General features: G+C 41.3%; 1 protein-coding gene and 1 pseudogene across 3 annotated transcripts; both read left to right on the top strand.

Moving 5' to 3' along the window:
- Positions 1-46,969: 46,969 nt before the first annotated feature.
- STK38L (serine/threonine kinase 38 like) lies at positions 46,970-120,961 on the top strand. 3 transcript variants are annotated; one of them, XM_054719195.1, is made up of 14 exons: positions 46,970-46,988; positions 100,771-100,915; positions 104,589-104,640; positions 107,607-107,729; positions 107,927-108,010; positions 110,660-110,783; positions 112,562-112,716; positions 113,015-113,117; positions 113,303-113,364; positions 114,424-114,541; positions 114,957-115,080; positions 116,063-116,158; positions 117,001-117,092; positions 117,194-120,961. In XM_054719195.1, the coding sequence occupies exons 2-14, from the start codon at positions 100,782-100,784 to the stop codon at positions 117,319-117,321; spliced, it is 1,395 nt and encodes a 464-aa protein (XP_054575170.1). In that variant the 5' UTR covers positions 46,970-46,988; positions 100,771-100,781; the 3' UTR covers positions 117,322-120,961. The 3 variants fall into 3 exon arrangements, with proteins under 3 accessions (XP_054575170.1, XP_054575169.1, XP_027999881.1); XM_054719194.1 differs by lacking the exon at positions 46,970-46,988 and adding an exon at positions 47,142-47,214; XM_028144080.2 differs by lacking the exon at positions 46,970-46,988 and adding an exon at positions 103,469-103,515 and having other exon boundaries at positions 100,885-100,915.
- Positions 82,216-82,726, top strand: LOC103285164 (60S ribosomal protein L21-like; annotated as a pseudogene).
- Positions 120,962-144,179: the final 23,218 nt, after the last annotated feature.

The following is a 144,179-nucleotide window of genomic DNA, read 5'->3' as shown; positions in this document are numbered from 1 at the left end:
GATATAATAAAAATCCAGGCTGTACTTTTTTCAGTGTGATCTGAATTTTGTAAAAAAGGAAACACACACACATTAATATGCTATACATTTAAAATTTTCTGGAAATAAAATACATTTAATAATGCAGTAAGATGCTAGTAGTTTTATATCTAGGTGGTTCTATTATGGGTGATTTGTATTTTCTTGTGCAGTTTTCTATATTCCTAAATTTTCTTACAATGACATACATGGTTTTTGATAATCAGAAAAATGTTAATAATAAAAATGACACTGTATCTGGTGTCTCATTTGTAAATTCTGATGACTATAGGCCCAAACCTATTGAAATATGGTTTATTTTCACTCAAACAATAGTCTTTGAAGTCTTTTAAAGATACCCAAAGATCTGAAATGCTATAGTGTCATTCTGTGATCAATGCTTTCCTTGAGAGCAATTCAAGCCATACTCCAAGCGTTTGGCAAACAGCCTTTATAGAGGCCAACTTTAGGAAATTTAGATTGTCCTGACTAAAAATGGTAGAGCATTGGTATTTCAATTAGTTATGTATACCATGGTCAATTAAAAAGAAATCATTATGACATATGTTTGCAGTTACCTCAAAACCAGAGACAAATCAGGTGTGGTGGTAGCTTATTATTGTAAACTAAAGGCCCGGTGCACGAAATTCATGCATAGGTAGGGTCCCTTGGCCTGGCCAGTGATCAGGGCCAAGTGGGGCCTTCCGGCTGCTGGCCAGGGCCTTCCTTTGTTCCGTGCCGCCCCCAAGTGGTCTGTGCACATCATAGCAAGCGGTCGAACTTCTGGTTGGTCGAACTCCTGAGAGGACAATTTGCATATGAGCCTTTTACTAGTATTATATAGGATGTTGACATTTTTTACTTGTATGGATGGAGTGCTCATGAGTCTGGATATCTGTCAAAAATGGCGTGAATTTCCTTAGAATCACAGCCACTCCCTGTGTCTGATTTTTTCCTTAATCCTTTAAATTTGGGTAGACATTTTTTCCCTAGAATTTTATTTCATTTAGAAATCTAAAGTGAGAAAGCATGTGTCTCAATTCTGAGATCTATATCCTATCTAATAAAAGGGTAATATGCAAATTGACTATCACTCGAACACACAAGATGGCTGCCCCCATGTGGTCAAAGATCCTGCCCCCATGTGGACACAAGATGGCCACCACAAGATGGCCAGCAGGGGAGGGAAGTTGGGAGGAACCAGGCCTGCAAGGGAAGGCAGTTGGGGGCAATCAGGCCAGCAGGGGAGGGCAGTTGGGAGGGACCAGGCCTGCAAGGGAGGGCAGTTGGGTGGGACCCAGGCCTGCAGGGGAGGGCAGTTAGGGGTGACCAGGCTGGCAGAGGAGGGAAGTTGGGGATGACCGGGCCTGCAGGGAAGGGCAGTTGGGTGGGACCCAGGCCTGCAGGGGAGAGCAATTAGGGGTGACCAGGCCTGCAGGGGAGGGCAGTTAGGGGTGACCAGGCCTGCAGGGGAGGGCAGTTAGGGGTGACCAGGCCTGAAGGGGAGGGCAGTTAGGGGCAAACAGGCTGGCAGGGGAGCAGTTAGGCATCAATCAGGCTGGCAGCAGAGTGGTTATGGGGTAATCAGGCTGGCAGGCAGAAGCGGTTAGGGGCAATCAGGAAGGCAGGCAGGCGAGCAGTTGAGAGCCAGCAGTCCTGGATTGTGAGAGGGATGTCCGACTGCCCGTTTAGGCCCGATCCCAGTGGGATCGGGCCTAAACGGGCAGTCGGACATCCCTCGAGGGGTCCCAGATTGGAGAGGGTGCAGGCTGGGCTGAGGGACACCTCCCCCCCATGCACGAATTTCGTGCACCGGGCCTCTAGTATATATATATATAAGGGTGGATAAGCATGTGTTTCTTGTTTCTGAGCCACATTATCCAAGACAAAGCAAGGGAACAACTTTACTGGAGCCTCGTATGTACAAGGAACTGTGCCAGGTGCTGAGCCAAGGTGCCATTCATTGGCCACCAAGGCCTGGGATCCCATCTCATCTGGTGGAAGTGTCAGCCTACAACCTGGAAAGAAGCCTGGTCGGACCAACAGAAGTTGCTTTGATTCAACACACCTTTTAATAGTCCTGATCTTCTGTAAGCCCGCCTCTCCATGGATTGTGTTGGAAATTACAGTCATCCCCAGCTTGAGGCCACTTTGTAGCATTTTCTCACAGACTATCCTACCCTTGAAGATGCCCAGGAATGTTCAGCACCTCCCCAATTCTAGATCTCTCTCAGGTCTTTGTCTATTAGCTGCTATGCCTGCCACTCTACCCTGTTCGTATTGGTTTCCTATTGCGATGGTAACAAACTGCCATAAACTTGACAGTTTCAAAACAACCCAGATTTATTCTCTTATCATTCTGGAGGCCAGACGTGCAAAATTTCATTGGGCTAAAGCAAGGTGTCAGCAGGGATGCTTTTTTTCTGGAAACGGTAGGGAAGAATCTTGCCTGGAGCTTCTGGAGATATATTTCTTAAGCTCACAAACCTTTCTTCAAACTTCAATCTCTACTTCCATCTTTACATTATCTTCTCTGTTATAAGAATCCTTGTCATTGTATCGGGCCCAGAGGGCTAATCCAGGACCATCTTCCAATCTTAAGATCCCCAATGGAGTCACATCTCCAAAATCCCTTTTGCCATCGAATGTAACAGTCACATGTTCCAGAGATGAGGATACAGACATCCTAATATAATTAGTCTGTGGGAGTGGGGCAGAGGGGGACCATGTAGCCTACCATACCACTTTATGTTCGCCAGCTGCTACTGCCATAAAGCTCCCTAAGTCAACATGCCGGTGCTTCTCAAGCCTGCTTTGTAATGGAATCCATATTTGAGGTGGAATTTTTATCCTACAGTAATAGAGCATGAGAGCTGGAAGCAGACCACTTAGCAGGCTCTAGAGTCAGACTGTCTTGATTTCAATCCTGGTCTCTGTCCTTTAACCACTAACAAATCATATGACCCCGGGGAAGTTACTTGATCTTTCTAAATCTAGATTCCTCTACAAAATGACATCTGTCACCCAGAGTTCTTGTGACAGCTAAATGAGACAATGCTTGTGAAGTGATGAGTACAGGACATGGCATATAGAAAAAGAATAAGTATTAGCTGATATTAGTATTATTAGTCTACTTCCTTACTGTACAGATAAAAACAAGAGGCTTAGAAATGTTAAATAAATTATGTTTGCCTCACACCCTTGACCCCAGAATCTATAGATGGGGCAACAACAAGTGAGACACTGGAGCTATTGAAGTCTTGTTAAGAAACCCCCTTCCCCTCCCTGCCCAAATGCTGCCACTGTCACTTCACTAGTACAGTCCTCCACACCAGTCCAGAAGGGCCTCTGAGCCTTCAGTCCTCTTCTTTGGCAAAGTGGCTCCTATCTTCTATCCTGCTACTCAACTGTCTCGGGAAATGCTTGCTGCAATCATAATTCTCATTTTTTCTGCCCAGTGGATTTGGATGTCTAATTTGTTGTGTGTTTTTGTGTGTGTGTTTTTTAATTTCTTTATTGATTAAGGTATCACATATTTGTCCTCATCCCCCCATTCCTATCCCAAACCCCTCCCCACGCATGTCCCCATTGGATGTCTAATTTGTATTTCAAAATCAACATGTCCAAGACCAAACTTTTGCATATACCCACCCCCACCCCAACAGCTCCTCGCTGAGTGATGCTTATCTCAGTGAATGGTGACACCATTCTCCCAAGTTGTTCAAACACTTTAGTGATCCCTCTTTCTCTAACACCTTGTGTTTAACCTGACAACAAGATTTACAACTTCTTCCTTCAAATCCAACTTCTTCTCACTGTCTCTACTGACACTGTCTAAGGCTCCAGCATCTCACATCTGGAGTATTGCCTCCAAAAACTCTCCTAGCTTTCTTTCTTACCCTCACGATCCTTCTACAGATGATTCAGATAATGCCACTTTCCTCCTCAATGACTTATAACTAATCTAAACAAAACCATCACCTGCAAGACTCTGTGATCTGGCCCCTGCCTACTTCTGTGATTTCATTTCCTACCATATTCCCTTACACCTCTCGAGCCACACTCGCCTTCTTGCTTTCTTGGGAACACCCAAGCATGATTCTGCCTCTATACCTTTGTATATGCTATTTCCTTTGCCTAGAATACTCTTCCCACTAGATAACCTTATGAGTTGTGTCCTCACCCCTTGCAGATCTTTGTCAAGTATCAGTTCCTCATAGAGGCCTTTCCTTCCCGCCCCACATAAAAAAGCATTCTCATCACTTTATTTTCTTTGGAGTGCTTATTATTGCATGCCATTGTATTATATGCTGTGTTGTTTATTGGCTTATTATCTCTTATTCCTCTGGGATAGAAGTTCCATGTTCACCATTGTACTTTAAACACCTAAAACAGCATTTGGTTCATAGTTGGCACTTGATACATGTTTTTTAATTTAAAAATAAAAAGCTTCTTATGTTTTTCCCATTAGTTTAAAAATGCACACATACACAGAGAGTCTTCCTTTCTCCCTACCATCCTCCCTATTTCGGTTGTGTATTGGCTTTGGCTCCAGAGACATTGTAGAGTGTAAGACCTCTCAGCTTGGCTAGGATCTCTGGCAACAAAGAAAGAAGCCCTAAAAGGTCAGCAACCACAACGGAACTTTAATGTACAGGGCACAGCAGTCAGGAGGTCAGAACAAGGTGGCTGCTGTGCTGCCATTGGTGGGCATGTGGTAGGCAGGCTGCCTGTCTTTAAGATGGCTCTCCTGGGGTTCTGGTTAGGTAGTGTTCTACATGGTTTATAAGTATTAATTATCTTAATCTTCCTAATGGTCTTATGAGATAGGTACTATTATTATCTTTTCTTAGAAATGAGGGACAGCTACCCTTCCTAACAGCATGATCTGGAAGCTTCCATCGTTACACAATCACCTTCTCTGTAAGTATGCAGAACAATGTACAGCAGGTCCTTGAGAATAGATCTGTCTGGTCTCAACATAAGTATGCTTTCCTAGGGGGAGACATTTGGGGGATTGTGAACTCTGCTACTTCTATGCTTGTAAGGTTCCCCCAATAAACTGTATTTGGCATTTGTGCAGTGTAGCCCTATGGGGCATATGTTCATACCTCCTTTGTACAACAATTAGATATTTCTGTATTGAGTTAGCTTTGTCATTCAAAGAGAAAGCATGACCCCAAACCAACAGAGTGTCATGAGGGTAATTACTGTATTGAAGAAGTTCTCAAAATGTATTTCAACCCACTGGTACTTTGTCTCTCTTCTCTATGCCAGAGCCTCTAACCAGCATTATTTTTCCTGGAAGAGTAACTGGTAACAGAGCCTGGGGCTTGACTCTAAAAAAAAAGTCAAAACCCTGTCCTTTCTAAGAGACCAATACATCTGAATGAGATACTGATATTCTTTGTCCATTCCATATATGCTAGAGTTTCCCTTTCTGGAAATTTCTTCTGCTAGTTCCATGCCATTTTGTTGTTGTTTTTTCCTCCCACGGTCTTAGAATTTTGCTTGAAATCCTTTATTTTTATTTGATGTAAAAATATGGGGCAAAGAATTCCACATTCCAGATATGCTCCCGTCAAGTCTTTTTAGAGGTGATGATGTCATTCCTTGGTTTTTCTGTAGACAGTTTACGTTTTTTGGTATTTATTAGAACCATTTACCATTTCCTGTTGGGTGGGACTTTGTCCTGTTGGAATTCTATTTATAGTCTTTTTCCCATTAGTTTAAAAATACACATATACACAGAGAGTCTTTCTTTCTCTCTACCATCCACCCTCTTGTGGTTGTATATTAGCTTTGGTTCCAGAGACACTCTAGAGTGTAAGACCTCTCAGCTTGGTTAGGATGCTCAGGCAATAGAGAAAAAAACCCTGAAAGGTCAGCAACCACAACGGAACTTTAATGTAGGGGGCACGGAAGCCAGGACGTCAGAACAAGGTGGCTGCTGTGCTGGCCTGTGGTGGGCATGTGGTGGGCAGGCTCCCTGTCTCTAGGACGGCTCTCCCGGGGTTCTGGTTTGTCACAGCTGCCACAGGTGGGATAGTGGAAGTCAGAAGGGGAGGTGGGGGCAGTGACTTGGAAGTGGGGCAATTAGCAACCCAAATCCAGTCCTGACACAAATGGTAATTGGATGTTTTACTTCTCTTCTTTTCCTTTCTCTATTCCTCACTTTTCCTCTACTTGAAACTTACACTGCTTCAGTAGCTTTCTTCTTTACCATAGAGGACAATGCTAGCACGAAAATACACTATTCAAAGAGTAGAATTAATAATTGCAGCAGAATATCTGGTGTTGGTCAAGGGTAAAAGTGGCAGCATGACAGAGCTGTCCCCTTGAGCTCTGCTCTTCAAGGAAGGTCATGACCCTGCTCTGCCTCTCTTCTCCTTATGGGAGTTCTGACCATTGTAAGGAAATAAGAAGTAGAGGGTGAGAAATACTGTTGGAATACAAGCAAGGTTAGTCACAGGACCCATCTGTGCTTTCTCAAGCCTCTTCCATGGGGAGGCCCTGCTTCTTTCTCCATACTATGTGTCTACTATGTGCCAAGTATGAGCCCTGAGGATATAGTGGTAGTCAATATAAAAACAGTCCTTTGTACCAGCAAGTAAAAAATGTCATTGAAGTAATTGCAAGTATGATAAGTGTTAACCCCAAAGCATATTAAGGACACCATGGGAACACACAATGAGGTAGCCAAGCTGATTCCCTTTACCTACAGGCTTAGCCCTGCCTAGGATATAATCCCTTTCCCATCAGTTATGAATCCTTAGAATTAGACTTGCTAAGAATGCGTAGAAAGCTGGATGCCTGGAGTACTCGTGCAGATCCACTAGATTACAGCCTTCCCCAGTCATCTACCATGTTAGTCTAGTAAGTTTGGGCTTTACTCTTAGTTGCAGTGTCCTGCATTCTAGTTCTTTGCTGGTATTTGGACCTTTTCACCCTGTTTAGTTTTTTCCCTCGCCTATAAGACCAAATCCTTTCTCTTGTTAGCTTCAGTCACTGACTGAGTTCTGCTAGGACTGGACTGCTCTCCATCCACCTGACTTTGATTCTAGCCTGTCCCTGGGACTCCCACTGTCATGTCCCACCCTTCAGATTAGACCAACCCACGCTGGGCCTGGACCATGGATAGTTTCCAGAGCTAAGTAAGTTGTCCCATCTCTCCTTATTCTCCTGAATCCTGGTTTCTCCCCCGCTCTCTTTCATTTTGCTGTGACCAAGTAGACTGTGTGACTAAGTCCGAGTTGTGACATTGTTACCCATAGTGCCCTGGAATTATTGACAATTGAATACCTATTGATTTCTTCTTTCTCCTTTGCACACAGTTTAAGTACTGACAATTTAGTCAACAAAAATTTTCTGAGAGCTCGCCATGTGCCAGCCACTATTCTGAGCACCGAGGAAACACCAGGGAACAAAGCAAGATCCCTGTCATAAACATATCCATTCTGTGTGTGCTCCCTGCAAATATGAATCTTTAAAATCAAACTCACTCTGATGTGAGATCAATTGGGTCCTCCACTCAAGACACAATGAACTTCCAAACACCCAGATCTCCCCAGATGAAGGAGCCCAGGTATTGCTTGAATTCTATGCCTCTCACTTTCTCCACTGAAAATGAATCCCCATATGGCTGGATCGTTTCCAAACCACCCTGCTGGAAGCATGACATCAGTTTCACAAATTGCGTCACCAACTTTATAAACTACAACTGATAAATGAGCTTGAGGCTTGGAAATCAAATAATTGCTCTTTGAGGCTTGCAGGCTAGACAACACAAGTTGCTCATTGTTGACACAAAGATTCCAAGCTAATGTTTCTCACTTCAGAGACTTTAACCATACTATTTAAGGCAACACAAATTTGACTTTTGCTCTGATTAAAACCTATTGTAATAATAACATGAATCACTGTTGGATGAATAGTCCCTTATGTCTCCTTCTAATAAGAATAAAAGCTTGGTGGTAAACACACACACACACATACACACACACCACCACCACCACCACCACCACACATTTTATGTGGGGTGGCTATAGCCATGAACTATATATAATTGTTATGCAGTTTCATTGTTTTCTTCTGTGTTTTGCCTTTCTTTCCAGTTTCAGAGTTCTCCTATTGACTATCACAATTATGGAGCAAAGAGAACTATTACCTATCTATCAAGAGCAATTACAATTAAGCAGAATTTTGAAATCATGCCCTAGGACTGATTACTTTCTTGAGACAAATATCACCACACACTCTAACTGAGTAGCAGACAAGCTAAAGTCAGAATCGTCTCCCTGGCTCTTCCGGCAAGCACAGGATGTGCCAATGATATGAGGCAGAGTCCAGCAGACATCAGCTGGGTGGAGTGGGTAACTGGCCATGTGGAGTGATGTGAGAGATTCCCAAAAAAGGTACTGGATTGAGAAAGCCCTTCCTCTTTGCTACAGACAGGGGTTGTTTTTATTGGAATTACTGTGAGATAAGTCTCACCACTCTGACTCTCCCTCCATCTGCCAACATCTCATCTCAACAAAGGTTAAGGGAAGTTTAATGACTTGGCCAAACTGACAGAATTGAGTGTCTGCATTAAGCAAACAAATATTTAGGTCTGAAGTCCAGCAGAGAAATCTGGGCTTTTTCTGTAGATCTAAGAGTCCTCCACCTTGGTATGGTAATTAGAAGTGTGGAAGTGGATGAGACAACTGATGGAGAATACTGGAGAGCTGTGAACAGCAGCGTTTAAGAGACAAATTCAGACACTGAGGGGATGTAGCCAGAGAGAAAGAGAAAACCTAAAAGAACTAGATATCATGGAAGCTCAAGGGTGAAACTAATCTGCAGAGTCAAATGTTGCTGAGAAGGCAAGATCCAATTGCCCGGCATGGACTTCAAAGAATCAATAGTTGAAGCCATCCTTCTGCATCTATATAGATTCACATTATTCTTTTTAAGGGCTGTATAGTATTTCATGGATGCTGTCCCACATGTACGTAACCACTCCCTACCTGGGGACACTGTCTCCTATTTTTCCAAAATTATAAACAAGTGTGAATACATCCTTTCAAATTTGTGTAGTATCTCCTTGAAGTCAAGTTCTACAAATAGAATTGTTGCCACAAAGAGTATGTACATCTTATGTCTTATATAGTTCTTGTCAGATCACCCTCTGGAAAAGTTGTACTATTTTACAGTGCCCTCAGGAAGAACACAAAGTAGATAGTTCTCCCAAACTTGTCAATGTGTGAGTTTGAGCAATTTAAAAAAATCTTTGCCAGTCTGATAGGTGAAAATCATCTGATTGTTTTAATTTGCCTCTTTCAATATTAGTATAGTTGAACATTTTTTTTCATGTATTTATTGACCATTTACATTTTAATTACCTGTTTGTCACTTTTGCCCATTATTTTCTATTGGAGTTTTAATTTTTCTTTATTTGTACCAACTCTATTAATATTATATTACTGTTGTTAATATTTTCTTCAGTTTGTCTTTGTCTTTCAACCTTATATGTGATTATTTTTTTTGCCACACAGAAGTCTTCAATTGTTTTCACTCATCATTATTTATTTATTATTTTTTCCCCCTGTTTTCTTTTACTTTTATGTACTAAAGTATTTTCACTTAAATCTTTGGCCTGCCTACATTTACTTAGATGAAGTGAGTCAAGGATCTAATATTTTCCCTCTAGTTGCCAGTCAATTTTAACAACATTTTTTGATCAATCTGTTCTTTTCTCCAGTGATTTGAATGTCAGTTTTTGACACATACATAACCAGTGCCGGGTTCTTTCCCATTTTCCCGCCATCTGCAAACCTGGAGCTCCATTGTGGTGTCAAGAGTGTGAGACCCCACCCAAATGCTAATTCAAACCCAGCCAGGGGAATTGGTGAGCAGTGTCCCAGATGGAGTCCAGGAAGCAGGGGGAGCGCGTTTCAGCAGCTCTTGGGGAACAAGAATCTGACTCATGCAGTGACTGGAACATCATGGGCGGCTCCTTGGAAGCACAAAAATAAACGGGGATCTGACAGCACCGTGGCAGGCTGCCTGGGCATTTATTCCCTGGACTGCAGCCCTGGGATGATGGTTTCCTATTCTGGCCACGGCTTTAGGTGCTGGCATGATGCCCACTCACAGGAGAACTGTACCTAATCACAGGGTTCGGGGTGATCAGCACCTCCAGGATAAATGCTGATCTCCAATGGGTATGAGAAGGCACACCCAGATTCTGTTGTCCCCTCCCCAGATGCTGACCCCCACCAGTTTCCCTCTCTCTAGTCCTGCTTCAGGATGCCATTGCTTTTGTTGGGGGCACACATCCCAAATGTACCGATTCCTCCCTCTTTTTGAGCCAATGCGGATATGGCTTCTTTTCTGAGAGTGGCTACCCTATGAATTTGAATACAGTCTTATAAAAATGGCATTCCTATGTCCTCATGTTATTTTTTTCTTCTTCTTCTTCTTTTAATCCTCACCCAAGGATATTTTTTCCATTGATTTTTAGAGAAAGTAGAAGAGAGAGGGAAAGAGAGAGAGATATATTGATTTCTGCACATGCCCAGACCAGGTATGTGCCATAGACCGGAATAGAACCCAGGACCCTTCTGTCTGCAGGCCGATGCTTTATCCACTGAGCCACACCAGCTAGGGTGGAACAACCCTGCTTTTAACTGGGGGAGACAAGCATGGATCCTCATCACTCTGGCTCCTTGAATCGTTCCAGGAGCCTCAGAAGCTGGGGCTGCTTCTGCTCTTGCTCAGCCCTGGGGTTTGCCTTTAGTCTTTCTACTCCCAGAGATGCCCCCATGGTTTCAATCCCTGCAGGATGGGTTGAGTCTTCTGAATTCAGCCATTGTTGTTTCCATTCCTGCTATTGTCTTCTATCACTAAGCCCATTCTATTATCCAAGTCTCATTTCACTGATGCTGGAAGTCCTTGCTTTTGGAGAAGGGATAGCCTGCCTACTCATAGATACCTGTGCAGTTGGGACCCTGTCTGGCTGAGAGGTAAATTCAGGCTGAAATTCAAAGTTCACCACAGGAGTCCTGGCATGGTGCTGGAGTGCCTTGAGGAAGGCTTGCCTTTCTAAGTTGCACAAAGGCTCTGTAGGGGCTGGCAGAAGTCTTGGCTGTGACAGGACTTGGGGAAACCATGAGTTAGTCCAGAGATATGGCCTTTTGCATTAGGAAAATAGGGAGACTCCTCACAGTATTTACCGGAATAGTCCATTACAGGTGCTTCTTGTCAGTTACCCTCAACGTCCTCCAATGGGAAGCCTATTGTCACGGACTATACTTCAAATGAATGTGAACATTTCACCTCTTCTTCCTTTTAGCTGAAGGGTACCTTGGCTACTTTGATGAAAGTCTGTTCTCTGAGGTGAAGTATCCAGGGTGTGGCTCTTCACTAGCCTTCTCTCTTTCCTTCTTTTTTTTTTTTAAATCCTCACCCAAGGATATTTTTCCATTGATTTTTAGAGAAAGTGGAAGCTCCCCACCCCCTTTATAGAAGCTTAGACATTTTTTGGTAAGTAGGACAGCCTATGGTCCCCAAAAGAGCAAAGAACATCTGTGGAATTGTCAACCCAATACCCTTCCAACTCCCTTATCCTAGGAACTGTCTCTCCTCCATCTTCCCTCTCTCTTTCCCTCCCTCTTTATCACCATGGCTATATCAGGAGTGCCATTTTCTTGTATAACACATCTCCTGTTAGGCTTGATCCAACCTGGGCCCAAAGGGTATCCCTAGAATTTTTAAATTAAAAGTGAGAGGGGCTGCTTCTCTCTAGGAATAAAGCTGTAAGATTTTAAAAAGTAAAATGAAGGACTTGTATATGGTTAGGTACCCTCCTGGTAGAGAAGGTTGAGCCACACCCAACAAGGGTGGCACGTAGAGAAACAGAGATTCCAAATGCAGAAGGAGAAAGTTCTGGCAGCTTTCCGGTCACTGGTTCCCATTGTTACAGAGGCTCAGCTGCATTCCAACTTTCCCTTCATATGGTTTTACACATCCTTCTTGGATTTTGTGACCCGGAAATCCCTGCTCCATCCCCTTCTTTGGGCTAATTCAAGCTGTTTCTATTACCTTGCAACCAAGAGCTTTATGTATACAAAGGCAAATAAAGTATCTTAGGAATGCTTTGCTTTTCCAGTTAAACTTCACTGGGCCTGTACTATAAATATTATTTCACATAGATGAAAACCAGAGGTCTATTGAATCATCTGTTTCTTGGATTGCTAAATAGGATTCATTTCCCACTAAAGGGTAACAGTGAAGTGCATAGTTAAGGAAACAAAGTCTAGAAGGGGTTCCCGTTCACAATAATGCTAATTTCCTGAGAAAATTGCTTGACCCCACATGAGGCATTTATGAGAATTGCTTTGTTTTAAATGACAGAGCTCTATTGTATAGTAGACATTCCTGAGATGACTTACTTTCTGTAACATATATGAGCAAATTAAACAGGGATATAAACAGAATAAACAGGATTTAAAATGTGTTTGCGTGAAACACAGTTTGAAGAATCTCTGCCAGGGTTTCATAAGATCAATGTTATTGTAAACTTATTTCTCACGTTTGCATTAATGACATTCATTCATTCATACCTGCTTTGGGAAAATTCTGTGGAGGCTACAAGGTTGGACAAAAGAGTTTCTTACTACAGGGTGTTCATAACCTTAATCTGGAAGTATACTCATGAAAGGGAATTAATGCAAGGCCAATTGACATGGATGCATTAACAGAGACAATGAAGTATTCTGGAAGCATTGAGGAAGGAGAGATGAACTCCAGCTGTGGTGAACACAAATGGCAGATTTATATTCTCCAAGCTCACCGAAAATTATCTCTAAGTCTAAAATGTCAGCTTACTATTTTTCAATGATAACGATTGATCTCAAGTTTGCAGACATTTCTTGGGTTGTACATGAGCTTACTACAGGATCCTTAACTGACACCTGATACTTCCCAAACTGAGATTCTATCTTATGATGACTATTTCTCAAAATACTTCACAATTCTAATATTTGCAAATTTTATAAGGTGAGAGGCAAAGCAATGAGTGGTTTAATGGATTAAGTCCAAGGAGCAAATCTCGTTTCCTACTAAAAATGAGCAAGGGTTGGCAAGCCTTTTTTGTAAAGGGCCAGATAATAAACATTTTCTGCTTTGCAGGCTGTAAGAACTCTGTTGCAGCCACTCAACACTGCCGTTTTAGAGAGAGAGAGAGAGATAGAGCAGCTATAGGCAATACATAACTGATGAACATGACTGCGTCCCAATAAAACTTTATTTCCAAAAACATTTGAACTTTTCAGGAAAGGCCACCATGATGGATTAGCAGTGTCCACCATGGCTGAAAGGAATGATGAAGAGAATAGTAGCATGTATACCACATATTTGCCATCCCTGCTGTAGACCAAGAGGCCCTATCCTGAGTTGTGTGTGTAGAATGGGGAAGGGGCAAGATGCTGCAGTAGGGCCTCAGGGAGCAACAGTAGCATCCCCCGTGGGTCTCAGGACCTTCATGTGAATCATGGGTACCTCACCCAGTACCATAAGAGCATTTCCCGCTTGAGAGCCTGTAGAAGGTCACTGGGGTTGTCAGTTGAGATCATTTTGAAATATAGTTTAGCAAGACCGATTCAAATAACAAAGATTGATCTTCCCCTCTTAGCAGTTTTATTCCAAGTGGGCCTAAATGCATTTTGTAGCTTAGCATAACCAGAATGAAAAGATTCTGTATTGATATTCTCTCAATATCACCTACTTCTCATAAGTATTCTTGCCCCAAATAACCTGAAATCTCAAATATTAAAGCAAAGGAGTGCAATGTGAGAAAAGCTTCATCACTGGGTGAGGCCATAGTCCATAGGAGGCATGAGAGCTCTGAATTCTCTAGGCAGGATTCCCTGCTGTGCTGAGTGTTTACTCCAGTACTCTTCTCAGAGGACAGTATTAACAAAAAAGGTTGGCTTTATCTTATCATCTACTAGAGGCCCAGTGCACGAAATCTGTGCCCGGGAAGGGGTCCCCTCAGCCCAGCCTTCACCCTCTCACAATCTGGGACAGCTGGCTCCTAACTGCTCACCTGCCTGCTGGCCTGATCACCCCTAACTGCCCCCCCGCCGCCAGCCTGGTCGCCCCTAACTGCCCCCCCCCCCCACTGGCTTAGTCACCCCTTGCTGCCCCCCCTGCCAGCCTGGTTGCCCCCAACCGCCCCCCTCTGCTGGCCTGGTCACCCCCAACTGCCCCCACTGCTGGCCTGGTCACCCCACGCAGCCTGCTGTTCAGTCATTTGGTCGTCCTTCACTAACCCCCCTCCTGGCCTGGTCGCCATACCAGCCTGCTGTTCAGTCATTTGGTCATCCTTCACTAACCCTCCTGCTGGCCTGGTCACCACACCAGCCTGCTGTTCAGTCATTTGGTCATCCCTCACTAACCCCCCTGCCAGCCTGGTCATAGGCAACCATCTTGTGAGGGCGTGATGGTCAATTTGCATATTACCTCTTTATTATATAGGATAATAATCTACACTAATAAAAGAGAAACATGCAAATTACACATCATAATTAAAATGCCAAGAGCAAAAGGCAGAGAGAATATTAAAAGCAGCAAGAGAAAAACAGTAGTTACCTACAAGGGAGCACCCATATGACTGTCAGCTGATTTCTCAATAGAAACTATGCAGGCCAGACAGGAGTGGCAAGAAATAGTCAAAGTGATGAATAGAAAGAACCTACAACCAAGAGTACTCTACCCAGCCAAGCTGACATTCAGAATTGAAGGGCAGCTAAAGAGCTTCACAGATAAGAAAAAGCTAAAGGAGTTCATCACCACCAAACCAGTATTATATGAAATGCTGAAAGGTATTCTCTAAGAAGAGGAAGAAGAAGAAAAAGGTAAAGATAAAAATTATGAACAATAAATACATATCTATCAACAAGTGAATCTAAAAACCAAGTGAATTAAAAATATGATGTACAGAATAAACTGGTGAATATAATAGAATCAGGGGAATAGAAAGGGAGTGGACTGACAACTCTCAGGGGTAAAGGGGTGTGGGGGGTGCGGGAAGAGACTGGACAAAAATCGTACACCTATAAATGAGGACAGTGGGGGGGGGGAGGTAAGGAAAGAGGGTGGGATGGGAACCAGGTGGAGGGGAGCTATGGGGGGAAAAAGAGGAACAACTGTAATAATCTGAACAAAAAAGATTTATTAAATTTAAAATAAATAAATAAAGAGAAACATGCAAATTAACCATCACTCTGCTACACCTGCCAGTCAATCAGGAACGAGTATGCAAATTAACCCAACAAAGATGGTGACAGCCATGGAGCTGGAGCAAGCAGGAGGCTTAGTTTGCCCCCGGCAATGGAGGAAGCCAAGTTTCCCACCTGCCCTGGCTGGCCCTGGCCTCCGCTCAAGGCTACAAAGTTTCAATTATAGAAGATAAATAAATCCCAGATACCTGCTTCCAGCTGGCCCTGGCCTCTGCTCAAGGAGGCGCTGGAAAAAAAAAAAAAAAAGGAGGGCCTGGGAGTCTGGATCGCCGGGAGGCATGGCCAGTCTGAAAACAGCCCTCAGCTCCTCACCCAGGCTGGCCACACTCCCATGGGGTGAGGGTTCCCACTGGGGGGCTTGGCCAGCCTGCAAACAGCCATCAGCCCCTCACCCAGGCTGGCCAGGCACCCCAGTGGGACCCCCCCCACCCTGAAGGGGCTGTGGCCAGCCTGAAAACAGCCCTCAGCCCCTCACCCAGGCTGGCCACACCCCCATGGGGTGAGGGTCCCTGCTGGAGGGCTTGGCCAGCCTGCAAACAACCATCAGCCCCTCACCCAGGCTGGCCATGCCCCAAGGGAACCCCCACCCTGATCCAGGACACCCTTCAGGGCAAACCAGCTGGCCCCTACCCGTGCACCAGACCTCTATCTATACTAATAAAAGGGTAATGTGCTAATTAGACTGGGAGACCTTCCAGGAGACCTTTCGGACATTCTTCTGGACAAAGCTATGGTGGCGGGGCCAAGGTAGAGGCAGTTAGAGGCCAAGAGGGAGGGCAGTTGTGGGTGATCAGGCTGGTGGGGTACGGGGCTGTAGAGGGTAAGCAGACCAGCAGGGGGGCCAGTTGGGGGCGAGCAGGCCATCAGTGGGGGTCAGTTGGAGGTGATCAAAACGGGGGGGCAGTTTGGGGTGAGCAGGCCAGCAGGAGGGCAGTTGGTGGTGAGCAGGCCAGTGGGGAGGGAAGGCGGGGGCGAGCAGGCCAGCAGGGGGGCAGTTGGGGGTGAGCAGGCCAGCAGGGGAGGCAGTTGGGGGCGAGCACACTGGCACGGGGGGCAGTTGGGAGTGATCAGGCTGGTGGGGAGGAGCAGTTGGGGGCAAGCAGGCCGGCAGGCAGAGTGGTTAGGGGCAATCAGGCAGGCAGGCAGGCAGGCAGGCAGGCAGGTGAATGGTTAGGAGCCAGCAGTCCTGGATTGCGAGAGGGATGTCCAACTGCCAGTTTAGGCCTGATCTCTCTAAACCAGCAGTAGGACATCCTTCGAGGGGTCCCAGATTGGAGAGGGTGCAGGCCATGCTGAGGGACACCACCCCCCCGGGCACTAATTTCGTGCACCGGGTCTCTAGTAAAAACATAATATGCTAATTAGACCAGACATCTGAACAACCTTCAGGACATCATTCCAACAGGTGTCCTTCCGGATGAAGCCTCCACGACGGGGGCTGAGGCAGAGGTGGTTAGGGGTGATCAGGCAGGCAGGCGAGCAGTTAGGGGCATCAGGCAAGCAGAGTGGTTAGAGGCGATCAGGCAGACAGGCAGAGGTGGTTAGGGGTGATCAGGCAGGCAGGCAGAGGTGGTTAGGGGCAATCAGGAAGGCAGGCGAGCTGTTAGGGGCATCAGGCAGGCAGGCAGGTGAGTGGTTAGGAGCCAGCAGTCCCAGATTTCAAGAGAAATGTCTGACTGCCTAAACTGGCAGTCAGACATCCCCCGAGGGGTCCTGGATTGCGAGAGGGTGCAGGCCGGGCTGAGGGACCCTCCCCGCCCTGTCCACGAATTTCGTGCACCAGGCCTCTAGTGAAAAATAATCAAAGAAATGCATATTAAAACAAATGTGAAATAATTTCAACCACTGAGATGAATAAAGATTTAAAATTTTTATATTAAAGGTATAGGAAAATGTATATTCTCATTTCCTGTTGTTGGGAGCATTAATTGGAATAACTTTTTCAGGTGTATTTTGCAGTTTGTATAAAATGTTTAATGTTCATGCCTTTTGGTTCAGTATTTTTTTTAAATTTATCATTATTATTGAAAGTATTTTAGATGTCCCCCCAGCCCCCAATAACCCCTTCACCCTATGCCCGTCCCCTCCCCAGGCCTTCGCCATACTATTGTCTGTGTCCATGGGTTATGCATATATGCATATAAGTTCTTTGGTTAATCTCTTCCCGCCTCCCCCCCCCCCCCAACCCACACACACACACCTCACCCTCAACCCTTCCCTCTGAAATACGTCAGTCTGTTGCATGGATCTATTTTGTTCATTAGATTCCATATAAGTGAGATCACGTGATACTTGTCTTTCTCTGACTGGCTTATTTCATTTAGCATAATACTCTCTAGGTCCCTCCATGCTGTCTCAAGGGATAAGAGGTCATTTTTTACAGCTGCATAGTATTACATTGTGTAAATGTACCACAACTTTTTTATCCACTCATCTACAGATGGGCACTTGGGCTGTTTTCAGATCTTAGCTATTGAAAATTGTGCTGCTATGAACATAGGGATGGATATATTCTTTCTGATTGGTATTTCAGGCTTCTTAGGATACATTCCTAGATGTGGGATCCCTGGGTCAAAGGGCAGTTCCAGTTTAAATTTTTTGAGGAAACTACACTGTTTTTCATAGCGGTTGTACCAGTCTGCATTCCCACCAGCAGGGCTCCCTTTTCTCCACGTCCTCACCAGCATTTGTAGTTTGTTGATTTATTAGTGATAGCCATTCTGGCAAGTGTGAGGTGGTACTTCATTGTGGTTTTAACTTGCATCTCTCTGATGATTAGTGATGGTGGACATTTTTTCATGTCTCTTGGCCATTTGTATGTCCTCTTTGGAGAAGTGTCTATTCAGGTTCTCTGCCCAGCATTTTTTTTTCTAAAATCACATCCGATACTCTGAGTCTGTAGGTTGCTTCTTTAATGTCCCTGATTTTTAAAAAAATTTTAATTGATTTTTTTAGAGAGATAGGAAGGGAGAGAGAGAGATAGAAGCATCTATTAGAGAGAAACATCGATTAGCTGCCTCCTGTTTCACACAGTTGCCTAAAGTGGCCTCCAGAGAGTGATTGCTTTACTTTCTCTTGCACCATCCACATCTCACTCCAAAGCCTTTTATTGACAGACACTACCCTGGAACTATCTGGGGAAGAGCATTCTGGGAAATGTAAATCTTGGTTTCTCATCTCCATTATAGAAGAGCAAAACAATGATATTGACACTAGACAACCCTAAGTTGGTCACTAAGCTTTTTTGTTTTATTTTTTGAATTATATATTTTTAATTATATGTTGTATGTTTTAAAGCCTAAGTATCAAAACTGGGTCATGCATACATTGTTGTTGGCAACAATGGTATAGCCACTCTGGAAAACTGTCAGTTCCTTGAAAAATGAAATATGCAACTACCATATCACCCAGCACTTCTGAGCATTTACCCCAGAGAAATAAAAATGTATATTAATAGAAAACCCATGCACAAATATTCATAATAGCTTTATGTATTTTTAATAAGCTATGGTATATCTATACCACGAAATACTGCTAAGCTATAAAAAAGAAGGAAATATTGCTCTGGTCAGTGTGGTCCAGTTGTTAGTGTGTTAGCCTGCTCACTGAAGGGTTGCAAGTTCGATTCCCAGTCAATGGCATATACCTGAGTTGCAGGTTCAATCCCTGGTCCCAATCTGGCACATGCAAAAGGCAACCAATAGATCTCTCTCTCTCTCTCTCTCTCGCTCTCTCTCTCCTCTTCTCCCTCCCTTCCACTCTCTTAAAAAAAATCAATGGAAAAATATCCTTGGGTGAGGACTAACAACAACAACAAAAAAGATACATGCAATAATTTGGATGGATTTTCAAGAATTATGTTGAGTAGAAAAGGCCAACCTTGAAAGGTTACATACTGTACAATTCCATTTATATACCATTATTAAAAGGTAAAAAATATGGAGAGAACAGATTAGTGGTTACTAGGGATTAGGGCAGAGTTAGAAAGGTTAGGTAGGGTTAGACATGAAGGTGTCTGAGGCCGTAATAGAGAGGCATGGGGGATCCTTGTGATGGAACTGCTCTGTATTTTAACAGTAGTGGTGGTTACATGTCTATACATGTAATAAAATTGCAAATAACATACACACACAAGTAAATGTAAAACTGGTGATATCTGAATAAGGTCAATGGATTGTATCAATATCAGTTTTCTGGCTGTGACATTGTGCTGTAATTATGCAAGATGCTACTGTTGGGAGAAACTAAATGAAGACTATATGGAATCACTCTATATTATTTCTTACAAATGTAGGTGAATCTACAATGACCTAAAAAAAAATTTAGGTAACTCTAGGACATAGAACCCTGAGTACTGGATTTGAAATAAAGATCTAACACTGAGCAGAATGTGGGGCTAAATAAATGCCAAGGTTTCTTCCAACTCTTAAGATACTTGTTTTTCTTTTAGTCTCTTCTCTTTTTTTCTTTCTTCCTCCCTCATATTTCCTCCTATTTTTACATATCAAGATAAGCCTTAGACTTCCCATTGGAATCTATTGCCATTACTTTATTGATGAAAACCAAAAGCTCCTCAATTTGGCCCCAAGACACTCTAAAAATCTAATCTCTGCTCACTTCTCTGGTCTGGAAGTCCTACAATTCTCCTTCTCAGTCCAGAAAAGCAAACTCTGGCTACTGTGCTGTCTTCTACTCCCAAACCCCATCCCCAGTGCTCTCTTTGACTTGCCTTTCTCCAGAAGACTCCATACTGGTCCTTGATTTTACTTGTTCCACTTTCAACTATCCACTCTCAGTGTTGAATTAGCCAGCCAGCTACACAGGCATGAGTGTGAGTAGCATACAGCATATCTGAAAAAAAGTTAGGAATTTGGTGCTGGTGAACCTAGATTTTTAAAGGCATCTTCTCATAGAAGTAAAAAAATTGAAATTAGTCCAACTCTTACTTGAGTGCATGTAATAAATCTATTAGTTTGAATTAGAACATGGAAGAGGAAATTTTATTTATTATTAATGCTCTTTCACTGACTTCTAAGGCAAATGGATCCCAGTTAACTAGTAGATGAGTCTAACTGGAAGACAGGAAGAAGTAGTAACAAAGGGTTGTTGTGCAAGTTTGGAACAAGAGGCTGGGGCAGAGCTAAAGTGTTTGGCCTAAGAGAGCTTGGGAGGCAGGCGGGGAGAGATCCAAGAAGGCAAGGGTAATTGTTAGGAAGGCTTAACGGTGGAGGGAGAAAGAGCGGTTTTAAGGCCAAATACAGAGATTTGAAAAAAGAGATATAATGAACTTGTCGTTTCTTCTTCCCTCCCTCCCTTCCTCCCTCCCTCCCTCCCTTCCTTCCTTCCTTCCTTCCTTCCTCCCTTCCTTCCCTCCCTCCCTCCCTCCCTCCCTTCCTCCCTCCCTCCCTCCCTCCCTTCCTTTTTTTCCTTCCTCCCTCCTTCCTTCCTTTTTATTTATTTATTTATTTTTTGCTTTTTGTGAAAGCTGTGTACTATTACCCAGTGGGATTTTCAGAAAAAAATGCATGTGAATCACTAACATTATTGTTAAATGGAGTTTTGTTTTCGGGAAACTTAAGAGCATGAGTATACTCCTGGCAAAAGGTTTAGGACATGAAGAAAAAAAGCATGTGATTTCAATGGGCAAGAAAATCAGTTTTTCCCTTCAACTGCAAAAAGAGAAAGTTAAGGAACCATCTTTAAGGTATTGGTTGGAAGAGGCACCAAATGAGTCGCTTACCTGGAGCTCGCAGATCCCTTAATACACCTGGACAGTACTTTTTGCACATTACTCTGTAACGCTCTCCCTTTCATACATTAAATACACCCGAGGATTTCATAGTGGTATTGCCTGCTGGTTTGAAGACACTGTTATTTCTGTTAAACAATAGTTTGTGTAACTATCAGAATATTTTATTTGTGCCTTATCTATAATAATAAAAGTGTAATATGCTAATTAGACAGGACATCCTTCCAGATGTCATTCCAGACAACCTTTCAGACGAAGCTGGGGCTGTGAGGGAAGCCTGGGTCCAGGGTGCCAGAGGGATGCCTGTGCCGGCAGCCAGGGGAAGGAAGGCCTACTCTTGCATGAATTTCATGCATCAGGCCTCTAGTCATTTTATAAAAGGGAATAGAAGACAGAAAAACAGAAGCGCTGATACTTGTAAAAAGTTGTAAAGCTATCAACTTAATACAGTTTAGAAGTAAGAGCTAAGAAATAGAGGATCCAACATAAGAAAATGGCTAAATAAAGTCCCTGAATGTCAGCCTGTGTCTGAAGACCAGTCATGATTGGAGCAGGGGGATGGGAGTCCAGAGTGAAGGACTAAGGGAAAAATGGATTTGATTAAATGACTGATGTGTCTGGCATTTGGAAAACAACTATTGCTATAAGTGCAGCAGAGTGATAGAAAAAATTAAGGATTATGAACATTGGAAATTAAGCAAATGAAAAAAATGAAGTGGTGGTTAACCCCAGGAAAATAAAAAGATGTAAAAGCAAAAATGATAATAATAAAAAATGATAATAATACTTATCTGAATAGTAAGCAACAATTACATAGTTATAATAATAGTTTTGTTATTATAACAAAATAATAATAATAGTTTCCCCATATTGATAATAGGGAAAGTAGCATTAGAGTTTTATCCCCTGTAAAAAGAAGTCAACAGGTTTCTAAATTTAGCTAACTCAAGAAACAGCCATATAGATATATTATTTAGAAATATGCCAAGATAAATGGATAAAAATGGCCCTGGCCTGGTAGCTCAGTTGGTTGGAGTGTCGTCCCATGCACCAAAAAAGGTTGCAGGTTCAATTCCTAGTCAGGGCACATACCTGGGTTGCAGGTTCAATTCCCAGTTGGGACCCGTTCAAGAGGTAACCGATCTCTCTTTCTCTCTCTCTCTCTTCCTCCCCCCTCTTTCTAAAAAGCTATAAAAACATATCCTCAGGTGAGGATTTTTAAAAATCTTAAAAAAAAGGAAATAGATTAAAAAATGAAGAGTTGTCTATTATAACATGTATTGGGGATTGGTAAATGGTGAAACAGTAACTGCTGTTTTGTTATTTTAAACCTTTTTTCACTATTTGATTGATTTAACCATATGTGTATTATTTTGATAAAGATTTACATTAATGTATTAAACAATAATTTTTTAAAAGTCAGGTATTGCCCATACCACCTCTTTTACACCTTTCATCTATTTTAAATAAGTGCTAACTATCATATGCTGGTTTTTTCCCTTGACATAGACAATACATGATATTGACAGGTATCTTGACCAACTAAGATACCATGCACCCCAGGGCCAGGATCAGGGATTGAGCCTGCAACCTAGGTATATTCCCTTGACCAGAATTGAACCCGGGATCCTTTAGTCTGCTGAGCCAAACCAGCTGGGGCCACAAGCCTCTTTTTAAAACGTGGACTTCAGCCCTAGCTGATTTGGCTCAGAGGATAGAACACTAGCTTGTGGACTGAAGGGCCCCGGGTTTGATTCTGGTCAAGGGCACATACCAAGGTTGCAGGCTCCTCCCTGGCTTGGGCCTTGGTCAGGGTGTGTGCAGGAGGCAACCAATTTCTTTCACATTGATATTTCTCTCTGTATTTCTCTCTCTCTTCTACTCTCTCTAAAGAATCAAGAAAAAAATATCCTCGGGTGAGGATTTAAAAACACACAGAAAGAACGTGGACCACAGGCACTGTCCACATGTGCTTGTCACTCTAACAGGAAGTGATAGATAGTCTGTTGGACCTGGGCTCAGAAGTGAATGAGAGAACAAGACAGTCATGAGCACTGGCTTTAGCCTCAACAGAGATCTAGCCCACCAATGAAACTGGTCCAACTAACGTCCCCAACTCTGCCCAATCATCTCAGTCATCCCACTGAGGAGGAACAAAGAAAGGAGTGAAGCTACAGAGGACAGAAGTGCAGCTCTTCTACGGCAAACAAATGAGAAAAAACTATCCCTCTCCCTTCCTCTTCAACAGCATTCCTTACCCATGTGTCTTCTTTTCTTTTTTTTTTTTTTAATATATATTTTATTGATTTTTTACAGAGAGGAAGGGAGAGGGATAGAGAGTTTGAAACATCGATGAGAGAGAAACATCAATCAGCTGCCTCTTGCACACCCCCTCTTGGGGATGTGCCCGCAACCAAGGTACATGCCTCTTGACCGGAATCGAACCCAGGACCCTTGAGTCCGCAGGCCGACACTCTATCCACTGAGCCAAACCGGTTTTGGCATGTGTCTTGTTTTCTTAAAAATAATTAGAAGCACAAAGATACAGGAGTAGCTCAATGTTCAACTAGATCATACTTCAACACATTTCCTGTTATTCATTAACATGCAAAAATACTAATGAAGTGTATTTGTTACCTATAAATATGACCACCTATAAAATGTAAACATCAGGAAGAATTGACCTCAGGAGATTTGGGGGCACATTGTTCTGGGTCCCATAGTCACATCACATAAAATCATTGCGTTGTTTCGAGGACTGAATGAGTTAAAATGTGGAAAGTATATGGAACAGTGCAGGCATGCAGACAGCCTTGGTGCTGGTGGTTGTTATTATTATTATTATTATATTTATGTATCACATTACAATAATTATCTCATTTGATTTTCACAACATCTTGTGAAGGAAGTAAGGCAAGTCATGTTTTAAAAACTACCTTTGCAGATGAAGTTATCTACATAAATAAAAGCCTAAACAACCATTAAGACAGCACGACCAGAATGACCGGAATGACCGGTCGCTATGATGCACACTGACCACCAGGGGGCAGACGCTCAATGCAGGAGCTGCCCCCTGGTGGTCAGTGCGCTCCCACAGCAGGAGCGCTGCTCAGCCAGAAGCCAGGCTCATGGCTGGCGAGTGTAGCAGTGGTGGTGGGAGCCTCTCCCACCTCCATGGCAGCACTAAGAAATGAGTGGTTAGGAGTGCCGAGCGCCGAGCATGGCTTGGGCTCCTCCCTGGCCATCTGCCGCTTCGCACACTGCTACATCCCTTGGGGGATGTTGGACTGCTGGTCTAGGCCCAAACCCCGAAACTGACAGTCCGACATCCCCCGAGGGGTCCAGATTGCAAGAGGGTGCAGTCCAGGCTGAGGGACCCCAACTGGTGCACTGGGCCTCTAGTTTAGTATATTAAGTCTGCAATTCAGATTTTCTGATTGTTAGTTGTTATCCTGTATCCCATAGTGGAAGGGTCTCAAGGAACAGAAATGTCACCTTAAGTAGAGAGCACCCTGTAGTACATCTTCCCATGGCATCAAGCTGCCTCTTCTGTTGGGTAATTCTAAAAGAAATTGGGAAATCTACACCAAGTATGACTTAGTGGTTGAGAGTGGACCCAGGAACCAGAGGTCATCGTTCGATTCTCAGGGCCATGCCCAGATTTCAGACTCAGTCCCCAATAGGAGTAGTGCAGGAGGCAGCTGATCGATAATTCCCTCATCATTGATGTTTCTATCTCTTTCTCCCTCTCTCTTCCTCTCTGAAATCAACAAAAATATATTTAAAATAAAGAAGGTAAAATGATGGACCCAGGTAATGGTAGAAATAAGTGAACATTGAGTGTTGCATTTGTCCTCCATTCTAATTTTGTACTTCTCTAAAAGTCCCTGACATAATTATGGTTTTCCCATTGGGCTTATAAAGATTTGGCTTATTGATATTTTTGGTTGGTAAACTGGGGAGATACCAATGATTCAGTCTCTTTCCTGAGGTCAGGTAATGCAGAGGCTCTTGGATGATGCAAAGTCTCATTAAAAAATAAAGTTCTCCAGGGAAATCTAAAACAAGTGGAGTAAGCAATTTAAGAGGCATAGGTTTGCTCATTTAGGATGTTTATTGCTCTCTGTTTTGCTGAAGTAGTTTCCTCTAATCTGAATATTTCTAATGCTATCAAGAAAAATGCCCTGTCTTTAGCAGTAGGAAATATTTTTTGCTTTCTCCAGATATGTTCAAGGATAATTATGAAGATTAGAAAAGGTACCCTGAGTTTCTCCCTGTGCAGATATCTGGGCCTGTGCTTTGAGCATTGATCTGGCTGGTTGATTAATTCTAAAACAACAACAACAACAAAAACCCACACAACTTACTGGTGTGCATACAAATAAGGCCTCAAAATATGGAAATGTGACATAATGGAGAATACTTTTGGGTCTTAGCTAATCTTAGGGAACTGGTGAATAATTTATTCTCTTAATTAGTTTTCTTAAAGTCTAACCAAAGACTGCTATTTACCAGTAATTAGGATCTCTATTTCAGCTCCTTCTTTCAGAGAGAGAAATAGCATGATGAGTTTAAGTTGGTAGTGTGGAATGAAAAGCTTTTCAATAATGTTTTTAAATTTAACAATATACTGTATATTTACTGTAGAAAATAGGGAAAAGTACCAGAATGATTAAAATTACTTCTAATTTTGCCTACAAAAGTAATCAACATTATATATTTTTTCAATCTTTCATAACACTGACACATTATTTTGTATAGATGAAGTGTGTCTACGCATAAAAATATGTATAAATTGGAACCATGCTTTGCACACTGTTGTTGTGCTCAACAACATACCATGAACATTTTTCAAATAATTAAGTTTTCTTCTACAACACACTCAAAGACTGCATAGTATCCCATTAATGCATGTACCATAATTTATTTAATTAATCCTTCTTATTCAACATTTCAATTTCTTATGGTTTTGCATTATCTTTCTCTATATATAAAAGCCAAGCGACCGGAATGGCAGAACAACTGGAACAACCAGAACAACTGGTCACTATGACACACACTGTGGTGACCAACTGGCCTGATTGGGCCCTAATCGCTTCTCCCCCCCAGTTAGCCCCACCCCCAATTGGTCCCCCTAACCCCAATCAGGGGCAGGGCCCTGCCAGCCAACCTCCTACATCCCCTTCCCCCTGCTGGCCCAGCCCCGATCGGCCCCCATTGGGTTGGGCTAGCCGGACCCCACCTGTGCACGAATTCATGCACCAGGCCTATAGTCATAAATCCTGTGGTGAAGAACCTTGTAACTCTTGATACCCCTGATAATTTCCTAAGGGTAAATACATAGAAAAGGGTAAACATTGAATATAGATATCCCTTATTTCTGCCTGCCCAAAATTCCTTTCCTTTTTCAGATGACAGAACTGACCTCTGATGCCACATATCCATTTCCTTTCAGGAATTACTTCTCCCCCACCTCGTGGAACTTTTTGTCACATGGCTGGGACTAACCAGGATTAACACAGTGACTGGTCCAGGAGGGGGCATGTGATCCACTCAGGGTCAACAAGAGGGAATTTTTCTAAGTCTGAAAACATCTCTTTACCTCTGAAATGCTGGTTGCCAAGGACCATTTAAAATTGAAACTGACAGGGCCATCTTTGCCACAGTGGTGCCAACACAGAAGAAAGCAGAGCTGAGAGATAGAGAGAGGAGGGGGATTTCTGATGACACCATTTGAGTTCCTGGTTTCAGCTATGTCAGAAGCAAGATGTTCCCCTAGACTTTTCCAATTACTCGACCTAATAAATTCCCCTTTTTGCTTAAAATAATTTGAGCTAGTTTTCTGTCTTTAGGCAACTGAAACTCTTAACTAAAATTGATATATATATTTTTTAAAAAATACTTTTATTGATTTCAGAAAGGAAGGGAGAGAGAGAGTCAGAAACATCAATGATGAGAGAGAATCATTGACTGGCTGCCTCCTGCACACCCCCTACTGGGGACTGAGCCCACAACCCAGGCATGTGCCCTTGACCAGAATGGAACTTGGGACTCTTCAGTCTGCAGGCCAACGCTCTATCCACTGAGCCAAACCAGCTAGGGCAACATTTATATTTTTAAGGTTTTGATGCATATTTCCAGATTACCTCCCAGGACAATATATTGCCAAATTTATTTGTGAAATTTTAAATTTAATTATAGTTGACATTGTTGTACTTGGTCAGTGTAGAATTACAGTATGAATCAATCTTACCTCTTCTTTCCATACCCCCCTTCCCCTCCTGACTAAAGGAGAGAATCCCAGTCAAATCATCGCACTCCAAGTGTGTGTAAGGGTGAAGGTTGTGATGAATATAGATCAAGCTAAGGTTATAGTACGCCTATATGTCAGGGTGAGTAAAAGCCCTTGCTATCAAGGAAGGGAAAATAGGTCAATGTACTCCTTAGCCAATTATATTGTGAGTCTCTAAGACAGTGGTCGGCAAACTGCGGCTCACGAGCCACATGCGGCTCTTTGGCCCCTTGAGTTTTTAGCAAAGGCCAGCTTAGGAGTACCCTAATTAAGTTAATAACAATGTACCTACCTATATAGTTTAAGTTTAAAAAATTTGGCTCTCTAAAGAAATTTCAATCGTTGTACTGTTGATATTTGGCTCTGTTGACTTAATGAGTTTGCCGACCACTGCTCTAAGACTTTTACTTCCTTCCCACTCTCAAAAGTGAAAGTTAAGAGCAGTCTTAAGAGAAGACAGTTCCAAGAAAGGACTTAAATTATTCAGGAAGTAATTTGTCAACTTCAAGTCAGTGAACCAAGAAAGAGTATTTTGGAAAGAAACTATGTGACTGGACTAGGAGGAACAAAGTTTTGGAGTCAGAAGAAAGAGGCAGGCCAGTGGGCAGCTGTGGGAGGAGGTGGATGGGGTGGGGTGACTTTAAAAGGATGCTAAAAGAACACTGGCAGAAACAAGTCCACGCTAACATTTCACTGGGATGAAGTGGAACGCAGTGTCCTTTAACTGTGGTTTTTCTGTAGACTCCTTATGTAGCTAAGGAAATGAAAATGGGTCCAGTCTCACTGAGGTAGACACCGCCCTCAAAAGGAAAGACAAGCAATACTCATTATTAGCAGCAGCCCACCTACTTTGTGCACTGGTGATCAGCTGAAACTCCTGAATCAATTAATGTGTGGCCTTGGCTGGTTTCTTGAGAGTTAGTGGTTTGTTTTACTCATCCTTTCATACACCTCCCAAAATGTTTTCTGGTTCATAAAATTACAAACAAACAAAGCTGAATAGAGAAGAGAGTTTTAAGAAATGGGAACCAGTCGTTAAATTTTTTTAAAAGAAGATTTCCTGTCCTTTGCTAGTGGAAGCGAATTAGTAAGTAAATCTGTTTCTTAATACACATTTTATTGATTTAAAAATAACTTTATCCATCTCTCTCTGAAAAATAATGTTATCCATATAACAGAAATCCTTATTCATTGCTGATGGAAATGCAAAATGTTACAGCCCATTTGAAAGACATTTTGGCTGTTTCTTATAACACTAAAAGTATTCTAACCATGTGATCCAGCAATCATGCTCCTTGATATTTCCTCAAAGGAGTCAAAAACTTATGTCCAGACAAAAACCTGCACGTGGCTATTTATAGCAGCTTTATTCATAATTACCAGAATTTGGAAGGAACCAAGGTATCGTTTAGTAGGTGAATAGATAAATAAACTGTGATATATCCAGACAATGGAATATTATTTGTCGCTAAGAAGAAATGATCTACCAAGCCAAAAAAAAGATATAGAGAAGCTGTAATGTGTATTACTAAGTAAAGAAGTCTGCATGAAAAGTCTACATACTGTATGATTCCTACTACATGACATTTTGGAAATGTAAAGAGATCAGTGGTTGCCAGGAGTTAGAGGGGAGGCATGGATGAATAGGTAGAGCAGAGAGGATTTTGAGGGCAGTGAAACTAAGTTGTGTAATACTATAATGATAGATTGCATTCATCATACATTTTTCAAAACCTATAGAATATACAACACCAAGAGTGAACCCTAATATAAACTATAGACATGCATAGTGATACGAGTAATAATGATGTGTCCATGTAAGTTCATGGATTGTAAAAAATGTACCATTCTGGTTTTGGATGTTGGTAGTAGGGGAAGCTGTGCTTGTGCAGATAGTATATGGGAACTCTGTATTTTCCACTCAATTTTGCTGTAAACCTAAAAATGCTCTAAAAAAAATTAAGTTTGTTATAAAAAAAAAAAAGAGGACTAGTGATGAATGAGTGAGAGAGGGGTAAAAGTGTTGAGATACTAGTTTTCACCAATACTACCTGAGGGAAAGTTTGCTTTCTTCTCTGCCATCCTGCATTCCCCACTCCATCCCAACCTCCACTCTTTTAAGCATTCAATCTCTCTGTTTTTCTCCATGTGTTCATTCTATTAGTCTTATCTTATATTCGTATTTCCATATTTCAGGATGGGTACACTTTATACCCCAGGCCATGGATGACCATGCTGAGATAGTTCTAGAGTGATGGGCTCATCCCTAAATGAACACAGTTCTATGTGTCTGATTCCTACCTGTTTGCTCCCAAACTTTCCTGTCCCCTCCCATTCTTCCTTTCTGTCTCCAGTTCCTGGGTGGTCTGGATCCAGAGCCCCTAGGTTCACAGTACAGTTGACATGCTGGGCTAGACTGGCCTGGTCATTGCCAGCCCCACAATTCTGAGTTTCTTTTGCCCTCACAAACACCCAGATGTCTAAGTCTGGCTATTTGAGTGGTAGTGAACCTGTAAGTGAGATACCTAATGCATCTTCCGCCCCCCGCACCCCTCCCCATTAATTACATTACATTTCAGAAGGCTTTACCAACTCTTAAGGTGAGTTGATTTGTAGAATTTCTCAGTGTGCATATCACAGGGGGTCTATGAGATATAGATGGCTTTAAGTCTTCACTGTTGTTTTTTAATTAAACCATTTAAGAACTACTAGAGATTTTACAGCATTTAAATTACTTTTGCATTTGATAGGTAATTTTATCAGACAAAGAAAATACAGTGTTTTCACCAAGACTCCAGGTTGCAAATGGTATCTGATGAATTGAATTACTATCCTGAAGTCAATACACCTGAATTTAATCTCAGTCACTCTCAAATACTTAACTTCTTCATATCTTTGCTTTCTCATATATACAAATAATGGAGGGAGACTAGATGATGTCAAGTCTCTTCCAGGTTTAAAATGTTACGATTTTTATACTTTAAATACAAATGAAGTCCTACCTGGTTTGGCTCAGTGGATAGAATGTTAGCCTGCAGACTGAAGGGTCCCGGGTTTGATTCTGATCAAGAGCACATGCCCGAGTTGCGAGCTCAATCCCCAATAGGAGGCAGCTAATCAATGATTCTCATCATTGATGTTTCTATCTTTCCCTCCCTCCCCCTTCCTCTCTGAAATCAATAATTCTTTAAAAAAGCAGATGATGACTAAGCCAATACAGTTTCCTCCTGTATCATGTTTCTCTCAAAGTAAAACCTAAAAGCCTAAATAAACTTACTTTAAATGGCCACATTTCAGAGTTTATCAACTCCCCAAAGAGATTGTCTATGGGTCAGAAAATTCTCATCTTGAAAAGGGGCAAGTCCTAACTCATACAGATGTTCTTTCCACTCAAATGCAGACACTGTTTTTGTGGAAACAGTAGAAGAGTTGAGCCAGCCAGAGGCCCCTGACTGAGGAGACTGAAAGGTCTCCCAGTGCAACCACTCCCAAAGGCGGGTCCAATTTCTATGAGCTGTTTCCTGCCTGAACAAACAGTCCCTCCCAAGCCTTTGATGCTGAACTGGTTCAGAGACCACCCTTTGGGATCAGGTCCACTAAAGCGGCCAGGGAGCCTTGGACAAAAATAAGTGTGAAGAAAGTGGTCCCTGGGATTTGACACTATGGCAGCCCCAGAAACAACATGGGTTCTCAGTCTGGTCATGAATAAGGAATCCTGTGCCAAACTTGGAACTCATTCCTTGGTCTATCCTGGCTTCTGTCAATGTGACAGACAGGACTGGCCCTGGGGAAACAGGAGCCAAGACTCTATGGGTGGAAGTTTGGTTCTTGACCAAATTGGGAGGCTGTTTGTCTTGGAGTTCTCCTAGTTAGTTCCCTTTTTAATATCCTCTCACCTCCTTTTTTGAAGCTTTTCACTCTCCTAGCAAATTGGCACCTCTCCTCATCTCAGCTGCCCACTGTGATGCCTTTGCACTTAGACAAGGATCAAGGTCAAAAGGATCTGATTAAGTCAAACAAATGTGGAGCAAATGCGAATTTAAGATGTCATTCCTCTCAAATGAATTTTTACTTCCTAGGGGACTCTGAAAGATTGTAGTCTTCTATAAAATCTCTAATAATGGAATTTTATATCTACAGAGGACAGAGATTTGGATGAAGCACTTTTCAATGCCCTCATATCATACCATGTTTGATAATACAAGGAAGCACTCATTTAATGCTTCCTTGCCAGGGGCAAACACTGTTTTATCTACATTACCAGTGCCAACTCAGTCACTCCTTACAGCCATATGAGGTAGGTGCTTTTATTATCCCCACTTTATAGGTAAGAAAACTGAAGAACAGAGAGGTTAAATAACTCTCCCAAAGGTTGTGTAATTAATAAAGGACAAATTTGGGATTCAAATTCATTCAGTCTGCTTCTAGAAGCCATGCTCATAATTACTGTGCTATTCTGCTTACTCTGTTTAACACTTCTTCCAATCCCATTCTAAAAGTTGAGAGTCAATAAAATTACTTATATTTTTATGTTGAGTTAAAATTTTTCAACAAATTTTTCATGATGTGCTAGGATTACATTTATTTTCTTGTGCCACCTATTTTCCCTGTGGTTACAGATTGCCTTTCAATTTTTTCTTTCATTCTTTGCCTCAATTCTTAATATTTTCCATTCTTTCAACCCCATCTTCTAGCACACAAAATCTTCCCATTACTCCATTGCCCTACTCACTTCATTCTCTCTGTCAAAACCCTCCAATGACTTATCTTTTCAGTTAACACTAAAGCCCTCATGATCTGGCTCCTGCATGTTTCTCTGACATCATCTCCTACCACTCTTGTTTCACTCCCACTCTTCAAACCCACAAAGCTCATGTCTACCTCTGGGCCCTTGTACTGCTCCTTCTTCTTCCTGAAATACTCTTCCCCCAGAGTTTCATAAGACCCAGTTCCTCTTTTCATTCGAGCTTCACCTCGAGCTCACCCCTTGGAGAGTCTTCCTGTCAACCCTGCCTGAACTAACACACCTCTCCTTTCCTTTCCCTGCTATATTTTCCTTCATAGCATTTATCAGTTCCTACAATTAGTTTGTGTACATATTTATTACTTCTTTTCTATATCCCTCATTGGAATGTAACCATTATTATGACTTTCTTATTTATGGCTGAATCCCTAGCACCTAGAAGAGTACCTAGCACACACACAAAAAGTATAAATCTTGGAAGATAAAGCAAGGAAATTTGGCAAAACAGAGGATAAAAAGACATTAAGGTAAAAACAAACAAACAAAAAACTAGGAGGGCCCTGCTGGTGTGCCCCAGTTGAATGAGCATCATCCTATGTACTAGGAGATTGTTGGTTTGATTTCCAGTCAGAGCACAGGCCCTGGTTGTGGGCTTGATCCCTAGTAAGGGGTGTGCAGAAGGCAGCCAATTGATGTTTCTATCTTATTGATATTTCTACCTCTCTCTTCCTCTCCCTTCCTCTCTCTGAAAGCAATAAAAACATTTTTTTTAAAAAAACTAGGAGGGACACTTAAGAAATAAAGAATTATTCCATAAAGTCTAAACTGGCTAAAAAGCATTTGAGAAAGAAAGAACAGCAACATGATTGAAAAAAACTAAATGAAGAAACATACTATCTCCATAGTGCAAAAACCACTGATTGCAAAACAGGATGAGTGTGTGTGTGTGTGTGTGTGTGTGTGTGTGTGTGTGTGTGTGGTAGGGGTGGGAATCCAGGTATATCACTGGGAATGTATAAAGATAAAATCCTAAAATCTTCTAGAAAGAAAATTCACATACACAACATATACACAATAGGTGCACAATAAATATTTGCAGAATAAATGAAGGAGTTTCTCTCTTAAACCTGCTAAGTAGATGCCATCTCATACTGCCTTCCTCACTCTCCTTCAATGGGCTTATTGATTTCTATATCTATTTTGCTGGAAACTATATTCAAGTAACCTCCTAACAAAGAACGCACTGGGAGTAAAATTTCCAAACTCTTACATATCTGAAAATGTCTGTATTTTGCTTTCAACCTAATTGATAGTTAGACTGGACATAGAATTCTAGGTTGAAACTCATTTTCTCTCAGGATTTTTACAGCACTACCACTGTGAGAAGTCTGAAGCATGACTGCCTTTCATTCCTTTGTTCATGACCTGTGTGTGTATATATAATCATAGCTATTCATAATAGTTGTTTCATTCATTTTGGTGACCTTTAACCTCATCTTTACATATAAAATATGAATATTTTAAAAATCTCTACAGTACTAATTTATGGTGGGATGATGATTGATATAACTGTAGGAAGCCATTCGTTTACTTCTTGCTTCTATTTTTGCCAAAGTCTGTTTTTCCTCACATCTCTGAGAGGTCTATGGATGTGTTTCTTGACATTTTACATTTTTCCTAGTGAACCTTCCTATTATGAAGCTTCAAGCCCCTAAAATTTAATGACTTCTGCTTCGCAGTGTTATACATTTTAAGATTGGTCTCACAAAAGGTTAGGAACCACATGTAGTTCTGTTTTGTTTTGTTTTGTTTTCCACTATTTACATATTCACGACTTCAAAAACAAAGTCAAGTTAAAATATTTGGTCGGGAATGCAAAAGTCCATGTTTGACCCAGTGTCACTCCTATTACAGAGCAAAGTGAGAACTTAAGTGCACAGACCAGTCTACAATTAATTGCTTAACTAGTGGGATCTCTGACTTTAATATTCAGTTTTCATTCATTTACCTTGAAAGAAAAGTTGGAAGGTATACTTAGAATGACCAATTGTTCTGTTTTGCCTACTATTGAGGGAGTTTCCAGGACACAGGATTTTCAGTGCCCAAACTAAGAAAGTCCTGGTCAAACTGGGATGAGTTTTATGCCGTGTGTGTGTGTGTGTGTGTGTGTGTGTGTGTGAAGGGGCATAGGTCTATGTGGTAGATATTATTTTCTATTAAATTTTATATCCCATATAATAACTTAAATAGATGTAGTATATATGCACATATCTATCCATCTATTTATTTTTTTCCTTTTAATTTTAACTTAAGTATACACTGAGTGGCCAGATTATTATGATCTCTGAATGCATAATAATCTGGCCACTCAGTGTATATCCTCTATAATAAAAGGCTAATATGCAAATTGTCCCCTCGACCAGGAGTTCAACCAGCAGGCAGGCCGCCCAACCGTCCATGTCCCCTCCCCTTGGCCAGGCTGGCCGGACCCCATACATGCACGAATTCATGCACCAGGCCTAATATATATATATATATATATATATATATATATATATGTACACACACACACACTGAATGGCCAGATTATTATGCGTTCAGAGATCATAATAATCTGGCCACTCAGTGTATGTAGTATATATATGTGTGTTTATATGCATATATCTACCCCTCATTTATCTATCTCCTTTTACTTTTTCTTTAGTTGAGTCATCTTTAAAATGAGAAGGATAGTATGCAGTGTGCTGACAGTAGTGTTCAATTGCTTAATTAATGCCTGTAAATTGTTTTGGGATCCTTTGATGAAAGCACTAAGTAACTGTAAATGTTTATAATAATATTATTCTTATTTTATTCAGAGGAACTCAGCAGGATTCAAATACTGCTTGAACATAAAGGGATTACTTTACCATTATTTAGATACTATAATTCCCATGGAGGCTCACTAACTGTATTTACATAATATGGAACTAGTTCCCAACAAATTGTTCTTTATAAACTATCAAAGAAAAGGTAAACAATACAGGGCCTTTGGACCTAAAGAACAAAATACACAGTCAGGAAGGAGGTGGTTACACAAGTCTGAAATAAATGAAGCCATTTTGTAGTGGCTTTTGTAAAAAATTATATGAAGGGGCTCCTATAAAGAAAAAAAAAGGCTCTGTTCTCCTTGTATGCATTCTAGGTAAACATATTTCTGTGAAATGTAATTAGTCCTAGTTACTGAAAATGTCATGTTCTCCATTGACAGATATGGTAGTTTTCCTGGAGCTAATTTGGGAATATTTGAGATAAAAATAAGTGGTACTATTCAAATGGAACATTTTATCATTTTATGCTTACATATTCCTGTGGGTATTTCTTAGGAGCAAGGATATTCTATTACATAACCACAGGATAATGATCAACATTGGAAAATTTACATTAATATTTTCTAATTTACAGATCTTACTCATATTTTTGCCAATTATCTTAGTAATGCTTTTTATGCCAAATTGTAATTTAAAAATTGTGGTTTATACTCTGGTTTCTCTTCAAATGGCATAAATCTTTCACCTTTTAAAAATTGTGGTTAAAGATCTAATTGGGGACTAAATGTTGCATTTAGCTGCTTATCTCTTTAATCTTGTGAAATCTGAAATAATTTCTCAGTCTGTTTTTCATGACATTTACATTTTAAAGAGTATAGACCAGTTATTTTTTTTCTTTATTTTTGTTGTTGCCACTATTACAGATGTTCCCATTCCCCCACCCCTGCCTCCCCCCCCTCCACCCAGTCCTGTCCCCCCTCCCCTCTGGCCATCTCCACACTGTTGTTTGTGTCCATGGGTTATGCATATATGTTCTTTAAAAATGTATTTTTATTGATTTCAGAGAGGAAGTGAGAGGGAGAGAGATATAGAAATATCCTATATAATAAAAGTGTAATATGCAAATCAACCGAAGGGTGGAAGGACAGGTTGCTATGACGCACACTGACCACCAGGGGGCAGACACTCAACACAGGAGCTGCCCCCTGGTGGTCAGTGCGCTCCCACAGGGGGAGCTCTGCTCAGCCAGAAGCCCGGCTGATGGCTGGCAAGCACAGTGGCGGTGGCAGGAGCCTCTCCCGCCTCCGTGGCAGCCGGACATCCCCTGAGGGCTCCTGGACTGTGAAAGGGCTAGGCTGGGCTGAGGGATCCTCAACCCCCATCCCCCACCCCCGCCCTGAGTGCACGAATGTCGTGCACTGGGCCTCTAGTCAATAAGAGAGAATCATTGATCGGGTGCCTCCTGCATGCCCCACACTGGGGACCAAACCCACAACCCGGGCATGTGCCCCGACTGGGAATGGAACCGCAGCCTCCTGATTCATAGGTCAACACTCAACCACTAAGCCATGCTGACCAGGCGCATATATGTTCTTTGGGTAATCCCTTCACCTCTTTTCATTCAATCCCTGCCTCCCCCTTCCCTTATAGGCCATTTATTTTGTATAATATCCCTCACTTTTTGTTTGATGTTTCTTCATGATTAGATTGAGGGCAAGCGGGGTAATATAGAAGCAATGTGATCTAAGTATATCATATCAAGAGGCAGTACAGAACATTTTTAAAAATATATATTTTATTGATTTTTTTACAGAGAGGAAGAGAGAGGGATAGAGAGTTAGAAACATAGATGAGAGAGAAACATCGATCAGCTGCCTCCTGCACACCCCACACTGGGGATGTGCCCGCAACCAAGGTACATGCCCTTGACCGGAATCGAACCTGGGACCCTTGAGTCCGCAGGCCGACGCCCTATCCACTGAGCCAAACCAGTTTCGGGATAGTACAGAACATTTTTAAAGAGCAGTGTTTAGTGGTACGTGAACATAACAAGCCTAGGCTGAGGACAAAGCCTTCAGAGGGCTGGTAGCAGATGCTATGGGGCACCACCCAAGTCCACAGCTGCTGGGAGCACTGGATTCTGACAACCCACAGCTGAGTCCCTCTCCAGTTATTCCCTCAGCCTAATCAGCTGTCTCTCCCCCATTCAACAGTTTGTTGAAGTTGGGGTGCAAAGGCCTGGTTTCTTGCCTCAGTTGGGACAACTCTGAAGGGTCATCCCAACTCCAGAGCTCCCTGCGGGATAGGCTGAGGCCTCTGTTACACCTGCATCTGAGCTCAACATCTCCCTCTGCCCAATCCTGCTGCCTTTTCTCCCTCACCTGAGTTGTTCCAGAGATCACGCCACAATAAATCTCCTGCTCATTAATCTGAGAGCTTCGAAATCTTTTCCCCAGGAAATCTGAACTACAACTGGGCCATTTTACATATGTGAGTGAGTCTTTTAATAATTATTTCAAGTATTAAAATAGGTCAATTTAAAACATATTGACATTATTAAAGTAGTATGCAAATTAATCCTCTTACACAAATTTTACTGTAGCACAATTCTATCATAAGAACTGTGTAGACAGAGATCAACAATACAAAGATGTCAGTAAGAGACTGTCTAGATTGCTTAGGATAGTCAGAGCTTGATCTTAGCTTTGCATGTCCAGAAATTTAACTTTGTCAGGGGTGATCAAACTCAGAGAAACTAATACAGAGTAAGGGTAATCTAACTCAGAAAAGAAGATATAGCCATTTATAGTGAGGAATGTAATTGTCAAACCAAAAATGTTTATTGGCTTATTGGCAAACTCTTATTCCATAAGAAAATCTACATGGGAAGCCAAATCAGAAATTTACTTGATTCATAAGATGATTTATACAATTTTAATTTCTCTGATTTATCATGATCTGATCATATTTGCAATATTTAGCCTTACTGAGACATACTTACAAGTAGATCTGATATTCATTTCTGCTTACCAAGGTACTCTAGCCCTGGACAGTTTACAATACACAAGTTAATACTTAAAAATATAACACAGCCTCCTAAAGGTCCACTGATATCCATTCTGATTCCCCACACACCAGTTCTCCACATTACTAGTAGAGGTAGATTATTTTTTTAAATGCAAATTTGATGTCACCCCTCTGCCTAAAACCCTTCAATAGCTTCTTATTGCTATTAAGTGAACATAAATCTCCTTAACCTTGTGCACAAGGCCACATGTGGCCTAATCAGAAAAAAAAAAAAAAATCAATTCTTTGAAAGCCCTGTGTGGGTTACTTCCTCCAGGAAAGCGAGTCAGCATAAAATGCATTAGGCCAACCCTGTAAAAACAACCTGACTCACAGCGAGGTTGGAAAGGATAGCAGATGAGAGGCAGATCCAGTCATTTCATCCCCACAGTCCCTATCTCTAGATTTATGAAACCATCCAGCAAAAAGAAAATTGCCTTGCTTGTCCCGGAGGCTACTTAAATTCTCTATGGTCAAATAAGCCACAGGTTTTGTGACTTACTTCCCTACAGAGTCTTGCCCTGAACCTTAGCCCCAAAGCTGAAAGGCAGAAGAGGAACTTAAGATTGTGTGCCTATGAAGCAGCTGTCACTTTACAGACCTTCTCGAACTTAGTTTTTACAGCTCTATCAGATGCAGGAAGAGGGTCCTCCTTATCTGGTATTCATTCCCTGAGTCCCCATTGTTATACGATTATTCAAGGATGCAAAAGTCATCAAAACATGAATGTAATTACTAACCAATTGATCTATTACAAAATGAGTCCCTAGACAAACTTCCCTTTCTGCTTAACACTAGGGCTTATCTGTAATATCATGCCAAGGTCTCAGTCTCTCTTTACTTGGCAAGATTAAATACATAAGGCCTAGTGTAAACGAGCATGTAGGGAAGTGGGAATTTTCTTGTATGGCTTCCTTGTAACTGCGGAGGTGAGTGGACCTCTGGATGGTAGTTTGGCAATAGGTTTGGAAATGTAAAACATGCATTCCCTTTGACCCACTTCTAGGAATTTGCCCTAAAGTTGACATTGTCTAGTAGGAAGCAGTAACTGAGAAGGAAGTTCAATTGTTTTAACTATGTTAACATCGTGGAAACTGTTGCAAACAATGGTCTAACATAGAAAAATATAAACATTAAAGCATTTTAGAAAACAGTTTTTCAAGAGCAACACTCTATATGATTGTGACGTGATGTCATACGTAAACTGAGGGATGCCAATCCATATCACCTAAATGTGTCAGAAAAATTAGGCTAAAAAAAAAAATCTCTAATGTGATTTAGCCTTTGCCCAGACTAAGTACTGCATGGCAGCAATTGTAACCTAAATATTTTTTCAGTTTTTAAAAATTATGGTAAATTACAGGTATCTTTTTTTTTTTCTACACTTGATATAAAATACTGACCCTCCTTCAGATATTTCTTTTTTTTTTTTTTTTTGTAACAATTATCCTCTGATAATGAGGACTTGCTAAAATTTCCCCATGTGGATGAGTAAATTGAGGTTTAGAGAATTTAAGAAATGTGGCCCAAGACCACAAGACAAAGGATTCAGTCCTTAGTCCAAATGCAGATCTGCTAGTTTCCCCTACGTCTTACTTTCCCTTTAAGGAGCACAGTAAGAACATCTAGTAGTACTTGGGGCTGCTATGCAGGTATGAGTTAGAGACATTCCTCCCCTGGCCTATTCCTCCAGTCCCAGGAATTTCAACACTGAAAAATAAAATAAAAATAAATAAAGTAGATAATTGAAGGAGTAGAACCTGCACATAGAATCACTGAATAGGGTGGCTATAAGAAAAGGAAAGAAATTCCCACCCACCAAGTTGGAAGGGGTAAAAATAAATCCCATCTAAACTTTTTTAGTTTATAGAGTTTCTGAAACCTTCAACCATCTGTAAAGAGCTAATTCTAACAATTCAAATAGACTCTGAAGTAAAGTCATAATATAAAGAAATCAACTTTTTTTACATATTCTATATTAAATTAACTAATAAATTGTAGAGGGAGAACCAAATAAAGTACAGGAACTCTCGCCTCATTCAGATCCAAAAGCAAAACTACACACACACACATGCCTTACAGTTAAAAATAGGAGTGTATCATTAAAATTCCTTTTAAAACTGGAAAGTAATTGTTTTTTAAAGGTATAATAATTTTAAGTGTTAGAATCACAAAATGAATAGATACTCTACCACAAAACAACTATAATAATATCCTAGAATGTATCCAAATTATTTTAGCTTTCCTTGGGCTGCCTACACTAAATATCAGAGATATTTTTGTAGTTGAATTCCACTATTGTGATGAAAATAGTATTTTGGGGTCTGCTTTCGCTTATTTGAGAAAATGAGAGATAGGCAGTGAGACTTAAGGAAAAAGCACTTTTTAGCTTCAAAGAGGAAAAGTCTTTTTAAAAACTTGACTGTAATGTTAGTGAATTTTTAATGTCAAGGAACATCATTTTGGGGAGACTGAAGATACCAAAAAGACATTTTTTAAAATTTGATATTTAAAAATTTACATCAATATCATATATCAGCACAAAATATTTCATTGTTTTGCATTTTTCTTTTGTAAAGAGTTTAACTACCAGAAACCAAGATGGCGGCATAGGTAAACACCTGAACATGCTGCCTCGCAGAACCACTTCAAAACTACAACTAAAAGACAAAACGGACATCATCCAGAACCACAGGAAGGTTGGCTAAGTGGAAATTCTACAACTAGAAGGGAAGAGAAAAGCACACTGAGACTCAGAGGAGCTGCGGAAGTAAAGGGCAGAGGTACGGAGGCGCACGCGCAGAGAGGGCAGGCAACTGAGTACGCGGCTGGCTTTTTCAAGCCAGAGGGAGACACTAGCTCCCGACTGCTCTGAACTCCAGTTCTGGGCGAGACTCTGGGGACCCAGACTCATATGGGGAGAAACTGGACTGTCTGGCATCGGGCGGAACTTGAGGGTGGCTTTCTCTCAGAGGTGCTTCCAGCGATTAGCAAAGGACAATGAGACCCGGGAGCTTCTTAGGGCAGGGCTGACAGGAAGCCATTGCTGTTTGCTCCGCCCTGAGACTCCACCCCATCCAAGTTGTGCACAGAGGCTTTTGCATATGAATGGCCTGGTCCTTTGAAATCTAAACTTACCTATCAAACTGCAGCTGAGTCAGAGAGACCCAGAACATCCAAAAGAAGGCACAAGGCCCCACAGCAGCTTGCATTGCTTCACAGCTGGGCCTCATCTGGGCACCTCCAAAACCCAAACAAAGAAGAGGAATCTGCAGATCTCTCCATAGCTCCTGCTGGGTGGCCTCAGGCAGAAGCTAAATTAGCACCTCCTTGGAGATCCAAGAGCCAGTGTACCCAGGGGTCAGAGTAGGACCATCCAGATTACAACTCCTCAGAACCATAAGGGACACACTCAGGGGGCAGATTCAGTGAGCACCAAAGCCCCACTGAAGCAAGTCTTGTCTCATAAGGGTGTCTCCAGCACAGAAGGTCTCCCAGCGTACACACAGCTGATCCTCACAGCCAATTGGCCTGGAGGTCAATTTCTCTCAGTAACACCAACAACAATCAAGGCTTAACTACAACAAGACTGTGCACACAGCCCACAAAGGGGTGCACCAAGAGTGTCCACCTCAGGTACCTGGGGAGGCTGAGCCACTGGGCCCTATAGGACACCTAGCACACAAAGCCACTCTATTAACTCAGGGAAGCAGCCAAAATGCGGAGACAAAGGAACAGGTCACAAATGAAAGAAATGGAGGAAAGCAAACTACTGGATATAGAGTTCAAAACCATGGTTATAAGGTTTTTCAAGAATTTTCTAGAAAAGGCCGATAAAGTTAGTGAGACCCTCAAGGATATGAAAAAGGACCAACTAGAAATTAAGCATACACTGACTGAAATAAAAAATAATATACAGAGATCCAACAGCAGACTAGAGGATTGCAAGAATCAAGTCAAAGATTTGAAATACAAAGAAGCAAAAAACACCCAACTGGAAAAGAAAAAAGAAAAAAGAATCCAAAAATATGAAGATAGTGTAAGGAGCCTCTGGGACAACTTCAAGCGTACCAACATCCGAATTATTGGGGTGCCAGAAGAAGAGAGAGAGCAAGATACTGAAAACCTATTTGAAGAAATAATGACAGAAAACTTTCCTCAGCTGGTGAAAGAAATAGACTTTTGAGTCCAGGAAGCACACAGAACCCCAAACAAAAGGAATCCAAAGAGGACCACATCAAGACACATCATAATTAAAATGCCAAAAGCAAAAGACAAAGAGAGAATATTAAAAGCAGCAAGAAAAAAAACAGTTAGTTACCTATAAGGGAGCACCCATACAACTGTCAGCTGATTTCTCAACAGAAATTTTGCAGGCCAGAATGGAGTGGCAAGAAATATTCAAAGTGATGAATAGCAAGGACCTACAACCAAGATTACTCTACCCAGCAAAGTTATCATTCAGAATGGAAGGTCAGATAAAGAGCTTCACAGATAAGAAAAAGCTAAAGGAGTTCATCACCGCCAAACCAGTATTATATGAAATGCTGAAAGGTATCCTTTAAGAAGAGGAAGAAGAAAAAAGTAAAGATAAAAATTATGAACAACAAATACATATCTATCAACAAGTGAATCTAAAAATCAAGTGAATAAAAAATCTGAAGAACAGAATAAACAGGTGAATATAATAGAATCAGGGGCATAGAAAGGGAGTGTACTGACAATCCTTGGGGGGAAAGGGGTGTGGGGGGTGCGGGAAGAGACTGGACAAAAATCATACACTTATGGATGAGGACAGTGGGGGGGGGTAAGGCATGGGGTGGGGTGGGAACCGGGTGGAGGGGAGCTATGGGGGGGAAAAAAGAGGAACAACTGTAATAATCTGAACAATAAAGATTTTTAAAAAAGAACTAAGATATATATATATATATATATATATATATATATATACACACATACATATATATATGTATATATACACACACACACACTAAATAAGGGTCTCTGGAAAATGTACCCCACTGGGGAGACTGAGTGTCAGGAATGCTAGGCGATGCTCTTTTAGCCACAGTACCTAAGAAGCTAAAGCAGAATTCTTTGAAATCTTAGTGGACACTTAAACTGGCTCAACTCTACAGAATAATAAAGCAAGATTTAAAATTTTTTTTAAAAAAAGTTTAACTACCAATTTTTCTTTAACAGGTGGAGAAAGGGAATCGTAATATCTAGCATTTGGACAGTGTTTTTCACATGTACAATATGTAGTCATCATTAGTACTATTGCCAAATAGTTCTGGTTTTCTCTCCTTCCTGGGATGTCAGAAAATGGTATCCCCTGGTTCCCTTTCATTTGTATGAGGCCATGAAAACACTTCTGGCCAACGGGTTGTGAGCAAAAGTTTCTACTTCAGACCCTCGAATCTTGTCTTTTCCTCCTGGCATGAAGATTGGCAATGTTCAAGATGAGGGCTGCCTGGAACTCTGAGTGATTCTAAGAGCAAAGCCTTTGCTGACCTGCAAAGGACATAAAGCACAAGTAAATAAATCCTCACTAATTTAAGCCACTAAAATTCAGTGATTATCTGTTACTGCAGCATCACTTAGTCTTATCTTACTTATGCACTATATTTCCTATTTCACAGATGGAAATTACACTCTGTCTACTAGTATATCTGTTAGTATCAGAAATTTGTAAAAATGAATAGAGAGTAGATAAGAATCAAAGCAAGAAAAGTCTGACAGGGACTTTTTCTCTCTTCATGAATGTGAATTTCACACAAAAAAAATGTTCCTTAAATGCAGAGAAGGCATTCAATTTGTAGTTGACAAAAAAAAAGGGTTGCATTCAGAAACATATTTTTGTTATATCACTAATTACTAGTATTAGTGGTAATAATAATAGCTACCTTGAATTCAGTGTGAATATATTCTGAGTCCTGTATTAGGTGCTTAATTTATATTACCTCATTTTATTTCACTTAACCCTCGCAGTGATCCTAAGAGGTAGCTATTATTTAAACAGCTCTATCTTCAAACCAGCATTCTTCCCATTACTGCAATGGTGTTTTATGGTTTGCAAAGTACAAAATCATATTCATCTTTGCAGCAACTATTGGGTTGATATTCTTCTATTTTACAGAAGAGAAAAGAGGTCTTCAGAGAAGTTTTTAAAATCTGTGTAAGGTTACACAGGTGGTAACCGAACCAGGTCCTTGGAAAACAAATCTCTTGTGGTTCTGTGTTACACTTGGCAGAGTAATAAACATAATGCAAAGAGATAGACATATTTTTCACCTTTCCTTAATGCTTTTCTCCAGGCTTCTGATTTACATAGGCGATTTTTCACTTTTGAAGAGAAATAGCCTAAATCTTGGAATGCTTTAACTCTAAGTGATAAATAGTTAGCAGTTTGGTCAAGCCAGTTAAAAATTAAAGCAGGGATCAATTAGAAGTCATTGTTTCCAGGTTTATAAATTGCTTTGCAAAGGCAGTCTGGTGAGAGTTCTGAATGGATTGTCATGTGTTCGATTAAGTGGTCTAATGAAAGGCCCCTGAAGCTTGCAGAACAGAGCTTTATTTTCAAACAAACAAACTCAATTGCATTTAGCCTGGTTGGACTAGATCCCATTTGAAAATCATGGCTTTGAAGAGAGGAGCCAGGAGTCAAGCACCCTTAGTGTCAATCAGAAAAGGCCCATTCAATTGTTTTTTTATTCCATCAACATTCTATTTTTTTCCATAGTGAAAAAAATGGGTGGAATTCTATTAGGAGAGTCTCCAAGGAAAACTGAAAAGCACAGTCTCTCTCTCTCTTCTTCTTCTTCAAAATCTATTGGCATAACAATGTACATCATAATCTTTTTGTTTTCATAATCACATTAGAGAAAACTTTTATTTTAGTGTTTTACTTTTCATTCTCAAATATACATACAAATATGTATGCCATATTATGAATATATATGTATATTCATAATACTATTTTCAAGTAATTTTTATACAAAGGATCTTACACTATTGGTAAACTGCTTTAAAAGAACTCCTAAAACTAACAGTGTATTCTGAACATCTGCCCATGTCATTAACCATTTATTTACATATGACTTTCAACACATTACATTGTATGGATTCATGATTTATTATATTAATTCCTATGTTTATACCTCTAGATTAGTTCCAACTTTTAAAAAATATATTTTTATTGATTTCAGAGAGCAAGGGAGAGAAAGATAGGAACATCAATGATGAGGAAGAACCATTTATCAGCTGCCTCCATCATGCCCCCTACTGGGGACTGAACCCACAACCCAGGCATGAGCCCTGACCAGGAATTGAACTGTGACCTTCTGGTCACTCAATCACTGAGCCATGCCGGCTAGGCAAGTCTCTCTAATTTTAATCATAATTTTTTAAGCTTTAAAAATCTCCAAAAGGACACATGGCTCTAAATTTGTTTCAATTCAGGCACCTTCAACAATCTCCTGTGGGAATGTTTAGAATGGCCTCAATTTAGAAACTGGAGGTCAAAGTCTTAGCCTATCTCATGTTATCCTAATCTGATACCCTAGAGTAGTCCATATTACTCTAGCTAAGTATGATACATTTGAAAACAATTTTTTTTGTAGAACATTCCATAAACTGTTCTCAATCCTACCCACTGTATTAGTATATGCACACACACACGGAGGGAGGTGTACAAGTCTCTGTCAAGCATGTTTGATCACTATTAAGCCTCCTTATGGTTGTATAAGGCAATTGCCATTTGAGCCTCCAAATGATCAGATGATATAGGTGGAACTGATTTCCCCAAGAATACAATACAAAAAACATAATGTATAGCTACCTAGCTATGTATGAGTGTAAAAAAAAAAAAAAAGAGAGAGAGAGAGAGAGAAGTGATATCATGATTCTTCACTAAGTCTTTTTTTAAAAACATATATTTTATTGATTTTTTACAGAGAGGATGAGAGAGGGATAGAAACATCAATGAGAGAGAAACATTGATCAGCTGCCTCCTGCACACCTCCTACTGGGGATGTGCCCGAAACAAAGGTACATGCCCTTGACCGGAATCGAACTTGAGACCCTTCAGTCTGCAGGCCAACGCTCTATCCACTGAGCCAAACCAGTTAGGGATTCACTAAGTCTTTTGCAGGGTCACCTGCTCTTGGTGAAACTAAAGATAATCTCTTATTTATATTTTTTGCAAGTACAGTATCAGCTTTTTATATTATCTTAGTAGTCTAAAAGCTAAGGTCTTTTATAAAATCTCCAGTATTCAGATTAAGATAAATGTGTCAACGATAATTGGGAACTATTCTCTTGTTTTTTCCAATAAGTTTTCTCCTAAAATTCCAATGCCTCATCTTCCCAAAGCCATCACTTCTACACCATACTACAGGGAGGTGATTTTCCTCTAGTTCTCTGATCCTAATGAAAAAATAGGTCAGCATTGTCAGTTATTTTAGATTTTCCAAGATAACGCAGGCAAAATTTTCATGTTTGCCACCAAATATTTTGTGGCTTTTCCAAATCTGACCCCCTCTCAGGTCTCTGGAATTGAGCCATGATGAAATAGAAGAATCAGGGAACCTCGGTGGATCCCATAGCTACTGACTGAAAACGACTTGGCCAGCCAATCCATCTTGGTTGATCCTATTTTCCTAATCTGAAAAATGTGTGGCTTTGTGGAGATGTATCCCTCAGCCCCTCTTTCTTTCCTTCTTTCTTTTTTTCCAGCCCCTATTTCTAACACTCTTTGCATTGCATTGTGCAAATGCATTGTGAAGTCTTGGAAAAAACTCTGACCACATCCAGGACAGGTGACTGATGTGACCACACACTGGGCCACTCTCCAGAGAGACCTGAACCAGCTCTGGGTAGAGAAGAGAGAAATGAAGCGAGGTGGACGAGGGAGGCAAGTGCTGACTCTCCAGTCAACCCCTCCGCGGCCAATCAGAAATTCACCCGGAGCAGACGGGTGGGGCTGGAGGCCATCGCTGACGACAGAAGGCTACTTCCGGCTGTGGTGCGTGTGACGTCAGGGCCGAGTGGCAACAGCCTCGCCACCTAGACGCCGAGGAGGGGAGGGCTCGCGAGAGTTCAGGGGGGCCGCTTCGAGATTTCGGCGCGGCCGCCAGGCCCACCTCCCGGGGGCGGGGCGAGGGCGGAGCCGGCAGGAGGGAGCGGACGGGCGCGGGGCCGGCTGAGGTCCGTGCGGAGGCTGAGCCGGCCGCTGGCGCCACCGGAGACAGGTGAGTGCGCGGATGCCGGGGCTGCGAGGGGGGCCGGGCCGCCGCACCTGCCCTCACTCGGCGCGCTGGAGGGAGCGGTCTTGTGTGTCTTAGGGTGTCCAGGGAAAGCCGGGCTCATTTCGGGGCTGGTCATGTCTCCGGGGAAGCTCTAGCGACGGCCTTGGCCCTCTTGATCCCCGGGGTGATACCGGCCCCGTGTGTCCGGAGAGGCAGCCTCGAGCCTGGGAAGGCATCTTTGTCCTCCCCGGCTCCTCTCACCCTTCCACTCCTCGGCCCTCGAGCGCCCGGCTCCCGGTCCTGCCTGGGCTTCGTAAACAATAACAATCGTGGTGGCCCCTCTCCGGCTGCCCCTCCGCTCGCCCGGCCGGTGCCCTCCGGCCGGTGTCCCCGAGAGGAAGGGTTCTAGGCGCGGCGCCTACCTCGTGGGGGGCTCTTTGGGTACCATTCCTAAAAACTGATGCGTCAGATTGCTAACCATGCCTCAGACCCGGCAAAGTCGCCCCGCTCCCAGGAGCGCGGAGCGCGCGCGGCCGGGCTCAGAAGCCGTCCCCACCGCTGGCCCCGCAGACCCTCCTTCCCGCATCGTTTTCTCCTTTTTTTTTTTTTTTGCACCTTTCCCGTCCCGGACAGACGAGGGGTTGTTGTTTGGTATGCGAGTCAAAAAGGTGGTCCCCGATCGAGTAGGAGACGTTTTCACCTCTAGAAAGTTGTCAGGTTGACAGCCAAAGAGCAAACTTTTATTTTCCCCCAAACCAGGAGCCTCCCGTGTACTGCGGCTACTTTTGTGGATCGCTTTTCGGGGTGTCGTTTAGGGGGGAGATATAAAAAGAAACGGGGCGGGGGGGGGGGTTGTGTGGAGCTGGGGGTGCCGCTGGAAGTCGTGGTGGCTTGTCCAAAAGTGTGATTCTGTTCTTCACGAGATGAAATGCAGAACCAGCGCTCTTGTCTATGTCACGTAACTTTTGATCAGTTTTGGGAGAAGGCAATTGCTCAGGAAGAGTCCTGAGTATTAGCTTTACGACGGCTAAAATCCGAGGGAACAACGTGGTTTTAGTGTATGACTCCTGGTTGTGAGATGGGGACTGGCCAGGGAGACACCTTGTCCTTGGGCGGTTGGGGTGGAGTGGAGGCTTCAACTTGCCAGGTCTCCCTACCTTAAAGGCAGGGTCTGTGACTTAAAGCCATTTTATGTATCCAGTGAAGGTCTTGGAAAGTTCATTGTCTCCGTCATATATGTATGTGCATGTAAGACACTGGAAACCTCTTGGTGTTTGATTTGCTTTTCTTTATATACCTCAGGATACATAAAACAATTACGTTTATTTTACGCTCTACCCAGTAGCTGAGAGGTATTGTATGTGAATTAGCCAGCCTTGTGACTACTTGAGGGGAGGGAAGTTAGTTTAAAATGTTATTAAATTATGATGACATTTGTCATTGTATAGGTTCCCAGTGCTTCCGTGTGAAAAATTCTGATCTGAAAAGGAGTGCAATGAATAAAAAAATGTTTGGTTTGATGGGTCTTAGCTTTGCACTTTCCATTCTTCTTATTAAGATGGCCGATAATGTTTCCCCTGGGTTGGGATGTGTTTAGAATGAGAAACAAATAGGGTGAACTTTTGGTATTCCTTGGAAAAGCACTGCCACTGCGGAATGAAAAAATTAGAAAAACTATGTTAAGTGGGTGCAATTATTCTTTAGCCTTTTGCTTTTGCATTTGTTTTAAAGTTGAGACTCAAATGAAAAGAATCAAGACTAGGAATATTTGTGCAGGTAAATAGGTGTCCTCAGCAGTTTTTATGCTGAAAAATTAATTTCAAAAGGAAAAATCGTACTTTGTTGAAATTGGTAACAAAGCACTGGGTTCAGTTCTGCCATTTGTTTTCAGGAAAGTTCTCTTCTCGCTAAGTAAGTGCAACACGTCATTGTGTTACCAAAGTTGGATACTTTAGAAGGTGCTTTCTCAGGTAATCCTAGATAAATTGAAGGCGTGTGTGTGTGTGTGTGTGTGTGTGTGTGTGCGTGTGTGTGTGTGTGTGTGTGTGTGTGTGTAAATGGCACATTGTTAAGAGGGAAAAGAGAGCAGAAATCAAAGCCAGAAAGATGTACATCTTGATGTTAAGCTTAAATTATTTTATTTTACATAAATAGTGTAGGGTGAATCAAGCAAGCATATTGTCATCCAGCATCCCATGATTACATGCAAATCAGCAGATGGGCAAGTTATGATTAGGTTAGACATGACATATGCAGAAATTATGCTACTGTATTTTTATATTAAAAGCATCATGGGCTTTTTGAATGAGATAATGAAAGTAAGCTTTTAAAGCATAAGAAAATTTTAAAAATAAATTAATTTTAAAAGATATTCTTGACCAGTATAAAAATATTAAGTGAATCCTTCTTGCCTCCTTTCCCCCTCCTCCCAAGTTTTTGTTTAAGTCTTAAGAGACTATTTATTAAAGCATGATTAATATTTAAGTTCACTGGTTGCATAAAGCTCCTGTCTCCAGGTAAAGGTTTGCTGATTAGCAGGGTATTATTATTCAGAACCTTTAGAGAGAGAAATGAAGGGCAACAATGAGCAATATTTGCTGCCCATTGTACTCAGATGTGGTCTCTATCTTCAAGGAGATATAATCTAGTTGGAGGGAATTTTACCCAAACAACTATGAAACACAATGCATATTGTGGAGAAGTCAATGAGGGAGGTATTAAATTCCACTAGGCTAGTTAAGGAAGGCTCTGAGTAGGGCAAGGCATTTGTGTAGATGATTTGGATGATTGAGTCATATGATAATCATAATAAGCAAGCACTTTAGGTAATGCTACTTGCTAATAAACCCTTACATGAAGTAATTTACCTGGGTTTAAGCCATACAACAACAATATGGAGTAGATATTTGTATTATTCCCATTTTGCAGATGGGGTAACGAGGTACCAAGGTCAGATAACTAGAAAATGGTAGAACAAGGATTGCAACCCAGGCATTCCAGTTTATACCTGTACTAGAGGCCCGGTGCATGAAATTCGTACACGGGTAGGGTCCCTAGGCCTGGCCAGCGATCAGGGTTGATCCCGGACTTCCTTCCCCCTACCCCCCCCCCCCCCCCCCCACTGCTGGCTGCCAGCTGCTAGCTGTGGCCTTCCTTTGTTCCGCACCACCCCCTGGTGGTCAACGCACATTATAGCGAGCAGTCGAACTCCTGGGAGTTTGATTTGTCAAACTCCCGAGGAGACAACTTGCATATTAGCCTTTGATTATATAGGATCCCTGTGCTTATTCACTCTCCTTATTTTCTCTCCCATTCTTGATGATCTTTCTTAGGTCTCTAGTTTCAGTAATTGATTTGGGAAAATATATTTTTCTGGCACCTAAATTTAGGGATCCATTTCTTAGACAGAGCTCCAAAATAATGTAAACCCAGTAAATAAATTGTTTTTGGCATGTTAGATATTTAATCAATTTTTGGAAGTTGCTCTTTGTGCAACTTAAAGGTAACCACTGAGTGGGACTTCTGATAAATTTGACTTCGTACCTAGTAGCATACCTATAAGGATTTAGAAATAAGAAGTTATAACTATATTAACTCCTTTGCCTAATGGAATTTCTGAATCATATAATTTGTCTTGTAATTTTTAAAAATCACTTGGCACTGGGTATTTTTTGGATTAAATTGTGAAGTTGGAATTTAATGATCGAATGCCAGTCTAACCCTTTTAGTTTTTATTTCCACAAACAGCTAAATTTATAATGCCTGAATCAGGATTTTGAATAGAGTGTTTTACATGTATAAAATGAGAGACATTCAATCACTGATACTTTATTTTAAGGCAACTTTGAAAGCTTTTTTGGGATTGTGAAACAAAATGTGCTATAGAAATACACTGTGCCTAGCATAGGCCTACTCAGTAAATACTGCTTTGTTGAATGAATAGTCCAATTGATTTTATTTATGAAATTTCAGGAATAGTTCACATTTGTTATTGGTTATCTGAATATTGGCATCACAATAAACTCAAGTGGATTTAAAGATTAGGAAACAAAATATATCTAGGCAGTGGTAGGGGTACTGCCTGTTCTTCCCTATCCAGCAAGATTCGGACCCTTCAACTCCTTTGTCAGTGCCCTGAGTGACTCAGTTTTAAGTGGAACTCCAGAGGCACAGTCTCTGTGAACGAATATAATAACTGCTCTCTCTTGTCTGAATGGGGTAGTTCTAGTAAACTCCCACAGCAGGATAATTTATGGTTGATGAGCTCAAAACCTACTGGGAAAAGTAGCAGAACTAAAGTCAGGATATAAAGCCCATATATTTATGTTACTGTTATAAGGTAAAAGTGGCAAAACAAAAACTTTTAAAAGATTTTTTTTAATAAACAGTTTAAATTAATAGGTGATAGTATATTATTTTCATTTACCAACCCCCGATTGGCAAAATTATCAGTATCTAAGCTGGTAATTTCATGGAGATGTTTATAAGTCAACTGTAGTTTGTTATAACAAAGTTATGTTCCTGTAAGTACAAGTTTGGTTTTGAACAGTTATTCTTAGTAACAAACAAACAAACAAACATACCAGACATACTCTCACCTTTTCACTGACAGAGATTTGGGGGGCTTCCTTTCCCATAATAGACTAGTTTTGTCTACATTGAAAATCCACTGAGACAGGTAGCCCCCCTCGTAGATAGTCTCTGCATAAGTCTTAGGGAAGACCTTAGCAGTTACATGTCATGTAGTGAACCTGACCATTCACACTGGTGTTGTGTAAATTCAAAAGGGCCTCAAACTTTGGCACTTTGTAGCTTATGATAGCAGCACTTGTATTATCCTCAGCTTTTAAATTCTTAAATAAGCTCCTTGCTATCCCCTGAATTAACATTGACCAGTTGACACCCCGAAATGATGTTGATTCTCTGGCCACACATGCAGAAGGTTTTCTGTTTTCCTTGTCTTTTGCTGAATCTTATTGATTCCACCGGTATGGATTTTTCGTGTTACAGTATATAAGACTCTGATCTCATATGCACAGGCAGTATCCACTGTTTTCTTACCTTTTACAATTATTTGCTCTCTCTACCTCTGATTCAGGAGAGGATTCTATTCTTCCTAATTTTGGAACACTTTTACTGTTTTCAGTTACCTAATATGATGGAGTTAATAATGTTTAATACCTCAAAATCAACCACAAATACAACAATGTGCCCAGAATAAAGGACAAGATAGCAGAAACTTAAGTGGCTGTGCATGATTGTTAATACCATCTATTTTTTGCAAGCAAGTTGTTGTGCCTTTGCTGTGGGGCCTAGCTTTCATTCTGTGAAAACTTAGAAAATTGAAAGTATGAAAACAAAGAAGCTTCTGTATACATCAATAAGCACATTTTAAAGTTTTTATTTTGATGTTTTGGTCCTGTTCTCCTTCCATACAGTCATTGCTATTCTGCTTTTATGACTTGGAGATATTGGCTTCAGTTCTCTAGATTCTTCAGCAATCCTGGAGACACAGTAAGTAATTTGCACATTTATATGAAAATGCATTGTGTAATCTATGTTTCTCAAACTTTGTCTCCCTACAGTAATATATAAACTTAGATCTCTGTATATCAGCTTCCATTCTGACATGTTCTTGGCTCCTTTTTCTTCTTGAATGTCATCAGTTAGGGTATGGGTTTAACATTAATTTAATCAGTAACAGTAACCATTTACTTATTACTTACTATGTAGCAGACATAGTGCTAAGTACTTTATATAAATATAAATGTTATCTCATTTAATCCCCACTTACAGATGAGGAAACTGGAGTCTAGTGAGGTGAAGTGACCAGGGTCACATAGGTAGGTAGTTAAGTGGAAGAGTTAGAAATTGATCCCTAAGACCCAGGTTTGCTTTTTCTTTTATACCCGCGCCCCGCCCCCGCTTCTTCCTCCCTTTTTTAGGAGTTATTTACAGTTTTGCATGTCAAACCTAAGTTCTCTTGGAAAAAATATACATAAATAATTCAGCTCTATTCAGATTTCCTATGGGGGGACTTGCTCTTAGAGAGAGCTTATTGTAATAATAATACTAGTAACACCTTACATTTGCATTATGCTATATAGTTTTATAAAGCATTTTTATACATCCTTAATTCTAATAGCAAACTTAAACTCAGGTCTGTAGATTAAAAGTTGCTACAGGCAGCTTGCTAAGGACTCCATAAAATTAGTGTATGAGACACAGTTTTTGCCCTCAGCAATTTTAATGCTGAAATAAATGATATAATCAGATGTTCTGAGTTCATTCAAGCCAATTAGGAGCAGATAAATATCATTATGACATAGCGTTTTCTTAAAAGGTGTTTTTAATTTTGAGCTTTGAGCTTTGTTTTTGGCCAAAATTGAGAAGTAGAAATTTTAGTGCTGCATTTTAAATCATGAAATGTTAGAAGTCTTTAATTCTTGTGATTCTGTGAATGATAGTTGAGTTGCTATCTACCTCATTCTGCACACAACTGTTGCATTTAACCAAAACCATTATGGTGAAAGAATGGGGTGGAGGTAGGACAGACATAATTTCAAAAGTGAAATTAAAGAATTGGAGATCCTAATAAGGAGAGGTATCTTATGGTAGCACTGTTGCAGGAAATTGGGTGTAGACTTTAAAGAATGGATAAAAGCTTTAAGTATTCCCATCTGGAAAGTTATGTTATTTGAGAGATCAAAGATCTTATTTAATGATCCACTTTTGAAATATTTTCTTGTCTCAATGAATTTGATTTTTACTAAGCTGTGGGCATTTTTACTTAGTTAAGCATTTGCCCATTGATTTGCCCCCATTATGGAAACACCACACCATGTTTGCCCTTCATAATTTTTCTGTATTTGTCACAGCGGCTGGCTGCCTGGCTTGTAGAACTAGGGAGTTGCCTTTTGTTGTGTTTTTATAATAGAGGTCCATTTCGTTTGGACACATCTTTCAAATCTGGTTGAGGATATTCCCCATATGTCCACTATTATCTAGCCAAACAGAATAGACTTTTTCTATTTTAGTGGCTAGAGTGGAAAAATTTCAGTCTTGAATTGCATATATTTGGCCCATTGGTATTCTTAATAGTAGCAAATCCTAAAGGAATCACAAACTCATAATGCTTTAGTGAGGTTAGCTATCATAATTCAACATTTATCAGCTATTTGCATGGCACTGTATTAGATGCCATGGCAAAATAGAGACATGTAAAATATATTGCCCTTCCATTTAGAAAGGTTTCATCCAGTAAGAGACATAATATAGGGGCATAAACTCAAATAGAAAGTGATAAGGGCACTGTGGGAGCAGAGGAAGGAGAGATTGCTTCTGGCTGGAGAGATTAAGAAGGGTTCCTATATAAAGTGAAATATGGTTTGACCATTTAAAGTAAAGGACATGCCAGGCCAAGGAATTAGCATGAGTTGGATATTTTCTATAACACCTGATAAATTATTTACTTAATTATTTACTTCTCTCTGTGTCCTATTGGATTTGAGCCCATTGAGCTTAGAGAACAGGTGTTTTTCAGCTTTTCATTCTCTGCATCATCAACTGCTCAACCTGGTACATTTAATTAAAGTTGTAATTTGTTAAGATTACAGTGGCAGGAATGAATGTGGAATGGATTTCAGGGAAGAGGGCCCAGAAATTGTAAGACCAATGAAGAGACTGATTTAAATAATCTAGGAGAGTCTGGCCAGTGGCTCAGTTGGTTGGAGCATTGTCCTGTACACCAGAGGGTTGCGGGCTCCATCCCCAGTCAGGGCACATACTGGGTGGAACCGATCAATGTTTCTCACATTGATGTTTCTCTCTTCCTTCCTCTCTCTAAAATCAATAATAGCATATCCTTGAAAAAAATTATTAAAAAAATAATAATCTAGGAGATAGATAATGAAGTTCTAAATTAGGTTGGATTGGAAGAAAGAGACTTGGATGTGTGTTGAGACCTACGGGATGACCGATGAGGTACGTCCTGTGTACCAGGAGATGGAGGAGTGATGGAAAGACGCGGTGCTCCCACAGAGCTACACTCACAGGTATAGAAGTAATTGCACTAGCACACTGCTGCTGTAGTGAAGGAGCAGTGTGAGGAGCGCTTAAGGGAAAGGAACATGGGTTTGGGAGAATCAAAGAAGCTTTGTCTGGAGGTGGTAGTGTTAGAGCTTAGACTTGAAGGCTGAGTTGGAGTTTTTTCAGGCCAACAAGCAGCAGGAGGACATTATAGCATAGAGATGTAAAGACTGTTTAGGCAGCCACGAGAACCTGGATTATTTTAGGATTGGGACATGTGGCTGGATAGGATAGATGAACTTGCTTTATAAAATAACTTTTTATTTGCCATTTTTAAAATGCTTATTTTATCCAGCTTTAGCACTCTTTAGTTTTTGTATTTCTGTTGTTTCTTGCATCCTAGTATAAGCACCTGTGCTGTGTTTCCCACCCCTACACCTCACCCCCGCCCCAGCCTGCAAGTATACTGCCAGTGATAAATTGTCTCTTGCTTTCTTTCTGTGAAATTAAGCAGAGAAGGTAAGGATACCATTAGCCAGAGAGATACAGAGAGAAAGAAATCCACAAAAGACCTTTTTTTCTGATGGATGTATAGAGCAGCTAGGGTTGTATAAGGAGAATGCAGCATTAAAGCATAGTGCCAAGAGCACTTGACTGAGGGAGGGGATTGTGGTAGGAACATAATTATGTGCCTTTCCCATAAAGTTTTATGGAACCCTTAAAAATTTCCCAGGACTATAATATCTCGTGCTAAAGTTCTTTAATTTTGAGTCTAGCCTTGATTTCTTTCTGTCTTCTCTACTTAACCCTTCCTGTATTTTAACAGCTTAGCTTGACTCTTAACTTCAAATGGTGGCAGACATTGTCTCTAGTTTGCCCCCGTCCCACCTTTTTTTGTCCTTCAGAAACTTGCACCTGCAAATCATGATTCTGAACTTTGTATGTATAATCTGTATTAGACTGTTGGAGCTGAAAAGCATTTTATAGGTTTACTTTCTACAGCCATTTATTTTTTTTTTCTGTCTTGTGGATTGGGCCACTGAATCAGAATATGGTTAAGTTGTTTTCTAAGGACAACCAAAAAGTTAATTGTAGACTCCAATTAGAATTAGATCCATTGTATTATTTCTAGGCTTGTTGGCAGCTGTGTTAGCTTTAGTGCCATTAGTGGTAATAATAAAAGTTTATGGGCACCAAAGGAAGGGAAGTGAAAGACAAGAACAAGAAAAGAAAAAGAAGGCTTGCATACTGGCGGGAGAGGCATAGGGTGGGGGCAGGAGAAGTGCATATGGTTAAAAGATGTCAAATTCCTCTAACACCTGTTCCAGGTGCCACCAGTGGGACCAGTGCCATATTTTAAGATTAAATCAAACTGCCAGTAATCCTTTCTAAAAATACACTGGGTGTATTGTTATGCAAAAATTGACAGTTTGTTTTAGTAAAATATTTTTGGGTTTAATAAAAAAATGTGTATGTACTACCTGTGTTTCCCTGTTTTTAGACTTGAGCAGAAAGGGAAACAGAAACTGATACACTTGTAAGTATTAGTGAAAATTATAGGTACATTTCTGAAATGTTGTAAAACCTTAAGACTTAAACCATAAATTTTGGATAGTCCTAATAAGGCAGAAGGTGGCAGAAAGGGAAGGGAAGAATAAGTGGGAACATGTGTTTGGATAAAATTGCATTCTCATTACCAACCATATGACGAAATATGTGTTATATGTGAACTCTGTTTTAAATGATACTTTGTATCCATTTCACCCTGTATTTAGGAAAGGTCAGATAATAAAAGATCAGGTATGTAGAAAGCCCTTTGAAGACTCCAAAGAACTTCATAAATATGGGCACTACAACTGCGCATATGAAAATATTTCTCATCAGTTGGCAGTTACTCTCACTTAAACAATAACAGCATGGCACCTCTTGAGTTAAACTGAGGCTCAGTGAGGTTTGGTGACTTATGAATAAGCAGGACTCTATTCAGGTCGTTTGTTTTATTATGCAGTTCTCTTTGACATTCATTCCAATCAAAGCGCTCTTTCAAACGACCTAGTGCCTGTTCTCCTGGAGGTTGGAAGGTGTTTATACTTAGAGAACACCAAGTATGATTCCTTAGAACTTTGGGAATAACATGGGGCATACCCCCCTGTCATCACTACAGAATTATACCTAAAAGGACTTCATGAGAATGTGCTTAAGAGCCTCCTATGATATCCTTTAGTATGGTGCTCGACCTGCCTAAACCACTACATACATGTTAAAGAGAGGCTAGGACTGAAGTTGATCATTTCTTGCTGGATCAGTTATCCAATACTGAGTACTTTCTATGAGTTCTGCCTCTTGCTAAATATTGTGGGGGACAGAATAAGGTATGGCTCTTGTCCTCAAGAAGTATGGAATTTAATAGATGACTAACATATATAACAGTCAATCCACTTACACGAACGAGTGTGGAAGTAAATGCCTAATTGTGAGATTCGTAATAAGTGCTAGACAAATTCTGAAAAGTGAAACAAATGAGGTTGGGTTAATCAAGAAAAGCTATGTAGAAGAGGAAAATTCATTAAGTTCTTTAAATATGAATATAGGGGAAAGGAAGAACTGTTCTTTTTAAATTCAGATATCCCAAGGCTTGGTGGTAAGATTGATTATGGCATGTCTGTTGGTTGATGAGGGAGGAGACTGGTGTATAATGGAAAATCAAGTTAAGTAGTTAGGGTGGATCCAAATTATGGGGTTTAATAAAAGCCAGGCATAGATTGGATGGTAGAAAGGGGAAGGCTTTAGTAGTTTTTGAGTCGATGGGTGACATCTTCCAAGTTCTGCATAAGGAGCTGTGACTTAGAGATGGGAGAGCATGGCATCAGGAAGACCCACGCGAATGCTGGTGCAGTAATGCCACTGACAGTGCGACCAGGGCCTGGACTGACAGGGTGGTGGAAGTAAGAAGGAAGAGTAAGGTGCACTGAGAGAGAGATTTTGACACCAATTATTAATGAACTGGAAATGGGAAAGGGAGAGGTGAATTTAGGCTCTTTTCCAAACTTACTGAATGGGAGAAAGGTTATTACCATGGACAGTAATGTGGTTGCTAGAAGGTTTGCAATAGGGAAAAGTTAATGCATTTATTTTTGGACATAACTAAATATGAGTTATGTGAGTAAGGCATTTAGTTGGAATATTCAGCAGACAGCTAGAAATAAGAGACTAGGTTGGATGAAAACATAGGGTGTGTTACTCGGTTGTATTCTTGTAGGGTATCCCTTAAAGCAGCTGTAGGCAACCGGTGGTCCACGAGGTTTAAAAGGTTGGCGACCGCTGGTTTAAGGAAACCTTTGGAGCAGCTGTTGCCAACCGGTGGTCCGTGGACCACTGGTGGTCTGTGAGGTCCGAAAGGTTGGGGACCGCTGCCTTAAAGGCCTAGGAAAAGATTAGCTCTCTCTCAGAATTCAAAGGCAGAGGTTCAAGGACTGGTATTGCTGAATTGCTTCTAATACATAAATCTGAAGAGTTCCTGGTATTGTGTTGATTGAAATTACTTTGACAGGTTGTTTTTTTTCCCTCTTTGTGATAAAAGGCAATTAATACTATTTTAGGAATTAGGAAATTCGAAAAGATATAAAGAAAAAGTGATCATTTACAATACTTGGATGACTTTTGGATGTATATAAAGGGATAGGAAATGCATGTATATATGTATGTACTCTGTACACTTTTATAGCCTTTTTTCACTTAACATTGTATCATGACAATTTCCCATCATGAATTACTGCTTAAAAATACTGTTCATAAAGAGCTACATTTTTAAGTCATTTGGATTTATCATTATTTAATCACAGCTCTATTTTGAACATTTCGATTGCTTCCAGAATTTTTTGCTTTTAATATTATAGTAAATTTCTGTGAAATATATACTCTTTAGCTGTTGCTTAGATATGAGCTCTCTGTAATGAGTGATCTCTATATCCCTAGCACCTAGAAGAGTGCCTGGACATAGTAGTTGCTTAATTAAAAACAAAAAAAACAATTATAGGCCCTGGCTGGTGTGGCTCACTTGGATGAGTGTTGTCCTTTGCACCAAAAGGTTGCTGGTTTGATTCCCAGGCAGAGCACATGCCTGGCTTTCGGGCTCGATTCCCAGTAGGGGATGTGCAGGAGGCAGCTGATCCATGTTTCTCTCTCTCCCTCTTCCTTCTCTTCTCTCTAAAAATCAGTTAAAAAAGTATTTATTTTCAAAACCCCACAAAAATAACAACAATTATTGAGAGAATGAAACAAGACCATTAAATATTCAGTTCTTCTTACTTCCTTAATTTTGAATTCCAGGCATACCGAGGAACCTTCTGATTATAATTGGGCTATCCATATAAATCTGGCTGTAATTAAAGTATTGGTCAGGTATCCATGAGCAGGCATCCTTGCTTCTGTCACAGTTATATTTTTCATTCTATATTAATAAACTTATATTCTGATTTCTGTTGAAATTTGATTAATTTTTGTTTGCTTCTAAAAGGTGGAGCTACCTTATTGATGCTGATAAAATCAAATTGCTGTAAGGCTTCAGATTGAGCCTGGGTTGTGGTTAATCAGCAAGGTAATGAATATCACTCTGTCAAGAACCCTCTAAAGAAGACAGCATGCTAGCCTTCACCTGGTAGAAATCAGTGGCAGTACCACTTTTTTCAATCTGAATCTTTGTGGTGCCATGGATAGACAGATGTTTGACTCTTTTAAAATAATATTTTAACATATTTAAGATACAAACACATTGTGTCTGACAACTTTTTCCTTAAGAGGGTATTTCATTGCCACCCAGAAATTAGTTTCCAAGAGGATAGTGGTCTAATCATAAGCAATTTTAAAAATAAATGTGCAGTGTGTATATTTTCTTTCAGAGAGCATTATCATCTTACTTTCCTATGGAAATAAAAGCATATTTTGAAGAATTTTTATATCAGGTTCACAGATTCATTGTACCTGGAGAAAATGTCAGTAGAAAATTAGAGAATTTCTAATTTTATTAAGGGAAGACTAGCGGAAAAATCTTTTAACTGAAAGATCTGATTTAAAACAGGTTTTTGTGATGGAGGCTTCTATTGCTCTGCCTAAATCAAATAAGACCCTCTGTTTATTAGTCTACCATGACCCTGAAAGCTGTAGAAATATTTCTTTATATTCCATCTAGATCTTTCTGTTGCACTTTATGCCTACACTAGAGGCCTGGTGCACGAAATTCATGCACGGGTTGGGGGGGTGGTGGTGTCCCTCAGCCCAGCCTGCACCCTCTCCAATCTGGGACATCCCTCTCACAATCCAGGACTGCTGGCTCCCAACTGCTCGCCTGCCTGCCTTCCTGATTGCCCCTAACCGCTTCTGCCTGCCAGCCTGATCACCCCCTAATCACTCCCCTGCCAGCCTGGTTGATGCCTAACTGCTCCGATGCCAGCCTAATTGCCCCTAACTGCCCTCCCCTGCAGGCCTGGTCCCCCACCAACTGCCCTCCCCTGCAGGCCTGGTTACCCCCAACTGCTCTCCCCTGCAGGCCTGGTACCTCCCAACTGCCCTTCCCTGCTGGCCATCTTGTGGCGGCCATCTTGTGTCCACATAGGGGCAGACATATTGTGTGTTGGAGTGACGGTCAATTTGCATATTACTCTTTTATTAGATAGGATAGAGGCCTGGTGCATGGGTGAGGGCTGGCTGGTTTGCCCTGAAGAGTGTCCTGGATCAGGGTGGGGGTTCCCTTGGGGTGTGGGGTGGCCTGGGCGAGGGACTTGTGATGGTTTGCAGGCCAGCCATGCCCCCCGGTGACCCAAGTGGAGGCCCTGATATCTGGGATTTATTTATCTTCTATAATTGAAACTTTGTAGCCTTGAGCAGAGGCCAGGGCAGGCCAGGAAGCTTGACTTCCTCCATCGCCGGGGAAACCCAAGTCTCCTGCTTTCTCCGTGGCTGCAGCCATTTTTGTTGGGATTTATTTATCTTCTATAATTGAAACTTTGTAGCCTTGAGCAGAGGCCAGGGCAGGCCAGGAAGCTTGGCTTCCTCCATTGCTGGGGAAACCCAAGCCTCCTGCTTGCTCCATGGCTGTCCGCCATCTTGGTTGGGTTAATTTGCATACTCACTCCTGATTGCCTGGTGGGCGTAGCAGAGGTACGGTCATTTTGCATGTTTCTCTTTTATTAGTGTAGATCCTGTTTTGCCCCCAAGGGAATCACAATAAAGCTGTGTCTATGTTCATACAACACATAGAATGATCACTTATTTCATAAAGGGTTCTTTTTGATTGTGGGTCTTGTTCTCAACTGTCCAGGGTTTGTCTTGGATAGGTCAGCTACTGAAGACTTAGATATCTGAGTACCTTTTACTGGAGTATCTCTCTCCTGCTCTCACATCAGTCTTGGGTGCAGTGTTTGGTTGAATATGGCCTCTGTGTTATAAAATGTTTCCCAGCCCTAGCTGGTATGGCTCAATTAGTTGAGTGTCATCCTAGGTACTGAGAGGTTTCCAGTTCATTTCCTAGTTAGGGCACATACTTGGGTTGCAGGTTCGATCCCTGGTTGGGGCACATATGGAAAGCAACCAGTTGATGTCTGTCTATCTATCTACCTACCTATTTACCTACCTATATCTCTCCCTTCCTCTCTCTAAGCATGTCCTCAGGTGAGGATCATATCTAATAAAGAGGGAATATGCTAGTTGACCGTCACGCCCTCAAAGATGGTGGCGCCCACAGCCAATAAGGAGGGAATATGCTAATTGACTGCCACGCCCACAAGATGGTGGCACACAGTCCCCTCAGCCCCGCCAGGGTGGCAGGTGTGTGGCACGGCTGGGCCTGCTCCCAGGTGGGTCCAGCCACTCCACAGGCCTGCTTCTGGAGTCCCCCAGTCCCCTCAGCCCCTGAGCCGCCCAGGGTAGGCCTGAGGCGCAGGCAAGCCTCGGATGGCTGCTGCCCAGCCGCCCAGGGCCTGCCCGAGGCTCAGGTAACCTGGGCCAGCCAAGGCTTGTGCTGCAGGCAGTGGCAGCAGCAGAGGTGTGATGGGGGCGTCACCTTCCCCTGATCGCCTGGTCGCCTCCCACCCCTGAGGGCTCTCGGACTGTGAGAGGGGGCAGGCTGGGCTGAGAGACCCCCCTCCAGTGCATGAATTTTCATGTACTGGGCCTCTAGTTAATAATAATAAAAAAGAAATAGAACTTTACCAATGTCCCAGCAGCTCCCTGTGTGCCCTTCCTCCTCCTAGTGGTAATGACTGTCTTTAATTTTATAGTAAGCATTCTCTTGTTTTACTTATACTAGTTTTATCACCTAGGAATATATCCCATTGATTCGATGTTATTTCTTTTTAAAATTTTTATTTATTTTTATTGAATTTATTGGGGTTACATTGGTAACCCTTTGCACTCGCTTGCTTTTTTCTCGATTCCTTTATTCTACTCGGGATTTAATTTTTTAAATACCCCAGATTTTACAAAGCATGGCAGTAGAATAAAAAACTGGAGTTTCTTTTCATACAAACTTATTTATTTGGATTTTTTAATATTTCAAATTATTGATACATTCAATAACCGTCACACTCGACATCTGAGTGCAAAAGGTTAAAGGGAATCATACAGTATGTAATATATACTAGGACTTGCTTTTTTTTCAGCTTTGTTTCTGAGTTTATCCATGTAGTGGTATTTTGTTCTTTTTCACTGCTGTGTAGGTTTTCAGTTATAGGAATATACCACAATATATATATTATTCCACTTTTGTTGGTGGTCATTTGTGTTGCTTCCTATTTGTTTGTTTGTTTGTTTTGTCTGTAGGAACAATGCTTCAGTGACTTTGTTAAGCACTGCCCCCTATTCCACATGTGCAGGCTTATTCTTATGGTAGATACCTAGAGCAGAATTGCTTGGGCATTGAGGATGTGGATGTGCAATTTACTGAGTAGTATCAAACTGTTGTCCAAAGCAATTGTACAATTTATACCTTCACCAGCAGTGAGTAAGAGTTACTATTGTTCCTCAACAAAACTAGATATTGACAGCTTTTTATGTTTTAACCTATCTGGGTATGTGAAATCATGTCTCATTAGGGTTTTAATTTTCATTTCTCTGAATAGAATTATAGTTGAGCATCTTTAATTTTGTTTATGGATCGTTTGTGCTTTCTTTGAAATTTCTATTTGGGATTTTTGCTCATTTCAAATTTTGTTTGTGTGTGTTTTTTTTTTGTATTGATTCATAGAAATTCTTTATGAAGATAGGACACTTTATGTTGTTTAGAACAGTGCCTGATACATAGTAAGATCCAAATAAACATAGCTGTTAATTCTGTATTACTGTTGTACTGGTATTTAACTCTTTGTTTTTAGGTGTTGCAAATGTGCTATTTGTGGTTATTTTTTCTTCTATGATAATAATGTGTTTTTTACCTTAGTATTTTAATATGTGTAGATAAGGTTTTATTTTTTTTTTTTAATTTCTTTTTGATTAAGGTGTCACATATTTGTCCTCATCCCCCCATTCCCATCCCACCCCTCTCCCCACGCATGCCCCAATCCCCTGTTGAACTTAACCGTTGATAGGCTTATATGCATGCATACAGGTCCTTTGGTTGAACTCTCCCCCTCCCCCCACCCTCCCCCTACCCTCCCGTATCCTCCCTCTGAGGCCCGATAGTCCGATCGATGCCTCCTTGCTTCTGGTTCTGTTCTTGTTCCTGTCTATGTTGTTCATCATTTCCTCTAGATGAACGAGATCAAATGTCACTAGATATATACTAATGAGAACTGAATGTGAGACGAGCAATAATATTTATGCTGACAGGCAAATGAATCAATCTGTAGCGAGCTTCCCCCTGGACCAACAGTTCTTTTGAGACCCAATTTCGATGTCCAGTAGTTCCTTATGTGTACATGTCAGCACTGACCCCTCAGCTCTGGATGGTGGAAAAATGGTGGTAATGGAGGTCTGACTCCCTCTGGTTTGGTCTCGGCCGATCCCAGGGGCACGGCGTCACCTGGACTAAGGGGCACGTGGCCTCACCCATATCCAAGGGGCGTGTGGTCTCACCCGGGCCTGGGACCCAGCCTCACCCGGATGGATCCAGGGGTGCACGGCCTCACCCGGACCCAGGATCTGGCTTCACCCGTACCCAAGGACACTTGGCCTCTCCCAGACCCAGGGGCACGTGGCCTCACCCGGGCTTAGTTGCACAAGGACTCACCTGGATCCAGGGACACATGGTCTCTCCCGGACCCAGGGACGCTTGGCCTCTCCCAGACCCAGGGCCACTTGGGCTCACCCGGGCCTAGGTGCACGAGGCCTCATCCGGATCCAGGGACGCATGGTCTCACCCGGACCCAGGGACGCTTGGCCTCTCCCAGACCCAGGGCCACTTGGGCTCACCCGGGCCTAGGTGCACGAGGCCTCACCCGGATCCAGGGACACATGGTCTCACCCGGACCCAGGGACGCTTGGCCTCTCCCAGGCCCAGGGCCACTTGGGCTCACCCGGGCCTAGGTGCACGAGGCCTCACCCGGATCCAGGGACACATGGTCTCACCCGGACCCAGGGACGCTTGGCCTCTCCCAGACCCAGGGCCACTTGGGCTCACCCGGGCCTAGGTGCACGAGGCCTCACCCGGATCCAGGGACACATGGTCTCACCCGGACCCAGGGACGCTTGGCCTCTCCCAGACCCAGGGCCTCTTGGGCTCACCCGGGCCTAGGCGCACGAGGCCTCATCCGGATCCAGGGACGCATGGTCTCACCCGGACCCAGGGACGCTTGGCCTCTCCCAGACCCAGGGCCACTTGGGCTCACCCGGGCCTAGGTGCACGAGGCCTCATCCGGATCCAGGGACACATGGTCTCACCCGGACCCAGGGACGCTTGGCCTCTCCCAGACCCAGGGCCTCTTGGGCTCACCCGGGCCTAGGTGCACGAGGCCTCATCCGGATCCAGGGACACATGGTCTCACCCGGACCCAGGGACGCTTGGCCTCTCCCAGACCCAGGGCCACTTGGGCTCACCCGGGCCTAGGTGCACGAGGCCTCACCCGGATCCTGGGACGCATGGTCTCACCCGGACCCGGGGACGCTTGGCCTCTCCCAGACCCAGGGCCACTTGGGCTCACCCGGGCCTAGGTGCACGAGGCCTCACCCGGATCCAGGGACACATGGTCTCACCCGGACCCAGGGACGCTTGGCCTCTCCCAGACCCAGGGCCACTTGGGCTCACCCGGGCCTAGGTGCACGAGGCCTCACCCGGATCCAGGGACACATGGTCTCACCCGGACCCAGGGACGCTTGGCCTCTCCCAGACCCAGGGCCACTTGGGCTCACCCGGGCCTAGGTGCACGAGGCCTCACCCGGATCCAGGGACACATGGTCTCACCCGGACCCAGGGACGCTTGGCCTCTCCCAGACCCAGGGCCTCTTGGGCTCACCCGGGCCTAGGCGCACGAGGCCTCATCCGGATCCAGGGACGCATGGTCTCACCCGGACCCAGGGACGCTTGGCCTCTCCCAGACCCAGGGCCACTTGGGCTCACCCGGGCCTAGGCGCACGAGGCCTCATCCGGATCCAGGGACACATGGTCTCACCCGGACCCAGGGACGCTTGGCCTCTCCCAGACCCAGGGCCACTTGGGCTCACCCGGGCCTAGGTGCACGAGGCCTCACCCGGATCCAGGGACACATGGTCTCACCCGGACCCAGGGACGCTTGGCCTCTCCCAGACCCAGGGCCACTTGGGCTCACCCGGGCCTAGGTGCACGAGGCCTCACCCGGATCCAGGGACACATGGTCTCACCCGGACCCAGGGACGCTTGGCCTCTCCCAGACCCAGGGCCACTTGGGCTCACCCGGGCCTAGGTGCACGAGGCCTCACCCGGATCCAGGGACACATGGTCTCACCCGGACCCAGGGACGCTTGGCCTCTCCCCGACCCAGGGCCACTTGGGCTCACCCGGGCCTAGGTGCACTAGGCCTCATCCGGATCCAGGGACGCATGGTCTCACCCGGACCCAGGGACATTTTATACAAAAGCTTAAAAACATAGTAATAACTATGGCATATTCATTTTGCATATGTTATATTTCATAACATATAACTTTTCAATCTTCATTATTTCTTGTTGTGGCTGCTGATGTGTGTGTTTTTTAATCCCAGGAAAAATGAACCCATTTAATCCCCTGTTCAAATTAGTTTTATTTTCTATGTTGTAGCCTAGTGGTAGATGCATCTGTCTCTCCAAATGTATTGTGATTATTTTTAGTTTCATGATTTCCAAAGTTTAATACTCATAACTTAGGGACTGAAATCTGTAACAGTTGCCCATAAGAGATTCAAATGAATCCTAAACTGCTATTATAGTTGAGTCCTTATGATGTTAAATCACATACTTAAGTTCATTAAAATGTGTAATTTGGTGACCAAACTATCAAAGTATCATTTTCTTTAATTAGGAGTAGTGCAGAGATCTAATTAACTTTTGATAGATTTTTCCACATTCTGGAGGAATGGCAGAGGGACAAGCTAACAGTATAATTTTCAAATTAACAACAGTGTTGATAGCAATGATAATAACAATAATTGTTTCTTTAAATTGACCACTTATTGTGTGTCAGGTACTGTTCTAAATTTTTATTAACTCATAAGAATCCCTTTGATTGATGAGAATATCAAGGCTTAGACAGATTAATTAACTTCTCTAAGATCACACAGTTAGCAAGAGTGGAATCGGGAATTCAAACTCAGGCAGTCCAGTTCAGAGTCTTAGAAGTAGATTCATTATCAACTTGGTATCCAAAGAAGTATTCATTCATTTTTAGCTTCAGGAAAAGAGTTCACCTAAAACTCTGTTTTTGTTTTGTTTCGTTTTGTTTTTAATATGATGGGGAAAGAATGGGAAACACATTTTCAATGTGGTGGGTGGGATCTAGTACTTTTAAGGTAGGAAAAGCTTAGAGCTGGAGTTGCCTAGTGTATCAAGCTAACATTATGAACAGCTTTGGATCTTTGGGAGTGGATCATGGCCTATGAAAGATTTCAGGAAATTCATCGCCTTTTATTCAGTATCCCATATGCCATATACAAATATTTGGATAGTAGTCAGTGGAGATGGTTTTTAAAATACCACAGAGGAGGGTTCCAACTGATCTTCAAGCTGGATAGTTACTATTCAGTTGAGATAGACCCTTCCTAAAAGACTGTGGTATACAACTCTTATACAACTAGCTGATAAATAGCTAAACATATTTGAAAAATGTCCACATATTAACTTTAGTTTCAAAGAATTTTCTTCCTAATAATTTTAATTTTGGATTTAGAACATTCTCATTGATTCATGAAACAGTTTTCTTTAGGTTGCCTCAGTGCTTTGGCTATTTTCAGGTATAATTTTTGCTCAGCTGTGGTTTCTTTATTCATTTAGCTATAGATTAAGTACCTAAGTGAATTAAGGGCAGTGCATTTACTCTAAAAATTATAGCGTTAAATGACTAAAGGAAAAGAATAAAACAAGTTATAGCTTCTTAACCACACTGAATAGAATTAACACAGCATTAGAACAGTCATGTATTGGAAAGGTAGTTAGTATTGAGGTGATACACTTGTAGAGTATTATGCTGATGACTCAACTAGGGTGTGTATCTTACTGGAAAAGTTTGAAAACTTTGCTATGGGATTTAAATGATATGTTTTTTCCCCCCTCTCTCTTCCCCCTTAAGGAGGGACTAACGAGGTAGCTCTTTTCCCTCCCATGTATGGTCATAATAAAGGATTGCAAATTAATTCGCTGCATTCAAGGCATCACACAGATTGAATTCCATATTTGTCTTGGAGGGAAGTCCAGACTTCTGTTTGGAGTGATTGAAGCTGGGCTTTGTGAGACTGGGTGCAACTTCCTTGTATTCAAGGGCAGGATCATCTTGTCAGCCGCCAAATGCCTTAGAAGATGTAAGGCCCTTAGAAGAAATGAGTCCCCCAAATGTGGCTTGTTTTTAATGTTTCTCTCTACCCTCTTTCACCCCTCTCCACTGCCCGGGCACACACACAATGCATCCGAGAAATAATGCACCTGCTTGCTATTTGGCAGTAGAGTCTGTGAGGATTAATTGTAGACATTGTTTTCTCTATGGGTTGGGGACACAAAATTGCTCTTTAACCTTTACCCAAGTCTCAGATAAGTACTGAAAACTTTGGCAGTGAATGTGGACTCTAAAAGAAACACATAAATATTGGGAAAACAAAAGCACACATCAGAAATCTGAAAAGCATTATTTTCTAAATTAGCTCCTTTTATGACTTGAGTTAAAGGTGGCCTTGATGTGTCAAGAAAGAAACTTTATTAGCTCATTTTTTAGAACCTCATGACCTTCATGCTATGTTGACAAAGCCATTTGGTGTTTGATTTTTTTAAAACAAGGGTGGGACTTCATTCTTTGCTAATTCCTGTGGAGTGGTTATGATTTGTTTCATTGAACAGGTCCAGTATTGGAGGTAGAGGGGTAGAGGCCCTGAAGTAGGAGCCTGATGCTGGCTCCATTTCTAAGTGTGTGACCTTATGCAAGTGTTGTCAATTTTCTGAGCCTCGGATTTTTAAAGTAGAGATAATAATACCTGCCCACATACCTCATATGGTTTAGGAGAGGCAATACTACATAGGTGTGAAGAGTCCTAGCCTACTGAGTCTGACAGGCTTATTTTGGTTGTATGTCATTGGACAAGATACACATTTTCTCTACCCCCCCCCCCATCTTTTTGTACTGTAGAATGGCAATACTTTATGTACCACTTCTTAGGGTTAATACAAAAATAAAAATCAAATGAGGTAATATGTATAAAGTGTTAAGCATATTACCTGGCACATGATCAATGTTTTGTTAATTATTATGAACTAGAGGCCCGATGCACGAAATTTGTTCAAGGGCCTTGGCCATGACCCCCGCCCGCTGCCTCTGCTTCACCCCCGCCCCACTGCAGCTTTGTCTGGAAGGAAGGATGTTTGGGAGGCTGTCTGGTCTAATTAGCATATTACACTTTTATTATTATAGATTATATACAGAGTAGGACAAAAGTAGGTTTACAGTTGTTTGTATGGAGAATAATACAATCCTATCTAATAAAAGAGAAACATGCAAATTGACCATGCCTCTGCTATGCCCACAAACCATGCCCACCAGCCAATCAGGAGCGAGTATGCAAATTAGCCAGACCAAGATGGCAGTTAATTTGCATACCCAGGTGCAGAGTGAAGACTGAAGACAGCGTAGAAGGAAGCCAAGCACTACAGAAGGGAGTGAAGCTGCGGAGAAGCAAGCGGGGCGGTGGAGATGGGAGGGAAGCAGGTGGGGCGGCGGAGATGGGAGGGAAGCAGGCGGGGTGGTGGAGATGGGAGGGAAGCAGGTGGGGCGGCGGAGATGGGAGGGAAGCAGGCGGGGTGGCGGAGATGGGAGGGAAGCAGGCGGGGTGGCGGAGAAGGGAGGGAAGCAGGCGGGGTGGTGGAGAAGGGAGGGAAGCAGGTGGGGCGGCGGAGATGGGAGGGAAGCAGGTGGGGCGGTGGAGATGGGAGGGAAGCAGGCGGGGTGGTGGAGATGGGAGGGAAGCAGGCGGGGTGGCGGAGACCCCCGCAGGAAACCCTATCTTGCAGGAATCTTCCTGCAATGGGCCTCTAGTAATTAATAATACAAGAATACTCTGTGTTTCGCATACTCACAACTGTAAATCTACTTTTGCCACACCCTGTATTGCTGTTGTCAATAACATTTGGGATGGTATTACCATTTTATAAAGTTATGGGTATAAAATCAAATGATCAGATTTCAAGGTTTTGATGTTTAGTACCATAGGCTCACTGCTGAGAAAACCTGACAGAGTAAGGAGGTAATAATTAAAAGATAGGCAGAATTTCCTAATTTCAGACTAATAGTCATTAATAACAGGACATTGTCTAGATTATCTAACTTTATGTGCTTTACTTTTCCTCTTTATTCAAATGAAGATAATAGTTTTAAGGGAAAAATATTGCTGTTGTTTTGTAAAAATTGGGACAAAAGTCTTATGGTTTTGTGACTACCTGAGACTGACTGAGCATTTCTAATACTTCTCTTAGAAGTGCCCTTTTTGGGGCTAAGATAAAAGGTACTATATCATTTATAAAAAAACTATCTTATAGACTACATATGAGAAGTAGTCTAACTCTTAATAACAAGAATTCAACCATCTGCTTCATTGTTTTAAGACATAATAGTTTAAAAACCTGGAAGGCTAAAGGGAAAAATTGCAGAGGGGCATAAAATCACCTGATAAAGAATTTTCATCTTTCCTTACTTTTACTTGTGCTTTTTATCAAGTCATTGCTAATATGGCCAGTGAGCAGGGAGTTAACCTCCCGCACCATGTGGCACTGTTGGTTTCATTTGTTTATTAACTTATCACATTAAACACAACACACATTTATTGTTCTTTTAATAGGTTTTTATTGATCTTAGAGGGAAGGAGAGAGAGAAGCATCCATGTGAGAGAAAAACATGGATCAGCTGCCTCCTGTACTCCCCCTACTGAGGATCGAGCCCACAACTCAGGCATGTGCCCTTACCGGGAATTAAACCCGCGACCTTTTGGTGCATGGGATGGTACTCAGTCAACTGAGCCACACTGACCAGGGCATAACCCACATTTATTAAGCACCCACTCTTTGCTAGGCACTGTGTTTGAAGCTGTAATGATGATGAGTAGATGCTATCATTCCATGCTATTATTTCTATATTATCTTGAAAAATGAGGGAATATAGCAGAGTACCTAAAATCTGCATTTCTAAAATCTTTGCTTTATTTATCTTTGAAGAAGGAACTGATTATTGTACATTAACAACCATTTATTCATGTAACTCAGTGTACTTTCCTCTTCCTAATCCAGAACCCAAGGTGCTGCTTTAACAGTATCTCAGGAACCTCCACTAATAATGCCTTGATTCCAGCCCTCATCATATCCTGCTGGATCATTTTAGGTATCCTAACTACTAGATAAACCTCCCTTTTCTCCTTTGTTTCTCTCCTCTGTCCTTCAAACACTGCCAGCCACCACCAAATCCAAGTTCTTGTTGCAGAAATTCATCTAAAATGTAAATTGCATCTCATCATTTCCAGGCTTAGAATCTTTAAAATGCCTTCCTTATCACTTTTCAAGATACCATCCAAATTCCTTGGCATCACATTCATAGTGCTCAATCTGATCCCTACTTTCCTATCCATTCTCATCGCCTGATATTTTCTTTCACTGTCTGCATATGAAAATGGAAGCCTTTTGGTATTTTCAACTCCCTTATTTCTGTCATTATCCCTTGCATTGTATTGTTTTCATGTGGTTAAACATGTATCTTCCATGATTAGATTGGATCTTGAAGGCAGAATTCTATCATTTAATTTTGTATTCTAGCTACATGTAACACTGCTTGGCACATAGTAAACATTCCCTAAATGTATGTCAAATAAATAAATAAATGAGGGATTAAATATATTCACATGTGGCCGTAGTCTGTTATCAGTAATATTTGCAGTTCTTAACTGTATTATACAATAACTGTGTTTTATAATTCTAATAATAATGTTGTAGTTAAATGGGGACTTTGATATCATCTCATCTAACCATTTCATCTTTTCAGATGCATAGACTCAAAACGAAAGAGACTAAGTCAGACCAAGGCACATAGTTGATTAGTGGTAGCAGCATGACTAACCCTGGCCTGGCTACCTGATCCTCTTGTCATGAATAGGACTAGCAGATTGAAATGAGGCAGGACTTTTAATGTGATGATGGTTGAATCATTTATTGTAGTTTGGGGTTGAAAATAATTTTATTATAGAAAAAATTAAATATACACAGAATTAAGTAGGATAGTATAAAGTGTTCCAATGTACCAGCTTAAATAAGCTATCAAACCATGACCAGTCTTGTTTCAGCTATATTATTTTGTAGCACATCCTTGGTGTTACGTTATTTCATCCAGAAATATTTTAGTATGTGTGGGATATAATTTTGATCTTTTAAAAGGGGTCTCTTTGAAGCATAGATAGTCATGATGCTTCAAACAAAATAATGAAGTCTGATAGAAGACCTGGCTGCCTCTCCCACTGGGCACTGGTCTTCTGTCCAGTGCTCTCCCCTCCCTCTGGAAGCTGCTCCCCAGAACCCCACTTCACTGAGCCCATCTCACTGAGCTTCCTTTCTCTGTATGCTCCAGAGAGAGTTGTGCTTTTTTATTTCAATTCTGTTAGATGGAAGTGTAAGGGGGGGAAAAGAGATGGTGATTATATTAGTAAGGAAAATAGATAGTTGTTAGTAGAAAGCGAGATACTCTATGTATAAAGTTAAGTAGTCTTAACAAAATTATAAGAAACCTTTAAAAGACAAAGATTCCTCGGATCTTTGTCATTTTATTTTCTTAAGATTATATTATAAAACTTATTGTTGCAGGTTTTATTATGAATTATTACAAACATACAGAGAGTTAAAGAGAAAAGTATAATGAACATTTATGTGTCTGATGCACAAATGTTAATATTTTACAGTATTTGTCTCGGATTTTATTTAAGTCACAAAACTAATATTACAGATAGAGTTTGAGAAGCCTTTCTGGTTCTTCCTTTCCCGCCCTCCCCAGAAATAACCATTATCCTGGATTTAGGACTTTTATTGTTTCAGTGCATGTATAACCTTAGGTTGAGCAGTGTGTTGTCTTTTATAAAGCAATTTTACCTCTTCCATTTGACCTTCACAGCTCTTGAAGTGTGTGGGGAACTGCATAGAGTTTTTATTTCACTTCTAAAAATGTATAGCCCACCAAATTATCCCACTTTCACTTAGTAAAAGCTATCCAGTGTGGAATACTGTCTATGATTTACAGTGTATCTCATTACAAATAGAGTTCTGAGGCTTGTGTGTGAAAACTATTCAACCCTGCTGTGCTCTCTGCTTAATTTAAAGTACTAATAGTTACCTTTAAAAGTACAAACAGTATAATAAAACTGGCAGGATCCTCAGAAGGTTAAATAGTCTTAACTTCCCGATTTTAGTGAAAATGCCTTAAAACAAACTAACAGGTAAGTTTTCTGCTCATTTCCAGAGAAGATACCCTCCCTGAGTAACGCTTCCTGGCATGACAGATTGGTAAAGAAGTCACTGAAATGTCTTGCTTTGCATTCTCTAATAAAGCTTTAAAAATTAAACAACTGTAGAGTTTGCATATGATTTACATTTTTAAAAAAGTTTTTACCCTGTTTTCTACCAACCAGTATTCCCAGCTATGTTTAGCATTAGTTTTTGCTCCTTGGAAGGAGAAACAGTACTCATCCTGTTTATTCAATGATGACCAAAAAAAGTACCCCCCCCCTTTTTTTAAAAAAACAACAAAAAAAACAAATCTAGTGCTGTTAAAAATGTCTGACTCAGTTATTTTGGAAAGAACTATCTCTTTCCACAAATAGATGAGCCTACATACTAGGTTTTCTGAGTGAACTGGTACATTTCCATGACGTCAGGAAGCTGGGTGGAGTTTTTGTGGATGCAAGTCCAATGGAATAGGGACTTTTTAGGCCAAGTATAGGGGGAGTCGGATCAGGTTGTGGTTTTGAATAGCCCCTCAAGCCACAAAGCATTTAGAGATTTCTCATTGGGGTAATCCAGTGCTGATCACAGTTGATGTACACTGAGTGGCCAGATTATTATGATTTCTGAACATATAATAATCTGGCCACTCAGTGTGTGTATGTGTGTGTGTGTGTGTGTGTGTGTTGTGGGGGGGGGCGGGGTCCAGCCAGCCTGGCCAGGGGGAGGGGACATGGGCGGTTGGCTGGCCTGCCTGCTAGTCTAACTCCTGGTCGAGGGGACAATTTGCATATTAGCCTTTTATTATATAGGATATACACTGAGTGGCCAGATTATTATGCATTCAGAGATCATAATAATCTGGCCACTCAGTGTATATCATCTGTAGTAGCTGCTGCAAGAACAATGAGAGATGCTTGCTTATAGGATCGCCGATCTTTGATTAAAGTGCTGTAAGTGTGACTCAGTTTTGATTTATAAACCAAGTTGAAATCATCACTGTTTTTCTTCTTATGGGCTTCTCAATAGCTGTCATTAAATTTTGATGACTGCCAGGCATTCAGTTAAGTTAAAGCTAACCTACCCAATTTATTTGTTTTCATTGAGCACTGCACTGCAGTCCACACAGATCTTTCCCTGTTCTAAGCCCTGCTTATGAAAAAAAGACCCACCCACCCAGGCTTTTTTTTTTTTTATTGATTCCAGAGAAAGAGAAAGAAAGAGGGGGAACGAGAGAAATATCGATTGGTTGCCTCCTGCACACACCCCACCAGGGGTTGAACCTGCAACTTGGGTATGTGCCCTGACCAGGAATCGAACCTGAGACCCTGCAGTGAGCAGGACGATGCTCTCACCACTGAGCCACAGTAGGTAGGCCCATCCAGGCTTACTTGTCACATGTACTGATTATTTTTGTAGGTTACTTTTGCTTTTTTCAAGAGTATTATAGCATAGTAGAGTGCTCATGTCTTCTCTCTTACTATTTGGGTTTCTTCCTACTAGTATACTGTCCAGTGTAAGACAGTATGCTAATGATGCCAATTATTTGATCAGCCTTACCTAGAACTAGTGAAATGATTAGCCTAGCTAGTATCTTCCTTCTATTTTTCTATCTTTTGCCAGACTGAAGCCCCAACTGTCTTGCAGGCATCTCCTGATAGAGTTATCGAATTTTTTACTTAATACAGGCATTATAATTTTGGATGCAGCTTTTTAAAAGGGACTTTTAAAAACCTTAACCTTGAATTTGGATACTTGTTCCCCAGGTGGAAAAGCATAATGTGCTAATTAGATCAGACATTCTTCTGAGCGTCCTTCCAGACAACCTTCTGGACAAAGCCGCGGTGGTGGGGGCCAAGGCAGAGGCCCCCGCCCACCGCCCAGCCGCCACGCCGCTGAGGCAGAGGCAGCTGCCACGGTGGCAGGGGCCAAGCCCCTTGCACAAATTTCGTGCATCCATCCTCTAGTATTCATATAAAACAGTGTGTAAGAATTTGGGGGGAATACAAAGGAAAAAGAGAAATTTGCCCCAACAGATGCCAAAATATATTTTACAGCTCTATAGATAAAATAGTGTGGCTTAGGTGTGAGAATAGATAGATGATATAGATGGATGATGGATAGATGTATAGATAGGTAGGTGGAAAGAACAGAGAAGTTATTTAGTGCAAAAGTACTATAGTTGCTAATAGTAACTTGTACATATTTTTTCATAGTTAAAAATTTTTTTTTGCTATATTCGTAAGTATGACACTCTTTAGTTTTGTAAACCCTCAGGGCTGCTATATTTTCACGAATGTTATAATGGGAAGAGATGAGGAAAGTAAAATCTATCTATATAAAACCCTAATATGCAAATAGACCAAACAACCGGTTGCTATGACGTGCGCTGACCACCAGGGGGTGCGCACGGAACATGGCAGGCGTTGGCAGCAGGTAGCAGAGTGCGGAACATGGTGGGCATCAGCCAAGGCAGGATGGTGGAGTAGGTGAGTGGGAGCATCAGACCAAGGTCAGGCACCAGTCGCTGTCATCGGTGTGAGCCTCTGGTGGTTACTGAAAATTCTTTGCTCCCACGTGCCGCAGTCCCACCGGGTGCTCACACCTGCTACTGGCACCTGCACCTGCTACCGGTGCCGGCCCCACTTGCACCCCCTGTCAGTGCCAGAGCCGTCACTCGCACCCACTGCCAGCGCCTAGCGCCAGCCCGATCACTTGGTGCTGTCAGCGGGTGCAAGTGGTGGCTGCCGGCCCCGATCGCCCCTCAGGGCTTCTCCACCTCCCCCTGCCCCTGAGGGGTGATCGGAGCTGGCAGCTGCCGTTCGCACCTACTGCCAGCAATGGCCCTGCTCGCACCCCTAGCCAGCACTAGAGCCACCACTTGCACCCGCTGCTTCTGCCTGGTGCCAGTCCTGATCGCTTGGCGAGTGTGAGCAGGATTGGCACTGTCAGCGGGTGCAAGCAGTGGCTGCCAGCCCTGATTGCCCCTGAGGGCTTTTCTACCTCCCCTTGCTCTTGAGGGGCGATCGGGGCAGCAGCAGTCACTTGCACCTGCTGATGGCACGGGCCCTGCTCGCACTCGCTGCTCGTGCCGGCCCCAATTGTTGCACACCGTCAGTGGGTGCAAGTGGGGCTGGTGCCATCAGCGTGTGGGAGTGGTGGTGGTGGGGGCTGCCAGCAGATGGGACTGGGGGCCGTGGCAGGAGAAGCCGGGTGGAGGCGCAGAGGATGAGCCGAGATCCTCCCCTGTGCCCACCGCAGCCTCATGGCCCACAGTTCCTTTCAAGGTGCACAAATTTTGTGCACTGGGCCCCTAGTTTATACTAATAAAAGGGTAATATGCTAATTAGACCAGGAGACCTTCCCAGAGACCTTCCGGATGTCCTTCCGGACAAAGCCATGGTGGTGGGACCAAGGCCGAGGTGGTTAGGAGCAATCAGGCCAGGAGGGGAGGGCAGTTGGGTGTGATCAGGCCGGCGGGGGGGGCAGTTGGGGGCAAGCAGGCCAGCATGGGGGGCAGTTGGGGGCAAGCAGGCTGGCAAGGGGGCAGTTGGGATTGATCAGGCCGGCAAGGGGGGCAGTTGGGGGCGAGAAGGCCGGCAGGGGGGCAGTAGGGGGGAAGCAGGCCAGTAGGCAGAGTGGTTAGGGGCGATCAGACAGGCAGGCAGGTGAGTGGTTAGGAGCCAGCATTCCCGGATTGCGAGAGGGATGCCGACTGCCGGTTTAGACCTGATCCCACAGCGGTCCCAGATTGGAGAGTGTGCAGGCTGGGCTGAGGGACATCTCCTCTCCCCCTGTGCATGAATTTCATGCACCAGGCCACTAGTCCTATATAATAAAAGCCTAATATGCTAAGTGTCCAGTCATCCAGTGACCAGTCAACTGTTTAACCAATCAAAGCATAATATGCTAATGATATGCTAAGGCCACTCAACTGCTCGCTATGATGTGCACTGACCACCAGGGGGCAGACAGTAGACTAGTCGACCAGTTGCTATGATGTGAGCTGACCACCAGGGGGCAGACGCTCCAACCGGTAGGTTAGCTTGCTGCTGGGGTCCAGCTGATCGGGACTAAGTGAGACGGGCCAGACTGCCCTCCCGCAGTCCCTCCCCAGCTGGCCAACCTCCTGCGTCCCTCCCCAGCCCCAATTGTGCACTGGTGGGGTCCCTCGGCCTGGCCTGCACCCTCTCCCAATCTGGGACCTCATGGGGGATGTCGGAGAGCCAGATCCCACAGACCACTCCCCTTGGGAGGGCGCCAGATGCAGGGCTCACAACTGGCGAGCGCTGCTGATGTGGTGTGAGCTTCTCCTGATCGAGACTGATTGGGTGCAAGCCTGTGGCAGGCGCAGTGGGGCCAGGATGAGTGGGAGAGGCAGGTAGGAGCTGCAGGAGACATTGGATGCAGGTTTTGGCCCGATCCCCGCAGGCCACCCAGAGGGACCCCACCCATGCATGAATTCGTGCACTGAGCATCTAGTTTATTATAAAGAACTTGTTGCTTTGAGGAACAAAGTCCTCTATGAAGGGAGGCTTACACACTTAAAAATAAAGGTCAGATGAGAGATGATGTAGCTGAATGGGTTATGAGCTTAGGCTGTGGTATGAAGCAGGCTAGGTTGCATTTACTTGTATGTCTTTGGGATGGCAACTAAGCTTCAGTTTCTTTTGTCAGTGTGAGAAACATCCTATCTAATAAAGAGGGAATATGCTAATGGACCATCACTCTGTCACAAAGATGGCTGCACCCACAGCTGAGGCCAAGTTCCCATAAGGAGCCTTAACGAGTAATCAGCAGGGACCTGAGGCTACGCCCTCCCCCGCCCCCATGGGGCTTGACAGGGGACCTCAGGTTGCGCCCCCCACCCGGCAGGGCTTGATGGGAGACCTCAAGGTGCGCTTCCTATCCTGGTGCTGGGCTAGGGGACCTCAGGCGGCACCCCCTACCAGGTGGGGCTTGACAGGGGACTTCAGGCCATGCCCCTCACCCCAGCACCAGGCTGGGGAACCTCAGGCCACATCCCCCACCCCAGCACTGGGCCAGGGGACCTGAGACTGCACCCCCCTGCCTGGCGGGGCTTGACAGGGGACCTTAGGCTGTGCTTCCCACCCAGCGGGGCTTAACAGGAGACCTCAAGGTGCACCCCCAGTGCTGGGTCAGGGGAACTCAGGCCGCGCCCCCCACCCAGTGGGGCTTGACAGGGGATCTCAGGCCGTGTCCCCTACCTGGCGGGGCTTGATGGGGGACCTCAAGGCATGTGCCCCGCCCTGGTCTGGGCTGGGGGTTCTCAGGCCACGCCCCCCCATCCTGGCGCCTGGCCAAGGGACCTGAGGCTATGTCCCCTGCCCGGTGGGGCTTGACAAGGGTGGGACTGGCTGGGTCTAGATCTAGCCCAATTGGGGGGCGGGGCGGCCAGATCTGGGTCTCATGCGATTTTGAGGCGCATGTGGGTGGGCTGGGACTTGACTCTGGGTCCCGGGGTGCGCCCCAGACTCTGACAGGAGGAAGGTTTTCATGTACATTTTACTAATTTTCTTTTATCTCTGACACTTCTATTATAGAGAAAGGGCAAATAGCAATATGAAATTATTTCTTCTAATTAATCCCCTTTTAATGTGCATGAATTTCGTGCACTGGGCCACTAGTATTTTATAGAATTGTGAAAATTGAAGCATGTCATGCATGCTAAACATTTAGCACTGTACCAGACACAGAAGAGGTGTTTGATAAGAGTTACCTGTGATATTATTATTATTATTTAGTATATTTTTAAAATCCTCACCTGAGGATATTTTTCTATTGATCTTTTAGAGAGTGGAAGAGAGAGGGAAAGACAGAGAGAAACCTCGATGTGAGAGAAACACATGGATTGGTTGCCTCCTACACGTGCCCCAACCAGGGCCCGGGCCAGGGAGAAGCCTACAACCTAGGTACATGCCCTTGACCGGAAACCTGGGACCCTCTGGTCCACAGTCCGATGCTCTATCCACTGAGTAAACCCACTAGGGCTGGTTTTATTAATAGACCTTTAAAAGCACTATGAAGGGTTTTTGTTTTTTAAACTCTCAATAGTTACAAGTCATGAAGACTTCAGAAAAGCAACTTTATTTTCAAATCAGTTTCATAGTTTTCTTGGAAGACAAGCAGTTCTCTTTGCAGAATGGACTGACTATATGTAAGAACGTTTGATTTTTTTCAGTGAAGAGAATTAAAGATTATCAGTACTGATCCCATCTACCTTTTTCTTATTTTCTGTCAGCATTTGAGCATGTTAATTGCTACAGTGAAATTCTTCATTTTTATGGAGAATATGAGAAAAAGAAGTGCATTTCAATTTCAGTGAAAGAGATTTAGGTTAGATGTAAGAACTTTCTGATTGTAAGGCTGCCAAGCAGATAAGAGAGACTCCTTTGTGGCCTCCTGAGGTTATTTCAGGGCTCCTGAGAACCCATCTAGATGCACATTAAACCTGGACTTCAACCCTAATGGAGCATCTTTGCCTGAATTCTGGCTGCCACTCACTGTTGGTTAATCCTCCCGCACATACAGTAAAGCATTCTGATACTTTTGGTCTATTTACAAATAACAGGACAGCATAGGATAGAAAATACATATTTTAACTAATCTGTGAAATAATTGCTAAATTTCTAACAGATTATAAAACTCTTCCAGCAGTTATAGAGCTGTTTTGGGCAAGAGGACAGGTTTAAGTGGGAAGAAAGTTAATGCAGCCTTGTTTCTGATAGAAGGATGGGTGAGTTGTGTCTTCAACACCAGAAGTTAGACAACAATTTAAGATTTATCAAGAATAAGTAAGGTGCCGAGACCGGTTTGGCTCAGTGGATAGAGCGTCGGCCTGGGGACTCAAGGGTCCCAGGTTCGATTCCGGTCAAGGGCATGTACCTTGGTTGCGAGCACGTCCCCAGTAGGGGGTGTGCAAGAGGCAGCTGATCGATGTTTCTCTCTCATCGATGTTTCTGGCTCTCTGTCCCTCTCTCTTCCTCTCTGTGAAAAATCAATAAAATATATTTAAAAAAAAAAAAAAGAATAAGTAAGGTGATCATATAAAAAAAGACCAGTAATTTTCTTGACTTGCCTTTAGGAAGGCACAGATTTATTTTTGGCTTTAGCTTTGTTCAAGTAATTGAGTCTGGTCCATAAAGGGTAGGCATGATGTTAGAACAATAGAACAATAGTCCTGTACACATGGTTCAGATCCCAGCTCTGCCACTTTCTAGCTGGCCTCTGGCAAATAAATTAACTTTTCTGAGCCTCAGTTTCTCATTTGTAAAATGGGGAAATAGTATCTTCTCATATGGTTGTTATGATGATTGAGATAATGCACACAGCACTGTCTGGCACAGAGAAAGTGCTTAATAAATGGTAGCCATGATGATGACAGAGATTATCATGACAAGAACATGGACATTGATTAGTGGCTTTAAAAAAGGAAATTATAGCCTGGCTGGTGTGACTCAGTGGTTGAATGTCAACCCAGGAACCAAGAATTCACCAGTTCGATTCCCCATTAGGGCACATGCCCATGTTGTGGGCTCTATCCCCAGTAGGGGGTGTGCAGGAGGCAGCAGATCAATGATGTTTCTTTCTCATTGGTATTTCTATCTCTCTATCCCTCTTGTTTACTCTCTAAAAAGCAGTAAAACACATATTTAAAAAAATTATATATGCTAGTCCAAATAGATAGGGTCCAAACTATACTAGTAGGCTCTTAATGCCACATCTGAATAACAGAAAATTTTAGTTTGGAAACCTATGTTTTTACTTACATTATTAATCTTTGAGTTGTGTGACAATTTTTATTTTATCCAGCTGATTTATGGGAAAGTACCCTTCTTCTAATATAATAACTATAGTTCCTGCAAGAACTAAACGATAACCTGACTTTTTTCTTAAGTTGAATGAATTGAAATTATGTAAATATTGGCATATGGTATGATTTCAGCTATTTAAAATACCTCAGAATGGGCTGTGATATTGTTTAAATATAGTGTGAATGGTTTAAAGAATTTCTTCAATATAAAAGTAGGCAAGAGACTTAAATCAGGCAGCTTATAAAAGAAGAAATAATACTTTAAAATATATTTAACTCATTTTAGTCAAAGAAATGCATAAGCAAAACTAAGGCATCATAGGTCCTTTTTAATCAGGCTTTTGAAGATGAAAAAGATGGACAGTGTCTTGTGTTGGCTCTTAATGACTTGATGGTCAATTGTGACTGTCTTTCTGGAAAGCAGTCTGGCAGCGTGTATCAGAATTTTAAATATGAATATTCTCTGACTCAGCAATTGCATGTCTAGAAGTATATAATAAGGAAATAAGAGAAAGAGTGTACAATACATGATCTAATTACCTTCACTGTAGAATTGCTAAAAATACCCCCGCAGTGGAACCCATCTTAATATCTATTAGTGGGCATTGTTTTAAAATGGCAGCACTGTAGAAGATGGAGTGTGCCATGTTTGCTTAGTTTCAGAGGGACCGAAGTTCAAATCCTGGCTCTACCACATTTAGCTGTATGATTTTAGGCAAGTTACTTAATCCAGTTGAATTTCACTTACCTCCTCTCTAAATGGGAATAATAATGGCACATGAGTTTTAGGATTGGTATAAGGATTAAGTGAGATGATACACATAAAGCACTGTGTCTAGCCAAAAACAGTTCATGTTAGGAAATATTATTACTATGTGCTTCTTAAAAAGGATAAAAAGGATCTGTTTGTATTAACATTAAAGGATGTCTGCAAGATAATAAGGGAAAAGCAAGATTCAGAACACTTTATATGAGCCCATTTATATTAAAACTGTATGTGTGCCCTTTTGGCTGGAACCGCCATCTTCCAGTAATTCACCAAAATGACTAACACAAAGGAAAAGAGGAGAGGCAGCCGCTATATGTTCTCTAGGTCTTTTAGAAAACATGGAGTTGTTCCTTTGGCCACATACATGAGAATCTACAAGAAAGGTGATATTGTGGACATCAAGGGAATGGGCACTGTTCAAAAAGAAATGCCCCACAAATGTTACCATGGCAAAACTGGGAGTCTACAATGTCACCCAGCATGCAGTGGGCATTATTGTGAACAAGCAAGTTAAGGGCAAGATTCTTGCCAAGAGAATGAATGTATGTATTGAGCATATTAAGCACTCTAAGAGCCGAGATAGCTTCCTGAAACGTGTCAAGGAAAATGATCAGAAAAAGAAGGAAGCCAAAGAGAAAGGTACCTGGGTTCAACTGAAGCGTCAGCCTGCTCCACCCAGAGCAGCACACTTTGTGAGAACCAATGGAAAGGAGCCTGAGCTGCTGGGACCCATTCCCTATGAATCCATGGCATGATAAGTGGGGAAAAATAAAAAAGACTTTTGTGCTGATAAAAATGTATCTCTTAATTAGGTAGAAGTGTGGCATCCCTTCCCCCCAAAGAATAATTAAAGAAAACTTTGTATCACCCTTAAAACAACAACAACAAAAAACGTGTGTGTGTGTGTGTGTGTGTGTGTGTGTGTGTGTGTGTGTGTGTGTGTTTATATATGCACTAAAGTTTTGGAATGACATAGCAACAGTTAACATTTAATGAGCACTCTACTAAGTCTCAGGCACTGTTTCAAGTGCTTTAATACATATCAATTAATCAGTTTCTTAAAATTAGTTAATATATTTTAAGTGCTTGGAACAATACCTATACTTTATAAAGAGACTTAATAAAACCCTAGTTATTAATTTTCACATGCTGTCATTATCTTTACTTTATAGATAAGGACACTAACACACTACAGTTTGTAAGCGGCAGAGCAAGAATTTAAACCCAGGCAGTCTAACTCCAGTCTATTGCCTAGCAGTTAAAACTGAATATTATGGCCCTGACTGGTTTGGCTCAGTGGATAGAGCGCCAGCCTGTGGACTGAAGAGTCCCAGGTTCGATTCTGGTCAAGGGCATGTACCTTGGTTGCGGGCACATCCCCAGTGGGGAGTGTGCAGGAAGCAGCTGGTCGATGTTTCTTTCTCATCGATGTTTCTAGCTCTCTGTCCCTCTCCCTTTCTTTCTGTAAAAAATCAATAAAATAAAACACTGACTATTATGGGAGGCAGGATTGCAAGGTCATTTTTATTTTGCATTTTAATCTACTTCTGGATATTTTCACATTTATACATGAAACACTTTACTTTCATAAATACAAAAAAAAAGATATTTCCATTTTGGAAAGAAAAAAGTGTATTTTTTTTATTTTAGAAAATTTATTTTATCTGCTATAAAATACCGATAGCAAATTCCAGACATTTGAATATACACTTAGGTTTGACCTCATGCTTGGTTGTCATGAACAAGGAGTGCCCGTGACCCCTTGCAATGTAAAAGATTTTGAGAACCTCACTTTGGGGCACATTTTATAAGGAACTAATTATAGACAGAGGTAGGAGCCCAAGCTAAATCTACATCACTTAATGGTGTCTAGCTTCTGTAATTAAAATCCTAATAGCTTTCAAGAAGCTTTTAGTCATAGTATTTTGGTTTCTATTAAGTATAGAGTAAAATGTCATTCTTCAGCCTTCTGAGAAAAGCAGGTAGAAGCCAGTTATCTGATCCATAGATCTACAATCATAAGAGGAAGCAATGATTTAGTGTCAGACATGGATGTCAGTGTTAGAACTAATAGGTACCATATCATCCAGAACTCAGCCGTGGCTGTCAGTGTTCTATTAGCCAGTTTCTCTGCAGGGTCCCTACCGTGTCCTACAGCTGCCACTGCACTGTGCTCTCTCCAGCTAGATTGGGAGCTCCTCAAGAGGGTTGAGTGGTCTAGTCCAAGCATTTCCACCGATAATCCCTGGTCAGGGCACGTACAGGAATCAACCGATGAATGCATAAAAAAATAAATGGAACAGCAAATCGATGTCTCTCTCTCTCTCTCTCTCTCTCTCTCTCTCTCTCTCTCTCTCTCTCTCTCTTCTCTCTCTCTCTCTCTCTCCCTCCCTCCCTCCCTCCTTTACCCTCTCTGTAAAAGTCAAGAAGAAAAAAAAAAAAGCTGGACATAATTAAACTCATAAGCTGATTTATGGAAGGGCTTGCCAGTATACTCACTTGAATTACAGGATATCCTTGATAACAACCAACTATACAATGTACTTTTTGTTCCATTTTAGGTATTTTTTCTCTCCTATACTTTTTTACAAATAAAACCAGAATTGTGTTCTAGAGATCGTAAGACAATAAAATGGTATGGCCCTGTTTGATCTGATCTTAGATAACAAGCTGTTCAGGTATGTATTACAAAGATCACTAGCACTAAGAAACGTTTTTTCTGCCTTTTTGTACTATGGTGTTATAATGAGGTGGATGCCTCCTGGACTTTCTCACAGTTACAGTAGTCAAGTAGTGCGTGTGTTTAACACAATGTCTGAGTTTGATGAGTCACATGGTATGTCTGCTTTTAGCTGGGAACAGAGTTCTTTGGTCACTTGTGATGGTCAAAAAGTCTCTTGGGAGAGTTGACTTAAAATAACTAAAAGTAACTCATAGCTACTTATATCTTAAAATTATAAACTTGATGATACCATGTTTTAATTTTAGTCTAATCTAATTTTTGCCCTCAAAAAGGACTGCTGCTTCAGCAAGTGGTTTTTATTTGAAGAGGAACCATAAACAAAATAACACAGTAATTTTCAAATTAAAATTAAGAAATAGAAAAGAAATTTGTAAAGTGGCAGGCTCCACATAGGTCTCTCCTGAAGCTATGATGAAGAAGCTTTGAATATTTTGAATGAATGGGAAATTAAAATAGGAGTTTATATTTTCAATTAAAGTCATGTTTTAGAAATTTGCATTTTACATTCTCCTTTAAACTCATCTATTTTCAAGTGTAATTTTGTGTGAATGTCGGTCTGTTTCTTTCTCTCTCTCTCATTTCTATTAGAAGCTCACTTTTAAGATGAGCACATTTGTTATAGTTGGACTGCTGAGTGATTTATGTGTTCAGGCTGCTTCCCAAAGCTTGCTCCTCCCCTTTCCTTAACCAGCATGTCACACCACCTCTCACCACTCATCGTTTTCCTGCCCTGTCCATTTATTGGTTGTTCCCGGTCATACCAGGTCTTCACCTTTTAGCACAAAATAGGCATTTTTGGCTATACTCGTGTTTTGTTCCTTTAGAACAGACTAAGTAGGAGTAAAGGAAAGGGGGGATATTCTTTAAAGCTAGAACATTTATTTAGTCTCTTCTTATGATTTTGGAGTCATTTTCTTACCTTGAATAGGACTTGAAGTTAACTTAGGTAAGTAAGATTTATGCTGCCTGCTTTTTTATTTTGATAAGGGCCTTTGAGTTACCAGTAGAAAAGCTAATTAAAGAAGAGAGTGACAGTTTGTGAATACCAAAAATCTCTCCCTGAAAAGAGGTGTAAGAGATGACTGAAAAAAAGTAATTCCCATTTGTCTCATGGTTTGTCTTTAGTTTTAATCCATGACTTCAAACTCTTTTTGCTGTTCTTTATAACCCTCCACAAAACCAGAATAAGAATTTGGCTCATAGGAAAAAGATCCAAGTTCAGTGGTACCTAGAAAAACAAACAAACACCTGTCACCCTGGCTGGGTGGCTCAGTTAGTTGAGCATTGTCCCGTGCACCAAATGGTCCCACAATTCCTGGTTAGGACACATTCCTGGCTTGTGGATTCTATCTCTGGTTGGGGTGCATATGGAAGGCAGCCGATGTTCCTCTCTCCCTCCCTTTCTCTCCCTCCCTCCCTTCCTCTTTCCTTCCCTCTCCTTCTCCTTCCCTCTCCCTCTCCCTGTCTCTCTTCTTCACCTTCTCCCTCTCCCTTCCTGGTTCTCTGAAGTCAATAAAAACAAATCCTAGAGTAAGAATTTAAAAAACAACACTCTGCTGAAAAGTACACATTGATTCTCTTTTACTGTTCCTATGTCTACTCACACACAACTACTCTTAAATACTTTTTTCTTATTATAAAAATGATTATTTCCCTCGTGGGAAAATTTAAAAAAAAATGATAGAGGACAAAATTGAAATAGTCTATAATTTACCCCCTTTTTTTCATATAGTAGAGTGCATATTTCACATAAAGATAGAACTTTGTATCTTGTTTATATAGCATTATTTCTCAGGCTGTTAAAGTTTTTTGAGGGAAATTTTTTTCACTATTATTTCTATGTCATTTCTTGCTGTCATCATCATTTCATCAATCATTTTACCTAATTTTAAACATTTGTTCTGCTTGTTATTTTAAACAATGCATTGATTTAAAAAACTATAAATCTTTGCTGTAATTTTGATTACAGTACATGTTAGGATAGATTCCTAAAGGTGGAATTATTATGTCAAAAGATAAAAAATCTTTGTTTCTTGATAGAAATTGCCATAATCCCTACTAGAAAGGATTACATCTCTGCCAGTTAACATAAGCACAGAGAGTGATATTATCAAGATGGTGACATAGGCCATTCCCAACTTAATCCCCCTCACAGAAGATGAACTAGCAACTATCTGTGCAAGACACCACAATCCAGGGGTGAGGCTGACACACCTCCCACCCCAGACCTCCTACAGCCTTGCTTGAATACTGATAAGCAGCCTTTTTTTTTTTAAAAAATATATTTTATTGATTTTTTACAGAGAGGAAGAGAGAGGGACAGAGAGTTAGAAACATCAATGATAGAGAAACATCGATCAGCCGCCTCTTGCACAACCCCCACCGGGGATGTGCCCGCAACCAAGGCACATGCCCCCGACCGGAATCGAACCTGGGACCTTTCAGTCCGCAGGCCGACGCTCTATCCACCGAGCCAAACCGGCTTCGGCTGATAAGCAGCCTTTTTAAGTACAGTCCCTATCCCTCTATAACCAGGGATCCTGACATGACTCTGAGCAGCTTTGGAGTCTAGTCTATGTTACCACCCAGCTATGGAGCCTACCCTATAGCCCTTCTGTGCAGCAGAACCCAACCTATGGCCTTGCCCAGTTGTTGAACACAGCCTGCGGCCTCATTCAGGCAGAGAGCCAGCCAGTGACCCCACCCATTTGCAGAATATAGCATGTAACATCACCTGATGTGGGGGCTTGGACAGCAACCCTAGCCCATCCATGGAGCACAGTCTCTAGACCATTAAATGCAGGATACAACTGGAGGCCCTTCCCAACCAAAGAACCTGGCTAGTCTAATAGTAGAGCATAGCCAATGGCCTGCCTGATCACAAAGCCCAGCCTGAGGCCTTGCCCAACTTCAGAACACAGCCTGTGACCCTGTTTGATTACATAACAGCCAGAGGCCCCCCATCTGACCTCAAAGCCCTGCCTGCGACCCTGTCTCAGCATGGAGTCCAGCTAGCAGCACCATCTGGTCAGGGAGCACTGCCAGGGATCCCACCCAACCAGGTATGATACAGAGATCAGGCCACAGCCATGTCAATCATGGAGTCCAAACAGTGGCATCATCCTACCCAGGAACACTGCCAGCTTCCCTACCCAATCAGGGAACCTTCCCAGTGGCCTTGTTTGAATGTGGAGCTCAGCCAGCAAGTTCATCTAACTGCACAGCCCAGTCACAACAATCCTCCTGACTTTAGAACATGGGCAGTGGCCTCACCCAAGTAGAGACCCCGATAGAAAGTCCTGCTTGCCCACAGGCACTACCTGTACCCCAAGCGGAGCTGTCTGGTGAAGGTCTTTCTCTGCCAACGAAAACCTGTAAAGTTTGGAGGAGGAGACCACTTACCTAAATGTGTAGATACCAACACAGGGAATCAAAAAACACAAAAAAATCAGGTAAACATGATACCATTAAAGGAAACTAGGAAAACTCTAGTAACTGACCCCAAGGAAAGGGAGATCTATAAACCATCTGACAAAGAATTCAGAATAATTCTCTTAAGCAAGTCCAGCGAACTTCAAGAAGATAGAGAACTAAATAAAATAAGGAAAGCAATGTGTAAACAAAATGAAAACTTCAACAAAGTGATAGAAACTATAAAAAAAATCAAACAGAAATCTTACACCTGAAGAATACCATGAAACTGAATTCAGTTAAGAGCTTCAACAGCAGACTTGACCAAGCAGAAAAAAATAATCAGTGAACTAGAAGATATGTCATTTTAAATTATCCAGTCATAGGAGCAAAAAGAAAAGGAATGAAAAAAAAAAAGTAGAGAAAGCCTATGGACTTATGAGATAGGATTAAGAAATATAAGTATGCATTATGGGAATCCCCGAGAAGAGGAAGAGAAAGCAATATTTAAAGCAATAGTGTATGGGTGGTAAATATACAATGCAATATACAGATCATGTATCATAGAAATGTACACTTGAAACCTATAGATCCTATTAACCAATGTCACCCCAATAAATTCAACTAAATAAATAAAATAAAGTAATAATGACTGAAAACTCCCCAAACTTGGGGAGAGAAATGGATATCCAGATTCAAGAGTCCCAATAGACTTCAAATTGGTTGAAGCTAAAAAGGGTAATATTTATGTATGGAATCTTAAAAACAAATAAACTTTAAAGTTCAGAAGAATTTTTAGTAATTATTTGGATTAACATACCCAAGTCGTCTGCCGTTAATAGCATTACTATGGCCAAATAAGCTTTTGGAAACTCAACCATTAAAGTATATTTTGTCTGCAGGAAAAATATATCTCTTTCTAAAACAATACTGAAAATAAAAGTGATAATGTTAACTTCTGCACCATTGCACCATCACCACCAGGGTTATGACTCACACAAAAAGAAAAAGTATCTATGAATTCACTCTTCTGGACTAGTGAATAGGGCACACAACAAATGTAGAGAGTCACATTAACTAATTGAAAACAAAACAAAAGCTTTTGATACTAAATGCAGTCACTAGATTATAAATTGGATGTCTGTTGCCTCATAAGAATTGCAGCATCTTGTGAGAAAAGTGATTAGTTCTTCTCCAGAACACTTTTTTTTCTACCCTATTTATACCCCCAAGTCAATATTAACTTCTAATACAGCTTCTACAAATACCTCTTTTTTTTACTTCAGGTCTTTCAGTTTTAGAAACTGCTATGCACTTTTTGATACATTTCTCTCCTCCCTCCGTTAAAAGCAATCTAATTTGTCAAATCAAGTAGGTATAAGACTAGGAGAATTAGGGAATATGCACTAGAGACAACATTTATAAACTAATTTAGGATAGCAGCCCAAGGCAGGAGGGGTGATCCAGGAAGACTGAGCAGGGAAGGGAAGAAAATTAATCATTTTTGCCATTTAATATGAGTCAAGAGATGTTTTAAAATACTTTCTCACATAATTTGTTGATTTATCAAACACCTCACATTTCTCTGTGCCAGGCACAAAGTCCTTTACAAGTATTAACTTTCCTAATTCTTAAAAGTCTTGTATTAGCATAATCAGCATGTGCACAGTTGACCATTGTTATCTTTATTGTCGTCTACAGAAAAGTGAAGCATAGAACTTTTAAGTAATTTGCTTAAAGTCACACAGCTAGTGAGTGTCTGGGCCAAAATTCAGATCCAGGCAATCTGGCCCTGCATCATTGTGCTCTGCCACCATCGAAGCATCACATCAAGGCTGTACAGTTGGCATGCATTATCTCCATTTTATTTTATTATTTTTTAAGAAATTGTTGTTGTTGTTAAAATATACTTTTATGAATTTCAGAGGGGAAAGGAGAGGGAGAGAGAGATAGAAACATCAGTGATGAGAGAGAATCATTGATCAGCTGCCTCCTGTATGCCCCCCCACCGGGGGTCGAGCCCACAACCTGGGCATGTGCCCTTGACTGGAATCGAACCCGGGACCCTTCAGTCTACAGGTCAACGCTCTATCCACTGAGCCAAACCAGCTAGGGCCATTATTTCCATTTTAGAGATGAGAATCCTGAGTCTAGTTAAATAACTCAGACAAGATCAGCCTTAAACTTACTCTTCCCTACCAATTTAGCTGTTCTGATACTACCTATCCTTACCAAGAAATGATAGGACCATTTACCCAGTCTTTCAAATCTGAAACCCAGAGATAATTTTAGATTTCACTCTTTCCAGCTGAGACCTTCTTTTAGTCTCTTCTGCTAGTATCTTAAAAGGATCATAGTCTCAGTGTTTACAGGAAGCAGATAATAAAGCTTACAGGTAACAATATGAGTGAAGGAAGGTGGGCATGAGGGGGTAGAAAGTTGGTGGACTGTGGCTGGATGTGGTAATGCTAGGAGGCTGATGCTTCTCTGTTCCAGCTATTTCCAGTCAAGAATGTGGGCTCATATTTGATTGATGTCATTGTTTAAGAGGAACCAGAAATTTGAATTTTTATATGAAATCTTTCCATTTTTAAATCATAATACAAGCCAAACAAAATATGGCTTCAGGCTGTCAGTTTGTAACCCATGACTATTTATTACTGAGTCCCCCTAAGAACCGCTAGCAGGGTCGCCTAAGACCATCGGAAAACACAGATATTTACATTATGATTCATAACAGTAGCAAAATTACAGTTATAAAGTAGCAACGAAAATAATTTTATGGTTGGGGGTCACCACAACATGAGGAACTGTATTAAAGTATCGAGGCATTAGAAAGGTTGAGAACTACAGCCTAACCTCATTTACATTCCTCTCTAGCCTAATCTACTCCCTAATTGGCACCCACCTTATAATAGCGGAATCTATACAAGTGGTAATCAGATAGGATTTTAGGGTTGGTTAGGAGGATTAAATGCATTAAAACATGTAAAAGAGATCTTGGTACTTGGGTAAGCACTCAATAAATGTTTTTATGAAAAGCCTTATCTGACTCCCATTTATGCTCAAGATAATTTTTTAACATGGCAAGAAAAAGGGGAGGGGTATTTTATCATGATTCCCGTCTCACCTTCATCTTCTGCTGTTTCACTAAATGTACTTAAGCCATTCTCTACACTCAAGTGTGCCAGTCTACTTCATGCCCTTACACCTCTCCTCCTCTGGAGAGCTGATTTCTCCTTTCTTTGTGTTCCCATAAGATTATGAACCTCCTTAAGAGAAGAGACTATATATATATATATATATATATATATATATATACACACACACACACACACACATATATATATATACACTATGTGCTAGCACTGCACAAAGTACTGAGAATAGGAAGACTTATATATAGGAAGACTTATTTTATATATATATATATATATTATATATATATATATATATATATATATATATATAAAGTCTTCCTATATATAAGTCTTCCTATTCTCAGTACTTTGTGCAGTGCTAGCACATAGTGTATATGTACAATAAATGTTGGATGGGAGTCATGCAACTAGAAAAAGTTAGGACTGGGACTGGAACGTTCACTTGGCTGTGAATTTCTTCCTCTTTGCTTTTTAATTTGATTTATTTATTGATTTTAGAGAAAGAAGAAGAAGAAAGAGAGAGAGAGAGAAACATCAATTTGTTGTTCCACTTATTTATGCATTCATTGGTTGACTCTTAATATATGCCCTGACCAGGGATGCAACCACAACCTTGGTGAATCGGGATGATGCTCTAACCCAGTGGTCTGCAAACTCATTAGTCAACAGAGCGGCAAACCGCGGCTCGCAAGCTGCAGTTTGCCAACCACTGCTCTAACCAACCCTAGCTCCCTTACCAGAGCTTTTACCTCTTTGGATTGCACCTCAGAGAGGAAAGAAGTTGTGGCTGTTCTAGCAGTAGGGACCAGTATATATGGTATTTAACCTAAAGACTAATTAACGCCTACGACATAATGGTTACAACTAATGATGAATTTAGGAAATTTTTTTGTAACCCAAGGTAGTACAGTAGCATTAAAGATACTCTTTCATCTGAAATGTAATATGTGAAAACTAAGGTGAAATCACCAGTTTAATAGTGTGTTTTACCAGTCATAAAGCAATTCGGTTTTCCCACTTTAGCAGTTTGATGGTAAATGGTTAGAGACACCACCTCTATTTATAGATGGCCTGAGTGCCAGATTTTTTATCGCCTTTCCCCAGGCTTGGTAAACGAAAGAATGTTGGACTTAACTATTATTGGTAGTGTCTCCATTAATGAATAGGGGAGTCTGGAGAAAACACGTGAACAGGAAATTCAAGGGCACCTGGTGTTGTTTTTATCAGTCCAGGAATTCTAGACTTGCAAATTGTATCCTGTTCTTTTTCTGGCTAAAGAAAGGGCTTTATTAAAAGACAAAGAACAGTATTAAATCCACTAGAGGAATAAATTTGCAATATAATAAGTGCCAGTCATCTAGATCATTCTTTGTAATAATTTGGTCACTTTTGTTCTTAGTTTTGTTAAATTAGAATTTTTGTAAAGCCTATTTGTGTCTGGTAACAAGAAAATATTTTTCCTTAATTTTAAAGCTCATCTCTAAAAGATGCTATTCATTCAAGAATATGGGTAGAATTTTTGGCCTTTTCTGTAATTGTACCATTCAAGTAGGGTTTGTTTCTGAAGTTTAACATAATACTAAATGATTCTCTAGTTTATAATCCAAAGGAAATTATTATATGTGAAACATTATTGAAAATCCATTAAATTTAAGTTCAGTTACTCACCATCACTTATTTATAAAATGCCTACTGTGTGTTCAGTACTTTGCCAGATGCTGTAACACTTTCATTACAAAGATAAATACACATAGGATTTGCTATGATTTGGTTTTTAAACAAGGCATATAAACTTGCATGTATGTGTAACAAGAACGGAAAAAACATACTGATCATGGTTAAATTATAGACTGTCTGGAAGTTGTTTCATTACTTGATATCCACTTCTGGATTTTGGAGTTGAACTCATTACATCTTCCTATGATGGGAGAAACCTGATCTTCTGTTTCTCCCTCTTTTATAAAGACCTCAGGTTCATAAATCTTTATCTAAAATAATTCACATTTATTTCTGTATTATTAATGCAAACAATTCCTAGTTGTTTGGAATTATTTTGAATTCCCTAACATTTTTTTATGTTTCGTAAAATTTTCCCCAAATTTTTGCTCAGTAATATTTCTGCCTATCTCTAGTCCCCCAATATTGTTTCATCCCAGTCAGCAGCAGAGGTTAATATTGGCCATCTCCAGCTACTTTAAAGTGGGCAAAATTGCCCGGGCTAGATAGCGAATAGTCTTTTTAAAAATTTATTTTAAAGATTTTGCCTTATCCTGATGCCATGAAACATTTAAATTGAATAACAATTCTCTTTTTTTCTGATGCATGCTCACTGAGAAGTCTTCTGACCCTCATTATGGCTTTGCATCCAGCTTGTCTACAAGGACAGAATGCATTTGCGAGAAGATGAAAGATCTGTTCCTTGTTACTCCATTTCTTATTGTGTAAATCAGTCAGTTGACATTGTGTCTTGTATATCAGTCTCTCCTGAACTCTCTTAGGATAGAGTAGCTTCCAGAATGTGATTGCCCTGGGACACTGGCAGTGAAGGCCAGGCCGTGCCCCTTGGCAGACGGAGCAGAGCAGCCTGTTCTAAAAGGCCCCTTGGCAGCCAGTCCACTGCCTTCCAAGACCGCACCCTGAGTCCATTATATAGCTTTCTTTTTGACTTCTGAAATATTTACTCATGGGCTATTTCTTTGTGTGTTTTTCTCAAAGGGCATTATAAAATGTTTTGTTTGCTTTTTCATCATAAACTTTTTGAAAGGAAAATATAGTCCTTGGACAATTAGAGTTGGGTCTTGACTTTTTTCCCCTCCTCATAACTGACAAACCAATTTGAAAACTCTCTATCAGCTACAGATCTGGACAAATTAGAAAGCACTCTAAAACCCCTAGGCATTGCTCTTTATTAGAACTTCTATGCCCGCCCCCACCCCAATGTTTGTTAAAAAATAAAGTAACAGGCACTTTTTTACTAGTGTTTGAAGAGAATTATGTATGAACTCAAATTTTATATGCCTAAAGAAGGCTCCCTAGAATACTATTACAAATTGTATACCTTATCACTTTTTTGAGGATTTAGGGTGAATAGTTACATATTAAAGATGCTGGGAAGTCTTGCAACAAGAAACTTGTTTAATTTTGTATAATCGGGATTTTCTCAAATTATTTGAATTCCTCAACTTCTAATCTATCCTCCCCAGCTTCCTTCCCTGCACCCCCAACCCCCCAAATCCCAATTAACAAACAGGGTTTAGGATGTCTGCTAAACACCATCCCTGTTCTATTTTCCTTCTTTGACTTTTCTGCACCTGATCCTGATACATAGAACATTAACCCAGTGATTCTGATATTTCAAAAAATGGGTTGATGGTGTTATCATCATAATGAACTAGTTCAGTGGTTGGCAAACCGCGGCTCGCGAGCCACATGCGGCTCTTTGGCCCCTTGAGTGTGGCTCAGCGTTAGAACCACTTCTTCAAAATAGACTCGCCCAGGCCGAAAACCGACTTCTGCGCATGGGCCACGAAGTTTCAGTCGCACTGTACATGTGCGCCCGCACGTGGTATTTTGTGGAAGAGCCACACTCAAGGGGCCAAAGAGCTGCATGTGGCTCACGAGCCGTGGTTTGCCGACCACTGAACTAGTTTATCAATATTAATAAGGGAAAAAGAGCAAAGGGTAGTCAGACATTGTAGGCATGGTCACCTGGGCAGCTTCACCAGGAAGCTACAGCTTCACGTTCCCCAGGGAACCACATGTCCATTCCCTGCAGATCACTGCGGAAGGGATCGAGCAAAGCGGGAGGTGGGCACATGCATAGTGAAGTCAGGGTAACATAGGGAAGGTGCTTGCTTGTCTAGCTGGGGAACAATGTATTGGCTAGGGGGTGGACCACATCAGAAACACTCAAAATCTTGAATCGTTTAAATCCCTAGACAAAAGTTCCCTCTTTCTTGCTCGAGCTTGGTCTCTTGTTCTCTCTTCTCTGTGACCTGCACTCGCCCATTGGCTCACCTGTTCTCTCTCCAAAGCCATGTGTCTTTAAGCAACCGCATGGCCCATTGCTGTGTGAACACCACAGGCAATGGACTGCAGCTGGGAACACAAGCTATGCTAGCCAGATGCTGGACTATACTATACTTTGATATGGAGCAGAAATTCTGGACAGTGGCCTTCATTCTGGCCCTGCAGAAGATAAGCTTAGACTTCTTCCATGGCAGGACAGACAGAGATGGGATCTTGGAGGGAACTCCATTAATTTTACATCATCAATAAAGCTTTCCATGAAACTCCATCCTCCTGTCGGGGCCTCAGGAAATGCTTTTCCTCGTGGCACCCCAAGAACTCCACTTCCACCGATCCTGAAACATAGAATATGAGCCCAGTGATTCTGACATTTCCAAAAATGGTTTGATAGCATTGCCTTAGATAGCGTTCCAAGAATAGCTTAGCACTTAAAAAGCATTTGGCTGTGATAATTCTTCGGTTTCATTTATTTTTATTATTTATTGTTTTTAAAAATAATACTATTATTTTTAAAGCATTTAGCACATTTAAAATATTAAACTAAGTGCCTAAAATAATGTCTTACATTTGTATAAGCCCTTATGGTTTTGTTGTGTATTATCTCAGATGGCCTGTGAACTCGGCAGAACAAATACGTAATGCCTGTCTGGGGAAAAGTGACCAGTTCAGAGCATTCTGGTGATTTGAACAAGAGCATATGATCACTTAGCAGCAGAGCCTGGATTAAATCTCTGAATTTCTGGCTTCTAGGTTCAGTAATTTCTTTTCCACAGTTGCTTATTAATCAGTCTTTATTACTTTTAGCCAATTCTTTCAGCTCTTTCCCCTCCCCCATTTGATAGGTTGAGTCATTCATTCATTAATGCCTGCTATGTGTCAGATACAGTGCTGTTGTGGTAAATACTCAAAAAAATGAATCAGGAAAAGTTTTGCCCAGAGATGCTCCTAGTTTAGTGGGATAGAGAAGTGGAGTGATAAGCACCAGTACCTGAGATACATTGGTGCAAATGCTAGAGAACACATCTGAAAAAAAGAGACTAATACAAATGTTAGGTCTCTTCTGGTAGGGCATGTTAGAGAAGTCTTCACAGTAAGGCTGTGCCTTAAAGAATCAGGGATCCTGTGAAGAGAGTTCAGGACAGGCCCTGGCCAGGTAGCTCAGTTGATGAGTGGGTTGTCCCCCATACGCCAAGGTTGCGGGTTCAATCCCCAGTTAAGGTACATACAAGAATCAGCCAATGAATTCATAAATAAGTGAAACAACAAATCGATATTTCTCTCTCCCTTTCTTTCTCTCTGGAAGGAAGGAAGGAAGGAAAGGAAGGAAGGAAGGAAGGAAGGAAGGAAGGGAAGGAAGGGAGGGAGGAAGTAGTTCAGGACATAACTGATTCAGGAATGGGTCATGTGAGGCCTTGGAGGCATGAAAGAGCCAAGCATGTTGGGAGAAGAGTAGGCAATAAGCAAGTGGAGCAGCTAAGGCTGGAATGGCAAGTTGGAGATAGCATTTGGAGTTGGAGTTCTAACTCCACAGCTCACTAGCTATGAGACTTTTCTAAGCTTTAGTTCCTTACTTTACAGGGCTGCTGTGAGGATGAAATGTAGTCATGCATAAGAAGGTGCCACTATCTTAAATCCTCAGGAGGAAAAAGGGAAATTCAGTAATAAAATATCATAAAACTCCTGATATCTACCAGCATTCAATGTATGTAAGTTATCCTTATCATGCTAAGTTAATTTGATTTGCTATAGGCAGTGAGGAAACTGGAGCGATTTTAAACAAATAATGTGATCAGCTTCTTTTTTTTTTAAATTTAATAAATCTTTATTGTTCAGATTATTACAATTGTTTCTCCTTTTTCCCCCCATATCTCTTCACCACCCGGTTCCCACCCCCCCTCTGCCCTTACCTCCCCCCGCTGTCCTTATCCATAGGTGTACAATTTTTGTCCAGTCTCTTCCTGTATCACCCACACAGACACCCCTTTCCCCCTGAGAATTATCAATCCACTCCCATTCTATGCCTCTGATTCTATTATGTTCACCAGTTTATTCTGTTCCTCAGATTTTTAATTCACTTGACTTTTAGATTTACTTGTTAATAGATATGTATTTGTTGTTCATAATTTTATCTTTACTTTTTTTTTCTTTTTCCTCTTTTTAAAGAATACCTTTCAGCATTTCATATAATACTTGTTTGGTGGTGATTAACTCCTTTAGCTTTTTCTTATCTGTGAAGCTCTTTATCTGACCTTCAATTCTGAATGATAACTTTGCTGGGTAGAGTAGTCTTGGTTGTAGTTTCTTGCTATTCATCACTTTGAATATTTTTTTGCCACTCCCGTCTGGCCTGCATCGTTTCTGTTGAGAAATCAGCTGATAATCGTATGGGTGCTTCCTTGTAGGTAACTAACTGTTTTTCTCTTGCTGCTTGTAAGATTCTCTCTTTGTCTTTTGCCCATGGCATTTTAATTATGATGTGTCTTGGTGTGGTCCTCTTTGGATTACTTTTGTTTGGGGTTCTGTGTGCTTCCTGGACTTGTAAGTCTATTTCTTTCACCAGCTGGGGGAAGTTTTCGGTTATTATTTCTTCAAATAAGTTTTCGGTATCTTGCTCTCTCTCTTCTTCTGGCACCCCCATAATTCTGATGTTGGTTCGCTTGAAGTTGTCCCAGAGGCTTCTTACACTATCTTCAACTTTCTGAATTCTCTTCTCTTCTTGCTTCTCTGGAGGAGTGTCCTTGGCCTCTTTGTATTCCAAATCTTTGATTCTTGCGTTCCTCTAGTCTACTGTTGGGTCTCTGTATAATATTTTTTATTTCAGTCAGTGTATGTTTAATTTCTAGTTGGTCCTTTTTCATATCCTCGAGGGTCTCATTAAATTTATGGCCTTTTCCATGAAATTCTTGAAAAACCTTATAATCGTGGTTTTGAACTCTATGTCCATTCGTTTGTTCTCCTCCATTTCTTTCATTTGGGATCTATTTCCTTGCCTCCTCATTTTCGCTGCTTCCCTGAGTTGGTTGGGTAGCTTTGTGTACTAGGTGTCCTATTGGTTCAACGGGTCAGCCTCCCAGTTACCTGAGGTGGACACTCTTGGTGTACCCCTTTGTGGACTGTGTGTATAGCCTTGTTGTAGTTAAGTCTTGATTGTTGTTGGTGTCACTGGGAGGAATTGACCTCCAGGCCAATTGGCTGTGAGGACCCGCTGTGTCTATAACGGAAGAATTGCTATGCTGGAGACACATTTATGGGGCAGGACTTGTTCCAGTAGGGCTTTGGTGCTCACTGAGTCTGCCTCTTGAATGTGTCCCTTATGAGAGTGGTTGAAATCTGGTGTCGTCTCACACCGACCACTAGATACACTAGTGTCTGAATCTCCAATGGGGTGCAGGTCAGCTACTGTCTGAGGCCCCCCAGCAGGAGCTACAGCAAGAACTATAGTTTACTCCTCTTTGCTTGGGCGTTTTTGGAGCAGTCTGACTGGAGCTGCAGTTAATTTGGTTAAGCTGCCACAGAACAGGTCATTTATATGCAAAAGCCGCTGTGTGGAGCCTGGGCGGGTTTGTAGAATGTGCGGGGCGGGGTCTCAGGGCGGGGCAAGGTCTCAGGGTGTCACTAGGCTAGGGCATGGCAAATGGCGATGGCTGCCGTCAGCTGTCTCTGCCTTTCCTCGTTTCCAAGTCCCCGCGTCCCGTGCAGCAGTAAACAATGATTGCTGGGTGCACCTCTGCAAAAAAGTCACTCTCACTTTCCTACCCGATGGCCGAGAGTCCAGCTTCTCCCCGTAGGCGTCTGGGTCCCCCGCGTGTCTCCAGAAACTGGATTTCAGACTGATGGGGAGCTTATCTCCCTTCAGGTTGAAGAAAAGCCGCACGCCCAGTCACCCGCCACCAGCCTGATTCGCGCGCCTCCATACCTCACCTTTTCAGCGTTTGTGCTCCTTTCTCTTCTTAGTTGTAAATCTTCCACTCAGCCAGCTTTCCCGTTGTTCTGGGTGGTAGACGTTTTGTCTTTTAGTTGTATTTTTGAAATTGTTGTGCGAGGCGGCAGTTTAGTTGTTTAACTTTGCCGCCATCTTGGAATACCTCCTCTGTGATCAGCTTCTTGTTATAAAAAATTTAGAGTAGTTAGCAGAGGAACAAATTTATGATGGTAAAATAACAGATTGATTGTGTATGGATTTGCAGGTCCTGCAATACTTTGAGGTATAAACTCAATAAGATGACTGTGGAACTGGAGATTGTTTACTTTTAATCTGTATTTGACATTAAAGCACAGGAAAGGCTTTTGGTTCATTCCATTATCCCTGGATTCTAGTGCAGTTCAGGCCCATACACAGGGTTGGTATCTGTGTAGTTAAGGAGAGGTGGGTGTTGGGGAGTAGGTAGCAGGTTTGGGGGAGTATGTTTTCACTAAAAATGCAATGTTGGATGCTCACTCTTTGCAATCTGGATCTTCTCTAGGTTGTTTTGTTATGATCCCCATGCAAATAAGCAAAAATCTCTTTAACATATGGGAATATTCTCATTATTTTGTCAAGATGTAGACTGTGGTAGGCAAGTCTCTTAGGGTCAGTGTCCGGCAAACAGCCACCAGAGTTCAACAGTCCCCCTATGAAGCAGCCTTTTTATTACATTCCTTATCTTGTCCAATTGAACAGATTATCTTCTTCAGACCAGTACTTTGGCTGTCCCAGTGGTTTTTCAAAGTTGGCACTTCAGTGGTGTTAATTAGACATACACAAAACTTACGCATTGTCACCTGGCTTAATTCACACATTTGTATTTCCTGCATGGTTCCTACAGGCATATGAGTGTCTTTTAAAAATGAAACGGACCTCCTAGTTTGGAGAAGTATACCACACCTTGGTATAGTACTATATGAAATGACAGAATTCAGAATGAAATAGGGCAACCGTGGCCTCTGTGTAAGGAGCTTCTTTCTAAAAGTATTTTCCCCTGATAAGAATTGCTTTAGACTGATGTTTGTGTGCTTATTGATGCAACACTTCATGTTTCATAACATTTATATGGAAGAAGCTATTTCTTACTATTTAATTAAACTACATTAACTCTTAGGAGACTTACATTTATTGAGGACATAAGTATTATCAAAATTTGTGGATTTTATTTAGTAACCAATAAAACAACAACAAAATAGATTGACCCGTTCTTGTTTTGAATGCTTGTTGAGTACAACCTTTTGTGCGTGTATGTATTTATATTGTGCATAGACTGCCGCTGGTGCTTCTTTACTGTTATTCAGCCCTGCTTTTGCCAGTACAAAATTAATTTCTATTGCTTTAGGAATGGAGCATCTTGCTTTCTTTTCTAGCATTGTATTGTTAATAATGTGAAAGATTTGGATATATTAATTGTTAGGGTCAAATTTTGCTTAGTAGAAATCAAACCATTTCTAGAGTCTGTTATAAGGGATAAAAACTTTTTTCTACTGAATAATTTGTGTTTATATGTTATTTCAGTTTCTGTTACTATGGCAATGACGGCAGGGAGTACCACCACCTTTCCTATGAGCAACCATACCCGGGAAAGAGTGACTGTGGCCAAGCTCACGTTGGAGAATTTTTACAGCAACCTAATCTTACAGCATGAAGAGAGAGAAACCAGGTATAGTAACAACTAGTCAAAATTTTCTGTTTCAATAAGCTGTTATGCTGCAAGTGGAATGTAAATATGTGTCCCATTGATAATATAAATATTGGAGATCCATCCCTGTGTGTTGTTTTTAACTTTCTTATCCTGGCAGTGGACCTAATTATTTGTTTTATTTTTGCAGAATAGTTTCTTGTCCTGTGAACCCACGTACTTATTTCAAATGAGATGTTTTAAACAAAACATTTTCAACCATGAAATTATGATATAGCTTTTTACTTTCTTTTAGAGGGATGCATTGTGAATAATTGACTTTAATACAAAAACATTTATAGTGTTGAGTATATATATGTGGGTATAGAAGAATAAAAAATGAAAGACATGTTGTTTTGCTTTCAGGAAACTTAGAGTAAGGAAGCTAATGCACATAGATACTACATGAAAGAGTGAAAAGTATCACTAAGAGAAGGGCCAAGAAGAGAGAGATTGCTTTTGCCTAAGGCAAATGGGATGGCATCATAAATGGTGATGGTGTTTAAACATGGCTCTAAAGAAAGAGTCCTATTTATACACACATAAAAGGGAGAAGAAAGAAATAAAAGAGCAAGAGGAAGGGCATTAGAAACAGAAGAAATCACCTTCAGTGCTAACTCAAGCACCGTTCAGTTAAGCTCAAGCTAGAGGCCACCATTTCCTGGTAGTCTTGAATGCTCTGTTAGTGTAGCTTCTCATGGTGGTAGAGGGCCTCCCTGAGTTTTGAACAGAAGAATCAAATGATTGCAGGTGTTTCTCTGGAAGAGTACTTTAATTGTGATGCATAGAATGGACTGTGGGAGGAGGGATTAGGAACAGGAAAGGCTAGTGATGTAGTCCAGGCAAATAGAAAGGAGGCTTGAATTAGGATTGTAACAGCAACAAAGAGAAGAATTGACGGGTGAGAAAGATGAAAAAACATGGAAACTAGCCAAATATGAAATGTGAGAGAAACAAGTAAATACTGGCTCTGAAATATCATGCCTGGCCAAACGGGTTGGTGCAACTTCAGTGAAACAGGACTCAAGAAGAAGAATCAGGATTAGAACTTAATTTTGGACAAGTCTCACTGCAGATGAGACATAGCTGAGGTGAGAATTGGGACTAGAAGATAAAACAGTTATTCAGAGACAGAGTAAGAAAATATGAGAGGTAAGAAACAGAGGCTAGTGAGAAAAGCTAACGTACCTTTAATCAAAGTTCTCAAAGGAAGAGGAAAGAGAATGGAGCTGAGGCAAGTTAAACTAAGAGTTCATCATCAAAAAAAATTCCTAAAGATTCAATTTAGGCAGAAGGAAAGTGACCACAAACAGAAGGTTTAAATGTAAATAAGTGGATAAATCCCAACAAAAGTTGACTGTATAAAAACAATAATAATGACAATGTGTTAGGCATTTAAAAAAATTTAAAATGTTTTCTAACAGTGGACTCTCAGTCAGGAGGGAAGAGGAATGAAAGTGTTCTTAGATCTTAGATATCTTTGTATTTTTAAGGATAGGAATACAATGTAGATAGGGTAAAGATTAATTTCAGACTTTGACAAATTAACTGTGCATGTTATTTCTAGGGTAGCCACTAAAAGACCAAAAATGAAGTTTGTAACTTCCAAACCTGTAGAAGGAATGAGGGGGAAAATCAGTTCAAAAGAAGGCCAAGAGAAAACAAAAACCTGAAATACCAAATAGCAGGCATAAATAGAAACCACAGAATAAGTTAGAAATAAATCCAAATATAGTAGTTACACTAATTGTAAATGTAATGGAAGCCTCTGGGAGTGTTCACATCATCAATGGAGAGTGAATAAAGTAGAAGAGAACCAAGGAAAGAAAGACCTATATTTTCTCAGGAGGCAGGCATGAGTTATTTGTCAGAATTTTAAAGGTTCATTGTCTTTTCTTGCTGAATGAAACCTTAAAGTAATTCAATTTTCCCCTCTACTCCTAAACAAAGGAGAGTAAGAATAAAAGCATCTGCTGTTATTAAAATAACACAAACCACAACAGTCTCAGCTTGGTGGTGCCATGGAAGTCATATTAAACAGTGTATACTACACTTGGTAAAGTATATGATTGTCCAACCATTATGCTGAACACCTGACACTAATACAAAATAATATTGAATGTAAACTGTAATTGAAAAAATTAAAAAAAATTATTGCATTATTAAAATAATAATAAAAATAAATAGTAAAAACAGTTTATACTTTAAGAAAACATGTGATGAATTTTTAAGGTTTAACTAATTGGATAAATACATAACCTAAATAAAGTACCAAGCAAAGAACAAAATGCCAGAGCATTTGAGGAGAAAAGCTATTTTTTTTAAAGCTACAAGAGAAGTCATAGGTGTTCCATGTAGGCATGGGGCAAATGAATGAAAATTAGTGCCTCTTGCTCCTGAATGAGATATGATTCCAAGAAGTGTTAGTCTTGGCAAGGAAAGGGTGCAGTAGAGGTCTGAGAAGAATAGAGTTGCTTGTATGTGGCTATCCCTCCCAGATTAATGGTCCTCTTACTCTTTGGATTCTTTCAGCAGAGGAGAAAACTCAAAATCATTCAGCAAGCAGCTCTGCAGGCCCAGAGGTACACGATGGCAGGCACAGAATCCGATGTTAGGCGCTTGTTCCATTCTAAGGTTGGGCTTAGGGGAATAATATGTAAGCAAAAGATAAAAATCAGTATGGTAAGCATTAAGGTACCTATTATAACTGCTGAGGAAGTAGGTGAAGAATATGTTATTAGATCTCATCTCCGTTTGGGTGCTCATTTAAGATATTTTTGCTTGGAATTTTCCTTAAGAAAGAAAAAGAAGTGATTTTGATGGATTAGGAAAGAGCTTACCTTTGGACATCCTGTATAATAAAAGGATAATACGCAAATTGACCCTAATGGCGGAACAACCAGTCTCTATGATGTACACTGACGACCAGCGGGCAGATGCTCAATGCAGGAGCTGCCCCCTGGTGGTCATTGTGCTCCCACGGGGGGAGCTCTGCTCAGCCACAAGCCGGGCTGACGGCTGCGAGCGCAGCGGCAGTGGTGGGAGCCTCACCCGCCTCCTCAGCAGCACTAAGGGTGTCCAACTACAGCTTAGGCCCGCTCCCTGCTCCCTGCCGTCAGTCAGAAATCCCCCAAGGGCTCCCAGGCTGCTAGAGGGATGTCTGACTGCCAGCTTAGGCCTGATCCCTCAGGGAGAGGGCCTAAGCCTGTAGGTGGACATCCCCCGAGGAGTCCCGGACTGTGAGAGGGTGCAGGCCGGACTGAGGGTCCTCCCCTGTCCCAAGTGCATGAATTTTCGTGCACCGGGCCTCTAGTACTGTTATAAATAACAAATACTAAACAATGTGAATGATAGTTTCAATCCTCAACCCCTATACCCATGTGGATAAAGCCTGGGAAGTTAGTCTTCTAGCATACTCCAAAACTAACTAGGAAAAGCTCTCTCTCGGGTTTATCTTTAAGAAAAGCCAATACAATAGAAATATTTGTTACAAAATATTTGTTATATTTTGAGAAAGAAAACTATACTTAGTGATTATTTTAATTTAACTTGAAATATTTTTTTAGCATACCAAATTGAACAAATAAATGTACATTTAAAAAATGGGAGTAGTTAGGAATGTATTTAAAATGTAAATTATTTTTCTTTTGTTAAGGCAGAAGAAATTAGAAGTGGCTATGGAAGAAGAAGGATTAGCAGATGAAGAGGTAATGTTAGCTGTGATTGCTGTGACTATAGTTAACGATACTGTATTATGTGCTTGACAGATACTAAGAGAGTGGATCTTAAATGTTCTCACTCCAAAAAAAAAAGTAGTTATGTGAGGTGATGGATACATTAACCTTATTGTAATCATTTTGCAATATATATATGGATCAAATCATCACATTATATACCTAAAACTTACACAATGTTATATGCCATTTCTTTCTTTTTAAATTTTTTTTATTTTTATTGATTTCAGAGAGGAAGGGAGAGGGGGAGAGAGAGAGAAAGAAACATCATGATGAGAATCATTGATCCATTGCCTCCTGCATGCTCCCCACTGGGGATGGAGCCTGCAACCCAGGCATGTGCCCTGACCAGGAATCAAACTGTGACCTCCTAGTTCATAGGTCGACGCTCAACCACTGAGCCACACTGGACTCTAAGAATTAAAACTAATATCATGGAATAGATTTTTTTTTTTAAGTAATGTAACAACATTATAGGTGATGTCCCATTTCTGTAAGATTATATATTCCATACACTTAGGATTCTCCTTTTTTGCTATTAGCTGTCTCCAACACATAAACATTGTTAACTTGCTGTACTATACAACCTGTAAAATATTAATAAACATTATTTCTTTACCTGCTTCTCCCTTGTCTATCAATTTTGAGCATAATTTATGAAACTGTTTAATAAGGTTATCTTTTTCATTCAGATTACACAAGTTTCTGAAGCTAAATCCAACTGAACTCTGTTTATTCTATAACTCATAATGTTAGAAATCTAGAATGTCTTTTAAAATTCTCATATTTATTCATTTATGTAATTAAAAGGGGGTGGGGAGAAATGTCTTTACTGCTTTGAAAGATAGTACTACAGTGCCACCATGTGGCCTTTTTTTTATCTAGTCTTAAAATCTAAAACTGCTTTTTGATCTTTTTGTTTTACTAATAATTCAGTTTTTTAAACTGTTATTCAAATGGCATTTTTTGATTCAAAAAATAGTCTTCACTGTTTTCACTATTGATGTGCTGAGTGTATAACTTCACTTAGCCGTCTAAAGATATTTACATTGAAGACACCATTCTTTAGAGAGAGAGGGAAGGAGAGGGATAGAGAGATAGAAACATCAATGAGAGAGCATCGATTGGCTGCCTCCACCACGCTCCTGGGAATCAAACCGGTGATACCTTGGCTCATGGGTCAACACACAACCACAGAGCCACACCAGCCATGTTGAAGACATAATTCTTAATTTGATCCTCTTACGTTAACTTTGTTAAAATTATCAGAATTCCATTGCATTGATGATACACATTTACATATTTCTAATGAATAGTTTACCTAACCCTCTTGAAAGTGTAAACGGAGGGGTAGGGAAGGACTATTTAGTAGTTATACCGTGAGCTGCATGTCAGAGCGATGTTTCTGAGCTGTTATGGTCATTTTGACTTGTCTCCTCCTCAGAACTGAACCGCTGAATGCTTGATAGGGTTCAGTTGAAGATGAACAGGGGTTTAATTTTTTCATTGATTATTTTCATTTCTCACTTTATGTTACCTCTACTAGGAACTATGTCAAAAACAGAATTTTGTTTGGTGAGGAGAAAAACGAAATATAGAATAATGAAACAAATGCCCATTCCAAATGTAACTTTCAGATACTTCATAATGTTTCATATTAATGCTAGTTATTTTAGTGACTGATGGAGAATGAAGTATGAAATTCCTGACTTGAATATTTTAATGAATTCTTCATGTAATTATCTTTGTTGCAGTTTAATTTTTTCAGGAATTTGTGTGCCAAGTCTCAAGCAGTTTATTAAAATCTTTCCAAGAATAAATTCTACCATAAGTACATCTCGATGGAAACACTCTTGTTTTGTTATTTTGGTGTCATAAGTCTCAGTAATTGTGACAAGAGCAACCTTGGGATTTAAGGAATTGAAGCAAAGTAGATGTCTTGACAGAGTCAAAATCAATATCAGAATACTATTAGCATTGCCTAAAGTTTAACTTTTATTTTTGAATTAAGTTAGCATATAGATGAAAATATCATGATATAGTTAAGATGAAATATTTAATGGGGTATACTTCAATAATAAAGATTTCTCAAATTGTTAAAGTCTTTTAAAGTTTTCTTTAGATTTTTTTATTTGTGCACCGGTGAGGTCCCTCGGTGTGGCCAGCAGGGATTGGCTGAAACTGGCAGTCCAACATCCGCAGAGGGATGTAGTAGTGCGTGAAGCAGCAGGCGGCTGGGGAGGAGCCCAAGCCTGGGCTGGGCACCATGCACTGCTCCTGCTTATCCCGGCCGCTGGCTGCTCGGTAGGCTTGCTGCTGCTCTGCTGCGGGCACAGCTGCTGCAACTATGCTCGCCAGCTGTGAACTTGGTGTCTGGCGCCCATTGGTCAGCTGTGTGGCACTCCTGCTGTGGGAACGCACTGACCACCAGGGGAAGCTCCTGCATTGAGCACCTGCCCCCTGGTGGTCAGTGCACGTCATAGCAACTGGTCTATCAGTCAACCAGTTGAACAGTCAGCGGTTTGCTTAGGCTTTTATATATATAGATACTTCACCTCACTTTTTTGTTGTTGTTAATCCTTACCCAAAGATATTTTTTCCATTGAGTTTTTTTTTTTTTTTTTTTTAAGAGAAAGAGTGCAAGGGAAGAGTGGAAGGGAGAGAGAGAAACATCGAAGTGAGAGAGACATATCTATTGGTTGCCTCCCGCACACTCCCTGATTGGGGCCTGGGATCGAACCTGCAACCCAGATATGTGCTCGTGATTATAATCGAACCCGAGACCCTTTGATGTGCAGGCCAACACTCTAACCACGTAGCCACACTGGCCAGGGTTTCACCCCCATTTTTATATATCTTGTCTTTTAATACTATAGGTTTCCTTTGAAACAATCTGATTTTAAAGTCTTTTTTTAAACTGTCTTTTTTTTTTTTAATAGAAAAAGTTACGCCGATCACAGCATGCTCGCAAGGAAACAGAGTTTCTACGGCTCAAGAGGACCAGACTTGGCTTGGATGACTTTGAGTCTCTGAAAGTTATAGGAAGAGGAGCATTTGGAGAGGTGTGGTTCTTATTAAAAATCACTGTTACTGAATTTAAAATAGATATGTATTAAAATAGTTTAATTTGAATAGAATTCCTAAAATACCATGAATGGCAAATTGCAATACTGTTTTCTTTAAAGGAACATACCATTTATCCTAAATAAATAGTAGTGACTATTTAACATCTACAGTGTGGTCAATTTTCACATTCTAGGTGCGGCTGGTCCAGAAGAAAGATACAGGCCATATCTATGCAATGAAGATATTGAGAAAAGCTGATATGCTTGAAAAAGAGCAGGTATGTTCTTTAATACATGCAACCAAAGAAATATATGCTGGCTGATGTTGGAATTTTTAAAAAGAAATCTATGTATCTTATTATATAATCTAGTAATTTTTGATAGCCTGTGCCATTGCTTCTCAATTCTTATAGTTAGAATTTCTTCTGAATTTATAATCTAAGTATGTATTAGTCTGTTCAGGCTGCCATTACAAAATACCACAGACTCGGTGACTTAAACAACCGAAATTTATTTTCTTATAGTTCTGGAGGGTGGAAGTCTAAAATCAAGGTTCTGGCAGGCTTTGGTTTCTGGTGAGGGCTCTCTTCCATGCTTGCAGGCAGCTGCCATCCCATTAAGGCCCCACATAGCCTTTCCTCAGTGTGTGCACACAGAGTGTGAGCTATCTGGTGTCTCTTCTTATACGATACCAATCCCCTCCCACCCCACCCTCCACCCTCAATGACTTCACTTAACCTTAATTTCCTCCTTAAAGGCCCTTCAAATCCAGTTATCCTAGGGCTGTGGTCGGCAAACTGGGCTCGTGAGCCACATGCGGCTCTTTGGCCCCTTGAGTGTGGCTCTTCCACAAAATACCATGGCCTGGATGAGTCTATTTTGAAGAAGTGGCATTAGAAGAAGTTTTAGTTTAAAAAATTTGGCTCTCAAAAGAAATTTCAATCGTTGTACTGTTGATATTTGGCTCTGTTGACTAATGAGTTTGCTGACCATTGTCCTAGGGGGTTGGGCATCATCATGGGAATTTGAGGAAAAACATCCAGTCCATAACAAAATATCCTCTTTTCTGACTTCAGTGAAAATAAAGGATAGTTCTCAGTACCCTCAATCCCTGTCACATATCACAAAAGCAAGAACAGTCTCCTGAGAATTTGCTTATTTTATGTATTTACAAAATCTGTAACCACTCCAATTTCATACTTCTGGGCTGTCTTCCTGTTTCCTGTGACTTAATGCAGTTTCAGTGGTAGCCATAAATCTGAAAACATTACTAGTATTATTTTATGTATTCACCTGTGTTTCTAGCCTGGGTAGACGTTCATATGCTACATGTGCTAGTGAAGGCCTCTGCAATGGAGTAGAAGGGGAGATGGCACCTCTCTGTACCTAATGCTTTACTTCAGTCTTTCAGTGCCCACCTGAAGCTTACTTTGTTATTATAGCAATATAATATTAATTTTTCTTTAAATATGGCCCACTTGAATTTTTACTGCATTCTTCCACTTTATTTCTATTTCATTCATCCAACAAGTATTCACATGTTCTAGGTTCTGGGAATACAGTGGTTAACAGGACACACCTGATCCTTGTTTTATAGTAGTGGGGAAAATAGGCAGACCGCTATTCCAAACAGTCATGATTGATAAGTCCTATGAAGAAATTAGTTTTATTTTTTATAAATATATCTTTATTGATTTCAGAGAAGAAGGGAGAAGGAGAGAAAGATAGAAACATCAATGATGAGAGAAAATCACTGATAGGCTGCCTCCTGCACGTCCCATACTGGGGATTGAGCCCACAACCCAGGCATGTGCCCTGACCGGATATTGAACTGTGACCTCTTGGTTCATAGGTCAATGCTCAACCACTGAGCCACACCGGCCAGGCAAGGCTTTTTTTTTTACCATCTTAGAATACTTTGTAAAAGACAATAGGTAAGAATTTTGAAACAGATCCAGAGAGATTATAAAGTTCTCTAATGCCAAAAAAATTTTTCTTAATTTTCAATTTTTATTACTGTGCTTTGATCTCAGAGCAGTTAGCATACTAGATAGTAATACAGTAATCTGAAATATGATATTTTAAGCAGGTCATATTTTATTATCATGAAAAGGTTTATAAAATATATGTTCTCTTGTGCTTTGGGCCAGAATTCATAGTGATGCACAATGAAAATAGCAAAAGCATAAAATCAAATCTTATTGGTAGTCTTTCAAGAAAGAATGCAAAAACATTTGAAAATTGATTATATGAACTCCACAAATTACTCAGTTTGTAAAATATTCCAGCTTTTAAAATGGATCCCTAGTAATTGTGTATCTGACAAAAATCAGTAGCAAAACCCCACAAAATTACATTAATTTTCTATAGATTATGTTTATAGATGTTATAGAGGTTGTATGTTATAACAAAAGAATGTAAAGTTATTATAAACATTTCTGCTTCTTAAAAAAAGCAAACCAAATGGTTAAAGACCAAGTCAAGTCCTTTGACTACTAACAGTTAAAAAATAGTTTGCTAAGGACCCTGACTTAGTCAAACCGATTTATAGAGCATCACTTACTTCTTTTAACATTTAAAAGTAAGAGTAGGGCCCTAAATTTATAAGACAAAGCCAGGATCTTTGCCTAGGTGAAGAATCTGGTCGGAAAGGTTTGAGACTAGTCATTTTTCTACCTTAAAGGCCTCAGCTTCCCCTAATATACCTGTGGATCCCACCTTTTTAGGCCTAAAGATATAAGGTAAAATAAACTTTCCTGAGGTTCTCTGCATTTAATGAGAATATGAACATGCATATATGTTTTAAATTTTTTCTAAAACTCCAGCTTTCCTTCATGACTTCTTAGGAACTGGATGGATAATTGTAAGAGGTAAGCTTGAAAATGTGTAATATGTTACAATTATTTTTTCAAAATACATTCATCTAGGTGGCTCATATTCGAGCAGAAAGAGATATTTTGGTAGAAGCAGATGGTGCCTGGGTGGTGAAGATGTTTTACAGTTTTCAAGATAAGAGGAACCTTTATCTAATCATGGAATTTCTCCCTGGAGGTAAAAGCAAATGTAACAGCAATGACAGGCTGAACACAACCAAATCACTATATGTAATTACAATTTTATTGATTAGGTTTACTTCGGTATTCCTAGCTCTGAGGTTTATATAGTCAGTCATGGTTTTCCAATAGTTCCTCCCATAATAATGCTAATATTGACAAATCAGATTATTTTGAAGAAAGGAAAACAAATCACTAAAGAAAAACAACCCAATGAGCAAATGATAGCGCACTGAAGAACTCTGGCTAGTCTGGAAAAATATAGGAAAATGTTCAACTTCACCTGTATTCAGGGGAATGCAAATTAAAACAAGAATGAGATACCATTTCACGCTCATCTGATTAGTAAGAACATTAAGTCAAATGAGGCTTCGGGGAAACTAGCCTCTCATATATGTAAATTAACCTGTAATCCTAATGGGAGAACAATTCATACATAGCAATAAAGTGGAAAATGCAGGTGTCCTACAATCCCACATTTCCACAACCAACTGTATTCCCTAGAGATTCTCCCCCACGCCCATGTACAAGAGACCTGTAAACGGATGCTCATTGCAGCATTGTCATAATAGTGAAAACCTGAATGCAAGATAAATGTCCATCCATAGAAAGATGGACAAATAAAATGTGGCATAATTATGAGATGAAATATTTTACAGTAGTTAAAAGTCAGGAGCTATATCTCTTTCAACAGTAATATCTTCAGAAACAGTGGCGTAATAAAGCAAGCTGTGCAATTATATGTACAATTGATACTATTTGTGTAATTTTTTAAAAACTTGCAAAAGACTATAAAGCTATAGATTAATATATAAGTATATGAAAACATATTTTAAAAAGAAGCTGGAAGGATACACATTAAACTAAATGCATAATAATGGTTACTCAGCAAAATGGGAAAGAGGAATAGAATGGGAATGGAGGACAAAGAATACTTATACTTTATTATTATTTTTTTTAATCTGAAGCATCATGAAAATATATTTTGTCATTTTTGAATGTTAAGTTCACCAGTGTTTGTTCTTTGCCTCCCTTTAAAGAAAAAAAATCCCTTGAAAATAAAAGAATGTCTGGCCCTAGCTGGTTTGGCTCAGTGGATAGAGCATCAGCCTGAGGACCAAAGGGTCCTGGGTTCGATTCCAGTCAAGGGCACATACCTTGGTTGCAGGCTCCTCCCCAGCCCGGGCCCTGGTTGGGGCACGTGCAGGAGGCAACCAATTGATGTGTTTCTCTCATATCGATGTTTCTCTCTGTTTTTCTCCCTCTCCCCCACTCTCCCTAAAAATCAATGGAAAAATATCCTCAGGTGAGGATTAACAAACAAACAAACAAACAAAGAATGTCTGGAGGTAAGTCCTTTAGTGGAATGGTGTCCTATTTTTGCTAGCCCAAAGAGCTCTGAGTGTTTTTGAAACTTGAATTTGAAAGAACATATCCCATTTCCAGGTGTGCTTATTGATTCATTTTCCAGTTTAGTAGGTTTTTCTCAGCAACTTATTCTGGATGTTGAGTGATGGATATTACTTCATTATTAGCTCTGCTTTGATTTGATTTCATGTACTTTCTATCTTAAACCCATTAAATGTCATAAAACTTTTGCCTATGCAATGACACTTTTTTTTTATTTGGTCCTAGAAAAGGTTGGAGGTATACTGGGTGGATCCTAAAATTCAAAAATCAGGCATACATTGTGTAGATACAAAGAAAGCATTTACAAGGTATTTCCCTTTTGAGGCATTTCAATACATGATACTTTTCTTTATTCTTCCTTTATAGGGGACATGATGACATTGCTAATGAAGAAAGATACCTTGACAGAAGAGGAAACACAGTTCTATATTTCAGAGACTGTTCTAGCAATAGATGCGATCCACCAGTTGGGTTTTATCCATCGGGATATTAAGCCAGACAACCTTTTGTTAGATGCCAAGGTATGTGAATAAACTGGTGAATTATTAGGTTGCTAGTTATTTTATGGAGTAATAGAGCTAATTTTGTGATTGGAAATGGACAACTGCAATTTATATTATTGCTAACCTACATTATTTTATAGAATGATGCAATCATTATCATGAAACATTTATACTATTACATTTCATTTGTATGGAGTCTAAGAATTTTTATAATAGTTGAATTTTAAAAAGTTTATAATAAAGATTTTGTTTCAAAGTTAATATAATCCACTGATTTCACTAGTTTGCTTTTTTGTGTGTGTGTTTTGTTTTTTAGGGTCATGTAAAATTATCTGATTTTGGCTTATGCACGGGATTAAAGAAAGCTCACAGGACTGAATTCTACAGAAACCTTACACACAACCCACCAAGTGACTTCTGTAAGTTTGATGTGTTTTCGGTTAAAGTGGTACAGCTGATTTAATTCAGTACTGTTGAGAACTAAAGGGTCTTTCTCTCTTCCTCTCCTTACTCTTTAAACCAGTGCATTTCAAATGTGTATGTGTGTATTTGTTTTGGGGTGAGAGTTTTTCTCATGATAACAATTCTGTCTTGTTGAAAATAGCATTTCAAAACATGAACTCAAAGAGGAAAGCAGAAACATGGAAGAAGAATAGGAGACAACTGGTGAGTTAGCCATGTTTTTAAGAACAGTTTGGTGCCCTGGTTCTAAAATCTCCTTTGATTTTTTTGCTTGATTATTTTGTATCTTTCACAATGATTAGTACTTACTTTATAGCAATGATAAAGCTTGTTCTGGGATCACACAATTTTCTTAGTTTCTCTGTAGTGTTTCCTTGCCTGTAAAGTGAACTGCTGGCTCAGTGGATAGAGCGTCGGCCTGCGGACTGAAAGGTCCCAGGTTCGATTCCGGTCAAGGGCATGTACCTTGGTTGCAGGCACATCCCCAGTGGGGGTTGTGCAAGAGGCAGCTGATCGATGTTCCTCTATCATCGATGTTTCTAACTCTCTTTCCCTCTCTCTTCCTCTCTGTGAAAAATCAATAAAATATATAAAAAAAAAAAAGAGAGAAGGAATGTGCTTTGTAAACTACTACAGCCTACAATATATATAATCATCAGGTATTTTCATTATAAACCTAATTTCAGGCCACAGCTCATCCATTAGGAAGCAATGCAGTTTTTCATTCTTAATTCATATGAAGTCTTAACAAAAATAATTTAAAGAGGTAGTTCTCAACTAAGGGTAGTACTCTAGGGACCATTTGAAATGTGTGACAGCAGACTGAGCCAAACCAGTTTCGGCACATTCCTTCTCTTGTTTCCATCCTCATATCAATGGTACAGGCAGGTATTATTACTTCAGTTTTATGTAAGCAGAGGCTGAGGCTCAGAGAGGGTGATGAACCTGCCTAAGACACATTACTTGTGCGTGGGAGAGCCAGGCCTACTGGCTCAACCTTTTTTTTCTTTTTGAAATGGATTTAGGGCTAAATATATAAATAACTCAATTGTGCTTCTTACAGGGCAGAAATCATGTCTTAAATAACATATTATTTGACTCAGTACCTATCACTTAAGCCTTATACATGATAAACATACAAAACAAGTATTAAAAAATGAAAAAGTAACTTCTGTATACATTACTTTTTACAGTAGTGAGCCATATTCCTATGTTTCAAAAAATATATTAAGAATGTTGGTATGACAAGCTGTTTCTTTGCAGGCATATTCCACAGTTGGGACGCCAGATTACATTGCACCAGAGGTATTCATGCAGACTGGTTACAACAAATTGTGTGACTGGTGGTCTTTGGGAGTGATTATGTATGAAATGCTAATAGGTATGTTTTATAATTTATTTATGTACATACCATATACATTTCCTTGAGTTTACTGATTAAACATATGCAGATACCATGGGCTAACATATCAAAACTCTTAAACCAATTTCTGACACCTGCCCCCCAATGTTAAATACACAGTGATAGCAATGAGCTCTCTAGGGATCTGGTTTCAGGAAGCAGGTATTTAATTGAACTTCCATGTTTCAAAATTGTATCTGCATGGCCTTTCAGGAAAAAGGGGAAGAATGCTTTAAATTCTTTATTGACTTCATTAGGAATTTAATTATAAATTGATGACTGGTGGCATTTTTTTATTGTTACGTAGAGCTACTTTGTTTCTCGTGACACTTATGTAATAGGTTTAGCATATTTGATCATAAGAGCTGATAAACTTTTTTTCTCTGATACATAGGATATCCACCTTTCTGCTCTGAAACACCTCAAGAAACATATAGAAAAGTGATGAACTGGAAAGAAACTCTGATATTTCCTCCAGAGGTGCCTATATCTGAGAAAGCCAAGGATTTAATTCTTAGGTTAGTGGTTAAATCTCTAGAGGAGGTTGTCATATCTTAAAACTTCACAGGTACCCAAAAGACTAAATTGGCCATTTCACTTTTGTGGGAGGGAAAGGACTACCACTGATATATATAATCAAGGAGATCAATAAAGAAAATGTGTTGTTTTTTATATGTTTGTTTTTTTTAAAGCAAACTCTAAAAAGGAAGTATGCAGGAAAACAACAACATCTAAGAGTTAAGAAGACGGAAGAGGTCTTGTATTGTTTCAAAGGTCACTCCTGTTAGAATGCAATCACCCTATCCCATTAAAGAGGAAGGGAACAATAAATTGTTAGGAGCAGTTCCTATCACAAAAGTCTTTATATGAAATCTTATCTAAGCAAAGGATTCCATTCCATTCTCTTTCACAATTAAGATGAAGTGTTTTGATTCTGTTGTGAATGGCTGGAAGGAATATAAATTGGGACAACCTATGGGAACAGCCATTAGCAACATATTATGAAAAGTCTTTATACTGTATATGACCTTTGACCCAGCAATTCTACTAGGAATTTTGCTTATGCAGATAATCAGATGTGTGTAAAGATTTAGGTATAATATGTTTATTGTGATACTGTTAGTAATGAAAAATTGAAAAAATCTAAATGTTCAACAGCGGTGGCTAAATAAATTTGCATATACAAATCTTAGAAAATGAAGTCATAGAAAAATTTTTAATGATTTTGGGAAATTTTCTCAATAAGTTAAGTGGAAAAAAGTCCTAAAATATAACTATTGGATCAACATAATGTTTTTTAAATTACAGTAAAAGACTAGACAGAAATGGCTTCAACCTGTTTATGGTAGTTATCTCTGAATGATGCAATTACAGATGGTTTATATTTTCTCCCACATTTCCCACAATAAGGAGTTAACATCAATAAGCAAAAAAGTGAAATGTTTGGAATAGAGTACTTTAGATGTAATTTGCATATGATAATTTCTTTTTACTTTCTAGATTTTGTATTGATTCTGAAAATAGAATTGGAAATAGTGGAGTAGAAGAAATAAAAGGTCATCCTTTTTTTGAAGGTGTAGACTGGGGGCACATCAGGTATGTTCATAGGCTTTGAATGGGAAAGGTCAGAGTAAAAAATGATTTGGTGATTAATTTGTCTCTGATTCTGCTAGATTAAATACAAGAAGTAACACTGTTATAATGTTTTCCGGATTATATAAGTGAGTGAGACTCTACTGACTATAGCTAAATGGCTGGTTTTAACTGATGTACATTGTAGGGGGAAAATCATATATTGTATACCTGTTTGGATTTTGTATCCAGTTATATGATGAACAATTTTAGCACAACCAAGATGTACTTACATTTCACTCTATAACCTTTCATTTTTGCCATATTTTGTCTCCTTTATTAATGTATAAGATATAGTCCCTTTTTAAAACATTGTGGGAGAAGTTAAATAATGTGACCTATAAGAATTTGCTTATAGTTGTTAATTGTGAGCATTAGCTTTTACTCAGTTTATGGCCACACTACCTTCAATAGTTCTCCACATAGCAACGGTTTAGAAACAAATCTGATCATGACATTTTCTTCCTTCCCTTTGCACTTAGAATAAAATTAAGGATTTTTAACTGCATTTCAGGACTGAGGCTCTTCACTACAGGTTGCATCTTGTGTGATCTTTCCCACTCTTCCTACCTCACCGCTCTGTCATTTGCTATTCATTCTGACTGAAAAGCTATCCTCCTCCCTGCTCTTGTTCCTGCCCCTGCCCCTGCCAACCCAGCTCCTTTTCATCTTTTAAGACAGCTTCTGTGTAACTTTCCTGGGCTTCTCTAATATCTGTAGAACAGCATGAAGAATTCTTAAGTAGAATTATTTTTTGGAAAATTAAGAGTTCAAGAAAATCATGGTTACTCAATACCTTTTTGTAGGGAAAGGCCAGCAGCAATCCCTATAGGAATCAAAAGCATTGATGATACTTCAAATTTTGATGACTTTCCCGAATCTGATATTTTACAACCAGGTAAGACAATCGACAACACAACTAACACTATTAAAAATCTATGAAATTATGACATTGTCACTAATGAAATTCTTTTGATCTTGGCGAATCTATCTTTCTAGTGCCAAACACCACAGAACCGGACTACAAATCCAAAGACTGGGTTTTCCTCAATTATACATACAAAAGGTTTGAAGGGTTGACTCAGCGTGGCTCTATCCCCACCTACATGAAAGCTGGGAAATTATGAAGATCACACTCGCCCACAACCAAGAGAACTCAGGTAGCTGCATCACAGGCTTGCTCTGCGTAGGTAACAATACATGGAAATTCTCCCGAAGACGGTGGTGCTTATGACTACAGAGGAAATTCTACAGGATTAGGATTTCTGAGACTACTATAGGAATTGGTTGGCAGTGCCAGCTGGCATTTTTGGGTTTTTAAAAATATTTTATTATTTTTGTTAACTTTATTATACGAAGGTACTGGAATAAAAGAAACGTACATCCCTTTCTAACGGCACTGCCTACATGCGTATTAAGGTCCATTCTGCCTGTGTGTGCTGTGGCTTCATACTGTAACACCTTTAATCGATTCAGGAGAAACACATATCATTTAAAGCAACATAGGCTAACCTGTAGGTAACACTGAAGTATTGCTGTTTTACTGCAAATCTTATGGGTCTAGATAATCAATAAAAGCCATCTTGCATAGTTGATGTTAGAACACTTGCCGTATTGGTTTGGGCATCTATAGAATACATACGAAGACAATTTCTATAATGCTTTTAAGAAATTTTAAAAAGGAAATACACTGGTTATTTAAAAAAATAGAACTTATCATCGTATTGTGACACAAACTCCACAGTAGGGAGTGACAAGTTTATAACAAGGAGGAAGTTTAACACCTTCACTCAAGCGCTCCACTAATATATTTACTTTGTATTCAGAAATACTGATGACCTTTATATACGTAGTCTGTGTACTCACAGGGGAGATGTACTATATTATATAAAATGTAAAGTTGCTTTTATTGTGACAAGAGGACTTCTTTTTTAAAAAGAGGACATGGCATTATTTTAATTTGATTATAGTGAGTTGAATATGAGAAATGACCAAGAAGGCTGCTTGTAGAACTAGTTTATTTTTATTAAACTATTTTTTTAAATGTCAAACTTCTGATCATGTAAATGGACTTGTAGAGTACAAAGAGTTATTTACTTTGGTTTTCAGAAAGTTGTTACATATCATGGCTGGTTAACTTTTATTTTTTTTAATGAAAAAATTTCCTTTGGTAGTACTTGTATTATTGTGCCATTATTTTCTTATACTCCAGATGTACCAAAGATCCTGAACAGAGTGGATGTTCACAACTAAGTAGAATTTTACTTTCCTGTGTGAATGCTGTATTCAGACATGACAGATCTTTGATAGAAATCAGCTTATTGAGGGGCAATATTGTTCATGTTTAGCTACATCACTGTGGATACTGTAAATGGAATTAAGGAGGTAAATGCAGGCCAGAGGGGTTGTGACTAGAGGATAAGGGAGACAGTGTCAGCATCACATTCTCTGGGTATTTCCCTAAGAATTAAGTTATCTTTCTAGCTCAACATTTTAATTCTAAAATGACTCTCTGTGGTTTTGATTTCTTAAGTACTAAAGAATAAGTCTTTATTAAAGAATGGCCTAATGTTCCTCTTAACTGTTGATATAAATTTTTAAAGATATAACAATTATAACCATTACAAATGATATGTGATCAAAATCTAAAATGATGATTTATTTTTAGGAATATTCTTAATTGGGAAGAATTGCATAGGATTATTATGCAAATCTACAAATGTTTTTTATAAATATTGCTGCTAGGTAGTTCCACAATGTTTCAAAAAGGCCATACTAGGGATTCTCCCCCACTGCCCCCCAATTCTCTTCCCTCCTTCCTTCTTCCCTCCCTCCCTTAAATTGTTTCATTCTAGTATTTGTTTGATACTTGTTATGGGTTCCTCTAATAGTTCATATCTATTTTCTTATTTGAGTCATGTGGCTGAGTAGGAGAGAGAACTATTACAATTCTGGGGTTATCTCAGTTGTACTAACTCGGTTTTTCTTATTATAACCACCTTTAACTTCTGCTCACATTTATGAAATTTCCCTCACTCCCACTCACCCCCCTCCTTCCTTGTTAAAGGACTGTTTAGCTGGTGTAGTAGTGAATGGGCAGTATATGAGGAAATTGCAACATTCTAGTTCTAATATGGTAACTATTCTAGTACAGAAAAATATCATTAATTCAAGTTGACCGAGAGTGAGATAAAGCAGCCGAGTTATCTAAGTTTACTTCTTAATTGACTGAGAATAGAGCTTTTTAGTTTCCTTCTTCTTCATCCTTGTTAACTGGCAGAACTTGGAAACAGTTGTGATTTCCTGGCCGTGAAAGGCAGTTCTGAGAGTTCACTTTGTTTAGTTTCTTATTTTTCCCTGGAGTCAACAGAGTGATTCACAATCTTTGGGGTTTCCTCCTCGTCAAAAGCATTTCTTAAGTGCCTATCTAAAAGCAATTAAAGACTGTGTCTGCCCTTTGGAAACAAGAATTTGATTCCTGATGCAGGTTAGCTAGATAATTTGTGAAGTATCTTTGAGACTGAATTTTCTCTATTGTACATTTCCCATATTTCAGGTGAACGATTTAATTTAAATGACAAAACCCTATCTACCCAACTGGGCATAATGATATTTTCTTTAAATTAGACTCTATTTTGAATTAAAGAGTTTTATTATAAAGTGTGTGTTTTTGGTTTTTCTAAATATATAAAACGCTTGTATAATTCAGATTTATTGATTTCCTGATTTAATGTAGACCAACTTTTTTATTAAAAAAAAACCTTTGTATTAAAGCAAGTTATGTTATTTTTCTTTTATGCTTTTCTTACTAACATAGCTTTAAATCTTTCAATGTATTGAAGCATAGTTAGTGCTATCTGAATATAAGGAATTTCTTATAAATCACCCTTTTCTGAATTAAATATATAGCTGATTTAATAAGCTATTAGTTGAATGGAAAATAACAAATGTGGAATATTCAAAACTTTCTTTGGTTGCTAAGGCTTAAGATTGTGTTTCATTTTTATCTATAAAAGCATACTTTTTTCTGTTTTGTAAACACCTGTATATCCCTGTGTAAATTTGTAAATTTTAAAATATTTTAAGTACATTTATTTTTGGTGTTTCATTGTAGAAAACCCTTAGACAACCAATCAATCAGTATGTACTGGTAGGAGATACAGCTGTTCTTCTTTTGATGATCTACAAATGAATGAATTGAATTGAAATTTTAATCAGTAGAGAGGTCCCTGGCTACTAAACACATTTTCTCTTTGAATTGCTAAGATTCAGAACATTCAGAATAACTGTTTTGCTACAACTGTGATGATTTCCTCTTGTCTTTAAATTTTATTTTCTCTTTAGAAGTGCACTTATTTCTGAGAAATTTTAATGAAACAAACACTTAGAACAAATGTAAATATAAGACACTTGGGACTACTAGAGATATTTTAGATTTTTATGAAAAAAATGTGAGGGGATATTGCTACTTTAAAAAGAAATGAAGTAAAATAGATCTTAGTTATTTTTTAAAAAGCAATATAAATTATTCAGCAGTTGTCTAGAAAAATAATCATCAGGCCCTTGAGTTCTGTATTCATTCAGTTACTGAGTTTCAAAAAATGTTTTGGTGGCATGAGGCCTTTTTCAATGAAGGTAAGAAAAGAATAAAAACTATGTTTATAATACTTATGTTGATGAGGTTTTTCTTGTTGTTGTTTCATTTTTGAGTTTTGAGATAGGTGTTACCCAAAACTCAAGAAAGACTAATCTGCAAATGTATTCAATTTTTACACTTAAAGATCACATCAAGAACAAAATAAAATTTTGATGTTTCATTTGTGTTATATTTAAATAATCAAGATAGTTGTAGAGGTTTATATACAACGATCCCACTAGGCCAAAACCAATTAGCAAGTAGAATTGAAATTGAAAATATTTCAAAATTAAGTTGAAAATGCCTCAAAATAGCATGGAAACTAATAAGTGGCCCAAATACCCAAGTACCACTACATTCTGTCCCATGAAAGACACCAACGATAATCATGATACTCTTTCTGCAGAGCTCAGAATGAGCCAATCAGAAAACCTACTTGTTCCCTGGCTTACATCATCTCAATAATGCGATGGTGAAGGCAAAACTGTGAAAACACGATGTCAAAATTTGGACATTGGTGCAAACTTGGAGACTAAATTCATCTACTTTTGAAAGCATCTTGTGATAAACTTCCATTTGTATACAAAATGCTTTCACTTACATTATTCATTTTAGTTTGTACTACTCTGTGAAATAAACATAATTGCCATCATTTTACAGATGATGAACATGAGGCTGAGTATGACTTATCCAAACACAGGTAATAAATTGCTCTTGGACCCAAGTCCAGGGCTTCTTCTGTTTCCCCAAATCGTATATCATGCTTTATTCACAAATTACCTCACATGCTTCTAAACCTCAGAAAAATATGTGGGGAGCTAGTGACAGTTGTCACTGGGTACTTTTGAAGGCAAATGTCAGAAGACGGAAGTAAAAATATGTTCAACAATAAGGAAAATGAACGTCTTATGTAACATTAAGACAAGATAGAGACCTTACAGGGTAGTCAATTTAGTGTATCAAAAACATCAAGGATGCAAGTTCTTTCCATTTTTCTATCATTCTGTCTATTTTTCTACTTTGTAATCCTTGGTCTTGTTTTCTCAGATGCTAGATGGCTACAGGGACTAAGCACCAAATCCTCATGCAACATGTAGTTCCTTAAAAAGAGAACTAGTTCTTGTGTGCCCCCTTTTTAAAGAACAGAGAAACCCTTTCCCAGAAGCATTCTAAGGAAATTAACCCCCAGGTTTTATTGGCCAGGATTATGTCATCCGTCCATTCCTACAACAGTACCTGGCCTGGATAGGGACTTAAAAATAATCAGGATTCACCTTCCTGGTACTTGAGTGAGGCTGACCCAAATCCCATGGCCACCTGATACCAGAATAAAACTGGCTTGTAGTGATGGCTTTTACTTGAAGCCACTGCACCTGGATTTTGTCGCTGGTTCTGCCGTTGTCTATGTAGAACTGAAGGGCTGGTCCACCTAGGTCCTGCCTGACCTACCTAAAACAGGAGTACGGCATGCCACTGAGCTAGACCAGGGCTCAGCTACTGGGGTCCTGGGGTGCGTATCCTTCTGAGAACCAGGAGTAGGAGTGGGTCTGTGGACAACATCATACAGGATGGAAATTGGTCTTCTGCCATCCCTCCCAGCTCCTATTCGTCTCTTCATTGGTCCATCTCCCCCCACAGCTGTTATATTGCTGTAAGGGACCCTCATCAACTGACTTCCCACCAAGACCCAGACAGAGTGGGGTGGCCTAATTACTACTGACTGACCTGCTTTGTCTAACTGAACGAGATGGGCTCTAACTAATAGAAATAGAAACGGGTGAGTTTGTGCTAATACCACAAAGTTATCTCTGAATTTCCTTACTGTTCATATTAAAGGATTAGTTATCAAAATCTAAACAGGATGACTTGTAAGTCTCTTCCACAGGGATAAACCCATAAAAGGAAAGGGAAACTGTCTTTTGACTTTCTTGTCCTCTTGGGTAACATAATCACAAAGAAAACTAGAAGAACTCCTGTGGGCAGAGGGGGATTAAGTGGGTGGGGGAAGGGAGACATCTGTAATACTGTCAACAATAAAAAAATATATATAAAACTTGAAGAACTCTCCTGTAGAATGCTAATCAAGTCAGGAAGGACTGAAGAGGACCTGGAACCATACTTGCTTTAACAGTGTCCAAAACCTGCAAAAGTAAAAATTAGTTCAGCTTTTGACATATAAACACACACAAACACATAATCTCCAAGGGAAAAATAACCTTAAGCAATAATTCCATATATAAGAGATGTCAGCACAACCATTCCCTCATTTTTGTCCTAATGCATCTTGTTCCTCCCTGTATTTTTCTCAGATTTTTAGTTTATTGCTACTCCTGTCCTCTAGCTAGTAAAAAAAAAATCTTACACACACACATGACTTACTCCCTGCAATAACCCAGGCTTAACAAAACTCGTTTTTAACAAGTTGAAGCAATATTTCCTAAAGTAGAGCACTCAGAGCAACTGTTTCAAAATCAACTAGGGTGCTTATATTAGTGATGGTGAACCTATGACACGCGTGTCAGCACTGACACACGTAGCCATTTCTGATGACACGTGGCCGCTGAGGCGGCCGCATGCCGAGGATAAAACATTTGCTGCTCCTGAGGATGAAACATTTGTGAAATAATGTTTTTTCCTCAAAGTGACACACTACCCGAGTTATGCTCAGTTTTTTGGCGAAGTTTGACACACCAAGTTCAAAAGGTTGCCCATCACTGTCCTATATAATAAAAGGCTAATATGCAAATTGACCAAACTGTGGAACAACCGGTCGCTATGACGTGCACTGACCACCAGGGGGCAGACGCTTAACACAGGAACTGCCCCCTGTTGAGTTTTATGGGGAGCATTGCTCAGCCAGAAGCCCTGAGCTGGGTTCACAGCTAGCAAGCGCAACTGTGGTGGTGGAAGCCTCTCCCGCCTCCCTGGCAGCCCTAAGGATATCCAACTGCCTGGGGGCGGGGGGCAGGCCTAAGCTGTAACTCAGACATCCCCTGAGGGCTCCTGGACTGCGAGAGGGCACAGGCTGGGCTGAATGACCCCTCCCCTCCCCCCCTCCCCTGCCAGTGAAGAAATTCGTGCACCGGGCCTCTAGTTTGAAATAGGATTTAGCATGTCTCTCCCAGTCCTACTAAATCAGAGTCTCTGGGGCTGGGGCTGAAATTCTGCACATTCTCATGCACATGTGACTTGGGGAACCACTGTGAACTAAGGGGGGCAAAGGGCACTGATTGGACTTTTCCAAAACAAAATAGCACTGCCTCATCAATTGTGAGAACATCTGTAAGAAGTAAGGGGTTTACAGTGGGTGAAGTACAAAAGTCAGTGCTTATAGCAGTGCCTGGCACATTGTAGGTGCACCATAAATATTTGTGAACAAATGAGTGAAATCATCGCATTTTGTGGATGGCCCTACTTTCCATCTAAGTTCAATCTCAAAATGTTTTCACTTTTAATAAAAACATAAATTCTAAAGACATTGAAAAGGGATGTAGCTTTTGCTAAAGCTGTTATTTTCTAGAAAAATAATATAAGAGGCATTGCATTACACAATGAAGTTCCCTAAATACCCTTTTAAAAGATCTCTCAATTCCCACTCCCTCTGGCAGCTGCCACTACAACCTTCCCTCTTTCTTATGAATATACCCTCCTAACAATTCTCTGCTTCTCCCCTTCATAGGCCAAGCTCAAGCTGATCCTTCTGAACACATTTGGCCTCCCAATTTCTCCCAATTGCACTCCCACTCATCAACCTGCTCAGTAAATCCAAGAATCCTCCCCAGTATTCACCCTTCATACAATGCTTGCGGGGGGGGGGGGGGCTTGGGGGCAGTGGGAAAAAGGGTAGTTTATTAATAATTTAGTTACTTTCCTCAGTCACTTAGGAGCTCATTAATGGATAGTTGTTACTGATTTTTATTTGTATGCATTATTGGAAATACATAGTGTTTTCCTTCAATTTAACTACACTCTGAAGCAGGTGGATTTTTTTTTTTTTTTTTTTGCCCTGGACCAACTAAAATATCTAAGTGGCCTTAAAGAAACCCCCAAACTAAATAACAACCCAAGCAGGAAATTGAGGAGTGTAGAAATGTGTAGTTTGCAAGACAGTGATTTCTAATTCCAGTACTGTTCTTATCTGATCATTTACTTGGCAGTGAAGCAAAATTAATGAACAAACTAAGTTCACTCTAGGACTGGCGATGATTCCTGAAGAGCAAAGCTGTCCCTGGGCTTTTGGCAAGGAAAGCACATTGACCAGAACCAGTATATGTATACGTATATGTATATGTATATGTATATGTATATGTATATTTTTACATACATGCATTCTGCTTATGTTTCAAAACACTTTTTTTTTAATGCCCAAGGATATGCTTATGATTTGAGAGGGAGGAAGGGGGTCAGAGTGCGACAGAGAGGGAGAGGGAAAGAGGGAGAGAGAAAGAAAACATCGATTGCTTGCCTTTTAGACACAACCAACAACTTTTTAGGATATGGGATGACACTCCAATCAACTGAGCCACACTTGTCCATTTGTTACATTTGCCCACAGAGGAAATATGAGGAAATCACTAGTTGCAAACGAGAGATCCACTTGTGAAGATATTGCGTGGCTCTCTGTTTTATCCTATGCGGTACAACAGAACTACTCTTTTAAAATAAAAAATTGTGTAGACTTGAATAGTAAGGGGAACCCTGTGAGAGTGAGTGCCCTGCCGAGCCCGGTTGGTCTTTTCTTGTGCACACTTCCTATTATCATATTTAAGTTCTGGATTCCTTCTCTCTGGCTTTTAGGCTGTTTGGTGCAAGTGAAATCGTTTCTTAGAAATAAGGACTGCGAAAATTCACGGCAAGCTTATTGGACACCATAGAATGAACTCCTAAGAAGGAGATCCGACTTTTACCTCCTGGCTTCTACCAGCTACTGACTAATCCTGGCCAAAATCCTCATCACCTCTGAACCTCTGCTTGCCTACTAATCAGACAAGAATTACAAGTGATCAAACACCTCCCAAAGGTCATTTGTAAGCAAACAATGTTTACCTAGTCTGTGCTGTGTATTTTAACCAGGGTCCTAGCCACTCCGCTTCACCATTAAGGTACCAGGTGATGCATGCCCAGGTCTCAAGGTATCCTCCCACCCACGTTGGAAAAAGTATCTCAAAACAGTGTACTTGTCTGGAAAGCTAGGGTTGAACACGTGCAGGGAACCCTAGGCCAGATTTTAAGACTATCTGCCAGGCTGTCTGGAATCTTTCCTTCTGAGCTGCCAGCAGAAGTTGGTATTGGTGGATTTCAGGTAAAGTTCCAAGTCAAAGCTAGGATGGAGATGTTTCAAAGAGTGGCTTTGATTAGGACGTGTCGGTGCGTTGTAGGAAAGGCAGCACAGTTTTTAGCACTCCCACCTCCAGCCGCACAGAATCCCAGTCCCCACGTAAGACTGTGACAGTTTGCTCCCCGCCCTGCCGTCTTCTGACGGGGAGCGCGCTTCCAGCCCCTTACCCAGGGTCAGCCCCTAAGTAGCTCTGAGGACACTGTCACCAGCAGCCAGTTAAGACTATAATGAGGAGTCCGGTAAGGCAATGAATAGGTTTAGGCCGGTTGAAGCCAAGCTTTAGTGTGTCCTCTGCGGTTCCTGGCCTCCACCACCTCTGCTAGACAAACCGTAACCAAGAAGCAGGTGCAGGGGCCAGGGAGGGGGGAGCGAGCCGGCGTTTTCGGCGGAGGATGAAGGGACCCTGGAAGGGTCTGGCTTCTGGATTTACCCAGCCGGTTCGGGATCCGAAACGGCCTCCTCAGCCATTACGCCCTCGTTTCTGCAGCTAAACCTTTCTTCTTCCCGAGGCAGAACAGCGCAGGGGACAACCTCCCTCCGCCACACCCTCCCCGCCGCGCCCCCCCGCAAGCCCCTGCCCCGCTACCCGCTCCTCCTCGAGCCACGATCCCCCTTCATCCTTTGCCTTTTCCCCCAGGGGCACAGCTCCAACCTTCGGAACCCTCAGGCCGCGGGACTTCAAGCGACCGTGCACACCTGCTTCCAACAGGCGGGTTTTCCGAGGGGCGCCAGGTGCGACCTCGCCCGCCCCGCCGCACTTTGCCTCCGGCCGCGGGGTTGGCGGGGCGGCGCCGCTGTGACTCCGCCCCGCGCCGGGTCCCGCTCCGGCCGAGCCCCGCGGCGCCCGGACCGGCGGGCGGGCCAGTCCGCATGCTCCGTAGCCCGGCGCGCGGCGGAAACTCGGCGCGGGCTGCGCACCCGGCGGCTGCGGTGGCGGCGGCGGCCGCGGCACCTGGCGGAGCGCGGGTGCCCGAGTCCCCGTTCCAGGTCGCCGCCCGGGCCGGCGCAGAGCGGGCTCCGGGCTCTCCATGCTGCCAGCCTTGGGGCTGCGGAGCCCGCCCCACGCCTCCTGCGATGGCGGCGGCGGAGGAGGCTGCGGCGAGAGGTGAGGGTGCGGGCCGGCGTCCCCAGGTGGGGGCGCGGCGCCGGACGCGCGGGCTGTGGGTGGGGGGTGGAGGGTGGGGGGGCGAGCAGCCGGCGGGGCACCCCCAGGTGGGCACACTTTGCTGGCGGCTCACTTCGGCCGGGCATTGCCTCCTGCTGAGCCAGGCTCGTCCCTTGGGGCACAAGTGCGGGGCGGCGCCCCGCGTGCCCCCAGGGAGCGGGAGGTGGGGAGTGGCGCCCGCGGCCGTCGCCGGCTTTCGGTCTGCCCGCAGCCGGGTGTCGTCGTCCCGGGCTGGGCGTTTTGGCGATGGTGAGTTGGCGAGGGACCGTCCACCCTGTGATGGCGAGCAGCCGCACCCCGCCGACCACTGGGCGCCCACCCCGCCGGCTGCAGGGGCTGCTGCCGGGACTTGCTCGGTTTCATCTTCCTTTCGTAGGAAGTTGTCCGTAGGCATTGCAGGAGCTCGGCTGCTGCGAGCCGGTCCACGCGGAACTGGAACTGTTCACGTCCGTTCCCCGCTTCAAAACCTGCTCCTGCTCGGGGCGGGCGGCGGAGCGCGTGGGAGCAGGTTCCCCACGCTCCCCGCCCCGCCCCGCCTCCCTCCGCAGCTGTGGGAGAGCCGGCGGCGGAGTGAGTTCTGTTCTGTGGAGTTTTTGTGAACGGAGTTGGAAGCGAAGCGGTGCCTTCCTCCTCCTTCCTCTCTGTAGTATTCACTGGCGACATTGCCTGGTCTCCGTGGGGCTGTTCTCAGTTATCGGATGATTAGAAAATATCTGTTATTTAAGACACACGGGAGGCAGACACACACACACACACACACACACACACACACACACACACACACACACAAATAACTAAAGGAAGACCGGCAGAGAGTTCAGGGAAGCAGTTGATTAAATCTCCACTTTCCTTTTGGAATATGGTGATGAGCTTAGATTCTTCTCCGAAATACAGCAAGGAGGAGTTTTGGGAAATCTGATTCAGTTGTGGGAATTTGGATCATGGGGAGATTGCCAAAATTCTTTCATTGGAATATCTGAAGGCCTTCTGGATGATAGAAAGATGTAAGCACCGCTTTTGAAAAGCGAATGCAGTTTCTTCAGTTGGGACTGAGTGTCACCCGGGTTATTTACCCTTTGCCTTAGTTTCCTCATCTGTAAAATGGGGATAATTATAGTATGTTTTATGGGGTTGTTAGGTTTAAATGAGATATAAATGCATTTAAATACATATAAGTGCTTAGCCCAATACTTGGGAAATAGTAAGTGCTCCATAAATGTTAGATTAATATAGTTAGGTTCATATATAGCTAAAGCTCCAATTTGCTTTGTGAAATTAATGGATTTTATCTAGCCTGTTAAGAAAGTGTTGCCCCTCACAAGTTAAAATTAGCCAAATTGAAAGAATATGTAGGCTTTACTGAAAAAAAAAAAGAAAGAAAGAAACGTGAAAATATCCTACTAGTTCCAAAAGCAGCTTTCACCAGATACGTTTTATGGACAAGTAGTTGGTTGCTATTTATCTGAATACCAAATATGAACTCGGGGAGTGATCACAATTAATTCTTCTTAGGTAAAAGCAGCAACGTTACAGGGAGGGCTGGGAGGGCCAGCATTGTTATTGGGGTCCTATCATGTAGCAGGCATTTATTTCATAAGGAATACCTTCCTTAGTCTCCCAGCGGCACTGCCATGTTGGTGGCGTTATCTCCATTTCACAGATGAGATGAGGCTGGGCCCTCTCACAACGGAGGCTGGCCCACCGTCACAGAGCCAGAAAGTGTCAAAACTGGAGTTCAGGTCCATGGCTCCTGCCCCTGCTCCTCTCCTTTCTCTCCTGACTCACTGGGTGGTGCTAACGAGCCGTGTGCTCACTTCCAGACACCCTTTAGCTAAAGAGGGTGAAAAAGGTGTTGCAAGTCCCCCCAGCCCAGGAGGGAGACACGAAACAGGTCTCTTATGTCAGAATACAGGGCCGTGTTTTCCTTACACAAAATCCCTGCAGACCCCCTTTTCCTCGGCAGCTTCACAGGAAGGCCCTCGTTAAAATACAAATCTAAAACTGGCACTGGGGAGGAAACCCTTTTAAGATTGGCCACCAAAAAATCTGTTGGTGCTAACATAATTGCCTGCTCACTTTTCCTGACAGGCTCATGGTAAACACTACGATTAAGCAAGCTGCCCAGCGATGGGGTGTCTGTGGGGCAGTTTCCTTCCCTTCCCTTCCCATCCCATGGTCTCGCCTGGGATGTTATCAGGCCCAGCTCTTTTGAGGTGTCAGTCCGTCCTCCTAGTGGCTTGAATTTATGTGACTCAGAAATTAAAAGTCAGGTTCCGGTCAGCTTTGCATAGGCCACTATTCCTGGGCTGGATCTTAGGCAGAATGTCAGCCAGGATTGCAGTACTCAAGATCAACCAGGATGGACTAAAAGGGCTTTTCACATGTTTCAGGGGGAGGAAAGAGAGGAAAAGAGAGAAGGGGGAGGAGAAGCGAGGGGGAGAAAAGAGAGAGGAGGAGATAGTGCGGGTAGGGGATGGGGAGAAAGGAGTAAAGAGCCAGAGGAGAATGGAGGGGGAGGGGAGGGGTAGGCAAGTGAGAGTGTAAGAAAGGATCCCTGGGAAAGGAGAGGGGTGAGGGGAAGGGGGGTGAGGAGGGAGGCGGGTGAGAGAAGGGAGGGACTGCCACGCTATCAAAGTTTGACTCCAGGAAGAGAAATCAAATTGAATGTTTAAAATATTTAGGGAAAGCTGAAATACTAGTATAGTAAGCACTTTACTGTTTTCCTTGTGGAAAGACTCCCTGGTCCTAAAAAGCAAGATCTCTTTCTGTGTTGTGAACAGTGATTATAACATCCTTTCGCAATCTCTCCCTCTACGGTGTAATGTTCAGGAAATTGTAAGTCAGGCCATGACGTTTCATTCTGGTAGCCCTCATTTCAGCGGTGCCATTTAGCCGAAGACCTCCAGCTTCCATTGTGCGAACTGACTTACTCAGGTGCCTGGAATCGCGGCCATTAGTCCACACCTGCACTGTCATCTGTGAGCCAGGGGCCCTGCAAGAGACTAGTGCACCCGAGACATCTGGGAGCCAGTGATTTCCTGTCCTGGTTTTTGCAAGTCTGCTAACTGGCATGGCAGCCCTTCTCGTACCCCTCACCTTGCCCAGAGCCTCCCTCATTCCTCGTGGCTGGAGGCTTTATGAACTTTGAAGTCTCTACAATTTAAACTCTTAGTGCACTCCCGCAGCTGGCCAACCTCCTGCGGTCCCTCCTCCCCACCAAGTCACCCTCTATGTTCCCCCCCTCTCCCCTCCCCTGCCAGCCGGCCAATCTCCCTCGGTCCCTCCCCCTATCCATCCTCCCCCCACCACCTGCCAGCAGGCCCTAATTGGCTGGGCCCTGATCTCGGGACTGAGTGAGACGGCCCCAATGGGCCCTGATCGCTGGCCAGGCCTAGGGAACCCACCTGTGCATGAATTCATGCACCGGGCCTCTAGTATACTTTATAAAGTGTTCCCTTAAACATTTTAAGAAGTGTAAGTATTTTTACACTTCTTAAAATGTTTAAATCAGTCCAGTAATATAACATCAAAATTCTCATTTGAACATACTTAAGTGTTGGTTGGCATGGTAGGACATCTGTCATTTATCTAAGAAAATTATTGGTATTTAGTGTCTCTAGTCTTTATTCTTGCGGTTTAAGTCTCTAGGTAACATCTTCACAGAGAGATAAAGACAGAGAAGGCTGGAGGAATGGGAAGTGTAGAGAGTCAGTCTCCCACTCAACATAGTTTGCATTATTAGATGTTTGTAATTGAGGGTCAAGATTATTGTCGTAAAACAGTAATTTCAAATACATTCAAAATGCTTTACTTACAGTGTTTATTTTCTTAGGCAGGTAAGAAATGTATGTTCTTTACCATACGTTCCGAGCTTATCGCAGGGAAAGTGGAGGACCACCCACTGGCTTGCTTCTCCCAAACCGCTCCACTTTATAGGCCTGTACTGGGTTATGGAAGGGGCTCTCCTCTCCTGGATGGTTTAAACTTTGCCATCTTCAGGCTGTTGGCTATCCCTGGAATGCCCCTGCCCTCCCTCCAGACAGGCCTGTAGAAGTCTTGTAGTCCTGAAGGCGGGGCTCAGGTGTCACTGTTTTTATCTGCCTATGGAGGAGGGGAAGGAAGAGGGGGGAGAGGGAGGAGGGGGAGGACGGGGAGGAGGAGGAGGAGGAAATCTGGTGTAGGAACCTCAATCAGCCTGAACTGTGGAACCAGACCACTGGGAGTGTGATGGCCAGTTTGATTATTTACTAGCTGTATGACCTTGGCCAAATTATTTATCTTCTCCGAGCCTCAATTTCCTTATCTATGAAATGGGGGTAAAAAATAATACCTAACTTAGCCCGGCTGGTGTGGCTCAGTGGTCACGGTTCCAGTCAAGGCACATTGTCTGGGTTTCAGGCTTGATCCCCAGCAGGGGAAGTACAGGAGCAAACTGACCAGTGATTCTCTCTCATCATTGATTTCTCTCTCGCTCTCCCTCTCCCTTCATCTCTGAAATCAATAAAAAATACATTAAAAAATACCCTAGCTGGTTTGGCTCTGGATAGAGTGTCAGCCTTCAGATTGAAGGGTCCCGGGTTTGATTCCAGTCATGGGTGTGTACCTGTGTTGCAGGCTCAATCCACAGCCTCTCTCACATCGATGTTTCTCTCCCCCTCCCTTCCACTCTCTAAAAATCAATGGAAAAATACCCTCGGGTGAGAATTAACAAAAACAAAACAAAACAAAAGTTCCACACTTAATTTAGAGGGTTAAGTGGGAATTAAATGAGATGATTATAAACTATTTAGTGAAACCTGATTTTCAACAAATGATTTTTTTCCTTCTATGAAACCTTTCCAGAAGTTTTCCTGCCATGGAAATGATTCTCCCCTTCTATTTTCACACGTGTGTGTGTGTGTGTGTGTGCGTGTGTGTGCACGCGTGCACACATGCGAGCATGTGCCTGCCTATTATGATAACACTTATGCCACAGTTATTTAGGTGGGTTTCTTCACTCAAACCTTGGGTTGCAGCTTCTTAGATGAGTACAGTTGGTTCCTACTAACTTTATGACCTCCAACTCCTTGCACGTATTTTAAATGACTAATAAAGGTTTGTTGATGTTAAATGAATGATGGCTGGTTTGAAGTGTGGGCAGGGCTGGCTCATAAAGTGTGCATTAAAAGCACACTTACTACTGTACTAAACACACGGATATGGAGAAACGGATAAAGCAAGAAAAGGGTTCAAGAGTTTATAAAATGTACTACGCTGGGTGAAAAGCAGCCAAAATATTTGTATTACAAGATAGAACCTATTAAAATCTATAGTTTAACTTCTGGGAGTTAACTGCTAGGAGCCTCCCCAGCCAGAGTTGGGAGAGATTATATCCAGTTCATGGGGGAGGGACTCCCAGAAGACTTTCAGAGAAGGTGCCAGCTTTAGCACGGATGGATAGATAACTCTTGGCAGTGAAGAGGGAGGGCGTCTTTCAGGGCCGAGATTAGGCATGGAAATGGAAAACTGTCAGTGATGGACTTGGAAGAACTGATGTGTTGTTTTGGCTCCAGCTGGGAAAAGTGGAAAAGAAGAATTGACCATTGAAGCTGCATCCTCAGTGCTGGGAGGCTTCCCCTCCCACCTCGGTGATGTGGCCCAGTTGACACGGAAGCCTGGATTTTGTTTGCTCTCCAAAACGACTGATACAAGCATTTTCTTTTTGATCCTTGGTCAGCAGCAGAGCTTTTGCATCACCTTGAAAGGCTTAACTGTGGCCTATTTCTAATCAGAAACACCCACACCCACACACACACACACCCAGAGGTCCTGATTCCTGCCAGGTGATTGGCTCTTAAACCATAGCTTTCACTCCAAGTCAGTCTGGACCAATTCTTTCTCTCTTTCATCCTCTTTTCGTCCCTGAAAAAGTACTAGTAGCTGCTTATATCTTTAAATTCATTTCACACTCTTTCTTCAGACAAGCATCACGAGTACTATTTCATTTATTCCCATTGCAGTCCGTTGGGAAGCAGGTATCTAGACTTCCAACGTCTCATCAACATAATGACCTGTTCGGTTCCTCTGTCCCTGTCACGGGTGTACTCTCTGTGTGGACACCTGCTCCAGGTGAGCCTGCTCTCAGACCCTTCCACGCAGCTCCGTGGGACAAAGCTGGAAGATACTCTCAGCCTTGACTTCCAATACAAACCCTAGTGAAGGTGCACAAACCAAAATGTGAACCAGCACTCCGGGAAACACCTGTGTGTGATAGCATCGGAAGATGCCCTTCTTATTTTGATTCTGATACAGAGGATCTCTGGCTTAGAAGTTACTGAAAAGTACCTCTTCATTTTTTTTTCCCCCCCTTGGGAGAGGAGAATATAAGAAGCTTAGATTATAGCTGAGTCTAGATAGTACCAAAGCCATGCATACTTTACAGAAATACAGATTTTAAAGGATAGATCAGTGGACAATAGAACTGAAGTTGAACACTTTCTGGAGTAGGTATCAATAGGTGTTTAAAATGAATAAAAGATTGTGAAGATTAAGAATTGTTTTGTCATCGATCTGGAGAAAAGTTTGATTGAACTATTGAGCACAGTCTCCAGCTCTACTTTTATTTCTCTTATCAGCGGCCTGGTTGGAGAATTGGATTTCCTTTCTTAGTTACCTGGTACCCAGAGGTCCTGTGCTTACACTGCCACGGTGACAAACACTGCTGCATTCTAGTTAGGCTATCTGGTCTACAGTGAGTCACCCAGGCAACTACACTGACCTAGAAAAGAGAGACCAAACCTAGCTTTCCATGTATCCTGGTGATAGTGGCTTCTTGAGGACAATTCTCCTTTTCTTTAGTTTTCAACCAGAATTTTGGCTTATCAGATTTTTGTTTTCGGTAATAACTGTGGCTACCTAGTCTGGGACATGTGGTCATAAGCAAAGCAGCCTGACTTGAGAGCAGTGGTTCTCAACCTTTCTAATGCCGCGACCCTTTAATACAGTTCCTCATGTTGTGGTGACCCCCAACCATAAAATTATTTTCGTTGCTACTTCATAACTGTAATTTTGCTACTGTTATGAATCGTAATGCAAATATCTGTGTTTTCCGATGGTCTTAGGCGACGCTGCTAGCGGTAGCGACCCTGCTTACATTACCATTGTTGAGAACCACTGCTTGAGAGGGATGGTCAAATTCACACCTCACGTTTTAGAAGTCCCCTGGGACACACTATTCATTCGTTTCAAAACACATTTTTATTAGCTACTTGGGAAGAGCCTGAAAATAGCTTTAGATCCTGGTCATTAGTGTAATGATGGCATGTTATGCCTGGATAGTATTAAAGTCATAAATGTCACTTTGGGTTTTATTACCTTAAAAACTTACGTTGTGTTTCAGTTTGTAGAATTCTAGCATTTGCCTTGCAGTGTCAGTCTCCCCCCTCCCCTTTTTTTAAAAAACAAAACAACACACCATATTTATTGATTTCTCTACAGTGAGGAAAGGAGAGGGATAGTTAGAAACATCGATGAGAGAGAAACATCAGTCAGCTGCCTCCTGCACACCCCCCACTGGGGATGTGCCCGAAACCAAGTTACATGCCCTTGACCGAAATCGAACCTGGGACCCTTAAGTCCACAGGCCGACGTTCTATCCACTGAGCCAAACCAGTTAGGGCTGCCCTCCCCTTTTAAAGTATCTTTCTTCTATTGAGAATAATTGCTATTCAGTGAAAAGATAGACACATATTTTTTATGAACACTGATGAATTTTTTTCCCCTCCAAATTAAACAGGTGTCTCATTTTGTTGACACCTTACATGTTAGGAACCATTCTATCTTTTATAGGTCCTGTATCGACTTTGGCATATCCACTCATGCCTGATGAATGTTAATCCTGATACTTGCCCACATCGTGTCTTCTGTTTACTCATAACTGGCAAGAATTGTATTGTCCCATGTGTAACATGTGGGTGTAGACCATCCAAAGCTAAATGCGTTTTTGTGCTCTTTGGAAAACCTGATGTTGAAAACACCAAAACCCTGTGTTCTTTTTATGCACGAGGATCAGTGAGGCCCGGAACAAGTTAGAGACTTTTCTGTTTCGATGTGGGACTGAAATCCTGCTGAACTGTTGCTTCTTGCTTCCGCCCATCCCTGGATTAGGTTGTAATGCCTGTGAAACCTTGGCCTTCTGCGGGATAGTCCTCGTAAAGGAAGCATTCTTTAGTTCTGCTATCACTGTGATTACATTCTGCATCATCACTGCTTTCCCATGATTCTGACTTCCTTACAGTCATGCTGGGTGTTTCTACTTCCCCTTTCCCCACTTCAAAAGCTTAGCTGGGATCATTCTCACCCATTGGTTCTGCTAAATAGTTAGTAATCCTTCGCCTTTACAGAGTAATTACAATGAGTTAGGTGTCCAAATACTTTACATGGTATAATTCATCGAATCCCCAGCAACTCTATCAGGTAGATATTATTATTATTTCACATTTCAGGTGAGGAAATTGAGACACGGAGAATTTAAGTACATTGCCAAGATTGCAGAGAAAGTAGCAGAATCAGGGTTTGAACCCAGGTAGACTGGCCTCCAGAGCTTTTATGCTTTTAATCTTTCGTGAATGCCTGCTAGATGTTCGGATGTGGTGCCGTTTCTGTGAAGTGCTGATGTCTACACTTGAACTTCGGTAGGGAGGGAGTGTGGAATACAGGCCTACTTTTGGCTTTCTGAGAACTCTGAGCTCTTTCACGTAATGGTTGTGTGATCTTGGCATGTCTGTCAGTCAGAGTTCCAGCTGGGGGAGCAGAACCTTACATGCCAGGCACTATACCCTTTACACACCTTATTTTATACAATCCTCACAACAACCCTACGCTGGTGGTTTAGCACATGAGGAAACAGGCTCGGGTATGTATGTTAAGAGATTCATTGCGAGGAAATGGCTTATGCACGTGTGGAGATACGCTGAGCACAGGCTGAAGTGGCTGTCCCCTGGCGGAGTTTCTTCTTCAGGGAAGCCTCTACTCTGTGTATAAGTTTCAGTCGACTAACTCAGGCCCACCCATATCTAGGATGTTATCTAGACCAGCGGTCGCCAACCGGTGGTTCGTGGACCATGGGTAGTCTTGTGAGGTCCGAAAGGTTGGCGACCGCCGATCTAGATTCTTCCTCGCTAAGGTCAACTGATGATGGACTTTAATCACATCTACCAAATACCTTCACCGCAACACTTCGATTAGTGTTTGACTGGGTAACTGAGGACTGTAGCTGAGCCACAGCAAAAAGACCATCACAGTTTTTTTTTTATTCTCTGAGCCTATTTCCTCATGTGTTAAACCTCCACCGTAGGGTTGTTGTGAGGATTGTATAAAATAAGGTGTGTAAAGGGTATAGTGCCTGGCCTGGAAGGATTCAGTAAAAGGTTATTTAATTGGTGGTGGGGAGTCGGGGCCGGAGGGGTAGCGCAGCAGCAATGGCCGTGGTCTCATCCACAATAGTGACTTCACCCCCGTTGTTGCCACTCTCCTTCCTGGTCATTCTGGTTTGCTGAGGCGGTTGGCTTCCTAGCTGGTTCCTGCCTAAAATCTCTTCTCATCCATCTTCAATTTTTCCCCTCAAAGCTGTAATGAAGGCTTAAAATACCTCACTACTCTCCGACTTTGAAAAACCGTCTTACTTAAATTGAGGCACATAGTGTTTATAGCTTTCCTCATTATATCAGAGCAATACTACAACTCCCTCTCCAAATGGTGCCCACGCCCCCTCGCTTGCTAAATGTTAGTGGGAGGGCTGCCTTCGCCAGTGGCATTGATAAAAAAAAATAAAATAAATAAATCCAGCTATCTTTTTAGGGCAGTGATGGCGAACCTATGACACGTGTGTCAGCACTGACACGCGTAGCCATTTCTGATGACACGAGGCCGCATGCCGAGGATGAAACATTTGCTGCTCCTGAGGATGAAACATTTGCGACTAGAGTCTTGGAGTTAGACTCTAACTCCAAGACTCTAGTCGCAAATGTTTCATCCTCCCCTATTAGACACTCTGTGCCGGAGGTCTGTAGGCCAAAACAACAGAAGTCCGGCACAGAGCGTCTAGTTCTGGGACTTCCGGTTAAGCCGGGATCTTTGCCCTCACTTCCGCCGGCAGAGCAGGGAGCAGTGGAACGCAGCGGGGGACGCATCTCTGGGGGCCCTGCCATTACCAGTAACCAAATAACAGTTAACCACAGCAACCATTATCTACTGTTCTGGGGTGTCATGGATTTCTAATCCATCATTACTGAGATAAGTGAGGGGGAGGCTGGGAGAGGCGAGGGTTTGTGGCATGCTATGGGTGCCGTTTCCCACCATTAGAAATAGTGGCAGCCATTTTAATTCACATAAGGAACACCATCTTGCTCCATAGTGCAGACTCCATTTCACCACTATTACTGTTGTGCATCCTTATTAACCCCTATTTCTGCTTATTAACCCTGCCCTTTCCTAAAAGACAGTTATATGCACCATTTTGTGGTTAGTTAGGCTAGTTAACCCCTAATTGCCTGCAGGCCTAACAAGCTATCTATAATTCTGTCTTCTGTCACTGCCCCCCTGATGGAGAACCCAAAAAATAAAAAACTAAGGTTAAGTAAAGGAAGTGGTAGTAGCAGTGGCCGACCCTTTCAAGAGACATGGACTGAGATGTATGGCTTTATAGAAGAAAATGGCAGATCATTTTGCGTTCTATGTACTGAAACGGTAGTAAGCAGAACGTGGAATATAAATAGACATTTTGAAACTAATCGTTCCCAGCTCTTGGAAAAAAGTGAGGATGAAAGGAAGGAATACATTTCCAGGCAGCTACACCTTTATAAGAGCCAATCTAATTCCATCCTTAAATTTATGAAAGGCTTTACAAATTTAACATCTGCAAGTTTGAGTATTGCTCACTCTATAGCTCAGCATGGAAAAGCGCTCAGTGAGGGAGAATTTATTAAAGAAACTCTCCTAAGATGTGCACCAGTTCTATTTCACGATATGCAGAATAAAGATGCAATTATTAAGAGAATATCTGAGTTACCACTCAGTAGAAATATCATAAAAGACCGATTAATGAGACTGAACACAAACGTACAACATCAATTAAAGAGAGACATAAGGAAGTATAAATATTTTTCGATCTCTCTTGATGAAACTACTGATGTCACATCACATGCTCATTTGGCCATTATTGGTCGATATTCTGATGGTCTCACAATGAGAGAAGAGTTGATCAAGTTAGTATCAGTATCAACAAGTAAATCAGGAAGCGAAATATATAAGGTTGTTATACAAACATTTTGTGACCTAAGCATTGATATCTCTAAAGTTGTGTCAGTGATGACAGATGGGGCACCAAATATGGTGGGGAAAAAAGTCGGATTTGTCAAATAGTTTACAGAAGCTATTGGACATCCGATTGTGCCTTTTCATTGTATTATCCATCAGGAGGCTTTATGTGCCAAGGCAGGATTCACCGACTTAAATGACTTAATGTCAGTTGTTACAAAAATAGTTAATTTAATAGCTGCTCGCCCCCTTCACAAGCGAGAATTTTTCGGCACTTTTACTGGAGGTTGATTCCACCTAGAGTGGACTGCTGATGTACAATAATGTAAGATGGCTGAGCCGAGGCAAAGTTCTTGAGCGCTTTGGGGAGTGCTTTGAAGAAATTAAGGTATTTCTTGATGATAAGGATCTGAGAAACTTTCCTCAGCTTAATGATGATAAGTGGGTCAACACCCTGATGTTTTTTTACAGATCTCTTTGTTCATATTAATGAACTGACCTTTTAGTTACAAGGTTTTGGCAAAAGTATTGACGTTATGTTTGGATACATAAAAGCTTTTGAAAGTAAAGTTAAAATTTTCAAGCGAGATTTAGAAACTAAAACTTATAAGTATTTCCCTCGAGTAACAAAGTATTTTGAGAAGGCCAGTGCAGCTGTACAAAATGAAATGGAACTCTTGCATATGAAGTACCAGCATGTTTTAGACTCGTTACTTGACCAGTTTAGTGATAGATTTAGTTAATTTAGAAGTCTAGAACAGAGTATGAAAATAATTAAGTATCCTGATGTAGTAGTCTACAGTAGTTTGGAATTAAATGGTTTCCAATGAATGCAAATTGATGATTTGGAGATGCAACTTGCAGAATTTCAAGACAGTATCTGGGCTCAGGTGTTTGTCCACTTGAGGTCAAAGCTTGAGAATCTGGAAAGGTGCCGCTTGGAGAATCAAGAGGAGTGCCACTATGAACAGGAAATTTGGAGTGCCTGGAACCAACTACCAGACACTTTTAGCACCCTGAAAAATATAGCAATGGCTTTACTCACAATTTTTCCCTCTACATACTTTTGTGAGGCCTTATTCTCAGCATTAAATAATATCAAAACCAACAAAAGAAGCAGATTGACAGATGAAGTTAGTAGCACTTGCTTGGGCCTGAAGTGTACAAAATACCAACCTTCAATTGAAGATTTAGCCAATGAAATTCAGCAACAAAAAAGTCACTAATAGGCAGGTTAGTTAAAGAATTCCCCCTCCCCCTCACTTATCTTAGTTCACGGCACCCCACACAAGCTAAATAATATCAAGACCAACAAAAGAAACCGACTGACCGATGAACAAAGAAGTCACTAAGCAGGTAAGTTAAATATTTAGTTTTTGGTTTATTAAATACAATTATATATAACAATTATACATTTATGTTATTTAAACCATAAATATCGTGAAATAATGTTTTTTCCTCAAAGTGACACACTACCCGAGTTATGCTCAGTTTTTTGGCCAAGTTTGACACACTAAGCTCAAAAGGTTGCCCATCACTGTTTTAGGGTTTTCTCCAAATAGGGATTTTTATCTTCCAGAGCAAAACTAGTTTGTTTTTTTTCCAAATCCAAACAGATATTTAAAAGGCAATACCTAGTTATAATTGAATCAAATAATAAATAAAACAGCCAAGAAAATCTTTCCCTTTTCCCCTCCATCAGATGAGAAACCATGTGTGCATACATGAATGAATTTAGGAACTGTTCTAATCTGTAGGAATATCCTCTTTGGCATTACCTGTTACACAGGCATGTGAATGGACCACGTAACCTCGACATTTCAACATTTTGTACTAGATTTTACTCACTGATGTGCGTAATTGATACCATTTCCCAATAATTGTGTTCTTCCCGTCCACTTCATTGCACCGCCAGCAGTGCTCAAGCCTTGAGTAAAACCTGGAACTCCAGGATCCACAGGAGGATCTATTAGAGTTTAAGTCTCATGAAGGAGCAGCCTCTGTGGTCGCCCTGTAGCACAGTGTCTGCTTCGTAGTAACCTGAAGAACATGTACTGGTGATGTGCAGGACATTATGGGACCACAGTTGACAAGTTTCACTCACCGGGTGACTCTCTAAATGTGGGAATAGACTGGCTCTTTTCCTACCATCTCCTTTCTACCTAGTTGTGCTGCAAACTGGAGAACTGTTTTTTTGAGTTCATTCTAAAGTTTCGAAGTCATAAACTTCCTGCTTGTCTGTGTTCAGCTTTCCCATTGACACCCATACCATTGGTTTCGTGTTCCGTCCCGAACGCCATGCCCTCAAGAGCAGATAGGGAGAGCCTTACACATACGGTGCAGAAGACCGGGGCACCTGCTCTTGTCAGGCCATTGCTGGTACATAGTCTGGTGGGAGTGACATAAGCAAATCCTCTTCTTACCTCACACATGCACTGAGCACGCCTGGGGAATACCGGGCCCCTCCTTACTTAGCGGGAAGAATGTGTCATATAGGTAACCAGATCCCTTCTGGCTCATTGTAAGCCATGAGGCCCAGGGGCCATGCTGCAGGGAGCACAGCTTAATCCCCGAGGCTCTCTGACACCCTGGCATTGTCTGCAGCCTTGCCACCTTCTCAGTGTTCCTATGTGCTGAGTGTTCGAGTCCATTCTCACCATTCTTGTCTCATCCCCGGTGTCAACCTTTTGCTTTCCTCTGTAACTCTTACTTGGGTTCTCACTTCACCTCCATATTGTTTGGTCACAGGGAGTAACTACCCTGTTGTTTCTTTCCTTGGCTTTTTTTTTTTTGTTTTTTTTGTTCCACATGCCAGCGAGACATTTGATTTGAAAATGTGCATGTCATGCTGGTCACTTTTGCAGATGGCATATTTTGAGGAGACGTAGTCTGTTAGATATAATGCGAATGCAAAAAGATGCTGAGAGGGTGACACAGAAGGAGATTAAACTTAAAAAAAAAAAAAGGCAAGCACCTATGTAAAAAAAAAAATGCACATGTATGAAATGATAAAGACGGGGCTTATCACCAGCCTATAGGAAAGACAGATTTGGGTTTAATCGGGAAGAGACTGTAGGGGAGTCAAGAGACTGCCCCAGTAGTCCCTCTTCCTGATAAAGGGCAAATACCCTAATCAGCTGTCTTGGAAAGCGAGGGAGTTATATTAGACCATTTATAATGTCGGTTACAGTTCTAAAATTATATAAATGAATGATTCAACAGTGTAAAGGCCCAATGTATAAAGTAAAAGCTAATGCAGTCTTACAGCCGTACAGACAATGAACGTATAATCAAAACATTATCAATAAAAGTTCTCCTCTCCTCTCTGTGGACTAGACAACTCTTGGATGCTATAGTCCAATCACACCACACAGCAAAGGAGTTTTAGCCAACATAGAGCCGAAAGAGAGCAAGCAGATAGCGACAAAGCATCGTATGGGTAAAATTCAAAAGAATTACATGTCTTGGTTTAGGACAGTGGTCAGCAAACTCATTAGTCAACAGAGCCAAATATCAAATTTCTTTTGAGAGCCAAATTTTTTAAACTTACTTCTTCTAATGCCACTTCTTCAAAATAGACTCGCCCAGGCCATGGTATTTTGTGGAAGAGCCACACTCAAGGGGCCCAAAGAGCCGCATGTGGCTTGTGAACCGCAGTTTGCCGACCACGGGTTTAGGAGAAAGAGTAATTTAGGACAAAAATGTGGGATATTATGGTTGTCAAAGCTCGAGGAATTATATACTATGTATACATGAGAAGGTAAAACTTCTTTGGAAAAAGTCCAGGTTTACAGATCAAATTTTTTTATCAGGAGATGCATTTTCTGACACCCAACTGATATGTTTTCATTGATTCAACAACTAGATGTCATTTTTAATGACGACATAGGATTTTACTGAATGCTTTTGTTTTGCCTTCTGTTCACAGTGTTCTTTTAGCCTGAAATACTCATGTAAAAAATGCCTTTAAATGTTATTCCTTCCCCCTAATTGTCTTTTCCTCTGTGTTCTTGCAGCATAAACGTGTTACCTCCCTGTAGGTCTAAGTTCATTCTGTATTTGGTTTATATGTCTTTGTACCTACATATGCATAAACCATATAGTACAGGATTATAAGCTTCTTGAAAACAAGTACTAGATTGTAATCTTTTAAAACATATCCTTTACCTAGATTAGACTCTTAATAAATACTGTGAAATAATAGGATATTTTTCATCTTAGCTGAGGAAAAGCTTTTTTATAACTTGTGTATAGTACTGTCTGCAGAAAGTTTTTTTTTTTTGAGTAGTGCCAAGTAATACTTTATTTCTATCTCGTATGTGACTCAGCATCTTAAAGCTCTGTGCCAGTGGAAGGAAACAATGTTTGGTTTCCATTATAATGCATTAGCACAGACCTCTGAAACAATTACTGCTTGTCCTTCTGGAAAGCTGATTTAGACTGCCAAATCCTGTCACACAGTGCTCTTTTCCCCAACAGGTAATCAGGTGAATCTTTTCTTCTATGGGAGAAAAAAATTAAAAATGAAGTAATGGTAGGAAGTGGGCCTCTTTGTTGTGAAATGGGTACAGTAGGACATTGCATATTCCTTATTGTAGAATTTCACCTTCCCAGCAGCCCAGGAAGGTGAACCTGGAAGTTTCGATTTCATCCCTCTTTCAGACTCTCTTTTGAATGTCCAGGGTAATGAAATGAAATGCCATTCAGCCTTTCGACAAACTCCAAACACGTACGTTGTGTCAGGCACTGTGCTAAGATCTGGGGATAAAAGATAACATGGTCCCCAAAGCTCTCTGATACGTGAATTTGCGGCCTATTGAGCAGCTCATAAATCTTCCCTCTGCCTCTTCTCCGGTTGATTCCATGAGCTGAACGCCATTTGGAATTTCGAAGATCAGGATCTTAATGAAGTAATAAAAAGTACCAGGAACAGTACAAATGAAGGCTCTGAGAAGGACAGCATCACTTCTGTGATATTCTTGACAAACATGCTTAACCTGAATTTAGTCATGAGGGAACATCTGACAAATACACTAGAGGATATTCAAAAATCTCCAAGACAAAGGAAAAGGAAGGCTGAGGAACTGTTACAGTTTAATGGAAACCGAGGGCACATAACAGACACTAAATGTATCGTGTGATCCTGGATTGGCTCCTGGACCAGCAAAAAGACGTTAGGGGGCAGTTGGAACAATTTGAATAAGGTCTGTAAGTTAGATAGTAATACTAGAGGGTGGGGCAAAAGTAGGTTTACAGTTGTTTGGATAGAAAATAACACCACAATTAATAAATAATACAGGAATAAACTGTGTTTCACAGCTGTAAACCCACTTTTGCCCCACCCTGTGTATTGGCATTGATTTCCTGGCCTTGATAATTACACTGGGGCTTCAGTAAGATATTACCATTTGGGGAATCTGATTGAAGGGTATATGGGAATTCTTTGCAGCATTTTTGCAAGTCTGAATTTATTTCAAAATTCAAAAAAGAGTTTAACTCTTTTCAATTTAAAATATTGAAAGATGTTTAACTCAATGTTTCATCAACAATG

This window comes from Eptesicus fuscus, chromosome 7 (genome assembly GCF_027574615.1).
Source record: "Eptesicus fuscus isolate TK198812 chromosome 7, DD_ASM_mEF_20220401, whole genome shotgun sequence".
NCBI lineage: Eukaryota > Metazoa > Chordata > Mammalia > Chiroptera > Vespertilionidae > Eptesicus > Eptesicus fuscus.
Note: the sequence above shows the minus strand (reverse complement) of the source record. Positions and strands in the feature narration are given on the sequence as shown.

What these genes read in the sequence shown, in the direction of transcription:
- STK38L (XM_054719195.1), top strand. Translation starts at nt 100,782, where the DNA reads ATGGCAATGACGGCAGGGAGTACCACCACCTTTCCTATGAGCAACCAT. An exon ending in ATATGCTTGAAAAAGAGCAG is followed by an intron (nt 108,011 to 110,659) that starts GTATGTTCTTTA and finishes ACATTCATCTAG; the next exon opens with GTGGCTCATATTCGAGCAGA. An exon ending in CAACCCACCAAGTGACTTCT is followed by an intron (nt 113,118 to 113,302) that starts GTAAGTTTGATG and finishes TGTTGAAAATAG; the next exon opens with CATTTCAAAACATGAACTCA.